The sequence below is a fragment of the Podarcis muralis genome, chromosome Z (assembly GCF_964188315.1).
Source record: "Podarcis muralis chromosome Z, rPodMur119.hap1.1, whole genome shotgun sequence".
NCBI lineage: Eukaryota > Metazoa > Chordata > Lepidosauria > Squamata > Lacertidae > Podarcis > Podarcis muralis.
In genome coordinates this window covers 42303733-42446555 of record NC_135673.1, presented here as the reverse complement: position 1 = coordinate 42446555, position 142823 = coordinate 42303733, and the positions used below count along the sequence as shown (strand labels likewise).

The 142823-nt window shown below is 44.7% G+C and overlaps 5 protein-coding genes and 1 long non-coding RNA gene across 13 annotated transcripts; 3 read left to right on the top strand and 3 right to left on the bottom strand.

The window, feature by feature from the left end:
- Nucleotides 1-49787: 49787 nt before the first annotated feature.
- On the bottom strand, nucleotides 49788-65469 carry IDS (iduronate 2-sulfatase). Its single transcript, XM_028715439.2, has 9 exons — nucleotides 65296-65469; nucleotides 63924-64060; nucleotides 61726-61903; nucleotides 61495-61583; nucleotides 59903-60103; nucleotides 58866-59036; nucleotides 57513-57639; nucleotides 52494-52667; nucleotides 49788-50717 (listed from the first exon to the last, which is right to left on the bottom strand). Exons 1-9 carry the CDS (start codon nucleotides 65381-65383, stop codon nucleotides 50203-50205), a joined length of 1680 nt encoding a protein of 559 aa, XP_028571272.2. The 5' UTR covers nucleotides 65384-65469; the 3' UTR covers nucleotides 49788-50202.
- A 26177-nt stretch (nucleotides 65470-91646) lies between these two features.
- LOC114588794 (uncharacterized) lies at nucleotides 91647-100454 on the bottom strand. Its single transcript, XM_077922677.1, has 8 exons — nucleotides 100069-100454; nucleotides 96226-96300; nucleotides 92929-93008; nucleotides 92784-92815; nucleotides 92519-92635; nucleotides 92299-92378; nucleotides 92070-92172; nucleotides 91647-91964 (listed from the first exon to the last, which is right to left on the bottom strand). The coding sequence occupies exons 1-8, from the start codon at nucleotides 100452-100454 to the stop codon at nucleotides 91647-91649; spliced, it is 1191 nt and encodes a 396-aa protein (XP_077778803.1).
- TMEM185A (transmembrane protein 185A) lies at nucleotides 100330-116670 on the top strand. 2 transcript variants are annotated; one of them, XM_028714162.2, is made up of 7 exons: nucleotides 100330-100490; nucleotides 106488-106664; nucleotides 107320-107527; nucleotides 108605-108688; nucleotides 109936-110112; nucleotides 110829-110952; nucleotides 116535-116670. In XM_028714162.2, exons 1-7 carry the CDS (start codon nucleotides 100453-100455, stop codon nucleotides 116561-116563), a joined length of 837 nt encoding a protein of 278 aa, XP_028569995.1. In that variant the 5' UTR covers nucleotides 100330-100452; the 3' UTR covers nucleotides 116564-116670. The 2 variants fall into 2 exon arrangements, with proteins under 2 accessions (XP_028569995.1, XP_028569994.1); XM_028714161.2 differs by lacking the exon at nucleotides 116535-116670 and adding an exon at nucleotides 111113-112395.
- Nucleotides 112535-119530, top strand: LOC114588750 (heat shock transcription factor, Y-linked-like). Its single transcript, XM_028714176.2, has 2 exons — nucleotides 112535-113355; nucleotides 116535-119530. The coding sequence occupies exons 1-2, from the start codon at nucleotides 112792-112794 to the stop codon at nucleotides 117309-117311; spliced, it is 1341 nt and encodes a 446-aa protein (XP_028570009.1). The 5' UTR covers nucleotides 112535-112791; the 3' UTR covers nucleotides 117312-119530.
- Nucleotides 119531-119703: 173 nt separating this feature from the next.
- On the bottom strand, nucleotides 119704-130549 carry LOC114588747 (protein EOLA1-like). Of its 7 annotated transcripts, XR_013391390.1 has the most exons (4): nucleotides 130256-130352; nucleotides 124097-124468; nucleotides 120532-122341; nucleotides 119704-120164 (listed from the first exon to the last, which is right to left on the bottom strand). XR_013391390.1 is itself a non-coding variant. In XM_028714166.2 (3 exons), the coding sequence occupies exons 2-3, from the start codon at nucleotides 124347-124349 to the stop codon at nucleotides 122118-122120; spliced, it is 477 nt and encodes a 158-aa protein (XP_028569999.1). In that variant the 5' UTR covers nucleotides 124350-124468; nucleotides 130442-130549; the 3' UTR covers nucleotides 119704-122117. The 7 variants fall into 7 exon arrangements, 6 of the variants coding, with proteins under 6 accessions (XP_028569999.1, XP_028570001.1, XP_028569998.1 ...); XM_028714166.2 differs by lacking the exon at nucleotides 130256-130352 and adding an exon at nucleotides 130442-130549 and having other exon boundaries at nucleotides 119704-122341; XM_028714168.2 differs by lacking the exon at nucleotides 130256-130352 and adding an exon at nucleotides 130442-130549 and having other exon boundaries at nucleotides 119704-122341; nucleotides 124097-124383.
- A 69-nt stretch (nucleotides 130550-130618) lies between these two features.
- Nucleotides 130619-138069, top strand: LOC114588749 (uncharacterized). Its single transcript, XR_003704506.2, has 3 exons — nucleotides 130619-130736; nucleotides 134318-134389; nucleotides 137087-138069. It is a non-coding gene; the product is annotated as an uncharacterized LOC114588749 (long non-coding RNA).
- Nucleotides 138070-142823: the final 4754 nt, after the last annotated feature.

Here is a 142823-nt window from a genome sequence, read left to right as displayed (position 1 = left end):
GGAGATGTTGGAAATTGAACCTGGGACCATCTGCATGCAAGGTGTGTGCTCTACTGCTGAGCTATGGCCCTTCCCTTAAAAATAAGGTAAAGGTAAAGGTAAAGGGACCCCTGACCATTAGGTCCAGTCATGGCTGACTCTGGGGTTGCTCATCTTGCTTTATTGGCCGAGGGAACCGGCATACAGCTTCCAGGTCATGTGGCCAGCATGACTAAGCCGCTTCTGGCAAACCAGAGCACGGAAACGGCGTTTACCTTCCTGCCAGAGCGGTCCCTATTTATCTACTTGCACTTTGATGTGCTTTCAAACTGCTAGGTGGGCAGGAGCAGGGACTGAGCAACGGGAGCTCACTCTGTCATGGGGATTGGAACCGCCGACCTTCTGATCGGCAAGTCCTAGGCTCTGTGGTTTAACCCACAGCGCCACCCGTATCCCTTAAAAATAAGATAAGATTCCAGTATTCAAGATTCTGAATAAAAAGCTAATTTAAATATGTGCATGTCTTCTACTGAGCCAGACCATTGGTCCATCTAACTCAGTATTATCCATAATGACTGGCAGCTGCTCTCTAGGTTTTCAGAAAAGGGACATTCCCAGCCCTGCCCAGAAATACTGGGGATTGAAACTGGGACCTTCTGTGTGCACAACAGGTGCCCTAAGGTAAAGGTAAAGGTACCCCTGCCCGTACGGGCCAGTCTTGACAGACTCTAGGGTTGTGCGCCCATCTCACTCAAGAGGCCAGGGGCCAGCACTGTCCGGAGACACTTCCGGGTCACGTGGCCAGCGTGACATCGCTGCTCTGGCGGGCCAGCGCCGCACACGGAACGCCGTTTACCTTCCCGCTAGTAAGTGGTCCCTATTTATCTACTTGCACCCGGGGGTGCTTTCGAACTGCTAAGTTGGCAGGCGCTGGGACCAAACAACGGGAGCGCACCCCGCCGCGGGGATTCGAACCACCGACCTTTCGATCGGCAAGCCCTAGGCGCTGAGGCTTTTACCCACAGCGCCACCCGCGTCCCTTAGAACAGGTGCCCTACCACTGAGTTATAGCCCCATCCCTTTGTTATCTTGCCCCAAGATGCAGCAATGAATTTTGCAGAGCAGGAATTCATCATGAGAACCCCCTCTAGCCTCACCTGCAAGAAGGGTCCAAAAATGCATAATCTACATTGAACCATAATATAACACTGCTCAAAAAAGCAACGGTACATTGCCGTACTCCCAATTTATTGGAATCCACCCCACACTTTTTATCAGTTTTGTATTGGTTTTAACTGTCATGCCTCCTATCCCTCTGCCAAAATGAAAGAAAGCTAGAGGTCATCATTTGATGAGAGGATTGAGTATTCTCCACTAGGGATCCCTACTCCCTTTCTTGCAAATCCTAGACTTCCCTGGGTTCCCTGGGGAGGGGAATGACTATTAAACCAGTTGAAGTCTGCAGCAAAGATCTCAGTCTGCAATAAAAGAGCCATCCATCAAAGGTACCATCAGCAGAACTGCTGCATCTTCAGAACAGACAAGATGACACTCAAGGTAGAGAGAGTATCCGGCCTTGTTAACTAAATTTGAAATTTTAATTGACGTTCTATAGGCCTTTTTAAAGGTCATCTTTTTAAACAGTTTCAGGTTTGATTGACGGATATTAAACTTCAAAGCGCCATTCTACTTCTACACAAGCCACTTAGAATTTCATTTAAAAAAAAAAAAAAACCACCAGAGCCAGCTGAAAGGAACAGAAGAATCTTGGCCATCACTTTAATGTCTCTGTGCTCCAGGTTGCATTTTAATTGTTCTCATTTTGCAAATAATCTCTTTTCCTGTGAAATAGCTGCAGGATGTCGCAATGCAATGCTGAAACAGAGATTTTACCAGGAAATTACTACCTTTGCCAATCATAATGGGCTTCCCATACACCTTTTCCTGCAATTCTCATCAGAGGAGTCATAGAATTGTAAAGTTGGAAGGGACCCCAGGGCCAACCAGTCCAAACACCTGTTTTACAAGAAGCACAGCTAAAGAATCCCTGTCAGGTGTGCATCCAAGCTTTGTTTAAAAACCTCCAACGAAGAAGTCCACCATCTTTCAAAGTAGTACATTCTATAATCAAGCAGCTCTTACGATCAGAAAGTTCTTCTTAATGTTTAGTTGGAATCTCCTTTCTTATAATTTGAATCCATTGGTTTGAGTCCTACCCTCTAGAGCAGCAGAAAACAAGCTTGCTCCATCTTCCATGTGCCAGCATTTCAGGTATTTAAAGATGGCTATTGTATAATTTCACAGTATTCTCTTCTCTAGGCTAAGCATACTCAACACTCTCCATCGTCCCTCAGAAGACATGGTTTCCAGACCCTTGATCATTTTTGTCACCCTCCTCTGCACACATTCCAGCTTGTCTATATCCATCTTAAACTTGTGAGATAACCAGCCTAATATAACCAGCATGCTTAATTAATGCATGAAAGAGTTAATACCATAGAGTAAGCTGTCCTGCCATATTTAGCTCACCTTGGGAGGAGCTAGATCATCAAGCCTATTGTTCTCATCCAATCTACTTGAGAAGTTCAGCATGTGAGGAGGTCTGGGTTGCTGCAGTTCAGGCTGCATGGCTTTAATATGCCTCTCTTGAGTTCCTATATCAATAATTAGGAACTTTCAACAATGTAACTAAGCCAAATTTTGCTCTCCGTGCAACCTGTTCTGAATGTTATATAGAAAACACATGAATCTGACTTTTTGAGAGTTTGTAAGTACACCATTTTTAACTTACCAAATGTGTGGTCTTTTTCTATGCTAGTGGAAGAAGGAAGTTTTGGAACTCACAAGGATATCTTTTTGAAGTTTAACAGCCTAGATTTCCACCCTTTACTTTCCTACATATTTTGTGATTTTTAATTATGCTGGGGTTCTCTCACCAAATTCTACTTGCCCCCTTGGATCTTGGCATCCATGAATTCTCCTTTAAAACCTATTTTATTTTTCATTGAACCGACAAAAGTGTGGTGCCCAGAACTGGATACAGTACTTCAGGTGGGGTCTGACTGAGGCAGAACAGAGTGGTACTTTTACTTTTCTTGCCATGAACACTGTTCTTCTGTTGATGAAGCCATAGCTCTGTGGTACGACATCTGCTTTGCATGCATAAGGTCCCAGGTTCAATGCCCAACATTTCCAAGTAGGGCTGAGATGGACCTGTGTCTGAAACTCTACAGAGCACTGCCAATCAGTGTTGATTATATTGAGCTAAAAAGGTAAAGGTACCCCTGCCCGTACGGGCCAGTCGTGTCCAACTCTAGGGTTGTGCTCCCATCTCATTTAAGAGGCCGGGGGCCAGCGCTGTCCGGAGACTCATCCGGGTCACGTGGCCAGCGTGATGAAGCCGCTTCTGGCGAACCAGAGCAGCACACGGAAACGCCGTTTACCTTCCTGCTAGTAAGCGGTACCTATTTATCTACTTGCACTTTAGGGGTGCTTTTGAACTGCTAGGTGGGCAGGAGCTAGATGGACGAATAGTCTGGCTTGGTATAAGACTGATTTCTGTGTTCCTGTCATTATAAGAGTTGTACTCCAGTCTGGAGTCAGACAGTCAAGACATGCATTCACAGTGGTGATCAGAGGATAAATGACTTCTGGAAGGAGCACTGAGAGAAGGAACGCCATGATGCACCTGTAGGTGCACAACTGGATGTTTTCATTTGCCCTAGCTGCAACAAAACATGTCTTTCCCACAGGCACTGCAAATCTTCAAGAATTTGACCCCCAAAGATGCACTCTTCCATTGTCCTCTAGGATGGATGGATGCCAGCAACTCTGGCAGCATCTAGAGAGTTACGGATTCCCCATCCCTGTTTTAAATAAGGTAAGAAAAATAATATTCATAGACTAACAAGGTGTAGTCGTTTGGGGAGACCCTGGAAAGGAGCTTCTGAATCCTCAAATAAAGAATACCCATTCAATAGTTAGCAGTGTGATCCTATGTGTTTTTATTCAATATGTCACTGTGTTCAGTGGGGCTCAAACCCTAATGCAGTCAAACCTCAGTTGTCGAACGTAATCCGTTCTGGAAGACCGTTTGACTTCTGAAACATTCGACAACCGAGGTGTGGCTTCCGATTGGTTGCAAGAGCTTCTTGCACTCAAGCGGAAGCCACATCAGACGTTTAGGTTCTGAAAAACGTTCAAAAACCGGAGAATTTACTTCCCGGTTCTTGGCGTTCAGGAGCCGAAACGTTCGAAAACGGAGCCGTTCGAGAACCAAGGTTTGACTGTATGTGTCTATAAGATTATATGGAATTAATTGTGTTTAGAGATTTATAATCCAATACAATTTGAAGGAACATAATCAATATTGTTGTTATTTTATTGTGTTTTTTAAAATACAAAACAGGCCCTCTTTTAAAAATCAGGAATATATATGGTTTAACAAATAAAATTCAGTGAAAGAAATGGGAGTAACCAGAAATAACAAAAACTTTTTTTGATAGATGTATAAAAGAATTTGTCAGTAGACAATATATAAAATAGAATGATGCACACACGCATGCACACACGCACACAGTTTGCACTGGAGATGAAATGGTTTTTATATATGTATTTATTGTTAAATCACTTCAGAATGTTTTATTGGAAGTGGTCTTAAGTGAAATAAATAAATATAATCTTCTAATCAATAATGTACTACTGAAGAGAATCTGAGTAGTTTTCTTTATTTCCAGACAGCCAAGTCAATTACATTTAGGAGAAAAACGTTGGGGTTGAGTACACACACACACACACATTTAGACTTTAACACATAATTTCCTTACCCTTCAAACCAGGGGCCCTAATCAGCCATGCAAACCACTTTTAAAAGGGAATGTGCAGAATTGTAGATGTGTATACAGATCCATATAGATATACAGATATCCTTGGTTCCCCCTTCTAAAAACTGTCCATTTTAGAGTGCAGGTTGCGCCGTGGTCTAAATCACAGAGCCTAGGGCTTGCCGATCGGAAGGTTGGCGGTTCGAATCCCCACAATGGGGTGAGCTCCCCTTGTTCGGTCCCAGCTCCTGTCAACTTAGCAGTTCAAAAGCACGTCAAAGTGCAAGTAGATAAATAGGTACTGCTCCAGTGGGAAGGTAAACAGCATTTCCGTGCACTGCTCCAGTTTTGCCAGAAGAGGCTTAGTCATTCTGGCCACATGACCCGGAAGCTGTCAGCGGACAACTGCCAGCTCCCTCGGCCAGCGAGATGAGCGTGCAACCCCAGAGTCATCCGCAACTGGACCTAGTGGTCAGGGATACCTTTACCTTTACCTTTCAGATCTCCGGCCAGCCTCACTAAGATTCGCTTTTACTGAGCTGTGTTTTCAGGCTATGCCCCCCTCTGTCCTAGATGCACGATATAACAGGGACAGACTTTGTATATGTGGTCAACTGCAGGTGGGAGACATATTGCACTATTTACTATATTGCCCACTATACCTTGGACACAGGAGGCGATTTCTCACCTTACCGTCAGTACAGGAAAGATGTCTCTCCTGGCAGAGAAGGTCCTATGGCTTTTTAGTGATGTAAACACTTCAATGACTCACATAGTTACCCTTTTCGCTTTGGTGCCCAAAAAGATAAGAAAGTAGACCCTGAACAATATAGGAGTGAACTATAAGGGAGACACAGAGATCTAAATAGATTATTATTTTGCTTGTATTTATTTTTGATTCAGATTTGTCATGGCCAATGGCTAGTACAATAAAGTGATGAGGATTTCGATATACAGATATTGACCAATTGTGGGATGTATAAAAATGTAGAAACGCTGTCTATTCCTGTAAAAATTCACGTTTTGTTTATTAATTAAACTTGACTCCTTCTTGCTACTCAGAAGGATGTTCAGGAAATTAAGGGCATCTTATCGATATTGGTTATTTATTGTTCCATGCAAAATGAATGAGGAATCTGGTCCCTGCACATATCGTTAGCCATAATACTTCATTTACTTCCTATTCATCGGCAGCAATAAAAATGTACAAGGGGATGCAGAAACGTTATTATTCCTTGCTTGAAGTGCAATTTCATGCAGGGAGGAAAAACATGCTAATATGCTGCAAAGTGCTACAGGAATGTAGCCCTCAAAGGAATGGCGGCCTTAAATGTATTCCGACAAGAAGGAGCTACGGAAGGGGAACATTTGTCTTCATAAAGTCATTAAATTTACTGAGCAGTATTGCATCCTTACCGCGGTCTCTTCACTCCATTAAAGGCACAGCAGTAGAACCATCTCAGCTGCAGGAGAAAGGAGCCTCTTTGCCGTGTTTGAACATGGTGATGAAATGGGGGGAGAGAAGATGGTGAGAAACAACACACATCTGGAAAGCAAGACATATGGGAAGCTGGGGAAAAAAGTACCTGCATTGCATTTCTTCCTCTCTGTGAAACAATTGCCCTTCCTTGTGTGGCAAGCCTCTCTCTCCCCTGCTCTTAATACAGAGGATTTTGGCTCTTATCTTTATTTTCACCCTACATCTTTCTCCAAAGAGCTTAAGGTGGCATGCACCATTCTCCTCCTCTTCATTTAACCCCCACAACAACCCTGTGAGGCAGGATGAGGTCAAAGGTCACCCAGGGAACGGGGATTTGAACCCTGGTCTCCCAGTTCCTAGCCTGACACTGCACCACTACACCACAGAGGCTCTCTTCTCACTCTTTAGACAGAGTCAGGAAGCCCAGCTCATCACAGGTACCGCACATCCTTCATTTTTAATTATCATTTTAGGCTGAGGGCCACATTCCATTCTGGGCAACCTTCCCAAGGCTGCATGCCAGGGCCAATGACAAAAGTGAGTGGACCAATGAGCCCAGCTGTGTTTATGACTCGTCAGACCAGCTGCAGCACATCATAGCAAAGTTATTTAAATAACACACAGTCCAGAGAGAAAAGTTCTAATAATACTTTACTGAGCAGAACTGAACAAAAATAGTGTATGATCTGAGGAGAAATAAACAGAGAGGTTTCGTCTTTTCTCTCTTTTTTTTTTACTTCAGGTCTTGTATGCAGCAGGGAGACATGCAACTAATCATGCAAAGGACTAACACAGCCAGTCAGAGTATATGCCACCGAAATAAAGACCAGACTGCTCTGCCTGCTTGCTTGCTAAGTAACACCTCCACTGTCTTGGCTAGTTAACTCAAATTGTAACAGAACTAACCCTTAAGTGATGATGATGATGATGATGATGATGATGATGATGATTTATACCCCCACCCTCCCTGGCCAGAGCCAGGCTCAGGGCAGCTAACACCAGTAAAATTACAATTTTTAAAAAATCAATTTAAAATACAGGTTAAAATATAATTTAAAATGCAGCCTCATTTTAATAGTAGCCCATAGATCAAAACCATAAGGGGAGGGAAACAGAAGGGTCAGACTGAGTCCAAACCAGAGGCCAAGTGGAACAGCTCTGTCTTGCAGGCCCTGCAGAAAGATGTCAAGTCCCGCAGGGCCCTAGTCTCTTGTGACAGAGCATTCCACCAAGTCGGGGCCAGAACTGAAAAGGCCCTGGCCCTAGTTGAGACCAGACCTTGTGACTTGGGACATCCAAAGTGTTGTCATTTGTGGACCTTAAGGTCCTCCGCGGGGCACACCAGGAGAGGCGGTCCCGTATGATCCCTGCTACCAATAGCATGGAACAGACATGAGCCCTAACTCAAACTCCCCTTAACCCAAACTGGCATGGCCAACGGTCAGGGATGATGAGAGCCGTAGTCCAGCAGCATCTGGAAGGTGACAGGTTCCCCACCCCAATTTTAAAAATGCTGAAAGGCAGCGCTGTGAAATTCACTAAGATAGGGGTGGATGCCTTTGGTGGTATTAACACAGCATGCCATAGAATCTTAGAGTTGGAAGACACCCATGGGTCACCTAGTCCAATCCCCTGCAATGCAAGGATCTCAGCTAAAGCATCAATGACATTCCAGAAGCAGGTACCCTGAGAGAGATCCCTGCATATGTTTCTTATATGGCATGTGGGTGGGTGTAGAGCACCTTGGGTCAAAGCACCACCCAGCTGGATCCAAACACAGATGAAAACTTGCTTCTTGATGTCAGGAACCATCATGCAAAATTTGGTTACAAGATCTTAAGAGATGCCCAAAAGCAGCCAACAAATGAATAACCTTCCAAAATAAATAGATAACTAAATAAATCAGATAAATTGTGCTGCTTCCCTGGTCTCCATTAAACTTGATGGATGTGTCAGATGCTGATGAAGCTCTAACATCCCAGCTTGTGCCCCATGTGTTGCATGCAGCATAAATGTGGCCGGTGCATCAGGCGTGCCTTTTAGCGTTTAAACTTTTTCAGCCCTGCCTTTGAAGCGTAAAGAACGAAATGGCTCTTACTCTAATGCAGAATTGGTGGACGGGAAATGGCATTAAGAAACCAGGCCTTCCCTAACGGGGAGCAGGACATAATTGAGTATAAAGAATCGTTAGCAGTTGAACTATAGTTGAACTCTGCTCCCTAAGAAAACAGAAGCTGCTAAACTCGGTTGCTTTCAAACTGTGTGGGTTTTTAAATGAAGAGGCCGGAAAAAATAGAAAGCAATGCAATTTGTTTACTGCGGGAATATTGGGATTCTTACCTGAAGAATCTTAGGCGAAGCTGTGAGCTAATGAACCGCTGCAGGTCTAGCAGCAGGCCTATTATGCCATTAAAGATGCAGCGCTTGGCACCCTGAGACGGTTACCCACCTTGCTAACGAACCATGCTTTACACAACCTTAATTAAGTCATTAGAGATGGAGACAGAATGAGAACATAAGAAGACCCTGATGAATGGGGCCAATGGCCCATATAGTCCTCTTCTCATACGGACCAACCAGATGCCTGTGGAAACGACTCGAGCAGGACCTGAGCACAAGAGCCATCTCCCCTCTTGTGGTTTCCAGTAGCTGGTATTCAGAAGCATTACTACCTCTGACCATAAATTTGGCCAGCCCTCTTTTAAAGTTGGTGGCCACCACTGCAGCTGTGAGTTCCAAAGTTCAGCTATGTGAAGAAGGGCTTTCTTTCCTCTGTTTTGAATCTTCCAACATTAAGCTTCATTGGGTGTCCAACGACATCCAAAGTCAGTTAAATCTAGATATAAACAAACTCTTCCTTGGTTGGGTCCCATTGTACCTTTTAAGAACTCAAAATAAAGGGAGGGGTCTTTTTCACAAAACTGGTGTGTGTGTGAGAAGGTGCGCATCCGTAGTCCAGCACATGGATAGTCTATGTGGTGATAGCACCAGTGTTATGGGAATCATTCCTCATTGAAACACAAGAGGTCCCATCTGTACTGGCATTCCGTGGCTTCTGAAGAAGCTCCTCCTGTTCACATAGCCGTTCCCTTGATCTCCTGTTTCAATCTCTGTGTACTGTTTTAATGGGATGGTTTTATTGCATATTTTAATTATGGACCTTTATAATTTAATGGGGTTGTTTTGCTGTGTATTTTAATTATGGTTGTTGTGGTTGCTTATATTTTAATGTTTGCATAATTCACTTTTATACTTTGTAAACTGCTTAGAAGCCTGTTTTGGCACTAACAACAACAACACTTCCTGTAATTCCTGTATTTCTAGATGTGCTGCACCTTATCCGCTTTTCGCCATAAACTCATTTCTTCAGTCACTTTCCATTTGGATTTTCATGCATTTTTTTGTCTTGCCTATATATATATATATATATATATATATATATATATATATATATATATATATATTCCCTTCCAACCTCTGCTATGATTTTTATTGATGCTGAACAGTGGCAGGGCCCTGAGGCCAAGAATAATAGTATGTCCAGAATCAAGTGGCTTGCCTTTGCTTCAATTTTTAACAGTTTCACTGCAGAAAAAATGTCTCTGTTTCCCTTCTCTCCTTCGCTGCCAAGGAGGCTACACATACAATAAATATTTAATAGGAATTCCCCTCCAGTGAAATTTGGGCCCCTGTAGCATCTCATTACAATGCCTTGGAATGGCACCCTTAGTTTCTGTTGCTTAATTATGCTAAGGAAGAACTGAGCGGCAAGGCTGCTGGGATCACAAAGTGATTAAATTCACTTGGCAAGTCTTTGATATCTCATTATGATCCTCATTTAGGGTTTCTAATGGCCTTATTTTAAATAATACAAAAGTACTTGTTTGGGGAATGCTTCATTATCCTTGGCAAACATCCTCTGAACTTTTTATATGACTTTTTCCACAGTCAGCAGTGATATTGAAGGAAATGAACAGAACACCTTTATATCTGTATTTTTGAGCACAGATGTCACCAACTTAAAGAAACCTTTTGGTACACACCTCTGCATGTTTACTTGGAAGTAAGTCCTGTTGCCATTTGCATTTACGAACTGCCCAGAGGATGTGGTGGTCTATAAAGGACCCAAAATAAATGATAAAATTAAAATCCTATACACATTTGCCCAGGAGCAGGGAGAGAATTTCACTTCAGTTCACATTTCATTGCGAACCTACCTAATTTGGACATCCCAAAACAATACATGAACTTTCAAAACACAAGCATTCTTTTAAATTCACATTCTCCAAATGGTGAAGGGGAACTTTTAGCGAATGCAACATACAGAAAAACAGCATAGAAAAATTATTTTACAGGAAATTAATGCAAAAAAGTATATGTTAGATAATTTTTTGTTTAAATACTGATGAATTAATTGCTTAATCAATTATACCAGTAAATATTTGTAAATGACAAAAGCAATCATTCTGAAGGGGGAGGGAAGCATTCTTCAGTTTTAGGTGACATGTATGAGAAGACATACATATTTGTCATGTTTTTGGGTGACACAAAAAGCTCATTCTAAGACAACATGCATCATCACCCACAGGTTTTCTAAGTTCTTGTAAAAACAAAAAATTGAACATCTGTTGCCCAGTTAATCATGAGATCGTTTTCATTGATAAAAATGCTTTTCTTCTTTTTTAAAATATATTATACAGCTCTTGTGCCATTTATCACAGGCAGAAAACTGGCAAATGTACGGCATGTGCAAAACCAAGTTAGAAAGATGTTTGTCCCCTGTCAGAAATAAACACATGTACTTGTGATTAATCATAATCATCCCACGTCACCCTCCCTCCCTCCCTCCCTCCCTCCCTCCCTCCCTCCCTTCCTTTCTAGTTCTAGGTCCACTGTCAACATGTAAAATGTCAGCTCATGGGGCCAGTTTCTTTTGCTTTGGCTGCCCTGTAAAGTGCAACATACATTGACCCTGCTATGTTGTGGAATTAACTCCGACAGAAGTTATTGGTGGATTAGCGTTAGTGAAAGGCACCATCTTGGATGACTTCAAAAGAAGATCAGACAAATTCATGGCAGATAAGACTATCAATGGCCACTATCCCTGATGGCTATGTCTTATCTCTACTCTCAGAGGCAATAAATACTTCTACCAGTTTCACTGGACAAGACGGGTGGGGAGAGTGCTGCTGTGCTGAGGTCTTGGTTGTGGGTTTCCCATAGACATCTGGTGAGACATAGACTGTGAGAACAGGATGCTCGACTAGATGGGACTTTGGCCTCATCCATCGTGAAGATGTGGTGGAGGCTGTTGTAGCTTTAAGAAATATGATGTATTCGCATATTTACACCTGAGTTTAGTTGGAGGGAGTCCAGGTCTTACAGCATGGTCATCTCAAGAGGGGCTTCTTCTCCACAGCAGTGCAACACTGGAGTTCAGGGCTGATGATGGTGATGATGGTGGTGGTGGTGGTGGTGATGATGTAAGCTGCATGCAGATAGTACCTGAACACTACCAGTAAATGAATGCTCACATGAAAGAATAATGTAGCCTAGACAAGCAATACATGGGAATTATTATTAACTCTATAAGTTCTCTATGGGAGGTGTGGGTGTCATCCCATTAAAGCTAGTGACTAGGCATGTTCTAATGTATCCAGCGTGCCCAGCCAAAAAGTGAGGCTGGAAGGGGCTCAACAATGCCGTATAGAAAGGTTATCCCATACATGGAGCACCGAAAGCATTAAAAAAATTTATTTTAAAAAGTTGCAAAGCTACCATTGAAACTGCAAGGAACTGGGTGGTAGACAAATAATCACAAGTCATTTTAGTTAGCTGCACTTTAGGAGCATTGAGCCAGTGAAGTCCTATTGAACTAAGTGGCATTACCATTAAGTAGGTGTCTTGATCCTTGGAGCTGTGCAATGCAATCCCAGGTGTGTTTACTCTGATGTAAATCCCTCTTGAGTTCTGTGGGATTTACTTCATACGAAGCAAGCACAGCGTTGTCCCATTATTTCCAGTTACTTTCAAAGAACTCAAAACACCTTAATGGTTGAAATCCATTTTAGGAACTGAAACTTAACTTCCTCGAGTACTTTTTGTGCTCAAAACATTACTTGGTGGGTCTAATCCTGAATCCATAGAAATCAAAAGGAAATGTTGATGGTTGCCTCTGTAAAGACAGGATTACACTGTGTATCTGTCATCCCACACAGTCACGCTTGACTTTGAGAAGATTCATGATGAAATAATAATGCTAGAGTTTAAGGCAACTCTCCAAAGTTGGCACCTGTGTAATGCCTTTTGACTAATTAGTGTGGGATCTGTTGATTAACAGCAGTGTGTGGTGCTTTGAAGATACTGAAGGTTTCTGCAAAAGGCAAAGCTTCTCCATTAACCTGAAGATCTCACATTATTTTACACCCCTTAGTTAATTCATTCCTCACATTCCCCCCACCCCACCCCGTAAGGCAGGCAGATATCATGGAAACCATTTCGCAAATGGAAATTTATTGTCAGCAGCTCTAACAGGTTGCTTGCAGCAAGGTTAAAGCCAACCTTATTATATGAGGACCATATCATTAAAGAAGAGCAACACTCTGAAATCTCACCTAGTCTTTGGAAATGGCAGCAGACTCATCCTGAAGATACAGTATGTTCCAGTAATGAAGTACATTGGATTAGATCCCTGAGCCTGATCACCGAGACAGAGAACGTGGAAGTAGTCTCCCATTTCACAGAGAAGGAACAAAGAAATCATTTCCTTGAACGGGAGCAAGGACCCAGTTCTGACCCAGTCATGCACCACTGATTTTATTTATTCACTCTTTTCACTTTTTTCACTTTCCTTAGAAATGTATGCTCTGTCTTTTCAATGCATTGAGTCATCAGGGCAGCTTAACACCCATTAGAAAACAATATAAAACAGCAATGAAAAGCAATGTAGTCTGGATAGATGACCCTGCACTCAGATAAATCAATGTGTGGGTCTCACTTATGCTCACAGTTAATGCTTTTCAACATGAACATGCCTTACATGGAATTAGACCATTAGTTCAGTGTATTTTCTACAATGACTGGCAGAAGATCCTCAGGGTTTCAGGCAGAGCATCTTTTCCTATCTGGAGATGCCAGGGATTGAACCCAGAAACTTCTGCCAAGTTGCTGGATCACCACAGAGCCATGGCCCTTTCCCATATAGAGCTCTATCTCTGGGTCAGAGTGACTAATGGGATGCCTCTTTTGCTAGTCAATATTATCTTCTGCTTAAGCACAGGAGAGAGAGGGGGGAGAGGGGGGGGAGAGAGAATCCATTTAGCATGCGGGTGTCATTGTCTTCCCTCCCCCAGAAAATGTTCAGAAGATAGAGAGTATATTTAACTTTAAAGGAAAGAAAGAAAACCTCCCCCATTTTAGATCTTTCATAATCCTCACAAAAACCATCAAGATGACGGGATTGCATCTTCCTTCTGTTAATAATTAATGTTGTACCTGAAGCAGTCACTTGCGCAAGGGAAACATCTGAAAGGATTTCCACTCCCTTTGATAATTGAGGGTATTTAGTGTCCTTTTAAACATAAAAGTTTAAATAACAGGTGATCCGCAACCTGCCTCCAAGTTCTTAGTTCAACAGAGCCTTTCTGCTGACAGCTAATAATTAATTAACAATGAATGGTGTTCTTCAGGCTGTCACGGTGATTGGCAGTATCATCTACTGGAAAGTGAAAGATTTGTTAATGTGGCAGACGGCAGTCTGGGAAGCATTAAGGCTTCACAATTCCCACAGCTTTTCAACTAAATGCCTGACGTGACAGCTTGCATTGGTTTATACAGAAGAGAAGAGGGCAGGCACCTCTGTCACTACAAGTGTTACTTCACAACAGAGTCGGCCACTGTACAAAAGAACTATGAGAGCTGTTTGGTTCCTCAATAAGGGGAGCACCAGAAGCATATGACAGAAGATCTCCAGCAACAGCATTGACTTAATATTCACTTCCAGGTACCATTCCAGGTACTTTAGACTTAGCAAACCCTGAAATACCCTTCAGTGGAAACAGTTTCATGTTGTACATTCCAAGGTTCTCAAGGAAGTGTACCTTTTTAGCAATATAATCAGTGCTCCAGTTTAGGATAGCTGTGGCACATCAAATGTTCCTCTGAGTGGCAGCCACACAGCTATGGACTATTGGAGAGGGTTGTAGAAGGTTTTGTGTATAAAAACCGGCTGGTTCCAAGGTTTTTCAGGCCACCAACCCATTGGTTTCATAAATGCATCCCCCCAAAAAACATTCAGAGTTGCAGTTTGCATGAAACTGCTATGAAAGATAACCAGCAACAACAAAATCAAAACAGTAACAATTAATTGCACATTTATTCAAAATTCCATTAAAACTATTTAGTTTAGTTAATTCAACAAAACTGATGAACTTGACCTAATGATACAAGCTTTTCAAAGTCTGGTAGTCATTTTCACCGCCAGCACCCCTTGCCACCCTCTTGCCTCTTAGCATCCCGTAGGTAATCCCACCACTCCCCAGGGAGCACACACCTTGGAAAGAGCATAAGAAGAGCCTGCTGGATCAGGCCCAATGGCCCATCTAGTCCAGCATCCTGTTCTCACAGTGGCCAACCAGACGCTTGTGGGAAACCCACAAGCAGGACCTGAGCACAAGAGCACTCTCTGCTTCCGAGAAACTGGCATCGAGAAGCATTACTTTATTTGCCCATAAAGACAGAGCACAGCCACCATGGCCAGTAGTCATTGATCTGTCTGGGATGCCAGACAGCTGCTGGGGATGACCAGTGCTTAGGGATGATGCTTGTAGCCCAAAACATCTAAAAGGCACCAGGTTGGGGAAAGGGCACAAGGTTCAACTCCATTCCCAGAATGTCATTCATTTCAGCACCCTGGTCAGCTCCCAGGTTCATCTTTGTAAAGAGTAACCAACCCAATTATTAAACTTTGCTGTTCTTTTCGGGGTATCAGGGACTGGCAGGGCTCTGAAGAAGAAGAAGAAGAGTTTGGATTTGATATCCCGCTTTATCACTACCCGAAGGAGTCTCAAAGCGACTAACATTCTCCTTTCCCTTCCTCCTCCACAACAAACACTCTGTAAGGTGAGTGGGGCTGAGAGACTTCAAAGAAGTGTGACTAGCCCAAGGTCACCCAGCAGCTGCATGTGGAGGAGCGGAGACACGAACCCGGTTCCCCAGATTACGAGTCTATCACTCTTAACCACTACACCACACTGGCTCTGACAAGTGTGTGGCAGACGCAAAGGGCCTGGAGACTGACCCAAGAGAGGGGGGCAGCAATTTATGGGGTTTTGTGCCACCCGCGAGGCAGAAGCCAGGGCTAGTGGAAGGGGAAGAGTGTGAGCAGTCAGAGGCAGGGAAAGGATGCAGGACGTGGCAGAAGTGGAGGAAGATGCTATTCAGACAAATGGCGGGCTTGTCAAATTCCCACAGTCCCCTGCCCCACTGTCTCCTAGGGGGGCCTTGAAGAGGCAAGCACATATATATAGAAGTCTCTAGTTGCTTGCATGCACTCCATCAGACAAGAGTTCATATGCCTGGAAGGGGGAGAGTAGACCCCCTGTTGCTTCAACTGCTCAGCCAAGGTAGTTGGGAATTATTATTAACTGAATATTGCTCCATAAGTTCTCTATGGGAGGTGTGGGTGTCATCCCATTAAAGCTGGTGACTAGGCATGTTCTAATGTATCCAGTTCTTAACGGTGATGAAGCTTATTGTTATTAAACTATACACCAACAGTGCAATTCTATGCATATCTACTCAAATTAAGTCCCATTGAATTTAATTGGACTTACTCCCAGGCAAGTGGGTTGAAGACTACAGACTGGATATAGATCTGCAATAAGTCAGTGTACAGATTTCACTTTTAGTCCCATGTATCTCAATAAGGCACCTCTACTGGGTCATGGGTAATATGCAAAATTATTGATAAATCATTTAAAAATCAGTTGATCAACTAAAACCATTTTCCTCAAGTGAAATCCCTAAAATAAACTTATAGCTAATATTGTATCTCTTGATGGCATTCACAGACATGAAACCACTAGGGCATTCTGATTGAAAGGCATGTTTCTTCCAGTATATTTGGCTGTGGAAGAAGCTGGAGAGTCTTGGACCAGTTCCTTCCAGGAATCACAGCCTTGTTGCAGTGAATAATTGTTGTTAACCCACTGTCCTTTGCAAAATTGGAGTACATCCTCAATGCCTCCTTTCAAATCAGCCCTCCAGTCCTGATTAATATTTTATTCAGCACTGGCAGAACATAAGAAAAGGAACCTCAAGTGCCATCGTAGGCTGGTAATAACATGCCTGCTTAATGTGGTTATAATGTGTCACTGCAAAACATCCTGTCAGCATTTTATAATTTTTTTTAAAAAAAACAACATATTGACTATATCTGCTGAAAGAGAAAATGGCACATCCATAGGCGAGAAGGAGACTGTGTTATCTACCACCCTGCAAATACTCTGGCAATGAGCAATCAAACATGAAAGGCAAATATCGGATCTAGCTCAAATTTAAGTTATTTAGATGATGTCAATTCACAGCATTTATTGATAGAACTTTCCAATCCACAGCAATGGGGTAACTGCTACAGAAACATAAAATTGTAGAGTTGGAAGGGACCCCACAGGTCATCTGGTCCAATCTCCTGTAATGCAGGAATTACAGCTAACGCATCCCTGTCAGGTGGCCATCCACCCTCTGCTTAAAAGCCTCAAATAAAAGATAATCTACCATCTCTCAGATGCGGGTGGTGCTGTGGGTTAAACCACAGAGCCTAGGACTTGCCGATCAGAAGGTCGGCGGTTCAAATCCCCATGACGGGGTGAGCTCCTGTTGCTCGGTCCCTGCTCCTGCCCACCTAGCAGTTCGAAAGCACATCAAAGTGCAAGTAGATAAATAGGTACCGCTCCAGCAGGAAGGTAAACGGCGTTTCTGTGCGCTACTCTGGTTCACCAGAAGCAGCTTAGTCATGCTGGCCACATGACCCAGAAGCTGTACGCCAGCTCCCTCGGCCAATAAAGCGAGATGAGCGCCGCAACCCCAGAGTCGGCCACGACTGGACCTAATGGTCAGGGGTCCCTTTACCTTTACCATCTCTCATGGGAATCTGTTCCACTGTCAAACAGCTCTTACCGTCAGAAAGTTCTTCTTGAAGTCGGAATCACCTTTCTTGTAACTTACACAAGAAGAATGCCTGTTTGATGCTCTGAAGTGTGCCATGGAGATTTAAATATGAGTTATGGAAAGCACTTTAGTAAAGGTAAAGGTACCCCTGCCCGTACGGGCCAGTCTTGACAGACTCTAGGGTTGTGCGCCCATCTCACTTAAGAGGCCAGGGGCCAGCGCTGTCCGGAGACACTTCCGGGTCACGTGGCCAGCGTGACAAAGCCACATCTGGCGAGCCAGTGCAGCACACGGAAACGCCGTTTACCTTCCCGCTAGTAAGCGGTCCCTATTTATCTACTTGCACCCGGGAGTGCTTTCGAACTGCTAGGTTGGCAGGCGGGAAAGCACTTTGGGCAGGGCTAAATAAGTCACGACACAGCAAATTTCAGTGTCAAGATGAAGCTTCTTTGCAGTAGCAAAGGCGACAGCAGCGGAGACATCTGCAAACACACAGCAGCACATGCAGTGCTTCAGATTGCATGTGAGCATTCCTGAGGCGCTCCTACGTATTTGGTTATTATTATGTGTGAAAAGTAACCATGACCTTAACATTCATGTGGGAGGGTTGGGTTATTGGTTTGTTTTTCTTCTCTTTTGTATTTTGTGTTATCGTTTTGTATTTTTATGATGTGAACTGCCCAGTGATCTTCCAGATGAAGAGTGGTATACAAATTTACTTAATAATACTTATGATAATGATATTCATATCATTAATAATACTTATGATAATGATATTCATATCCAGCCTCTTCTAATTTACTACAACACACACACACACACACACACACACACACACACACACACATATATATATATATATATATATATATATATATATATATATATATATATTTGCCACTTCACTGCTCTATAAAAAGCTTCCTGGGAAAGTATTAACAGATGGCCTCTTACTCTCTGAGACTGTTAGCGGCACATCCAGATGGCAACCTGGAAAAAAAAAGAAAAATCAACTTAAATTTCTGAAAGTGGAGGAAAATGTGACAAATATGTTTGCTGTGAAAATGCATGTGCATTCAACGTGGAAGTAGGGATCAAATATCCCTTTGGGTAAAAGGTGTCTTTCCTTTCAATACAGGCTTTGTTTCACACAAGGTGGAAGAGTTCCTTATACTGTATGTTGGAAGGCTGAGCCTGTCTGTGATGCAGACTCTTCCTGACTTGAGAGCCAGTGTGGTGTAGTGGTTAAGAGCAGTAGTCTCGTAATCTGGGGAACCGGGTTCGCGTCTCCGCTCCTCCACATGCAGCTGCTGGGTGACCTTGGGCCAGTCACACTTCTTTGAAGTCTCTCAGCCCCACTCACCTCACAGAGTGTTTGTTGTGGGGGAGGAAGGGAAAGGAGAATGTTAGCCACTTTGAGACTCCTTAAAAAGGGAGTGAAAGGCGGGATATCAAATCCAAACTCTTCTTCTTCTTCTTCTTCCCGGCTTCCCGTCACTTTCCTGCACCTTTGGGTTGCATTTGTCAGCTCAGCAGTGAAGAAGATGGGGACAAAACTAGAATCAGTTAGCTGCAACTGGTTGACTCAGTCAATTAATTGACTTTTCCTGTCATAGAATCATAGGACTGTAGAATTGGAAGGGACCATAAGGGTTGCTTAGTCCAATCCTCTACAATACTGAAAACTTTTTGCCCAACACGGGGTTCAAACCATGACTCTGAGATTGAGTCTCATGCTCTATTGACTGAGCAACACTCAAACCTCTGTCAAATGTAATCAACTGAGGCACAGCTTCCGTGGGTTCCAAAAAGTGTTCGGAAACCGGAGCATTTACTTCCAGGTTTTCAGTGTCCGGGAGCCAAAACATACGATAACAGAGGCATTCGGAAACCAAGGTTTGACTGTACAGTGGATGCTTTGGAAGCATCTGTAACCTGAGGTATGACTGTATCAGCCATAATCTGCTATTGACTCCATCTCTACGTACTGTTGACCTCCTGCCTTTTAGTCTTACTAGTGCCACCAGCCACCACTAGATGGAGGTGTGAAAGGTTGTGATACAGGAGAGGATCTTACAGTGACTGTGCCTGGACAGCATAACTCCCTACCTCAGGTCAGTTTAGCTTCTTCTCTTCTTTCACCATCAGGCCAAACCATTCCACATTCATTGAAGTTTGCATGACTTCCTGAGCTGAAAGGTTTTTCTGAACAAACGTTTTTTCATCAAAGGTATCAGACTATAGCATTTCTCTTATTTGTTTTGCTTTCTTACATGTTTTCTTTAAATTAAGAGAAAGCCATGTAAACTGCCTTAGGGGTTGCTTTGACAATGGATGGGAGGAATAAAAATATACTAAACAAGCAAACAAATAAGCAAGGCATTGGGAAATCCAGCTGAACATGTTTTCTCAGAGAATGCTTGAAATGGTGCAAGTTGCAACTGTGGTAGGGGACAGTTATTTGCATATATAAATGAGACCTCAAACAAAGGGTCTGTAGCTCATCTGCTGTGCATGCAGGAAGTTGCAGATTCATTCCCCGGCAGCTCCAGATAGGGTTGGGCATGATTTCCTGCCTGAAACCCTGAAATCATTGTAGACAATACTGAGCCAGATTGACCAATAGTCTGACTCAGTATAAGAGTTTCTTATATTCCTAAAGCATTGCCATATGGGGTGGTTCCTGTTTGGCATTACAGTAACTCCATTCCATTTCTCCTCTGGCCTGATCTTCTGTTTCCTACACACACACACACACACACACACACACACACACACACACCTTAGCTGGTTTTCTGAAGTCATTAAGCATGCTCAGTGATCATTGGGCTGCTCTGCAGAATTTCCCCACCCCTAAGTTTGTCTCTATGAGGAATTATTATTATTTATTTATTTATTTATTTATTTATTTATTTATTTATACCCCGCCCATCTGGCTGAGTTTCCCGGACCATAGCTCAGTGGTAGAGCATCTGCTTTGCATGCAGAAGGTCCCATGTCCAATCCCCAGCACTGTCTGAAGGTAGGGTTGGAAAAGTCTCCGGTCTGAAAACCTAGAGAGCTGCTGTCAGTCAGAGTAGACAGTACTGAGTTCGATGGACCTGTGGTGTGTCATGGAGCCAGCCAGCAATAAATCACACAAAGTTAAGTCTTGCCCCTATGAGGCAGTTGCAGAGGCTAAATCTTCTCCTCCCCTGGATCCTCCCCAGCAATCTGAGACTTTGCCTGTCTCTGCTCCTCCCTCTTCATACCTCTTCTGGTTCTGGGAGACTAGAGGGGAGGGGAGCTTGTCACAGCAGAAGTGGGAGACCCTCTGCCTTCATTGCCAGCCTCTTGACCTCCCTCCTCTCTTGCTTCAGCTTCTGCCTCTGCCTCTGCCTCTGATTCTGGACTTCTCTCTGCCACAGACTCTCCTTTCTCACTAAGCCCTGTTACCTCTTCAGCTTCTGCACCTCCTCTTCCCAATCTTCTCCCCCTTCTCCCTCTGACCACTCATCTTTGCCCCACCACCACTCCCCTGGCCCTGAGCCTTCTTCCCTTTGTGACTCCCATCTGGTGCTTCCCACCATTCCTCTGTGTCCAGCCAATCCATGACATTGTGTGACTCAGTCAGCTTCCTATGCTCCTGTGTACTGAAATATTTTTTATGCTTTTGCCCAGCTTGGTTTCCCCTCAAGGCTGCTGTTACCTTCCTCTCATGCACTGGTGGTGCAATGTTGACTACATAAACAACGGCACTCATGGCATGGAAACAGAGCGAACGATGACTAATATACTCAAACAGACATATTGGAACAATACTGGCAAAAAAAGAGAGAGCTAACAATGAGAATCACTGTCGTTGGGATTCCATCAGACAATGTAATACTCATCATGAGCTATTTGGAAGAGGTGGGTTTGAGACAAGCAGCTGAGCTGATTTGTCATCCATTCATGGTTGCCAGAATACAGAGGAAAGGAAGATGTTCAATCAATTAAGCAGCAGCAGATGAGGCATTGGTCTTTATTAGCCCAACTTACATATGTGTTGCAGTATAGAGATGGCAGAATGAAACATATTGCAGACATGGGGAATAGCTATAGATTCAACCAATCTCAGTTTTCTAACTAGGTTGCGATGATGGCATATTGAGATGTGCTATTTTATTCAAATACTGGACTAGCGAGTTAGTTGTTGTTGTTCTTGTTTAGTCATTTAGTTGTGTCTGACTCTTTGTGACCCCATGGACCAGAGCACACCAGGCACTCCTGTCTTCCACTGCCTCCCGCAGTTTGGCCAAACTCATGCTAGTAGCTTCGAGAACACTGTCCAACCATCTCATCCTCTGTCGTCCCCTTCTCCTTGTGCCCTCACTCTTTCCCAACATCAGGGTCTTTTCCAGGGAGTCTTCTCTTCTCATGAGGTGGCCAAAGTCTTGGAGCCTCAGCTTCACGATATGTCCTTCCAGGGAGCACTCAGGGCTGATTTCCTTAAGAATGGATAGGTTTGATCTTCTTGCAGTCCATGGGACTCTCAAGAGTCTCCTCCAGCACCAGAATTCAAAAGCATCAATTCTTTGGCGATCAGCCTTCTTTATGGTCCAGCTCTCACTTCCATACATCACTACTGGAGCGAGTTAGTACATTTATGCAATGATTAGGGGCATTGTCAGTTTGGAAGTTCTCTCTCTCTCTCTGTTCTCCTATCCTGAGTTCAGTTCTCCACATTTCCACATCAGTTTGTGATTTCCCTGACAAAATTCATCAGTATTTTTTTATTTACCTATTTGTTATTTTATATATTTATAGCCTTTCTCCCAGTGCAGGGCTGAAGGCTACTTCTAGCATAAATCACTAGTGTAACTAGGGATGTGGGGGTGGGAGTTGGAGCCAGACCATCCCAGGTAGCACTTTGGGGGGGGGGCGGTATCACGCAGAGAAAGGAGAGTCAGTGACAATTTCTCTGCCCCTCTCCTCAGCTGGGCAGCACCATGCGAGGATGATGCCAAGGCAACTTTCCTCACACCCAGCTGCAGCTCCACTTCTGGGTTAGGTGTGACCCGAAGGCACAGTGGGCTCCCTTAGGGACACACCCCAGGCAACAATAACATACGCTCCACCTCTGGCATAAATTAAACTACAACTAAAAAGTAAACTACAACTAAAAACACACAGCAACTATAAATATTTTTTCCCAAAAAAAAGCCCAGAAAACAATTAAGTAACCCAATAGAAACCGCACTGGAAACATTTAAAACTATTTAAAAGCAGACAAAAGAAAAGGGGAGGGAATGGCTGCACAAGACCCTGCCACAATAGCCAGTCAGTGGGCAGAGACCTGCTAGAAGAAAAATGTTTTGCCTGCCAGTAAAAGGAAAGTAGAAAAGGGGCCAGCCTAGCCTTCCATAGAAAGGAGCTCCACAAATCGGGACCATCCACTGAGAAGGCCCTCTCATTTCCTCACAAAACACAGTTAGTGCACATTTCTTCTAATGTATCCATTTTGGTATGCAATTTTGCCTAATGTACAAATTTTGCAAGCAATTTCCTTTGCTATAATGCAGTTTTGTGTGCTGTTTTCACTAATATACATTTAATGCAAGATTCCCATTGATTATACATTGTTGTACACATCATTAGATTGAACTGCATCACAAAATTCAGAGTAGTGCAACCTTTGAAGAAGGACTGTGTTTTGGTTCACGTGTGGTTTCAGGAAGTGCAAATTAGGATGCTTTGCATCAAAATGAGAAGTGAAATTTTTTTATTAAAAAAAAAATCTTCATCTATAGTTACGACAGATGTTTGAATAACTGTCACTCCTCTAGTACTTGCCTCCAGAGCTATTACATAACTGTGATGTTGCATATCTCAAGTTCTTTGTTAGCAAAATGTTGGTAAGAATGAGCAATTTTTACTGATTGGGAAATGCTTTCTGATCTGATAGATAACACAGGCCCCTCTCTGTCCTAAATGGTCTATTTATCAGCGTCTTAATTCCAGCATTTCATTATTCAACCCTGAAACACGGGTACACAAAATTGTGCTTGCCATTTTTTAAGAAGAAACCCATAAAAATGCAAAGGAGAAAGCTGTCGTCTTGCAGCCAAAGGGAGGAAAAATATTTCCACAAAGAGCTATTTGTTGTTTACACCATCAAATATTTATAATGATGCCAGATGTATGAAAATTATTACAGGGAGAGTTCCCCTCTTTGCCTTCTTGCTGGCCTGGTGCCAATTTTCACAGGCTGTAAACAATAATAAAATCATTCTATAGAGATAGCATAATAACAGGAGTAAGCCACAGTCTCTAGCTATTCCACTTGACAAACACTTTTCTATGTAATAGAAGAACCTCACTGTTAGGCACACAGTCCAATCCTACATGATATAACTCAGAAGTAAGTCCTACTGAGTTTATAAAAACCTACTCTCTTAACTGGCCACACAAAGCATAGAATCCTAAATGGGGTGGGTGTATATACTGAAGGGAGGGCTGCAGTTCACAATATATTCTGGAATACCCCTCTTGATATGAACCTAACTAGCCCCTTAGATCTCCATCTGAGGCCCTTCTTCACATGCCCCCTCCATAAAATATCTGGAGGGTGGTCTTTTTTGCAGTGGCTCCCCATTTGTGGGATGCTCTCCCCAGGGAGGCTCACCTAGCACCTTCGTTACATATCTTTAGGTGTCAGGAGAAAATGTTTCCAGATAGCCTTTGGCTGACTAAACATTCTGTGGTGTTGGTGGGAGGGGGGTTATTGGTTTGTTTTTGTTTTATTGTGTATTTTGTGTCTTCATTTTGTATTTTTATGTTGTGAACTGCCCTGTGATCTTTAGATGAAGGGCGCTATGCAAATTTATTTAATAAAGATAATATCCATCTGAGTCCCTCCTTTGATGAGGGACTCAGAGTCCCTTTGATGAGTCCCACCCTCCTTTGATGGAGGGTGACAAAAAGGGAAAGGGCCACTTTCTCAGCATGAGGGTCTGGGGCAGGGAAGGGTGGGGGGCTTTGCTTCCTCTCAAGGGGCTTCAGCTGCCTCTGAGGTCTCTGTGGATGCAGATGCATCTCTCCACGTGGGAGGTAGCCAAATGGTACCTGGAGAGGGCCAAAGACATGAAGACCTGGCTGGGGAATCTTCTGAAGGCGGAACGAGTCTCCTGGAACCTCTCCAGCCAGCAAGGTGGACAAAGCCCTCACGTCCCTCAAGCCAACTCCTGAAGAAGCTCTCAAGTGGGAGGAGGCCCTGGAAAAATTGCTTCAGCATAAATATGGTCTGGCCACCTTCCATGCCTTCCTGCGCACCAAATTCAGTGAGGAGAACCTGGAGTTCTAGCAGACATGTGAAGACTACAAGAAGATCAAATCCCAGTCTATGATGGTGTCCAAAGCCAAGAAGATCTATGCGGAATACATTGCAACCCAGTCCTGTAAAGAAGTCAACCTGGACTCCTACACCTGGCAGCATACCAAGGACCAGAAATGCTCAGGCAGCCTTCAACTGCTTCCAGTTGTCATCTGTTCCCCTAGGCTTTTTTTATTGAAATCATCTAGATGGATGCTCAACAGGTTGTGTCCATGACCACTGCTCAACTTCCTGTTCAGTTGTTGTTTTTTTACTTCAAGTGCAATATTATTACTGATTTTGTTTGTGTGCCTCTTCTCTCACCCCCCAACTCCACCATCACGTGGAACTTTGCAGTGGACTGAATGTCCCTAAGTTCTGAGTGTGTCCAGCATCTCTGATGATGCTGATGACTGACGACATCTGCTGTACCTGCAGGCAGCTGAGAGATCTGTAAGAAGAGGGCTGAGGGCAGACTGTGGCCACTGGGGTCAACACACAGAGATGAAAGAGAGCTGTGTGAATGGGATGCTGACTGTGCTGGTTGGGCCACCAGAGGGGAGAGTGTACCTGTATGTGTGCATGTGCTCTCGCCACAAGGCCCCTGCTTGCTCATGCTTTTGTCCAGGAAGTCCTGACTGCCTCCTCTCCGGAGGACTCTGGTGGACAGAGGCTTGGCCAAGGGCCTGGTTTAAAACTCAAGCCCATCTCTGCCGTGATATTGACAGATGCAGCAAATGTGTTGTTTATTTCTGGGAAAATGAAATGTGAGCAATTGCAATAAGATCCACATATGCAAATTTATCACTTTGTATGATGGAATTAAATCAAGCATGCAAATCGTGCATATGAAAGTTGAAGGATGGGTTACATAAGTAGTAAAGGCATCAAAAAGATGAACAAATAAAGGGGTACCAAAGATGTTCCTCATCTGGTGCATCCTTTTGTTTAGGGCTGGCCCCACCTGATCATCCCCCAGGTATCAAGCTGTTTTCAATATGAAGATATAAGCAAAGACATGTGGAATATCTACCATCAAGAAATACATCCGCTACCAACTTAAAGTAGACCAGCTAAAGAATACAAGGGCCCTGGGATAGATGACAAACACTGGGATGAATGACAAACAATTGTAGGGGCCCTTTGTTTCAGGCCAAAGGTCGCATTCACTTCCCGACAACTTTCTGAAAGTTATGTACTAGAAAGTGGGCAGGTCCAAAGGCAAAGTAAGACGGGAGCTGAATGTAAATTATAACTTTGTACAGTAGGCTGATGTCTACACACATTCACACAACCCCTTTCTATTCTCCATCCAGGGGCGCAAGGGCATTATCAGAGTTCAAAGATGCATTCCAGATTGGCAAAAAAACAACAACACTTGCAGTGCAGAGCAGAGCTGGTGAGTGGTGAGGCCTGGGTAGAATTCCAGGGGCCAGGTAAGGAGCGCTGGAGGGCCGCAGTCACTCCTAAGGCCTGAGATTCTCCTGCTTTAAAAGGACTGTTAAAACATTTTGCTTAAATTGTTGAAATAATTCAAAAATTTAAATGCATTAGATTACTTGAGTTGGGTCATTTATCTTTTCTTTTCTTTTCTTTTCTTTCGGTTTGATTTGGGTTTTTGTTTACTGGTTATTGTTGTTTTTGTTATTATGCACTGTGTTAACAGTTCTCCATTTCCCACAGTGTACAAATTAAGCTGCGCAGCTACAAATGTTCTGGCTACAGGAGTTCATTCTGAACCAAATAACTTGCGTTCTGCCAGCAGACCTCCTGCCAAATGCCATGAGTAGAATGAATCGTGAAGGCTGTGCAAAACTGCAGAGTTACTTGTTGGCTGAAGCCTTGATGCCAGCAAAAAGGCAGGGAGGCAAGAGGAGAGGGAGAACACAGGAATAAAGAGTCTGCTCGTATCAGGCCAAAGACCATCCCACTCCCCACAGTGACCCACGAGTCCACCAGCAGGGCATGGGGAGCAATAACCTCCTTCCACTCTTGCTCCCCAGAAACTATTATTTTGTGGCATGCTGTCTCTCTACATGGAGATTCCAAAGATGGCCAAGAGTTGAACAGACAAGTTCCTTTTGAATCTTGGCAGCAGGACCTGACTTATTTTTAGTTTAGGGAAAAGATGCCTTGGCAGGTGACATGATAGATGTCCATAAAGCTGTGCATGGAACTCATGGACAGCCAGTGAAGCTCCATGTTGGAAGATCAATAAAAGAAAGTCCTTCTTCACGCAACTATGGGAATTCCCTCCCTCATGAGGCAATGGTGGCCACCAACTTAGGTGGCTTGGAAAGAAGACTGGATGGGGGGGGGGGACAGAGAGAGCATGAAATATCAAGAAAATATCCCATACATACTTATTTATCACAGAATACCCACCAACTCTTGGGGGAAAGAACAGGAAAGGGGGGATAGGGTGGAATGGAATGCATTAAAGAGGGCCTGGCTGACTGGCTAGCTGGAACACCGTACAGGAGTCCTCCACTGCATATTTTGCTGCAGGCAGTTTCTATGTGTGTTTCTTTATGTTGGAAGTGCAGGATGCAAATCAGCTTTCTGAAAGGGGTTTGCATGGGGTTAAAACTGATAGGGAAAGGAATCTCCAGTTCCTACGCTGTCTCACTGCTCTTTGCCTGTGCTGACCTTTGTTTTGATATGCATAGGTTGCAAGCTCTCCCTACCATTTCCCTTAACACTTCTCCTTTTGACCCTCTTGAGAGAGGTCACCCTTTGGATCTCTTTGTCTCCCCAGCTAGTTAAAAGGTAAAGGTGATTTAACCCACAGAGCCACCCGCGTCCCCAGCAGCTAGTTAGTTAGCCAGAATTAGAAAACTCTTTCCCACCCAAGCATTTATTTCCAGTAATAAACCTCTTTTGTGCCTTTCCTTACCAAGTGCTTCTGTTTGTAATTCTAACAAAGGTAAGCCTGCTTTCTCAAGAATGGATTTGCATGTGTTTAGCTTCAAGTCCTGTGCCAACTTTTATTTTAAAATGAGTACTATTGCTTGGTGTGTGTTGTTGTCCTTGCAATGGGTTTGACGCAGCACAACTTGCAAACTCCAACTACAAGCTGTAATCTATCCCATTAGGGAAAACATATGGGTGCAAAGGGTATGGTTTGAAGGTTGCTGCCCTGCTGAATCTAAGCTGGGACAGATCTACACTTTTTAACATTAAGGAAACGTTAAGGAATGGTTTTGATAATGTACTATACATGGACTCATGGACGTCCTACTTTTAATGTTCATAATGTGTTATTAAAATGTGACACCAGAGGGCGCTGCAGAGCAACCAGCAGCAGGGAGAGCAGTGCTTTGGGGGGGGGGTTAAAAATGTTTTTATTTACAAGTCTGCCCTGTGACACTTCTTGTCCCCTACCTGGAAAGCACAGATCTGAGCAATTTTCCCCTTGACCCACACTTTCTAGGCATGGGTCTGAGCTGCTTTCCCTGTGTCTCGCCCCTTTCCCCACTCTTTAGCTCTAAATCGGAACAAGCGGCAGTCTGCAGAAAACCCAATTGCTGTTTGCTCCAGCTGAGCCTTAAACGGCGGGGGGGGGGGGGGGGAGAAGCAGTGGGACAAGAAGTGTGGTTAAGCCCTAAAGCTGCAATCAGATGTGGGGTTTATTGCATTCGTTTTCCTGGTTTCAGTGTCAGCGTTTTCTCCTGACTTCTAACACTCTGTTTACATTGTATATTACACTAAGTTTTAAATGGTTGGAAATAATCATATGCCAGGAGATCACTCTAGATTTTGCCATGTCAAATTATAGCACCAAACTCCTTTTAGTTAGCTGTGAACATATATTTTTTTTTCCCTCGGAGACAATTAACGTGAAAGTGAGAACTAAACTTATGCTAGATGACATTTGTGTCATGTGAAAGTGGCATTTGTGTCATGCGAAAGATCATACTGTTGTAAGCCAAAAATGGCTTATCTTCTGCGTTACACCAATAAAACTCACAGACAAGAGGAGTTAGGAATCCATTGTTGTTTATTACAAAGCAATAGGTTACAGTTGAATCTTTTCGCAAAACTGCAACCCTGCCCAAGGGTCAGGGAGGTGGTATTTATAACATTTCAAACAAAGGATTTCAATTTTCACCAATCATGTAGATCATTACCTCATTTCATGTTTACTACACATGCGCAATAAGCATTGCTAACTAAACTTTGATTCTCACTGTGATCTGTTACATTGTGTTAATATGCACGTTGGGAAGCTGTGTTATGTGTATCCATTTGTACCATGTATGAACTTACGTTCTAAGTTATGAGCTATATCTTCGTGGTTTAGGTATTAGCTGTCCTTCTGTCTCAGTGGGGGGGCAGCATCTTGCAAAATCATCAGTTTCTTAAAGCGGCAGGTTACTATAACTTCTCTATTAGAAGCATATTCAAGGATTTATAGGGATTCACATCATCACATTCATTATGGCCCTTTGGGCCACTACCACAATACAAAATGCAGACATCAACATTGGAGCGTCGAAATAAAATGTCATCTGAATGTAGCCCTTTTTAAAAAAATGCACAACACACAAAATGAAAGTGACAACCATTAATTAATTTATGCACCACATAAATCCACAGCAGAGACCTACCCCAACCCCCTCCCCACTCCAACCCTGCTCTAAATGTTGGCTTCTATTTGCAGATCTTCAAAGAGGAAGAAGTACTTCCAGACTGGATCTAGACTAGGGGTCCCCAACCTGTGGCCCATGGGCCGGAAGCAGCCCATGGAGGCTGTTTAACCGGCCCACGAGCCGCCCCCAAACCGAGCCACCTATTTGGTGAGTCCCCGCGTGCTGCGCTAAACAGGAGCAGCACAGCATGGGGACTCACTTGCACAGCGCTGGAAATCGCTTCTGCACATGCCCAGACGCCAAAAATCACAATGCGCCAGTCCGGCCCACGGAAGATCTCTGCGGGAGTGATCCGGCCCATGCCTGGTAAGCCTTGCTGACACCTGATCTAGCCCATGGGTAGGCAAACTAAGGCCCATGGGCAGGATCCGGCCCAATCGCCTTCTAAATCTGGCCTGCGGATGGTCTGGAAATCAGCATGTTTTTACATGAGTAGAATGTGTGCTTTTATTTAAAATACATTTCTGTGTTATTTGTGGGGCATAGGAATTTAAAATATATATATATTTTTCAAAATATAGTCCAGTCCCCCACAAGGTCTGAGGGTCAGTGGACTGGCCCCCTGCTGAAAAAGTTTGCTGACCCCTGATCTAGACACATCAAAGAAGCAATTCAGTTAAACACGTTGTAAACTTCACATAGGGAAAACCCATTGGCAAAAGACGAGACCCCACAGCGCCATCTGGTGTCAAAGTGTTATAACACATGTAAAGCGCTTTATCTTTATGAATGTAAGTGAGTTCCTAGTATGCAAAATGAGTCATTGGTAACAGGTGGTGGTGGTTGCTAAACTGATTAGACTTTCCCTGGAAAGGGTTGGGGAGTGTAATTATGGTCTGGCATTTTGATGCCAAACTGTTCTTGTAATGCCGCAAGAAAAATCTTGCATGCCTAAGAAGCCCTAATCCCACAATAAAGACCTATCTGGGGAAACACCTCGAGGTAAACTGCACAGGTTTCTGTCATAATGCATAGTTTGGCTCTTAAATAATTAAAAAATAAGGCTGACTTTAAAATTTGGATCTTCTGATTTGCTGTCTTTACGGCCCTCCATAGAAAAATGAGGTATGTGCTGGAATTGAATTAAATCGCAGTTCTTTTTCACAGCACAGCTGAAGTGCTGGGTGTTTTGCTTCTGTGGGCGCTGTTCCTTCTGGGATTCTGCAACGAAGCTGAATTTGTAATCGTACAAATTCAGACTCCCTTCGCATCATACCTCTGGCAAATCAGGCAATACGTTCTGTGAATGAATGTGACAGTAGACAAGGCTAGTCTTCTTCCTACTGACTGTCAAATAAAGCTGAAGGGCATTAATGAGGCAAATGTTCGCTGATTTGGGAGCGGGGATGTGCTAGGTTGTTTTCTGTTGTCTTAGAGACCTCTAGTGGGCAAGGCCATGTGCTGCAACATTTTCCTCTTCAACGCTTGAACTACAGTGGTACCTCGGGTTAAGAACTTAATTTGTTCTGGAGGTCTGTTCTTAACCCGAAACTGTTCTTAACCTGAGGTACCACTTTAGCTAATGGGGCTTCCCGCCGCTGCCACACCATTTCTGTTCTTATCCTGAAGCAAAGTTCTTAACCCGAGGTACTATTTCTGGGTTAGCGGAGTCTGTAACCCGAAGCGTATGTAACCTGAAGTACAACTGTACTTTGCAGGGGTTTCACCAGTTACCCGGAGACACGTTCCTAGGCCCAGCATGGGGAATGGCAGTTGCAAGGAACTGCTGTTAGCCCTTGACTCTCCTTCACATCCAGCCCATAAGTTTAGAGCACACAGATTCCATCAGAGAATGTTGGGAACTGTAGTTCTGTCTTCCCACAGCTACGAATCCCCAGCACCCTCAATGAACTGTACAGGATGTGCAAGAAGATTCTGTTAGTTTAATTATTTGCAATTTACAATTTATTTATCATTAGTCATTTATTGCATTGACATCCCAGGCTTTTTCTCCAAGGAGGTCAAGATGGTGTGCATGGTTCTCTCCCCCCCCCCCCTTCCACATTCAATCCCCACAACAACCCTTTGAGGTAGGTTAGGCTGAGAAGAAGCAGCTGGCCCAATGTCACCCAGTGAGCTTCGTGGCCAATTGCGGATTTGTGATTTTGTTACTTTTTATTATTTATTGCGTAATAAACTTGGCGTGTTGTTATGGAACATTCACGTCTTTGTCTTTAGCTATGCAGAAAAGGGACATAGAAATGAATATGACTTGATTGATGGGAATATCACCATCAGCCCAGAGTTCTGTTTCCAACCACAAACAGCCACATTCCTGCCTAGTACCTCACACATAGGCGACTGTTTATCCTCAGCATCCAGGGGTTCAATGGTAGGCTGCTCCTATATATGGAGCCACAATTAAACTATATTCCACTTTATTTAGATTGTTTATTCATTTCAAAGCACTTCTAAACCACCTGATATTTTTAAAATATCTATGTGGCATATACTATGTGCAGTGGTACCTCAGGTTACATACGCTTCAGGTTACATACGCTTCAGGTTGCAGACTCCGCTAACCCAGAAATAGTGCTTCAGGTTAAGAACTTTGCTTCAGGATGAGAACAGAAATCATGCTCCAGCGGCGCGGCAGCAGCAGGAGACCCCCATTAGTTAAAGTGGTGCTTCAGGTTAAGAACAGTTTCAGGTTAAGTACGGACCTCTGGAACGAATTAAGTACTTAACCCGAGGTACCACTGTACAATAAAAAATATCCATTAAAAGAACAAATACAGTCTAAAATCAATTAAAAAACACTATAAAAGCATATAAAAGCTAATGAAACAAATGATTAATTTAATAAATATGTGTTATTCTGTGGTGAAGCCTGCTTGTGCACATTCCCATACATTCCATCAGTTGAGATACAGATGAGATACGTCTTTTGATGAGCATAGAGGGTGGTTTTACACAGTGGTGGACTTGAATGTACCTGTGCAAGGCCGAAAGAGGGCACCCTCTCAGCTCAGAGCCCAGTGGGTGCGCACCACTCGCACAGCCCCAAACCCGCCCCTGGTTGTACACATCCAAGGCCTCTAGCTGCAACATGTGACTTTTTAAGCTCAGGACTTACAGCCTGGTGGAGGCTACTGAGAGGGAGGGAGGAGGTGGAAAGTAGAGGACGAAAGAGAAAAAGAAAGAGACAACTTTTTAAAATTAAAAGCAGGTCTGGTTTTGCAACTGATTTTGCACTGCAAGTCTGAAAAAGCCCATAGGATGCTATAAGAACCCACACAGCTCAATCTTGGGGGCATCTGCTCTGCATGTAAAATGTCCCAGGTTTAATTCCTGGCATCTTTCCCATTCCCCCCCCCCTGACGTTCAGTGTGTAGGTGCCATTACTTATGCAGCCAAAATGGCACCACCCAGTCATGTGACAGACCTTGGAGACTCCTAAACAACTGGAGTGTGCTCAGTGGCAGCAGAATGTTGACTGACTGTTATTGGGATCGATAGGAAGCTGGGTGGAAAGAGATGGCTGGAATGGAGTTTCTTGGGAAAGGACTTGGCTCGCTGGCTGGCTAGAATCTTGAGCACTGGCGTGTTTCATTGGAAGGACCTCTTGCCTTTTGTTTAAAAATGGGTCTCAAGTAGTATGGCTTGGAGAGGAACATAAGACCCTGCTCACCACAGGAGTGGAGGCACACCATGTTGACAACCCCCCAGAGTAGACAGTTCTGAGCTGAGTGGCCCAATAGACTGACTCAGCCTAAGGCCTTTGGCCACTGGACAGTCTACTCTACTGTGATCACCTTCCACTCTCCAAGACCATTTTTCTAGCCTTGCTACTCCTTAAGGTTTGTTTAGCGCAGCAATGGGGTGTGGGTGGGCTGCAAATCCCATCACCCTTGGCCATTGGCTACACTGGATGGGATTGATGAGAGCTGGGACCCAAGCACATCTGAGAGGTCACAGGTTCCTCCCCCACCTCCCTGTTTTCTAACTGGTGGTGGCAAACTGAAGGTGGGACGCTCCAGATCGTACAGAAGATGGAAGTGGCAGCCTATTCAGGAGGCATTTTAAACAAAAAACCATCAGAGGCTTTCCTCCTGACCAAACTTCCGCAATGATCAATAGCCTGAACACACGCTAATCCTATTATAGCAAAGAGGAACGAAAGCCAGTGATGAGAAAATGATTAGACCATCCAGTTCAATCAGCTAATCTGTTTGTCTTCCTCATCCCTGCCCTTGATTACGTTTCTGAAACAAGGTTCCAATGGAGGCGGCAAAGGCAAAGCCACGCGTCTCCCACAGCTCCTCGTAATGAAGGCTCCCCCTGCGCACAGGATCACATCCGTCTTGCTGTGGAATATTCGAGAGGACTCGAGCGAGGGGAAGCAATTCCCTTGGCAGAAGATCAAACTAATTTTAAAGTGCAGGGGATGAAATACATGGAATTCATCCAGAGTGGAGGAGTAAGTAATCCCTGGAATGCAGAGAGAGCCCCACAAAGGAATTGGCAATGCCACCGCTTATTCCACACTTATGTGCCAGTCCTGCATGCCCAGAATGTTGTGCTCAAGTCCTGTTTGAGGGTTTTCCACAGGCATCTTGTTGATCCCTATGAGAACAGAATGCTGGACTAGATGGCCCATTGGGCTGACCCAACAGGACTCTTCTTGCACTGTGATGTGTGGATAAAAGGGAAAGCACAATGCCTGCTGCTCTGAGTGCTCTGCAGAGAGGACAGGATGGAAACATAATAAATAAATGTTGGAAAGTGCTTTTTAATGGATCAGATAGAGGTTATAAGGAGGCACTCTACAGACTGCGGATTCCAGATTTTCCGCAGGGCTTCGCCTAAGAAGTTGTTCCTAGTGGACGGTGCACTGCCCATTGTCTGTTCCAGAACTATATATTTATTTGTTTCATATTCTCCCAGAGCTGACATTCTCTCCAGTCGAGAGAAAAGACTAGCCTGCAGATATCAAAACAAGCCTTGCCACTATGGGATTAAATACTCCTGTTTTAATTAGCCAATCTGCTGGGGAGAAAAAGCGCTGCCCAGAATCGGCTACCACTCCTGTGGCCGAGACCAACAAGGAGGAAAGCATCTTTGGCAGAGTCAAAGCATGCGGAGAAGAGATGGCCCTGCTTCGCAGTGGCTGAAGAGAAAGCACCTTCATAATGAGGGCAGCATCAGAGGCGAGCCCAGAGAGCAGAGAAGCCGGATATGAAAGAAGATGAAGGGAGCAAAGAGAAAGAGATGCTGGCTCCGTGTTTCAAAGGGCTTGGAGCAAGCTTTTCTCTCTTTCTCTCAGACTGGAGAATGGAAGGAGCACAAGTCTTTCATTAAGGCTGAAGCCCACCTTTCCAAGGCCACATTCACACCATACATTTATGCTACCACTTAAAACAGTCATGGCTTCCCCAAAAAAATTATGGGAGCTGTAGTTTGCTAAGGGTGTTAAAGGTAAAAGTAAAGGTAAAGGTACCCCTGCCCGTACGGGCCAGTCTTGCCAGACTATAGGGTTGTGCGCTCATCTCACTCTAGAGGCCGGGAGCCAGCGCTGTCCGCAGACACTTCCGGGTCACGTGGCCAGCGTGACAAAGCTACTCTGGCGAGCCAGAGCTGCACACGGAACGCCGTTTACCTTCCCGCTAGTAAGCGGTCCCTATTTATCTACTTGCACCCGGGGGTGCTTTCGAACTGCTAGGTTGGCAGGCGCTGGGACCAAGCAATGGGAGCGCACCCGCCACGGGGATTCGAACCGCCAACCATGCGATCGGCAAGTCCTAGGTGCTGAGGTTTTACCCACAGCGCCACCCGCGTCCCGCTAAGGGTGTTAGGAGACATCTATTCCCCTTCCCAGAGTGGTTTAATGATCAGTTGCTCATCACAGGGACCTCTGGAGATTGCAGCTCTTTGAGGGGAAATAGAGGGTCTCATAAGAATTCTCAGCATCCTTGTGTGCCACCACTACAGAATTTTATTAGCCACTGCGGGAAACAGATTGCAGGACTAGGTGAATCTTTAGGCTGAAATCCAATGTTCACTCACTAGGAATATATCCCAGTGAAAAGGATCCAGTGGTTTCAGTAGAAGGACACAAGTTAAGCATGCATCAGCAGCATAGTGCAGCCGCTAAAATGTGATTCTAGGTTGCATCACTGGAAGCAGGGTGGCCAGATCACAAGAAGCAACATTACCACTCTGGTCTGCTGTGGATAGAATTATCCTAGTGTATCATGTCCAGTTCTTGACATTGCAGTTTAAGATACTGACAAACTAGAACATGTTCAGAGGTGGACAACAAAGATGGCAAGGGCTCTGGAGTCTTAAGTCCAAGTGGAAAGGTTGAAAGAGCTGTGTATGTTTAGCCTAGAGAAGTGACTGCTAAGAGGCAATATGACAGCCATCGTCTTCAAATATCTGAAGGGCTGCCACATAGACAATGGAACAAAACTGTTTTTTGTTGCTCCAGAGGGTAGGACCCCAAGCAATGGGTTCAAATTACAAGGAAAGGTTTTTTAGACAAAGGTCACTTCCAGACTGTTGCTGTTTTTGGATGGAATTCCATCACATGCTGGCAAATTCAGGTCACTCAGTTAAAGTGATCTGAAGCTCTTGCAGCAACAAACCCATTTCCCCATTCTGACAATATGAGCCATGACAGTGGAAGAGACCATGCTGGAGTCCTGGATTTCCTGCCCTGGCAAGAAGGTTCGACTAGATAACCTTTGGAGGTGCCTCCCAACTCTATGAATCCAAGCATAGGATTGCACTCTTAATCCAATCCAATCTTCTTCTGCTCTTTAACAAGTGCAGGCTTGTGTGGTGAGTTTACACTGCAAGGTCCACACAAGCAATCACTATTGATTTAAAACACTCTGCCTATCCCACACGGAAAGAGATTGATTGATTATTTATTTATTTATTTATGAAAAAGGGAGCTGCAGCTGCATTTTCTGTGTAAGTCATGCCAGGATGAACAGCAGGCATATAATAAAGCCCTAACTACAGCTTGCAAGCTGTAAAAATGTCCCAGAACTCTAAAAGCAGCAGCATCCTCTGCCACATCCAAGATCCCTCTGTTAGAAGAACAATAATTTATTTATTTTACTTAAAAGCAAGCTCAAAGGGGCAGGGGAATCAATCTTGGACATGTTGGGTTTTGTTTTGGTTTTTTTGTTTTACACAGGAAAGAATAGAAGAGCTACTGTGGTTTTAGAAAGCAGAGATTGGAGCTCATCTCACTCACACGCTGCTTTTTTATTAACTGAAGCTTGTTTGTTGACTCTACTCCTTTTTTTGCCTTTGCCTTTGCCTCCTGCTTAACTCAAGAGCCTCCAGTGTAGCTGTTCCTAACCCGCCAGACAGGTAGCAAATCCCGCTGATGCAGACGTATGCCTTGCGTTCCAGCTGTTGCGAAGCCGTCCTGGGGAAGAGGGTCAATGGCGGCATCTCATTTATTTTATGACACTTGGTTTGCATTTCTCTCCCTCTCCTGCTCTCTCTCTCTCCAAGCCGTCTGCTTTTATTGCTCTCACTGTGCTGCCTTGTTTGTTATTGCAGACTATCTTGACCTGAAGAATACATTGCTTACCATGGCGCAGGCAGAGCTGGAACGCTGCCATGCTCAAACTCCCATCCTTCCTGACCACATTTTTAAAAATTATTTCTTTCTGGGGAAACAACAAGAAGAAGAGGAAGTTCAAATTAATGAACATGCTGCAGCAGTGGTGCTCCAGAACTTGAAAATCCTTCTACTCCTGGTGAAGTGGTTTACAAGCACATCCCATGTTGTGGGAGACATGACAAAAGACTGCAGCCCACGTTAGTACTACTCAGGGTAGACCTACTGAAATTAATGCACATGAGTTAATCATGTCTATTAATTTAAGTGAGTCCACTCTGAGTAGAATTGGCATCAGCTACCACCCAAAGTAAAAAAAATAGGAGTTCCTACTAGATATGTGTGTGGGTCACATAGGAAGGTAAACAGTTTGTTTGTGGTTTGTGAGGGTGTCTCCCAGGTAGAAATCACGGTGACAGTAAATGCACACCACTTCCTGAGCCAGATTGCTGCGTTTCTGTGCTGTGTTTACTGTATATCTCTTGTGCTTCTCTGTGTCCATGAAAGTGAGGCTGACCAAAATGCTGCCTGCAGAGCACTGAAGAAAAAATAAAGAAAAGTAAATCCCTTTTACTTCCCCAATTAAAAACAAAACAAAACACTGGATCTATTTGTCTACAATTTGTCAGGCTCAGTCCACTCTGGAGAGGCTCCTGTGCTGGTAAATTCCATCCACTTTGGCCAAAAGTGTGGGGGGGGCTGTTTTAGATTCCCTATTACGGTGAATGAGTGAACACAGAACTTCATTTTATACAAAGCAGCTTGGTACCTGAAGCACATCAAAGTGGCAACAGTACAGAGTGACTCATAAACAGATCAGGATTTTTATAAAAACATAGGTGCAAGATCTGTGCAATTCTTTTTCATTAGTTGGCTTTCTCACTCTGACCCTGTGATTCTGCCTGCAAAACTCTGCTGTGTAAACTACCAGGAGGAAGAAGCAGAAGTCAGCACAGTTGCCAGATGGTTTGTGGAAATCCTAGGACACCTGAAATCAAAGCGGCAACCAACAGCATATATTAAATATGGAGAGGGAGTAAGACATGGGTTCCAAATACAGTGGTACCACGGGTTACATACGCTTCAGGTTACATACACTTCAGGTTACAGACTCCGCTAACCCAGAAATAGTACCTCAGGTTAAGAACTTTGCTTCAGGATGTGAACAGAAATCGTGCTCCGGTGGCGCGGCAGCAGCAGGAGGCCCCATTAGCTAAAGTGGTGCTTCAGGTTAAGAACAGTTTTAGGTTAAGTACGGACCTCCAGAACAAATTAAGTACTTAACCTGAGGTACCACTGTACTGTTACTTTCTCTTAGCCTAAACCAGTCAATCAGATTTTTATTAATCACAAAAAGCAAACAAGACAATCCAAATTTAAGTTTGACCTATATATTGTAACTCAGTTGGTAGAGCATGAGACTCTTAATCTCTTTTTTTTTTATAATAAATTTTTATTAGTTTTCCATAAATAAAGAATAAACAAAACAAAAACATAGACATAAACAAACAAAAACATGACTTCCCCATACCACCCCTTTTCTGCATTCTTGTTTCAAGATTTTTCAGCAACCCTCTGATCATAACTTAAATATATTTCATGTATTTAACTTCAGTTAGTTATTAATACAACTGTAGTTCTTTATCTCTTATAACTCTGAGCCCCTAGTTTTCCAAATTAAAACAGTTTTTAAGATAAACTTTAAATTTGTTCCAATCTTCATCCACCGCCTCTTTCCCCCGGTCTCGAATTCTGCCAGTCATCTCTGCCAGTCCCATATAGTCGATCACCTTCGTCTGCCATTCTTCCAACGTGGGTAAATCTTGCGTCTTCCAATACTTTGCTAAAAGAATTCTTGCTGCTGTGGTGGCGTACATAAAAAATGTCCTATCCTTCTTTGGCACCATTTGGCCCACCATACCCAAGAGAAAGGCCTCTGGTTTTTTAACAAACGTTCTCTTCAGAACTTTTTTTATTTCATTATAGATCATTTCCCAGAAAGCCTTAATCTTCGGGCAGGTCCACCAAAGGTGATAGAAGGTTCCCTCCGTTTCACTGCACTTCCAACACTTGTTATTGGGCAAATGATAGATCTTTGCTAACTTAGCAGGAGTCATGTACCACCTGTAGATCATTTTCATAATGTTTTCTTTTAAGGCATTGCATGCCGTAAATTTAACACCAGTGGTCCATAACTGCTCCCAGTCTGCAAATTCAATGTCATGCCCAATGTCCTGTGCCCATTTAATCATATTAGATTTCACCATTTCATCTTGAGTATTCCATTTCAACAGCAAGTTGTACATTCTTGACAAATTTTTAGTATTGGGTTCTAACAGTTCTGTTTCTAATTTTGACTTCTCCACCTGGAAGCCTTTCTTTCTGTCCTGTTTAAATACTTCATTTATCTGTCGATAATGTAACCAATCTCTCACCTTAAATTTCAGTTTCTCAAAACTCTGCAATTTTACATTTTCACCATCTTGTTCTATAATTTCACAATATTTAGGCCAATTAGAACCCATATTCAATTTTTTCACCTCTTTTGCTTCCATTGGTGACAGCCACCTGGGGGTTTTACTTTCAAACAGGTCTTTATACTTAATCCAAACATTATACAGAGCTTTCCTTACCATATGGTTCTTAAAACCTTTATGCAATTTTACCTTGTCATACCATATATATGCATGCCAACCAAATCTGTTGTCAAATCCTTCAAGGTCCAAAATGTCTGTATTCTCGAGGAGCAGCCAATCTTTCAACCAGCAAAACGCTGCTGATTCATAGTAGAGTCTTAAGTCCGGCAGGGCAAAACCCCCTCTATCTTTCGCATCTGTTAATGTCTTAAATTTTATTCTTGGCTTTTTGCCCTGCCAAACAAATTTCGATATGTCTTTCTGCCACCTCTTGAAACAGTCCATCTTGTCTATTATTTGTAATGTCTGAAACAAAAATAACATTCTAGGCAATACATTCATTTTGATAACAGCAATTCTGCCTAACAAGGAAAGTTTCAGCCTTGACCATATGTCTAAATCTTTCTTAACTTCTGTCCAACATTTATCATAATTGTCTTTAAAAAGATTCACATTTTTCGATGTCAAATTCACCCCCAGGTACTTCACTTTTTTTGCTATCTCCAAACCTGTTTCATTCTGGAATGTCTCTTTTTCTTCATTTGTTAGGTTTTTTTCCAATACTTTAGTTTTTTGTTTGTTCAGCTTAAATCCTGCAACTTGACCAAATATCTCGATCAGTTCTAAAACTCTTTTTGTACTAGTGATTGGCTGTTGCAAAGTCAAAACTAGGTCATCTGCAAATGCCCTTAATTTATACTCTTTCACTCCGACCTGAATTCCTTTAACCAACTGGTCCTTTCTAATCATATTTAACAAAACCTCCAGAACTAGTATGAAAAGTAGGGGGGAAATAGGACATCCCTGTCGTGTTCCTTTCTCTATGGCTATCTCTTCCGTTACCACATTGTTCACAATTAGCTTTGCCTTCTGCTCAGAGTAAATTGCACCTATACCATTTTCAAAACCTTGGCCTACCCCCATCCCTTGGAGATTCTTTTTCATAAAACTCCAACAAATATTGTCAAAGGCTTTCTCCGCGTCCACAAAAATCAAAACCGCTTTTCTGTTAATGTTCATTTCCAACAGTTCCACAATGTCTATTATGTTCCTCACATTGTCAGACATGTGTCTACCCGGGAGAAAGCCAGATTGATCCTTATGAATCTCACCTGTCAATACTTTCTTCAGTCTTTTTGCTAAAATGTCTGCAAAAATTTTGTAATCCACATTTAATAATGATATCGGGCGGTAGTTCTTAACCTGGTTCTTTTCAGTCTCGGTCTTTGGTATAAGTGAGATAAAAGCCTCTTTCCACGTTTCAGGTGCCTTTTTCCCCTCCAATATTTCATTGCAAACTTCTTTTAGTGGTTGCACTAAACCTTCTCTCAAAGCTTTATAATATCTAGCCGTCAGTCCGTCTGGTCCTGGAGACTTTCCCAGTTGTGCCTTTTGTATGGCCTCCTCTATTTCCTGTTCTGTTATTTTCTCATTCAAAATCAACTTGCCCTGTTCTGGAATTTTCGGTAGTCCATAATTTTTAAGAAATTCTTCTATTTCTTGTTCATTTACTGGCCCTTGTGTGTATAATTTCCTAAAAAAACTTTGGAAACAGTTACTTATCTCATTTGGCTTATGAACATTCTTTCCCTCTATCTCCAAACAAGTAACTGTGTTCAATTTTTGTCTCTTTTTCAATTGCCATGCAAGGAGCTTCCCACACTTGTCTGCAGACTCAAAAGTCCTTTGTCTCATTTGTTTAATTTTCCATTCTATCTCTTGATTTGTCAGTTCCATATATTGCGTCTGATAATATTTTATTTCTCTCAAAATTTCTTGAGACTTTGGTTTTGACCTCAGTTTCTTTTCTCCTTCCTTCATTTTTTCTAAAATTCTTTCTTTCCTTTCATTTTGCTTTTTCCTCTTGATTGAATTCTGTTGTATCAGGAAGCCTCTCATCACGGCTTTACTTGCGTCCCAAATTGTTCTTTTTTCCACATCTGTTCTCAAATTTATCTCGAAATAATCTTTCAATGTCTTTAGGGCCTTTATACAAAATTGTTCATCTCTAAATAGGGAGTCATTCATTCTCCATCTAAAGGATCCAGTTGTTGTCGTTTTCATTTCCATCTTTACAGCATTATGGTCGGAGCAGGTTTTTGGGCAGATTTCTACTTTTTTAATCTTTGTAGCCATCACACTAGATACCCAGATTTGGTCAATTCTCGTCCATGTCATTTTAGATTCCGAGAAAAAAGTTCCCTCTCTCTCGAGAGGATTCTTTGTTCTCCAAATATCAATCAAGTCCATATTTTCCGTCATCTCGAAGAAAGTCTTTGGTAATCTTCCTTCTTTAGATATTGTCTGTCTTTGTGCCTTGTCCATGTTTGTAGAAACCACTCCATTCATGTCCCCCATCATTATTATTTTGCAGTCGAGATAATCTAGTAAGGTCTCATGCAACTTCTTAAAAAATTCTGCCTTCCCATCATTTGGTGCATATACTCCAATTATCAAATATTTTTCCCCCTGGATCTGTACTTCAATTGCCAGGTATCTTCCTTCTTCATCCTTAAATTTTAACTTTGGGTCCAATTTTTCCTTTGCATAAATCACTACTCCTCTCTTTTTTACTTTATCAGAAGATATAAATTCTTGTCCCAGTCTTTTGTTCACCAACAATTTCCTGTGTGCTCTAGTTATGTGAGTTTCCTGTAGACATATCAGATCCAGTTGTTCCCTTTTCAAAATGTGGAAAACCTGTCGTTTTTTTCTGGGATGGTTCAAACCGTTGCAATTCCAGCTTAGAAGCTGCAGAGACATTTTGTTTGTTAGATGTTTGATCCTCCGACTGCTCCAAGTTTTTCTTCCTCTTCAGTTGGCAGTTGTGGTAGTCCAAATGATAGATTTGCAATGTCTGTTAGCCCTCCTCCTTCTGGTGTTAATCCTTGCCCTTCTTTTGCCGGATCCACCGTACCTTTCTGTAGGTCCTCTAGGTTTCTCTCCAAAAAGTACTCTTTCTCCTGTACTGTTCTTATTCTTACTTTCTTCCCTTTGTAGTTGAAGGACAACCCCTGTGGGAATTCCCACCTGAAGGGTATGAAGTTCTTCCTCAGCAAATTGGCAAGATCTCTATAAAAGGTCCTCACTTCCAAGATGTATTTAGGGATGTCTTTAAAGATTTGGACTTGAATGTTTCCAATCACCAAAGCTTTTTGATAATGAAGGTTCAGTATCTTGTCTCTTTCCTCTTTGGTTCTAAAGGTGATCAGACAATCCCTTGACTTCTTGCTTTGCTTTCTACCAAGTCTGAAAGCAGTTGTTATCCCCACTTCGTCTTCCTCCAGATCTTCTTGCCAATTTTCCAGAATTGCCTCTGTGAGAAATTCCGCCAGATTGTCCTCTTCTTTCTCTGGAACCTGTCTAAATTTCAGATTTCGTTCTTTCCGTTGTAATTCCAGTAAGGAGAGGGCCGCTTCATGCTCATTCACCTTTTTCTCAATCGGCACAAGTCTTTCCTGTGTCTCACCTGCGACAGATTTTGCACTCTCTGCAATTTTCCTTGTTTCTGAAGATTCCTGAATCAGTCTATTTATAGATTCTGTATTTGTTGCCACTGATGTGGTATTCAAATCCAATCTTGCTGTAAGTTCTGTCAATTTCTTTGAATTTTCTGCTGATTGCTTTGTTAAGGCCTCAAGGGATTGATTTATTTTAAGCAGTGCCTGTGTCATAGGTTCCATTGATGCTGCTGTCCCAGTGTCTGGTGCAGGCACTGTGTTGCCAGAGATTGAGCCTCTTTTCTTTTGTGTTTGTTTAACTTTAGATCTGGTTCTTATCTCCTCTGCCGTGCCACTCATATCCCAAGGCCGTTCTCACAGGAAAAACTTGCAATGGAAAATCCCAGTATTAGTCAGTTACTTTACAATTTTTCCCTCTTAGCCCTCAAGAGGGAGCAGTTAAAAGTTTCCAAGTTAGAAACAACAAAGAGACAGAAAGCCGGATGTAGAAAATCTCAAGTCCGCCATTAAAGTTATAAAACTTCTTCTCCAATTTAAATTTGGTTAGTCCAATATCAGTAACAAAATCCCATTTAAATCTTAAATGTCTTAAAATTTTTCCACCATTTAAGGTGTAGTCTATATCCACTTCAAAGTTGTTTTAAAGAACAGTTTTCCCGGTGTTAAGTCCTGGCAGGTCGTCCCGGGGATCAGAGCAGTGAAAAACTTTGTTTCCCTTTAAGTTAAAAGTATCTTCGCAAGACTGTCTTTTTTTCCCCCTTCTCCTGCCAATCTGGAGGGGAGAGATACTTTTGACAGCTCAGGTTTGACAGTTCGCAACTAAGTCTCTAATAACTGCAGCGAGGTCTTTCGTTGCTTTAAATTCCTGCAGTCCAGGGGGGGCAGACTTCCTTATTTTTTGCCCTCCCGTTTTCAGCCAAATTTTCAATTTTTTAAGGTTCCTAATTTTTTCCCTTCTTACTCACGGGAATCCAGTCCAGATTTTCTTTTCAGGAAGGAATCGGCGCTCTCCGCTAATGGCGACGCGGCTTCACTCCGCAGGCTGGGTAGCGACTCTCAGCACCGCGCTCACTCCCGATGCCGCTCCGGAGCCTTTAAAAAGGCTCTTTCACAGTACCGGGGGGCGCAAAGGTGCCCACCGAGTCTCCTTGCTCTCAGGCTTCCGCGCCTGAGATTTTAGGGGTCCCCCGCTCGCCGTAGCGGGTAAGACCCGAACTTGCGGAGCAGTCCTTCTCCGGAGCTCGGAGGTAGGACCGCCATTAAGCGCTGGCACCGACCGGAAGTCGAGACTCTTAATCTCAGGGTCATAGGTTTGAGCCCCATGTTGGGCAAAAGATTCCTGCATTGCAGGGGGTTGGACTAGATGACCCTTGTGGTCCCATCCAACACTACAGTTCTGCGTTTTCAGAACTGCAAATTATCAAAACCTCACACTATAAATTCCCAAGAATCATTTAGATGATAAAAAAAAATCCCTTGGCAATCAATACCATAATGGGGTTTTGTTGTTGTTGTTGCTGCTGCTGCTGCTGCTGCTGCTGCTGCTGTTGTTGTTGTTGTTGTTGTTGTTGTTGTTGTTGTTTAAAGCAGGCTGTTATCTTTCTCACTGCTAGTGCATATATAGCTACCCTACATAGGTCTTACTCTAACCAACCTCACAAGGTTGTTTTGAGGATAAAATGTGATATGCCCTGAGCGCATCTCCTTCAGGCAGGGAGACGGTTCCTTGGCTGCAAAGTCTGAAGCATGAAACCAAGACAGAGGGTGGGTCTCTGTAAAACAAATAAGGACAGTGCAGCAGCAAATTCCATTTATCTGGATTTTGTCTGCCCAAAGACACTCTGCCAAAAGGCTGGAAACGCAGGCAAGATTTTTGGAGGCTGACTGTGGCTCTGTGGGAGAAGCAGGAGAGACGGCTGGGAGTTTCAGATAATAAAGATAATAACAGTGATAATGGTGATAATGACGGTGATAACACTGTGGGTACTCGAATGGTATCATTACTTTTATTGTGAGTTACATTTGTTATGTTATGCAGCTGCAGTACATTAATGGCCCGAAAGGGAGAGAGCACAAGCTCTCTTCTGCTTTATAAACGTTTTCTTGTATGATCACCTGGATGAATTTTGTCACTTGCTACAGTAAAATGGGGGTTTTGTGGCCCTCCAGGTGTTGCTTATCATAGAGTTGGAAGGGACCCTGAGGATCATCTAGTCCAACCCCCGGCAATGTAAGAATATGCAGGAATATGAAGCTGCCCCATATGGGGATGAAACCTGCAACCTTGGTGTTATCAGCACCATGCTTTAACCAACTGAGCTATTGCCATTGAACTCAAACTCCAAATGGCCTCAGTTAGTATGGTCAATGGACAGGGATGATAGGAATCGTGGTCCGACAATCATCTGGAGGATAACAGGCTCCTTAGTCCTGTGCTACAAACAACCAGGCTTAGACATCAGCCTTCTCTAACTTGCTTCCTTCCTGGTGTTTCAGGTGCCCTCAATCTCAGGGTCCCAGCAATCATGGCTAATGATCAGGAATGGTGGCATTTGCAAAACAACTAGAAGGCACCTGGTCAGGGACGGTTGTTGTATAGATGAACCTACCTTAAGAAAACAGAGGTTTGATGCCGAAGAGAAAAATGCTTTTTTGCTCACCGTATTAAAGGTAGTGAAAACCATCATCTGAATTATGTGCTGAGGGGCTGCTGTCCTCTGGTGGAGAATCGCATTTCTTCATGTTCCTTTCTGAATCAAATTCAGTTTTGGAAATACAAATCTCGATGAAATTAATTGCACGGGTGTCCACGTTAGGACTTCAGTGAAACAAAGCAGCGCCTCCAAGTAATGAAATGTCTGCAATCAAAAGCAGCATGAATCTGGATACTGGTTATTGGAAAGAGCAGGAACAGGAGCTCTATTGAGCTCAGAGCCTGCTTGCAGACTTCCCAAAAGGCATTGCTAGGTGAGAAAAGGATGCTGGACTAGAGAGGCCATTGGGTCTTCTCCAGCAGGCTCTTCTTATGTTCTGATGTTCTTATGAAAACTCACACCCTTACAGAGATTGTAGTCACTCCCAGAAAATCTGGCTGGTCCTCACCAACAAATTAGAACATAAGAGCCACCCCTCTTTGTGAAGACCCAAAGTGTTCATTCCAATACAGTGGTACCCCTGGTTACGTACTTAATTCGTTCTGGAGGTCCGTTCTTAACCTGAAACTGTTCTCAACCTGAAGCACCACTTTAGCTAATGGGGCCTCCCGCTGCTGCCGCACCGCCAGAGCACGATTTCTGTTCTCATCCTGAAGCAAAGTTCTTAACCAGAGGTACTATTTCTGGGTTAGCAGAGTCTGTAACCTGAAGCGTATGTAACCCAAGGTACCACTGTATCCTGTTTCTCACAATGATCAGGCAGCTGCTTCTGGGAAGCCCACAAGCAAGGCATGAAGGCAGCAGACGTGTGTGTGTGTGTGTGTGTGTGTGTGTGTGTGTGTGTGTTTGCACACGCTGCCTCTGAACCTAGCAGTTCTATTTAACTATTGTACCTCACTGTTATCTATCGCCCTATCCTCCATGGGTAGAGAATTCAGCAGCACTGCAGCTAAACTAGGGAGGAACTTGGGGTCCTCCAAATGTTGGACTGCAACTTCCACCAGCAGTGGCTGTTAGCTATACTGCATGAGGCCAATGGGAGCAAAGTCCCACAGAATCTGGGAAGCCACAGGTTCCTCCTCCCTGGGTTAAACCAAAGCTGCAATTCTTTTTGCATACTTACTTGGGAGTAAGTACTTGAGCACAGCTGGAATTCGATTTCAGAATAAGCATGCAAGAGGGCTGCGCTACATGTGTCTTAAGGTAAAGCTAAAGGGACCCCTGACCATTAGGTCCAGTCGTGGCCGACTCTGGGGTTGCAGCGCTCATCTTGCTTTATTGGCCGAGGGAGCTGGCATACAGCTTCCGGGTCATGTGGTCAGCATGACTAAGCCGCTTCTGGCAAACCAGAGCAGCGCACAGAAATGCCATTTAACTTCCTGTCGGAGCGGTACCTATTTATCTACTTGCACTTTGACGTGCTTTTGAACTGCTAGGTTGGCAGGAGCAGGGACTGAGCAACAGGAGCTCTACCCGTCTCGGGGATTCGAACCGCCGACCTTCTGATCGGCACGCCCTAGGCTCTGTGGTTTAACCCACAGCGCCACCCGCATCCCTTCATGTGTCTTAGAACAGCATTAAAACTGCTGTGAATGGTACCATAACCATTCCTGCTTCCTCTTCAATGAATGGCCAGGATTTGACAAGGCCAAACCAGCCAATACAGCCTTTCTGAAGCATAAAACTCAAATTAATGGCATCACTTATGCCGTTAGCATTTCTTTATGGGCCGTTATGCACAGAACATTAGTTGTAACCGAACAGAGGAGCAACCCTCTGAGAAGCAAACAAGCACCACTTTCCTGGTGATTAAGATGAAGTTCTGTGCAGAAGTATTATTAATAATATTTGCTATTTTTTCAGATTCTATACAGCACCCTTCCTCCCAAATGAGCCAGAAAACAATACAATAAAAATTAAAACAATCACATACTCTCAGCTAATAATGTCAAGGTTGCTACGAACAGAAACTTTCCATCATCAAATACACCGGTAAACAAGGTAGTGTTTGAATTCCTCCAGAAGTGAATAAAGTGGAGACAGGCGTATCTTACCAGGGAGGGCATTCTACACATGGGGAACCACCACCAAGAAGGTCCTGTAATGGGCCAGTGAAAACAGATGGTTGATATTGGGCAAGTGCTGCCCATGGCACACTCCATTGCCTCTCAAGACAGACGGATGCCCACAACTAGTAGTAGTCATACCTCATGTTACGGACGCTTCAGGTTACGTGTTTTCAGGTTACGGACGGCAGGAAACTCAGAAGTACCAAAACAGATTACTTCTGGGTTTCACCGCTTGCGCATGCGCAGAAGCGCTAAATTGCACTTTGCACATGCGCAGAAGCTCCAAATTGCACTGGTGCCTGCGCAGACACGGCGCTTCAGGATGCAAACGCTGCGGGCTGCGGATGTGCCTCCATCACGGATTACGCGCAACCCAAGGTTCCACTGTACTACTACAGAAAGGAGATGAGATTTCAGTGGAACAGAGAAGTTAGAGGGAAGGCCTGTGGATGCTTTCCAAAAAGGGTGCATCCTAGTCCTAAAGGGCAGCCCAAGGTGGGGTTCAGTCGTAAAGCCAACAACTCGTGGGCCTTGAACAGCTAGAGACGAGCCCCGAGTCAGATGCTCCCAGAACCATACCAATATCCCTGAGGAAGCAACTTATTTGTCCGAGGGTAAATATCAAACAGACTCTACAGGATGCTCCCCCATATATTGGGCCGACTCCCCAGCTAACTTACATGGAATGTCCTGGAGCCATCAAGGCTACTGCACAAAGGGTGTGTGATTAGTTCTCTCTAGAAAAGAGGGGGAGCTTGATGTAGCTGGGGAGGCGGGGATTTACTATCTGACTCCCGAATTTGACTGCAGTTTATGGACTACCCTTGGTTTGCATTTCATCTGCAAATGCAGCCTTCGAGACCCAGGTGTGGAGCAGAACTCAATGAACAAAGATACATGTACATTGTGGATGGTTTTGACTGGAATGCTTTTTCTCTAAGACAAAGTGTAACCTGGGACTTTTGCCATGCCCGTCCCCCCTAAGAAAACTAACAGTAGCCAAAATGAAAGCACAAACACACACACACATATGGAGCAGGAATCAATGGGTTTGGGGAAACCCTATGATTTGTAGCAAAAAAAGTCATAGAAAAAGCTAAGGGGAATTTCCCTGCCCCCCCAAAAAAAACCCCAGCAAGCTCAGGAGGCACAGAATGCTGACTGTGGGAGTGGAGAGAAGAAAATGTATTGGAGTGTCCAGATAGAAGGTGTGGCCTGTTAGACCCTGACCAGAAGCATACCATGCTGCAACATTTTATTGCAGGTCCCATTCATAAGGAAAGAAGGGTACCCAATGTAAGCTGAGGACTGGAACACCTTCCTTACAAGAATAGGTTAAAGCACTGACCGTTTCTTGTGTGTGTGGTTTTGTGTTTTTTTAAAGTGACCAGGAAAGATCACACGAGAGTGGTTTATAAGACTATGCAAGGTGTGCACCAGAGAAAGCAGACAGAGAGAGGCTCATTTCACTCTCCCACTGCACTAGAGCTTGGGGTTATAGAAATGTGAGAGCCCTTCTGCATCAAGGCAAAGGCCCATCTAGTCCGGCATCCTATGAGAAGCCTACAGGCAGGACCTGAGAGCAATGGGACCCTCCTTACTTGTGTTCCTCAGCTACTGGCATTCAGTCACCCAAGGAAACTGACTGGCCGTGGACTCAAGGGAAAGAAAAGAAGGCTTGTGTGCATGTGTTTTGCTTACCTTTTCATAGAAGCCTCCCCACTACTACTGCCACCTCCTTCTTTTCAATGCTGCTTCACACATGGCAGCAAATCTTGGACAGGAAACACATACAAGGTGTTTATGGAAAGATGGGGTGCAGAAATTTTTAATATAAAGATTGATTTGCAGAATTCACTGCCATAAAATGTAAATGGTGTCCGCTAGCTTAGATGCCTTTAAAAGACTACTAGTCAAGTTCAGAAAAGATGTCACTCAATAGCTCAATGGTCATTGCAAAGGGGGGGATCTTTATTAAGAAGAAGAGTTTGGATTTGATATTCCGCCTTTCACTCCCCTTAAGGAGTCTCAAAGCGGCTAACAATCTTCTTCCCTTCCTCCCCCACAACAAACACTCTGTGAGGTGAGTGGGGCTGAGAGACTTCAGAGAAGTGTGACTAGCCCAAGGTCACCCAGCAGCTGCATGTAGAGGAGCAGGGAAGCGAACCCAGTTCACCAGATTACAAGTCCACCGCTCTTAACCACTACACCATGCTGGCTCTCTAAAGAACTAAAGAATACTTCTTTGGTACACAAGAACACAACACATTTTAGATTTGGCTCCAAGAGCCACTACAGTTCAAGACACGTCTTTGGGTATAACGCAAAGGTCTGTATGTCTTTTACTACTTGAGCAGCAATGTCTTACAGAAGAGGACGTGAACCCCAAATTCTGTGCTCCCAGACTTTGCAAAGCTTTTTGGCCAAGGAGCCGTGCATGTCGCTTCTGTACTTGTTATGGTCTTGACTGGGATCACTCGCTGTGAAATACAGCTCCCCTCCGTGGACGTCGTTCAGATGGACTGTGAAGTTGCTGGGGTTGAATCCAAGCCACAGCGTACACCTGTAGTCAGCGGTACGTATAGAATAACCCATCACTTTTATGTCCTTAAGCAGAGGCAGATCAGAGTTCCAATCCGGAGTGTCTCCTGGGCGGGGATACTGGCTGAAGGCAACTGGAGGATCTGAACCCTTTGCTCCTTTGCTGTTGTTTCCTTGGCCTCCATGGATGGATGGGAAATAACGCAGCAAGCTTTGCCCCTCAGCACACAGGGGGATGTGAAATGAAGGCTGGGGACATACAGGGGGGATTTTTAATCCAGCGAGCTCAGCGAGCGTCGGGAAGAGGGACACCAGCTCAACAATTTCTCCGGATTTGCCTAGGAGGGAGGAAGCATTAAGGAAAAGGTCAGAGAGCACCCAAAGAGTTCAGCAGATCACGTCCAGCTGCTTTGAATTAATTAAATACTGCAAATAGAAAGAAAAGCCATGCCTATTGCCTAAGGAGTAAGCCCTGCTGCTGCTAAATTAGTACTAGCAGAATAAGTGTTCCACAAAAAATCAATGAGTTGCATCTCTCAGCTCAGAAGTAAAACAAGACTTCTTCCCATAAAAACCTGAGGAACCTAATTACAGGTGTCCAGTAAACTCCCTGTTCTAACTCAATGGTTATGTCAGTCCTGGGTCTTTGCAATTCTGGGCAAGTTAACTGAACAGATCATAGTAGCAGGAGGCAAAACAGAGAGGAAATGTCAACTTTCTAGAAATTGGGTCACTTCACTTCAAATGGTGATGTGAAAAGGGAAAGTCATTTCCAAAGTTCAAGGGTTGCTTTTATATTGTTACTGGTGTCATGTTCATGTTTTCCAGTCGTCTAATGTATTTGGGCAGGAGCTGGGACTGAACAACGGGAGCTGGCCTATAGAGCGAGATGAGCGCTGCAACCCCAGAGTCATCCTCGACTGGACCTAACGGTCAGGGGTACCTTTACCTTTAATGTATTTGGGAGGGTGGCACTGTGGTGTAAACCACTGAGCCTTGGACTTGCTGATCGGAAGGTCAGCAGTTCGAATCCCCGCAACAGGGTGAGCTCCTATTGCTCGGTCCCAGCACCTGCCAACCTAGCAGTTCAAAAGCACGTCAAAGTGCAAGTAGATAAATAGGTACCGCTCCGGCGGGAAGGTAAATGGCATTTCTGTGTGCTGCTCTGGTTTCACCAGAAGCGGCTAAGTCATGCTGGCCACATGACCCAGAAAAACTGTCTGCAGACAAACGTCGGCTCCCTCGGCCAGTAAAGCGAGATGAACGCTGCAACCCCAGAGTCATCTGCAACTGGACTTAACTGTCGGGGTCCTTTACCTTTTTTAATGTATTTGGGGATGGGGGATTGGGTGGGATGAAGGATTTTAAGAAATACTAACAACAGTCGGTGGGTGGGTGGGTGTGCGCACGCGTGCCCAAATGTTTAAACATGTGTATCATGTGTTTTGCTTATATACTGACATTGTGCCATTGTGGTATTTGAAAAGTTGAAACAAATTTGATTTTTTCAAAAAGCAACCCAGGTATTTAATATGCTATCATTAATTGAACTGTGTTGCTGCTAGTGCTTTTGGATTGTAGTTATGGGATTTCGTGAGAATTTTATGGCTTTGTTCTGCTAGGTTTTAATACTGGATTTTTACATGGCATTGCTTTGAGTAATTACGACACTTTGAGAAGGACAGTAAAAAAAATCCAGTATTTAAAACGTCACACACAACAGCTATGGATGAGTAGAAAAACATATCAGGTTGTGCTGTCATTAAGTAAAACAATTAAAGAGGCATAAATGTGCGTAAGTAAAATAATAATTTTGAAACAAAACACAAAGCATCATCTTGGAATAGGGATTCCTTCCTGTGAAAGAAAGTGAAATGCCTCTGAAGATGGCCCTTAACATCTACAGTGCTTTGTAGAAAAATATTTTTATTTTAAAACATTAACGTGTGTATGTTTAAAACATTAATGTGTGTAATGTGGACACTTAACCAGGGCACCTTCGTCGCTGACCAAACGGTTTCTTGCTTTGCTTGTTTTAAAACGAGTCAACCAAATAATCAATTAAATGTTGCAACCCAAATATTTACATCATTAATTAAACTCTGAAGATTTACCTTGTGCAACAGGGCTTGAAACCTGTGTGAAGGGATCGATGAAAGGAAAAACCCTCTCTCCCAGGTGAGAGGTGGGGACTGTCATTCCTGGAACATAGAACATCAGTGGCACCCGGGTCGCGACATCAAAGTTGCTGTATTTCGCCCATTCGCCATGTTCGCCCAGTGACCAGCCTAGACAAGATCAAGAAACATTGAAGGAAGAGCATCATCTATGTGTTGGAGGGGCACCAATGATCATTGGTAAAGCAGATGCTAAGGTTTTTCAAGCAACTATCTCAGAATCCACAGAAACAAGCTTGTTAAACAGCCACTTACCTGATTGGTGAGGAACCCTTGGGGAACTCCCATTTCCCCCCTGTAGGCCACTTTAACTTAGTCATTTACTAATTGCAATATTAGTTGCCTAATTAAAAAAAAAATCCCTACGTAGTATGTGAATAAAACATGCAGGAAAGTAGCAAACTGCCTTATATAGAGTTGGACACTTGACCTGCACCAGGAATGAGGAACCCACGGCCCTCCAAATGTTATTGGACTCCCAACACTTATCAGCCCCTGCCAACCAATGGCCAGGGGTGGTGGAACTGGCCTTCTGCCCAGGAGGACTCCCCTGAGTGAGTGCTTGAGGGCCCTGCTCTTGCCACTTACCATCTGGCTTGGGGCGGGGCCCGAAGCCTCATAAGGACTGTGTGTTGCTTGCGGCCTGCTGCCCAGGAGGACTCCCCTGAGTGAGTGCTTGAGGGCCCTGCTCCTTCCTGCCACTTACCATCTGGCCCAGGGCGGGGCCTGACAGGCCTCACTAGGACAGTTATTGCCGGAGGGGCACAGAGTGTTTTTAAAATGTTTTTAAAAAAATTTCTTTGGATTTTTTGTATGTGGGGGGTGGGGGTGGGATGGATGTGTGGTTGGGTTTGGGGAATTATTTTTTTATTATTATTTTGATGTTTTTGTAATTTTTACATTTTTTTGTTTGTATTGTTTTATTGATTTTGTTTGTTTGTTTAAGGTGTTATTTTGTTCTTAGGGGGAGGGGTCAGGGCTGCCGGGGAGTGGGCCCCAGCCCACAAAATGGCTGGGGCATGTTCCACAGGGGGGGATGCACTGGGACAACTGATCTCAGTGATCACGGGTAGGAGGAGGAGTTACGCTAAGACTAGACCATGTCATTACAGAGGGGGCAGGTTTAGTCGTTGTCTGAGGACTATTCCTGCCTCCGGGTCTGGTCCTGACCGGATGGATACTAGAATCAGCAAGGGATACCCACATGACCTGAAAGTGTTGCTGTGCAATGCCAGGTCAATGAATCATAAGACCACTGCCATCCATGACGTGATCATGGATGGAGGACTTGACCTGGCATGTGTGACAGAGACTTGGCTGGATGAAGCAGATGGGCCTGTCCTTGCTGCTGCTTGTCCACCAGGTTTCTCTTACGCACAGCAACCCAGGTCATGTGGGCGGGGAGGGGGGGTTGCAGTGATTTTTAGGAAGTCATTAGTTTGCACCAGGCATCCTATTGGGAAGACCCAGTTTTCTGAGTGCATGTTCTGGAAGTTGGGCAATAGGGGCAGTACAGGATTCCTTTTGGTGTACCGACCTCCCCGCTGCACCAAGGATTCCCTGTCCGAGCTGCTTCAGGTCGTGGCGGATGTTCTCCTGGAGACACCTAGCTTGGTCGTCCTAGGGGATTTTAACATCCATGCCGACACGACCTTACAAGGGGCCGCTCGGGACTTCGTGGAAAGCATGGCCTCCATGGGGCTGTCCCTGAATAAGTCTGGCCCTACCCATAGCCGTGGACATGCCTTGGACCTGGTGTTTACCTCTATGGATGTTGGTGATCTGACACTAAGTAAAAGCGAAACGAAAGAAGTGCCATGGTCAGATCACTTCCTGGTGCAACTGGACTTCTCTGCGACCCATCCCCTCTGCAGGGAGGTGGGACCAATTCGGATGGTCCGCCCCCGCCACCTAATGGATCCAAATGGTTTCCAGAGAGTGGTAGGGGATGCTTTATCCCATGTTGATGGCCTTTCAGCCGATTCCCTGGTGGCCCGCTGGAATGTGGAGTTAACCAGGGCTATTGACTGTTTGGCTCCGAAGCGCCCTCTCCGATTGCATGGAGCCCGGACAGCCCCGTGGTTTTCCACGGATCTGAGGGCAATGAAACAATCGTTGAGACGGCTAGAGCGCCGGTGGCGGATAACTCATTCCGAATCTGACCGGACACAGGTTAGAGCTCAACGTCGAGCCTACCAAGTGGCGATAGCGACGGCGAAGAAGAATTTCTTCACCGCCTCTATTGCATCTGCAGAAAACAGCAGCAGGAGACTTTTTCAGGTGGTTCACAATTTAGCGGAACCACCTGCAACATCGGGGCCCAGTACGGGCCACATGTTCTCCTGCAATGATTTTGCAAAGTTTTTTGCAGATAAAATCGCTCAGATTCGGGAAGAAGTAGACTCCACCGTGGGAGCAGGGCCGGGGCGGGAGAGTGCTAGAGTTCTGTCTAGTCAAGTTGAGTGGAATCAATTCCAATCTGTTACCTCCGAGGATGTGGACAGGCTGCTTGGACGAGTGAAACCAACCACCTGTCTCCTGGATCCTTGCCCATCCTGGCTTATAAAAGCTAGCCGGGAAGGACTGGGCGATGGGCTTCGTGGGGTGGTGAATGCTTCCCTCCGTGAGGGAGCCTTCCCAGACCCGCTGAAAGAGGCGGTTATTAAACCGCTTCTTAAAAAACCATCTTTAGATGCGGCCACGATGGCCAATTATCGCCCAGTCTCAAATCTTCCATTCCTGGGCAAGGTGATTGAGCGAGCGGTTGCCGAACAACTCCAGGCACGCCTGGAAGAAGCGGACCATTTGGATCCCTTCCAGTCGGGATTCAGGCCTCATCATGGGACTGAAACTGCCTTGGTCGCACTGGTTGATGATCTCCGGCGGGCTAGGGACAAAGGTGAGAGCTGTTTCCTAGTTCTGCTGGATCTCTCAGCGGCGTTTGATACCATCGACCATAGCATCCTTCTGGACCGTCTTGAGGGGCTGGGAGCTGGGGGCACTGTCATACAGTGGTTCCGCTCCTTCCTCCTGGGCCGTGTTCAGAAAGTGGTGGTGGGGGATGAGTGTTCAGACCCCTGGGCTCTCACTTGTGGGGTGCCTCAGGGTTCTGTCCTCTCCCCCATGCTTTTCAACATTTACATGAAGCCGCTGGGAGAGATCATCAGGAGGTTTGGGCTGGGTGTTCATCAGTATGCCGATGATACCCAGCTCTACCTCTCTTTTAAATCAGAACCAGTGAAGGCGGTGAAGGTCCTGCGTGAGTGTCTGGAGGCGGTTGGAGGATGGATGGCGGCTAACAGATTGAGATTGAATCCTGACAAGACAGAAGTACTGTTTTTGGGGGACAGGAGGCGGGCAGGTGTGGAGGATTCCCTGGTCCTGAATGGGGTAACTGTGCCCCTGAAGGACCAGGTGCGCAGCCTGGGAGTCATTTTGGACTCACAGCTGTCCATGGAGGCACAGGTCAAATCTGTGTCCAGGGCAGCTGTTTACCAGCTCCATCTGGTACGTAGGCTGAGACCCTATCTGCCTGCGGACTGTCTCGCCAGAGTGGTGCATGCTCTGGTTATCTCCCGCTTGGACTACTGCAATGCACTCTACGTGGGGCTACCTTTGAAGGTGACTCGGAAACTACAATTAATCCAGAATGCGGCAGCTAGACTGGTGACTGGGGGCGGCCGCCGAGACCATATAACACCGGTCTTGAAAGACCTGCATTGGCTCCCAGTACGTTTCCGAGCACAATTCAAAGTGTTGGTGCTGACCTTTAAAGCCCTAAACGGCCTCGGTCCAGTATACCTGAAGGAGCGTCTCCACCCCCATCATTCTGCCCGGATGCTGAGGTCCAGCGCCGAGGGCCTTCTGGCGGTTCCCTCATTGCGAGAAGCAAAGCTACAGGGAACCAGGCAGAGGGCCTTCTCGGTAGTGGCGCCCGCCCTGTGGAACGCCCTTCCAGCAGATGTCAAAGCGATAAACAACTACCTGACATTCAGAAGACATCTTAAGGCAGCCCTGTTCAGGGAAGTTTTTAACATGTGATTTTACTGTATTTTTGGTTTTTATGGAAGCCGCCCAGAGTGGCTGGGGAGGCCCAGCCAGATGGGCGGGGTATAAATAATAAATTATTATTATTATTATTATCAAGGGATATATCTGCCAGTATCGGGCTAGGCCAAGGATAGGGAACCTGTAGCCCTCCTGATGCTGCTGGACTCCGAATCTCATGAGCGCCAGCTAGCCTGGCAAATGGCTAGGAATGATGGGAGTTGTAGTCCAGTAACATGTGAAAGACTAGAAGTTCCCCATCCCTGCGTTGAACAAAGAGCCTGACCAGGCAAAAAAAGAAGTGATGCCATATAACATCTGGCCCTCCAGATGTCGCTGAACTGCAGCTTCCACCATCCCTGACCATTAGCCATGCTTGCTGGGTCTGATTCAAGTTGCATTTGAACAACATCTGGTGAGCCAACGGTTCCCACCCCTGCAATATATGAATATTCCAATTCTTGTAAGAACGCAAGAGCCCTGCTAGATCGGGCCAGTGGCCAGTTCAGTCCATGTCCTGTTCTCAAAGTGACAAACCAGAAACCCATGGGGAGCCTACAAACAGGACCCAAGTCCAGCATCAATCTCCTAATCCTGATTCTAGGTGACTTGTATTCAGAGGTAAACTATCTCTGGTCCTGGAGGCAGTTACTATACATCCTTCATGACTAAGAGCCACTGATACCCATTGATTTCCAAACTTTTCATATTGGTGACACACTTTTTAGACAGGCATCATCTCACTACACAGTGATTCAGTTTTACCAGCAAACCAGAGGTTAACTAACCCCTTTCCAGCCCCAGGAAGAACATTCATGCAACACAGCTACACACTGCAGCCGACACAATAACATGTCACGACACAGTGATTGGAAAGCTCTGCATTAATATGTCAACAAGACAACTTACCGTGGTCTGCGGTAAACACTACGATTGTGTTGTGGGACAGCTCCATGTCATCTAGGGCACTTAGCAACCTCCCAACCAGCGTATCCACGTAAGAGACAGATGCAAAGTAGCTTTGACGAATTTGCCGCTGCAAAAAAAATTAGAAAAACATCCAAGAACTATCTATAAGGACTATTTAAAAAGCATCTATAAGGACTCAGGGTATTTTTCACACTAAAGACCTGCTTTCAACCTACTTGCCCAACTTATCATACCAAGGTTAGGGAAGTTGTGAACTACTGAATGGTGTTGGACTACAGCTCCCATCATCCTGCACCATTGGCCATGCTGGCTGGGGCTGATGGGAGTTGTAGTCCCACAATATCTGGAAAGGATACAAGTGGCTCCATCCCAGTATTAATAAGGAGCTTTTGTCTATTATTAGATCACAACAGAGGCTCTGTATGTGTTTGTGATCAATATTATGTTATCTCTCCAAACTAAGGACCAACCAGGTCGCAGCTGACTTTCCCGTGCCAAACATAAGGCTGTTGCGGGGCGGCTGTCTCTCTAATTTCGTGTTATGCCACGGTCCCTGTCTGGCAGTGGCGTAGCGTGGGGGGTGCAGGGGGGGCCGGCCGCACCGGGCGCAACATCTGGGGGTTAGGGTTAGGGTTAGGGGGCGCAAATCCATGGGTTAGGGGGTGCAAATTACTTGCCTTGCCCCGGGTGCTGACAACCCACGCTACGCCACTGCTGTCTGGTGTTATGTCACATGCCCACCTACCCCTGCCGCCACCATGGCAGCTACTTTGTGACTGGTGCCACCCGCATTCCCCCCAAATCTGAAGCATGCCCTGAAACGTTCTGCCCTAAAGCAAACCCCAAAAGCTAAGGATTCCCCAAGTTCCCTACTCCCATATCAGAACGAGATCCGTTCCCTACTCCCATATCAGAACGAGATCCAGGAGTAGCACTAAGGATCTTCATGCTTGGGCATCCGCCAAAGGCCAGCAGCCCAGCAAGGGAGCTACTGACAAGAACGCCCCTCGGGCCTGCTCCTCCTGTCCAGCACTGCGTGAGCCACTACTTCTCACCCTGGTCCAGACAACCGTGATGGCGCCCAAGAGAGGTGGGTGTTGCTGCCTGCTTGCTCAGCAGCTCTATACCTTGCAAGGAAATAGGTGGAAGCAGTGATGAGGAAGAGGAGCAGCAGCAGCTGGTGGTCATAAGGATAGAGGCTCCCAAAGGGAGGGAGCAGGGGGCCCAAGAATTGCACCTTGCCCAAGGGACCTGCAAAACCTGGAGCAGAGAGCGGCCAGATCGTTGACTTACACTTCAGCTAAGTGCAGAGAAAGAGAATATGTCACCTACCTGGAAGTCTTCTGGAATTGGCCCATAAGGGAAGCTGATGTTCAGTGCTGCAACATCCTCCCTATGCCTGATGTCCATCCAGGGGTTGTAGGCCACAGAAGGGAGCCCTTTAGGAACATCAGGATCAGGGGCCAGTGTGATGTTTTCCCAGGGGTATAATTTGAGAAATTCCTGGAGCAGAGATTTCAGAAGAGCCATTTCAAGGCTTGCAAACAAAAACAGGCTGCCGTTTTTCTACTGCTGTTCTGCCGTGGTTCTTACAACCAGGCGACATGCTGTGTTTGGCATGTGGCAGCAGCCGTGTTGTGACTAGGGAGAACTTTGAAGAACCCCATCTAGATGGCAACTCCACCCATGGGAGCCACTGACTGTATCACCCACCTGTGAAAATTGGCCCCTGTGGGTGCGGGGAGATAAGGCTCCAACCCATTGACCGGATCCAGTTCCCCACACAAATTCAAATTCTCAAACCTTTATTGGCACATAGCATAAATTAACACATCAAAACCTGAATCTAACACTTGAGTTAATGTTGTATAACATTTGCAAACCCTCGCTGCGTGTTGCAGAAACCTGGCTAATATCTCCATCTTATCCCCATCCTGAGAAAACATAAGAAAAGCTACTTTCCATTCCTCTGCATGTTACTCCCTACTAACAACCAACTGATTATAAACGTAGATCAAATTGTCTGATGCCAGGGGCAGTGCAAAAGAACATGCATGACTGATTCTATTTGCCTCTGTCCGCAGGGGCATAGTCTCTCTACAAGTTGTATTTTCAGGAATTTCCCCTGTTGCATTGCCAAAGGCAGCATGTTCAGTTTCACTAGCGTTGATTCAGATGGTCAAATGGGAGAGATAAGTCACCATTCGCTGCCCACCTCACAGTTTCCCATACTTGATCTAGAGGGTCAAGCAACCAAACCATTCTTGGCCAACCAAATTCCAAACCCCATGTGATTTTCATTGATCTAGAACAACTGTCTAGTACTGCGCATTTCTTTCAGGCGGGCTCTTCTTTTCAGGCTTCCTTACCTGGGGGTACCTGAATGGAATATGGGGTTTGTGGTACCCAACAGCCAGGAAGAACTTGCTCTTACTCTCCTTCACAATGTTCAATAAACGAATCGCTTCCTCTGTGCTCTGGATATCTGGCAAGGTCCCCTCGGGCATCTCTGAAACATCCACTGGGCAGATAAGGTTGGCGTGAAGTTCTCCATCTTTCCCTTTGCAAACCTTTAAAAGAAGAAAACAGTCTCCTGAGAGGGGCACTGGGATCAAAAACAAATCACAAGGCAAAAAGTCCCAGTGAAATCAACACAAGCCTATTGTATTGATTCACAAAGTCCTTAACAACTTGGAACTGGGATACCTTAAGGATCTCCTGATACCCTCCAGATATCCTTGCCTTATCGCTGAGGTCTTCAGCAGAGTCACTGTTAGGGGTCCCCACATGGAATGGAAGCATGTTCCCTGTCGAACGTCTGGCACCTGCCACCCCCAAGCGAATTGCTTATGGGTAGTTTGCGCAGCTGGCAGGGTCTTTGGGGCCTTCATCTCCCCTGCCCACACCACTTTGACTGCTGCTACTCATGTATGAAGACTTTGTTAATGGTCCCGTGAGTAAACAAAAATATGTCCCTATAACCTGCCAAAATCATTTCCCCATATATCTCATCTCCCCTATTTCTTCAAAGCCCTCCTCAAAATCTAACCCTTCCCCATGGAATTTGGCTTATCTTCTTAATTTTCATTCCCAGCTATCTCCAAACTTTATTTAACTGTAGCTGCCATTGTACACATACACTCCTTCTTATCCTCGTCTCATTCCAATGTATTTCTACTTTACAGTTAGATTAGACTTGAATTTGTATGCTACTTTGAGCACAAATTTATGTTTCAGGGAGAGGCAGAATACAAATTATTTTTCTTTACTTATTATTTCATTCCTATTTTCCATTTTTATACCACCCATATAACAAGAATTCTCCATGTAGTTTACAAACCATTAAAAACGATAATGCACAGTACAACATTTAAATGATAAACACACTATAAGCCATCTACTATATATTTTGGAAAGTTGTTTGTTCACCATGCATTTGGGCTCCTTAAGATATTGTCATCAATTTTTTTACGATGGTTCCTGGGATCAAGGAGAAGGGTTGTTTTTTTATCTATGTTTGGATGCAGCTGGGTGCCATTTTAAATCAAGATGGCGGATTGAACCTTTCAATATGATTTGAACCACTGACTTACAAACTGAACTGATGTTTGTTTGTTTCTTAGAATTCCCAAGCAACAATGGGTATATGGATGCTGGCTGTAAATAAATCAAAAGCTTTATTGTTGGCTAAAGCCAACAAAAATTAAAGTCTAGTTTGGTTTAAATCAAAAATTTGCACTACTCGCTTTAGGTTGCAAAGTCCTTGAAAGCAAGACTTGTCCAATAGCACAAACCTATACACGCCTATTTAGAAGGCAATATCACTAAGTTCAATTAAGATAATTCCCAAGTTAAATAGGCACAGCACTGTAGCCTCCATATCTCTGCGAATCAGCCACGCACACCAGCAGTGCAGCCCAGTTAATAATGGTAGAAATAATTAGCCATAGCATCCATTCACCTTTGTGTTTTCGTATTTTTCGGATGAGGGATGAAAAGCAGGGGTGGTCCAACTGTACGGATAGTCATCGTTATGGTTTGATGAAACCCCTGAAAAACAGAAGCAGCAGAATAAATGTCCAGGAGTGGAGTGGGGTAATCGTTTCAAATTAATTCTCCAAATTCTAAAAGCCACTCAGCTTACGGAAAACCTGGTTCTTCAGAGATCTCATCCTTCCAATTCAGAGCTTACCTGGGTGAAACACTTTCCCTACGGAGAGGGTGATGTAGCCATTTTCCTGGAAGTACTGCGGCAACGTGGAATAATTTCCTGCATGCGCTCTCCAGTAGGAATTAAAATCATAGAGCCTGGTGGTGTCAGGTCTCCGCCCAGTGAGGAATGACACTCTGCTTGGGGCACAGACAGCTTGCTGGGGGGGGGGGGAGGAGAGGAAGGCCATAGCTCAGTGGTAGACAATAGTGTGGTGGCAAATTCAGAAGTGCAGGATCCCTTCATGATAGTCACAGCTACACCCCTGCTGCACCCCCTACTAAGATTATACAACCTTCTAAGTTTTTACAATGAGGGATGGATTGTAATATCCACACAGATCCTATACGTTGCCTTTCAGCTGTTTTCTATACATGTGCATAGGCAAATGGTTTGGAGGGCTCCAGTAGCTTCTTTCAGAATGACTTAAGTTGTGTTTTCCATGAAGTTGCATTGTATGTAACATAACTTGCTCACCATTCTCTTGGAATGAAGCCCCTTGTGCTTTTGGTGTTCCTAAATGCTTCCCTTTGGAGCACACAGAGGCCAAGAATCATCCCTTTGATGCTGAGTGGCTCAGGGATGCTGGAGACAGGGACTCTCCTGCAGAAATAGCAACAAGTCTTTGACCTCCTACAGCCCTGGACCACTGGCAGAGCACATGCTTTGAATGCAAGAGGTCTTGGGTTCAGTCCCTGATAGCTCCAGGCAAAGGCTGAAGGACAGTCCTTTCTCTGCAAAAGGACACAGAAACTGTTTTCTGTTGAGGACCACGTTCTGTCAAGGAGAATCTGTTGGAGCCTAGATGCTGACTGTGAATGGGAGAAAGAACCAGTAGCAGCCAGGGCTTCTCTCTTTTTCTCTCTGCCATTGCTTTTCCTCCCAGTTTTTCCTTCCTTTGCCACTGGCATGAAATAAGGCCAAGGGCTGATGTGAGCCAGAGTGGACAACACTGGGCTCTAAGGGTAAACAGTCCACTTCAGTGTAAAGTAGCTCTCTGGTACTAATCTGAGCAAGCAAGCACGCAAGCAGATTCATAGGACAGCATGCAGTCTCTCATCAAGTGTCCTTCACTATCAGTTTGAAGCAGGAACATTCAGCATCTTTGTTGGTTGCTAAGACACCTCAAGGACATGACAGTAATAGCCTCCCCCGCTCCAGCAATTGTTGTTCAGTGGCAAACCATCTCTGAGCCAGTCCCGCAAAGAGGCCAGACCCTACCTTCCCTACCCGCCACCCTATAGCCTAACTTTGACAGACAGGGATGGCTTTTTATTAAATTATTATTATTAAATTTTATTTATACCCCACTCTCCCCAGCCAAGACCGGGCTCAGGGAGGCTAACACCAGGTACAGTGGTGCCTCGCAAGACGAAATTAATCTGTTTCGCGAGTTTTGTCGTCTTGCGATTTTTTTCATCTTGCGAAGCACGGTGTCGGAAAAGTTTTGGAAAAGCTTCAAAAACCTCAAAAAGCTTTTAAAACCTCAAAAAAGGCTACCACACCGCGTTCTATGAGTTGCTCCTCGAAGTCAAGTCGCAACTGTATTAACGGTGTTAAGAAAAAGGAAACAAACTTGCAAGACGTTTCCGTCTTGCGAAGCAAGCCCATAGGGAAAATCGTCTTGCGAAGCAGCTCAAAAAACAAAAAACCCTTTCGTCTTGCGAGTTTTTTGTCTTGCGAGGCATTCGTCTTGCGAGGTACCACTGTATAAAACAATTAATTGAAATACAACTTAAAAACAAGATTAAAATACAACATTAAAATGCAGGCTCATTTCAGTAGGAACTCAAATCAAAAACATTTTTTGCAGATGAAAACATCAAGTCTTCGCCAAGGCCACCTGACATCACAATTAACTGATATTTAAGCATCAAGTGACACATTTTCCTTTGCCCAGCCAGTTTGTACGAAGGCACATTGGAGCATAAATCATGAACAGCCTTGGATAGCTCCATTCTCCATGACTACGACTAATCCTAAAGGATTAGTCAACACCTGCCATATGAAAAAGGGAAAAACTGTGAATGGCCTTGCAGATTGTCGTCAGCAGAGAAACGTGAGATTACCAACATATGAATATAATGGGTTGGTAGACATTTTGTCTACACAAAGTGACACAACCTGAGCACCACAAACAGAGGGAGTGGTAAAAGTTTACATAATGTTGTGTTGCTTACTTGTGCAAAAGCATTTTGGAACACAACGCTGCGCGAAGCCAACTGATCAATGTTTGGAGATCTCACTACTGGGTCGCCGTAAGAGCCCAATGCAGGCCGCAGATCGTCAGCAACGATGAAAAGGACGTTCATGCCATCTTGAAAGCCAAAGAGTTAATAGGAAAGTGTTAGCACTATCAGTCAATGCCTTAGACGGAAACAATGAGGAGAGTGGGATGTATCAGTCGCTAATTTTAACTGCTTAACCCTGTTAGAAAAACTAGCAGCAGATCAACGCCCCATGTACAATAATACCATTTTAAAGGGATTAACACCATCAAACTAACTTAAGGGATATTTAGGCATTCTTACAAAGGGATTGAAGAAATAAATGGCACCGTTGCAATGTAATGCGCTGATCATTTTGGTATTCAAGGCACAAATCCTACAAAGACCTATGCCAATTGAGTTCTTCTTCTTTGGTGATCATGTGTAGCCGAGTAAGATTGTCTTCCATAAACACGGTTTTAAAAGTGAGTCTGTAAGTGACTGTGGAGGCCAGTTTTGGCTGCCCAGATAAATTTGTGAACACCATCCGGCTCCTCTATGATAATATGACAGCAACAATCACAGATAACAATGGCTGTCAAAGTGAACCATTCACTATGCTGATGACAACACAGTGTGTGCACACTCTGAGGATGACCTCCAAACCATCCTAAATATCTTTGCAATTGAGCTAATAATGAATTTAATAACTGACCCCCTGCTAACCTCCCATGACACCCAAAACTACCTCACAGACCTTATGAAATTTATATGCCGCTTGATTGTAGAATACCTCAGAGCAGTTTGCAAAATTAATCAAATAGGATTAAACCAGCTGCTTGGGGTGCTGGCCTCAAGCTACCTGACCGCAGTGACCTCCGGACAGTCCTGGACAGTCTCCCTTCTGCAGGCAACAGTTCTTGATAAAGGCACCTGGATCCTTCTGCTCACCTGATTTACACTCCATTCACCCTGCAAACTCCTCACAAGTAGATTTTCCCAACCTGGCGATCTCTAGAAACTACCGGACTGAAACTCCCATCTACACCAGTGGACCCCGTCAACGGTCAGGGACAATAGGGATTGCGGTACAAAATACCTGCAGGGACAGCCAGGTTTTGGGGGTTCTTTTTGCGGGGTGGGGGGTGGAGAGGCACTGCTAGCATCCCAAGCTCCCAAACTCGTACCCGTCCCGAATTCCCCGCTCCCCGTCTATCTGCAAGCGGCAGGTCCTGCTTCTAGGCTTTCCCCGACAGCCGCAGGACGCCTCGGATCGTTCCCTGCACGATCACGCCCTCCAACCCCGCTAAACTTCCTCTTTTGACCGCCCCGCTTCCAACAGCACCTGACGGTGGTCTTCCTGCCCGGACGGATCCAGCAGCGCAAAGGAGGCAGAACGCAGCAGCGACGCGCGCCCGCCACTCCATCCCCATCTCCGAGGAGCCGCTGAGCTGCGCTCCCTTCCAGAAAGAGACCAGGGGAGCAATGGGGATTGCCGGGATCCTCCCACTTCGACCCGACAGGAGGAGCGGGGGAGGAAGCGGGCGCGGGGCGGCGTTCCGGGGCTCCACCCCGCAAGAGGCTGGGCTCTGGAGGTGCCTCCTGCGATCTGGAAAAAGCGGCCAGGCTGCCGGCGGCCGGGAGAGGGCGCAGCTGAGGTTCCTGCGCCTTTCTGCCGATCCTTGGTGCGCAGAGCATAGGATCGAACTGCGAGGTCGCCGTCCTATTACGCGCTGCCCTGAGAGTCAGCGCCGTTGTTCTCCTTGGCATTTACGAGTTGCATTGCGAGCAGATGTTGCACGAACATTTGGGTGGCTTTAATTGGGGTCGTGCTAATGAAACGCGGCCTTTTTGCTGATCAGAAGGTCGGCGGTTCGAATCCCCCGACGGGGTGAGCTCCCCTTGTTCGGTCCCTGCTCCTACCAACCTAGCAGTTCGAAAGCACATCAAAGTGCAAGTAGATAAATAGGTATCACTCCGGCGGGAAGGTAAATGGCGTTTCCATGCGCTGCTCTGGTTCACCAGAAGTGGCTTAGTCATGCTGGTCACATGACCCAGCTGTACACCGGCTCCCTCGGCCAATAAAGCGAGATGAGCGCCGCAACCCCAGAGTCGGTCACGACTGGACCTAATGGTCAGGGGTCCCTTTACCTTTAAACAAGCTATAGCTTAGGGCCCCACTCTCTTGGGGACCCCCCAAAAAATTCACTATTAATATACTTCTCCCTAATTGTATTTCAATTCAACAATTACTTTGATAAAATACATATTTTGTTATGTGCAAATGGCTTTAGATACCCTTTAGGTCCATAAATCACCATATAGCATATATTCAACACAAAAAACAGCAACAATTTGTTGTTGACAAAGGACAGCTGGACATATAAAGGGGCCCATTACCTTCAGTAGCTTAGGGACTCATCAAATCTAAATCCAGCCCTGGGCATAGCCGGGGGGGGGGGTGCAGCTGCCCCCCATCAAGTAAAACAATAGAAATACCTAACTAACTACAGTGGTACCTCGGGTTAAGAACTTAATTCGTTCCAGAGGTCCGTACTTAACCTGAAACTGTTCTTAACCTGAAGCACCACTTTAGCTAATGGCGCCTCCTGCTGCTGCTGTGCTGCCACCGCACGATTTCTGTTCTCATCCTGAAGCAAAGTTCTTAACCCGAGGTACTATTTCTGGGTTAGCGGAAACACCTTAAAGACCAACTAAGTTAGTTCTTGGTATGAGCTTTCGTGTGCATGCACACTTCTTCAGATACAGATGTGTGTATCTGAAGAAGTGTGCATGCACACAAAAGCTCATACCAAGAACTAACTTAGTTGGTCTTTAAGGTGCTACTGGAAGGAAATTTTTTTGTTTTGACTATGGCAGACCAACACGGCTACCTATCTGTAACTAGGTTAGCGGAGTCTGTAACCTGAAGCGTCTGTACCATGAAACATCTGTAACTTGAGGTACCACTGTAACCAGTAACGTCGGTTCCCCCCTCCCCCCGCGCTAACAAAAGTCCTGCCCCCCCCAACAAAAATCCTTGCTATGTCCATGGCACCTCCCCAGGTGAAAAAAACCACTGCATTAGCAGTACCGAAGTGACCTTCCTGGGGTGCCAGCCTGGGCAGCATGTATGGAGGTCCTGGACTGCCAAGACAACAAGATGTCCAACTGGTGTGGTCCAAAGGAAAGTAGAGGGAGACGCTTGGCACCAGCTTGGCTGCAGGAGTTGCCAGAAGGAGGCTTAAAGAAGAAAAGGAAAGGAAAGAAAAAAGAATAAAACAAAATTTTTGATAAAATCAATTAAAACAACTAATTTCGAGCATTGGGGGGGGGGGATAAACCACAGAAGATAAAAAGAAAAGAAAAACAGACTCAAAGAGTCTTCCACTCCCTCAGGCCCTCTTTGCACTATCTGGGTTCGGAAGCAGCCAGCCAGAAACTCCCCTAGGTGTAACATCTTTTTCCTCATACCAGCATTGTCCACCAGGTGGCAGCAATGCCCCAATAAACAGGCCTTCTCTGCATACTCTGCTCTCATATTTAACTATGACTTGCAGCCTTGCCCTGCAATGAGCTTCCATACGTGTCATTGAAGGGGGTCTGATTTGTAGGAAATGGTGTCTCAGGAGAGGAAGACAAGACCTTACAGGTTTGTCTCATGCATCCAGCAAAGAATTTTGATCAAATGATACCAGTTGCCGGGAACCAGATGTTGGGCTCAGGCAGCCATTTGAATGGGAGGGGGGTTCCAGTGACCCTTTTATTAGAAGGAAAAGGGGCGTGATTTTGACCAAATTAGGGGGAGGGCTTGTGGGTTTCATTAAGGGCCACATTTGTTCCCCCCATAATGTGAGCACCATCTCTGAGACAAAGTGATCAGAGAATAACTACTGAAGTTTTTTCCCTTCCACTCTGCAGTCAGGGAGTATCTCAGGTGTCAAGACACATCCCACCATGGTCCTAACATCCCACAAGATGTAGCGATACTTCAAATTAGGGCACTGCTGCATGAAAACATTCCTGCTTATTCTGCCGAGCAGGGCCCAGGAATTGTGCAGCCTGGTGCAATTGCCTCATTTCACCCAATAGTAGGGCCAGCTCAGCACCATTGCTACAAGTCCAAACCTTAGTCTTGATATGGGTAGTGCAACAGAAGAATTCACATCTTCTTTCCCCCTTGAAGTGCGTGAACCCAAAGGCCAAATACAGGATGGGAAGAACCTAAGAAGAGCTATGCTGGCCAGGGGACCACCTAGTCTAGCATCCTTGGATCAAATCTATGTGTCATAAGAAAGCTGCAGAGATAGTGTAGGATATTGCGCACCCCGGAAATGATCTCTTTCAGCTTCTGCCTTCTGGAAGAAGGTACAGGGTTATAAAGACTAGGACTAGCCACCTGAAGTTTCTATCCAAATGTGATTTTGGTTTTAAACACAGTGTAAGGTAGTCTCTATGGGAGTATATTGTATTTAATTATGGGGTATCAGAGTTTATAGGGGGCTAACCAGGCTGGGATAGCAGGCTTGTTGGTTTCTGAACGTCTGATGTAGATTTTTTTCAATTTCATTGTTCTGTATGGGACAGTGACAATAAAGATTATCGTATCAAATTTTTTTTTTTTGAACTTATATAGTTCAAAAATTTGAACTTATATAAGGACAATTATGAAAAATGTTGGTCAGATATTAAAAAGGACTTAGAAATTTGGTCAAGATTGAAACTTTCCTTGTTGGGTCGAATTGCAGCTATAAAGATGAATGTACTGCCAAAGATGTTGTTTTTATTTCAGACCCTACAGATCGTGGACAGAGTGGAATGTTTTGGAAAGTGGCAGAGAGACATCTCTAAATTTGTCTGGCAGGGCAAAAAGCCCAGAATAAAATTTAAAATACTAACCGATGCAAAAGAAAGAGGGGGGTTTGCCCTGCTGGACTTAAGGTTATATTATGAAGCTGCGGCTTTCTGCTGGATGAAAGATTGGTTACTTCTTGAGAACACTGATGTCCTAGATCTGGAAGGGTTTAATAATGCTTTTGGATGGCATGCATATTTGTGGTACGACAAGGTAAAGGTTCATAAAGGGTTCAAAAACCATATTGTCAGAAAAGCAATATTTATTGTCTGGACAAAATACAAAGACTAGAAAACAAGACCCCAAGATGGTTATCACCAATGGAGGCTAAGGCCCGGAAAAGACTCAATATGGAGGCCGATTGGCCGAAATATTGGGAAATAATAGAAAAAATTGGAGAAAACTGGAAGTTGCAGAGCCTGGAGAAATTAAAGAATAAGGTGCGAGATTGGTTACACTATGCTCAAATTAAAGAGGTATTTAATTTGGATAAAAAGATAGGATTCCAGGTGGAAAAATCGAAATTAGAGACAGAACTGTTAGAACCAAAGACTAAGGTACTTTTGAGAATGTATAGCTTGCTGCTTAAATGGAACACCCAGGATGAGACGGTTAAATCAGCCATGATAAAATGGGCTCAGGATATTGGGTATAACATCATGTTTGAGGACTGGGAAAGGTTGTGGACCACCGGAATAAGATTCACGGCATGTAATGCCTTGAAGGAGAATATTATGAAAATGATATATAGGTGGTACATGACCCCAGTCAAGCTTGCAAAAATATATCACCTGTCTGATAACAAGTGCTGGAAATGTAAGGAGGCTGAAGGAACATTCTTTCATCTCTGGTGGACCTGTCCGAGAGTGAAGGCCTTCTGGGAAATGATCTATAATGAGTTAAAAAAGGTATTTAAGTATACCTTCCCAAAGAAACCAGAGGCCTTCCTTTTAGGCATTGCCTACCAGAAGGTGTTAAAGAAGGACAGAAATTTTTTTATGTATGCAACAACAGCAGCAAGAATACTTATTGCAAAGTATTGGAAGACACAAGATTTGCCCACACTGGAAGAATGGCAGACGCAACTGATGGACTATATGGAACTGGCGGAAATGACTGGCAGAATTCAAGATCTGGGAGAAGAAACAATGGAGGAGGACTGGAAAAAGTTTAAAGATTACCTACAAAAACAGTATAAATTGTATGAATGTTAACAAATTGCACGATTTAGAAAAATAGGGTTCCAGCAAATCTGATTGTGGGATATAGATAATTAAGTGATATGTAAGAAAAGGATGAAGTTTAAAGCACTATTTATGTTAAGATTAAGTTACAATTAATTGACAATAATTACTTTAAGCTAAGAAATATAAATATTTGAGAAGTACAAAATAAGGAAGGAAATAAGGTAATAATTTGCTGATACTTTTATTATAGAGAACGCAGGGTAAGGGAGATGTGAGGAAGTCCAATTAGTTATACATAAAAAAAAGGTTATGAACAATTATGTTCTTTATCTCTTTTTTCTTTTTCTTTTTTTTTCCCTCTCTTTTTATTTTACAGGTATTGTTGGTGTATTTGTATTTGTTCCTTGGTTTGTTGATTCCTATGGTGTAGGGACTTTGTATGTTTGATATGTGTTATTTTGATTTGTGTTTGAAAATTTAATAAAATATTTATAAAAATAATAATAATAAAGATTATCGTATCATATCCTCTCATAGTGGACAACCAGATGTCTATGAGGAGCCTATAAACAGGACCTGAGCCCAACAGCATTTCCCCCACTTGTGATTCCTAGCAACCAGTCCTCAGAAGCTGCCTCCAATAATGGAGCATTAAAAATCCCTCAAATTGGGTCTACTAGACCCCAAAACGATAAGCAAGGTGGACTACAGTTGCTCCTGGAGCCCCTCTGGGATTAGGGGCCCTAAAGGTGAAGCTTCATTCATTTCATAGCAGAGCTGCCCCTGGCTATATCTGAGCCAAGGTCTTATTTGGGGTGGTCTGCTAGCTCAGTGGAGTAGCATGCGGTCAGGTCACAGGCAGCTTTTAAAAGGGATTACGCAGGTGCATGGAGGAAAAGGCTCCAGATCAGAATACCAGTGATTCCCAGAGTGATCTGCCCGGCTGCTGTAGGAAGCAGGAGGCTCCATCAGATTGGTCTGATCCAGCAGCCTCAGCCTTCCCTGCTTGCGATAAAAAGGAATATCCCTCCAGCTCAGTTTTTCGTTTTATTTTAAGGCCGGCACTCATTACCCATGCTGCTCAAACTTTGCTGTCTTTGTTATTTAAGACACATCCTAAAGTACTTTTGTGTAGGAGGTGGGGTGGTTTCCTTAAAAAAATGTTTCTGAAAGATTCATGAGCCCTGAGCTCAGAACCGCAGGAGAAGCATGCAAAGATTCTCATAAACCTCTGCACCCCAGATTGAGCCAAAGGCACAGCTTCAGCGGAGAGGCGGATTTGCATAAATTTGCCACATTTCATTAGCATTCTAATAATTAAATGGCAAGGCACTCTTGCTGTCGCCTTCCCTCTTGCCCCCCCCCCCCCAATACAGATCGTTTCCCAAGAGCAAAGCCCTGGAAAGTACATGCGAAAGCATTCAATAATATATTCCTGGTTCAAACATAATCCTTGCAAGACATCATCTCAAAAGACGGTAACAATTTCCCAGGCTAAGAAGCAAGTATTCTGTGTAAGTTATTCATTAGCAAGCCTCTCTCGTTTTGTCCTAGGTTTATTAAATGATATTCAGCTGCTCCATTAATTACCTGCTGATGGCTGCTTCTTCGGGCTCCCTGGGCACCAGACAGGGGAACCTGGGAACAGTCCTGCATTACAGGACCTCCACAGCAATGCCTGAAAGCCACTTCGCTAGATCAGAAGGCATAACCCGCAGCCTGGTCTTCCAGACAGAGACGGTTCAGCTGGTTCCAGAACCACTGACAGGGACCAGTTTATTCAGTAGGAGTCACCAGCCCATGGGTGCCACAGCACCCATTCAGTCTTCTGGTGGCACCCCTGGGCAGGGATCCCAGACGCTGAGCTTTCTTTCTTTTCTTTTCTTTTTTAAAAGCAAGCCTCTAGTCTCTTAGAATGAATGCTAAGGGTGCATTCATCTCTGTGAAATGAAAGTGGTGCAGCCACCTTATCAATTTTGCGAGAAGGAAGGGAACTGAATAACTCGGACCTCTGAATCCTTGATTTTTGTCATCCTCCTCCAAGGCCAGATCTGAGAGAGAGACAGACACAGACACACAAACACACACACACACACACAACACACATCAGGCTTTACAAGCCTGGTCTTTACAAGCCTGGCTTAAGCACTAGCCTGCCAATTCAGGTACAGCACAGGTACCTCATAGGTCAGTTTGTATTCCTGGTTAAAAATCCATTCTCATTTAGCTTTCGAGAGTGAATTAAGTAAAGGGAGGGCAAGCCGTCTGGCTGGCAATTCAGTTGGCTTGTGGTTAGAATTTAGATAGGCTTTTTTAGTCTGAGCAATTAAGTAACCGAACAAACTGTGAATGGAAAGGAAAATTCAAAAATCTGTGCTGTTCTAATTCTGGCAGCCCAGAGTTCAATGGTGATTACAACAAAGGGTCTGAGGGGAATATCAATGAACAAATTACATAGTGGCGCAGTTGCGGGGAGTGTGTTTCTGTGCAAGTCGAAAGGCAAAGCACAGCCAAGACTCCTTCAGTTTTAATGAGGAGTGTAAAATGTACACTTTTGTGGTGCTCTAAGCAATGCCCCGAACCCAGTAAATGGAAAGGTAAATTGTTAAGTTGTGGGCGAACATAGCAGACGACACAGCGATTTCTCCAGAGCAGCTCTTTATTTGTAAGCTGGGCAGAACTGAACAGCAAACAGCTCAGCCGGCCTGCTTTTATAGGCAGCCGGCTGTCAACATTGTAGCAACAACAACCCAGGGTTTCCTGCCTAAAATAACTGACGTGGACCTGAGTGAAAACTATCTACAGTATCCCCCTGCTGACCCAGGGTGAGAACTTCAGTACATAACACCCCTCCCCACCGAGATAAGGCGCTAGTTACAATCGTAATGGTTTCCTTATATACAGCACTACACGTAATGGTTCAATTAGGCACAACAGCATATCAGTTACATTTCCCATACTTAGACCAACAGTGATACATGTCCAACAACATAGTCCTTTAAATAAGTTGGGCACTTGGAAACTCTGCCAGACTGCCGGGGACTGGTACGGGGGGCCACACAATTCTTGCTGAGGCTGTGGTGCGACCCTAGGTGGCGTTGAAACCAAATCCCCTGGATCCGCTGCTGTGGGTGGAGCCTCCGCAAGTGGAGTGGTCTGAGTCTGTGGTAAGTCTGGCAGACCCTCTGAAGCGGCTTGGTTCGGCTCCATGCTGGCAGTTTGCGAGGGAGGTGTAGGTGGAGCCTCGCCATCTGTAAGTGTCTCTTCTGGAGCCACAAGCGCAGTTGGGGGCACCACGGTAGTGTCCAAGTCCCCAACCCTGCGCCTAAGCTGGTCTATGTGCCGGTGCCACAAGCGTCCATCTTTGAGTGCCACCTGGTACGAGCGAGGTCCAGTGACTCCCACTACTGTGGCTGGCACCCAAGGAATGTCCCCCACATAGTTCCGGGCAAAGACCTGGTTTCCTGGAACAAATGACCATGGCGCGTTGGCACAGCCTGGGGGTTCAGCCACGGCAAAGTCCGGGTGCAGCCAGTCGAGCGGTGATCTGAGGTGGCGGCCCATAAGCAGTTCAGCAGGACTCCGCCCTGGGGCCGCATGAGGGGTGATGTGTTGCACGAACAAGTATTCGGCGACCCGCTCGTGCCAGTCTCCCCGGTCCAGGCGCACCAGTGCCTCTTTTGCCGAGCGCACCATTCTCTCCGCTTGCCTGTTGCTGGATGGATGAAAGGGTCCGTTAGGGCGTGGCGGATGCCCAGTCCCAAAAGATACCGCTCAAAAGTGCCTGACGTGAACTGCGGTCCGTTGTCGGAGACAAGGACATCAGGACACCCATGCGTCGCAAACAGGCCTCGCAGCACCCAGATGACGGCCTCGGTAGTAGCCACCTCCAGCCATTTGGAATAGGCGTCCACCACTACCATAAAGGTCCGGCCGTGAAAGGGGCCAGCCAGATCGATGTGCACCCTCAACCAGGGTGTCTTTGGCATCTCCCAGGTGTGTCCCTTAGCTGCCGGTGGTGCAGGCCTCGATTCTTGGCATGCCTGACAGGCGGACACCCAGGCAGTGATGGCATCATCCATGTTAGGCCACCAGACGTAACACTGAGCCAACGCCTTCATTTTGACAATTCCCGGGTGGCCAACGTGCAGAGCCTCCAGGAAGCATTGACGGAGTCTTTGGGGAATCACGACGCGGTCTCCCCACAGCAGACAGCCGCGATGAGCTAAGAGTTCATGTTGTCTGGTTGCAAAGGGCTGGAACTCCGATGCAAAAGGCCCTTGTGGCCACCCCCTCCACACCCAGTTGAGCACATGGCTGATGGTGCGATCCTGGGCAGATGCGGAGACCACAGTGGCAGCCGATACAGGTGCTGCCGGAAGATCCTCAATCAGGAGGAGCGATGAAGCTGGAGCAGGGTCTTCCACAAACGCTGGAAGAGGGCAACGGCTGAGGGCGTCGGCATGGCCCATCGATTTCCCCGGGCAATGGACGAGCTGGTAGTGGTAGACAGCCAGGAAAACAGTCCATCGCAGCATGCGCGGTGAGAGGACCGGTGGAGTTGGACGATCACCGGCGAGGAGGCCTACGAGCAGCTTGTGGTCAGTGATGAGGTCAAAAGTCCTGCCATAGAGGTATTCATTGAACCTCTTCACTCCAGCCACAAGTGCCAGTGCCTCCTTGTCGAGCTGGCTGTAATTCCGTTCCGTTGGAGATAGCATCCTGGAAAAGTAGGCGAGCGGTGCTTCTCTTCCATCTGGAAAACGGTGACTAAGGACAGCGCCGATGCCAAAAGGTGAGGCGTCACAGGCAAGGACCAGCGGCCTGGCTTCACTGTACTGTACCAGCACACTGTCCGATGAAAGGAGAGCCTTGACCGCGTTGAAGGCCGCTGTCTCCCGATGACCCCAGGACCAAGGCGTCTTTGTGCTGAGGAGTTGGTGAAGAGGCTCAGCCACCGTGGCTTTGTGGGGCAGGAACATGTTATAAAAGTTCAGCAGCCCCAGGAACGCCTGCAACTCTGTCTTGTTCTTTGGGATGGGGGCCTGCTGGATAGCGCGGATCTTGGATGTGGTCAGGTGAAGGCCGGAGGCATCAATAAGATAGCCCAGGAACTCTACCTGTGGAACGGCGATCTGGCACTTCTCCCTCTTTACCTTGAGCCTGGCCTCTTGGAACCTGGTCAGCACGGCACGGAGGCGCTCGAACAGCTGCTGGTGTGAGTCTGCGGACACCAAGATGTCATCAAAATATGGTACCACACCCGGAAGCCCTTGCAGGAGACGCTCCATAAGGCTTTGGAAGATGCCAGGAGCCACACTCACCCCGAACTGCAACCGGCGGCAACGGAATGCCCCTCGGTGGGTGACGATCGTCTGGGCTTCAGCAGTGGCATCATCGATGGGCAGTTGTTGATAGGCTTGGGCAAGGTCCAGCTTAGCGAAGACCTTACCCTCACCCAGGGAATGCAGCAGGTGTTGGACAACAGGAACCAGATAAGCGTGCTGTTGAAGTGCCTTGTTGATCGTGCACTTGTAGTCAGCGCAGATTCTCACCGACCCATCTGGCTTGACAGGCATGACGATGGAGGTTTCCCACTTGGCATGGTCAACCAGCTCCAAAACTCCTTGGGCGATCAGCTTGTCCAGTTGTTCATCCACCTTAGCCTTGAGAGCAAAGGAAACCCAGCGTGGCTTTAGCTTGATGGGGGCGACTTGTGGATCAAGGCTAAAGGAGATGGGCGTACCTGTATATTGCCCCAAAGTGCCGTCAAAAACCTTGGCAAAGTCTTTGACCAGACCCTCAGTCTCTGTGTTAGAGATGCAGTTGATGCCGGTGACTTCCAGGCCAAGGACATCAAACCAGTCTAGCCCTAGGAGGCTTGGCCGCTGACCTTCTACCACCACCAGTCGGAGTAGGCCCGAAAAATCCTTGAAGGCGATCCGGAACCGGCCAACCCCTACCACGGGAATGTCGTTTCCCTGGTAGTCTCTCAGGTGTACGCGGTGAGAGTCGAGTTGCCTTTTGGACACTCTGGGTACCAGTCTTTTGATGGTGCTCCAAGACACGATGGACAGGGAAGACCCAGTGTCGATCTCCATGTCACATGGAGCTCCTTCAATGAGCACCATGACGTTCAGCTTGCATCGCGTAGGCGAGTCGGTTTGGCCAATCGTGGTTCCAGACGGGCAGCAACAGTTGGTGAGAGCGAAACAGCTTTCCTTGGCAGACTGGAGTGAAGACTTGGACTTGCGAGTCGGTGAAGGGGGGGTGTCAGACGGAGCCGATCGGCAGACCTTAGCGATGTGGCCCCTTCTGGAACACTTCCTACAGATGGCGTCTCTGAATCAACACTTGGCACGGGAATGGTTGCCTCCGCAGCCGGCACATTCCGGTTGGCCCTTGGACTTCTGTTGGAACTTCCTGCACTCCCGCTTTGTCTGGTGCATGTCATCGTCTTCACTGGAGGATGCCTCATCACTGCTGGCCTCTTCATGATGCACTGGAACTGGCTTCCTAGCAAGACGTGGGCTGCTGGACTTGTGGATCTCCTGGGTGGAGCGTTCAGCAGCTTCTGAGGCCACAGCCTCCTCAGTGGCTTTCTGTAGCGTCAGGTCTGGCTTGGTGAGGAGACGCTGTTGCAGATGGATGTCCCGTACCCCACAGACGATTCGATCCATCAGGGCATCGTCTAAGTCTTGGAACTCGCAGTGCATTGCAGCCTGTCGCAGGGCGGTGGTGAAGTTGTTGATTGACTCCCCCTCTGCCTGGTTCCTGTGGTAGAACGCATGGCGGGCAGCAATCTTGGACGGCTTTGGTGCGTAGTGGTTGCGGAGCTTCTCTTGGATCGTGTCCCACGGTGTTGCCTGGACTGCTTCAGGCACAACCAATGCTCAGGCCGTCTCAAACACCTCATGCCCACAGAGGCTGAGGAATAGGCCCCGCTTACGCTCCTGTGATACTTGCGTCAGCTCGTTGGCTTGGAGGTAGCAGTCAAACCAAGCGAGGTAGGAGTCCCATGATTTAGAGGCTGGTGCAAACGGCGGTAGAGGCACAAGTGAAGCCATGATTCCGATGCCGGCGTGAAGGGCGATGGATGGAACACTGTGCTCTAGCCACAACAGTCAGCTCTGAATTGGTTCTGTTCAGTGATTTCGCTCAGTGATTCAGCTCTGCTCAGAGGGTGGCTGCATCTGGCTGTGCTCTGATGTCCACCGATCCCACCTTCGTCGCCAGAGTTAAGTTGTGGGCGAACATAGCAGACGACACAGCGATTTCTCCAGAGCAGCTCTTTATTTGTAAGCTGGACAGAACTGAACAGCAAACAGCTCAGCCGGCCTGCTTTTATAGGCAGCTGGCTGTCAACATTGTAGCAACAACAACCCAGGGTTTCCCGCCTAAAATAACTGACGTGGACCTGAGTGAAAACTATCTACAGTATCCCCCTGCTGGCCCAGGGTGAGAACTTCAGTACATAACATAAATAAACAAGCAGGCCTGGTTAGAACAGCCATAAGTGTCCCTATTTTCCAGGGACAGTCCTGGATTTTCAGAAGCCACCCCGGTTTCTTATTTGATCTGGGAATGTCCTGCTTTTCCTTAGGATGTTCCTATTTTCATGGGAGAAATGTTGGAGGGTATGGAGATATCTGACTCCTGAGCCAAGGAGATAAGTAACTATGCAACCTTGAGAAGACATCTGAAGGCAGCCCTGTATAAGGAAGGGTGTTTTTTTAAATGTTTAATCTTTTATTGTCTTTTTATATATGTTGGAAACTGCCCAGAGTGGGTGGGACAACCTGGTTAGATGGGTGGAGTATTATTATTATTATTATTATTATTATTATTATTATTATTATTATTATTGAATAGGGTGTCCCTATTTTCATCGGAGAAATGTTGGGGGTGGTGGTGGCATGCAATCATCAGTTCCCTGGTTAGAACTGGCCTTAACATCACCCACAATTCCCCTTACAGAGCATGACCCTGGGTCATTGTGGTCAGCTGGACTTGGCTTAGGGCCGGCCCACCCATAAGACAGACTGAAGCAGCCACCTGAGGCAGCGGAATCCCATGGGGCAGCACTCTTGCGGGTGCTCCGCCCCTGCCAGGATTGCACAACTGCTGCAGTTTCCAGCAAGATCTTGATGGAGGTCGCTGCACACCCCTGTAAGTGAGGCTTTGGTAGTGGGGGCAGGAGATGGCAACTTTCTGTTTTGCCTCAGGCGGCAAAGCAGGGCAAGCAGCCCCTAATAATGATAATAATTTGTACCCCACCCATCTCACTGGCTTGCCCCAGCCACTCTGGGCAGCTTCCAATAGAATATAAGAAACACACACACACACAAATCAGAATTATAACTTCTCTGACTCAGCCATACAGTGCTACTTGTGAAAAGTTTTTTGAATTTTGAATTGCTATTGTTATTTATTAATTGCCTTCCACATATGTCCCAAGGCAGTGGACAAAATATAATAGGAACAGTTAAAAGCAGCACACACAGAGGAAAAAAACCAGAAGATGAATTTAAGAACAAAACAAATAATGTGGTTATTTATTAATCACATTCCGCATATTTTTACAAATATTAAAGAAAAAGTGTCAAAACGTTACCTCCGGAATCAGAAGCATCATGCTCCAGGGTACTAGTTGATGGTGCTGTTATTTATTTTTTTATTTAATCAAGTTATAGGCCACTTATTATCTCAAAGCGGTTTACAACAAAAGTAAAAAAAACCACCCTGTAAAATACATTAAAACACAACACAGACCTACAATTAACTATTTAAAAAATCAACATCAAAACACTTGAAGAACTGGAAAAAAGCACACAGAGACAAATGGAGGCAGAAACTGCAGACACATTCCAGCATTTTTCTTCTGCCTGTGTTTGGCTCATGGCTCTGTTTCTGTGGCATGCAAGCAAGGAGGAGGCAGCTCTGACCACCCGCACTGGTCTTGTGGGGCCCTGGCATGTTTGCAGCAGCATCTTCATGCCCCATCACCTGCCACTCCCTGGGTGGTCACTTGGGGGGGGGGGTTCCTGAACTGCAGGACCCTGCACTTCTACCCTGAGGTCCAACCCTAGCTGCATCACTGTGTTCAGAAGTTGTTGTGAACATGCACAGGGGAGTTTTGGCCAACAGGTGCAATCTTGCCTCACCCTCCTCCTCTTCCTCCTGTTTCCGTGAATATAGCCAGCATAAATACATCATCTAAACAGGAACTTCTGTGTATCTAAAAACAAGGCTGAGAGAGGCACCTAAACGCTGCTGTGATACATAATGCAGTCAGAATCCCAGTAAGATAATGCAAACAGCACAGGAGGGAAAAACATAGCTTCTTTTTATACTTGCTTATTAGGCCTTTCCTTGCCAGAATTATTTTATTCATCATCTACAGTAGCCAATTAATTCTTATGTTTTGCATGCACCATTGTTATTACCGACACCGTCCTATTATGCATCTTTGAGTCATCGGCAGCAGCACAAGGAGGTCATGAGTAAATGGACACCGCCCTGGGTTCCATAGATGCAAAAGCAGGATGTAATTGTAATAAATAAAACAATAAAGACGTAACATGGGAGTGGGGCCATTAAAAAGAATGGGCACAAGTTTTGCTAATGCTGTATCCAGCAAAGGACACATTGGCTGATGGGGTTTTGTCGAGGTTAACAACAAGGCTGTACCCTTTTAGGAAAGGGCTTTATTAAGCAACAATGCTGTCGTCCCTAAGGAAAGGGCTTTAGCTCAGAGGCAGAGAACCTGTTTTGTGTGCAAAAGGTCCCAAATTTGACCCCCGGCTTCTCCAGGTAGGGCGGGAAGAGATCCCTCTTTGAAACCTTGAAAAGCCACTTGCAGTCAGTATAACTAAATGGACCAAAGGTATGAGTCATTTTAAGGCAGCTTGCTATGTTCCTATTGTTACACACCATCCCCAGTCTCTGAGCCTTGCTAGATCCCAGGGGTTCCAGGCACTTACCTAAGGTTTGGTTTCTTTTGGAATGAGGACCACAGAGACTGTGGCTTCAATGGAGGGGTCCACAGCATCAACACCTTAAAAGGGTCTTGTTTCTCCCATAGCCTCAGCCTTGGATTCAAACAGAAGTCAAACATTGCTCTCTGACTCTCTCACCAGCTTGCTGCTTTCCTTCTGGGTCACATCAGTGCTCCAAACTCTATTCTCTAAATTCAGGCTTTATCTGTTGAGGGAGGCCCCCCACCCACCCACCCACCCATTTGCCATCTTGCACCAAGCTCCTTAATCCCCCCCCCCATAAAGGCTCATCACCCAGTTTATCACCTCATCAAGGGGTTAGCCTGGCCATTCCAATAATGAGAAGTCTTAGAGGGGTCTGGCACCCAGCTTAAAACCCCAGTCTTATAACATTATGTTTCATGTACATTCTGCCTTCTGGGTCTTGACAAACATTCCATGAATATCACAATCCTGCGTATCACAAACAGAAGAGGGCTATTGTCCTATAGAATCAACCAACATTTAGCAATTTCTAAACGATCAATTTCTAAACAAAAAAGCCAGCATTTCCTGGTGAGATAAGTGTTTATTTCATAGAATTATAGAATTGTAGAGTAGCCCTAAAGCAGCCATGACAAGTTGCCATCCAACCTCTCCTTAAAAACCTCTAAGAAAGGAGAGTCCACCACCTTCTGTTCCACTGTCAAACAGTTCTTACAGTCAGAAGGCTCTTTCTGATGTTCAGTCAAAATCTCCAATCTTGTAACTTGAAGCCATTGGTTTGGGTTTAACTTCCCAGAATAGGAGAAATCAAGCTTGCTCCATCTTACATGTCACATTTTTTGTTGGTATCTGTCTGTCTCAAAAGACAATGGAGTGTGCCTCCTCTCAGGGGTGCAAGCCTGGGCAGTGTATATGGAGGTTCTGGGCTGCCCTGACAAGACCCTCCTCTCGGTCTCACTGATGTGGTCCAAAGGAAAGCAGATGTTTGGCACCAGCTTGGCTGCAGGAGTTGCCAGAAGGAGGCTTACAAGGCACCATCCATCTGTCTTGGGGACACTATTCTGGAGTTGTGCAGGGTTTACTCCCCTTTCTTGGGAGTAAGTCTCATAGAACATAATAGGATTTGCTTTCGAGTAAACAGCATAGATAGGATTGGACTGTCAGTGAATGATCTTACAGTAAACATTTGTAAATTCTGCTGCTATGGGTATAACTCATAATGCAGCTATTTCCAAATTAACAGGCAGGGCTGGGTCACTTCTTACATCTTTGCAAACAAAGCTGAATGGACAGAAAGGAATTTAACATCGTTGTTGGTAAGAAGACGTTTATGGCTGACCTCATTAGCTTTCCTGAATCATTGACATCAATGAATCTGAAAAGTCAATGAAATTTCAGAAGCATTAACCCTGTAAGTATGTTGTAGCAAAACCACCACAAGTACTATAGCCTTGGGCCACCTTCAAACATATGATATAATCAGCCTTTCCAAATCTGGGTGCTGTTTTGGACTACAACTCCCATTGGCCTCAGCCATGCTAGCCAGTGCTGGTGGGATTCATGGTCCAAAATTACTAGGTTGCAACTGCAGGGGATAGGACCAAAGGATTCAAGTTACAAGAAAGAAGATTCTGGCTAAACATCAGGATAACTTTCTGACAGTAGCAGGCCCTCCAAGTGTCTCTATTTTCCAGGGACAGTTCCAGATTTACAGAAGCTGTCCCAGTTTCTGATTTGATCCTGGAAGGTCCTGTTTTTCCTTAGGATGTCCCTATTTTCATCAGATAAATTTGGAGGGTATGGAGTTTTCAAACCCCCAGGCCATCTGAAGGCAATGCTGTAAAGGGATTTTTTTAAAAAAAGTTTAATGGTTTATTATGTTTTTATATGTGTTGGAAGCCACTCAGAGTGGCTGGGGCAACCCTGTCAGATGGGCAGAGCATAAATAATAGAATTATTATTATGGAATAGGATGTCCCTATTTTCATTGGATAAATGTTGGAGGGTATATAAGAGCTGTTTGACAGTGGAACGGACTCCAAGGAGAGGTGGCAGACTCTGCTTCTTTGGAGATATTTTTTTAGCAGAGGTGGGTGGCCACCTGTCAGGTATGCTTTAGTTGAGATTCTTGCATTGCAGGAGTTGAACTAGATGACACTTCAGTTCCCTTCCAACTCTACAATTCTATGATTCTATAAATGGAGTAAGCTTGCGGGAGGCTTCCTCTGTGGTTCCTTGACCTGAGAGAATATTTGGTAAGACCTTTTAAGCTGCAACAGGACTTTTCTTGTTTTTAAACCACTCAGTTTACTCTTCACTTTCATAGCTTAACGGGCTCTGTTTCATTGAAATAGTATGATATAGCACTGAACTCAGGTCTAGGCCCAAGTCACTACTCAGCTGAAAGCTTCAGTGGGGAATTTTGAGCCAGTCCTTATTCCTCAGCCTAGCCTACCATTCAAGGTTATTGTTAGATTTATTTTTTTGCATTTACATCCCACCTTTCCTCCAGAAAGCTCAAGGTGGCATACATAATTCTCCTCCTCATCGTCGTTTATTCCCCACAACAACTCTGAGGCCACCCAGTGAGCTTCATGGTTGAGTGGGGATTTGATCCCTGGTCCCTCAGGTCCAAGGGATGTGGGTGGCGCTGTGGGTTAAACCACAGAGCCTAGGATTTGCCAATCAGAAGGTTGGTGGTTCGAATCCCCGCGACGGGGTGAGTTCTCGTTGCTTGGTCCCTGCTCCTGCCAACCTAGCAGTTCGAAAGCACATCAAAGTGCAAGTAGATAAATAGGTACCGCTCCAGCGGGAAGGTAAGCGGTGTTTCCGTGCGCTTCTCTGGTTCGCCAGAAGCGGCTTAGTCATGCTGGCCACATGACCCGGAAGCTGTACGCCAGCTCCCTCAGCCAATAAAGCGAGACTGGACCTAATGGTCAGGGGTACCTTTACCTTTACCCTCAGGTCCAAGTCCAACACTTTAACCTCTACACTACACTACACGGCACTGCTCTCTCTTTAAATATCACCTTGTTCTTTTTTCTTTTCTTTTTTAAAGCAGATTTCAACTAAGGTTGAGGCAGCAATCCTAAACATGTACCAGGGAGCAAGCCCTACTGACTACTTCCATGAACATATGGATAGGATTGTGCTGTCAAATACACAATCAGAAAAGCAAAAACGAACACAAATATATGCCTTGCAGCAGCAACCTAAAAACAAAAAAGAATAAAGGAGAGAGCCTCCCTGAAGCTCTTTGAGAGATGCAGTTGGGTGTGTGTGTGTAAAAAACAAACAAATAAGTTTTCTTCTTCTTCCCTAACTTTTTATTTGGTGTTAATGCATACAGACATATAATCTGAGAACCAGAGTATGGGAGGGAACAGATTTGCATAATTAATGTTAAATCTAATGCATGCAAATCCTAGGAAATGGCAGAGCATTAGTGATGCTTGACAGATGATAAACTCCATTTTTAAAAGCCAAAAGATGCCCTTTTGGGGGGAAAAGAAATGAAGAAATGCTTAGCAGATGACAAACAAAAACCTCCTATATTGAAGAGAATGAGCAATGGTCATGCAATGATTTCAAAGGAACTGAGCAGTGGTGATTGGTACCTATTGGGGCTGGTGGCGCCTAAGACAGGGAGCCCAAACAGGAAGTTGAGCCAGAACCAACGACAGGAAGCACAGGCTAATTCTCCTTTTATCCCCATCCTGAGTTCTGTGAGGGCAGCACTGAGAATAAGGAGGAAGAACCTGACAGCTAAGGTCACCCCCTGGTCTGGATGCAAGTAAGGCAGGCCGGCAGGTGGGGGCTGGCTAAGGGCAGAATTAGGTTGGTGGGGCAATCTCCCATTTGCCCTAACACACCAGCCTCCGCTGGGTAGATGTGTGTTTCCTGTTGGGATTTTAGCTCCATTAAGGGGGATTGTCAGGACTGTGCTTGAATCTGAAGTCATGCAGGAGGCAGGATAAGGATCAAAAGCATAAAACAAATGGGTATAGAGAAAAATGTTGCAAACAATAGAAGCCAAGTATAGTAAATGAAAAGGACGTGGGTGGCGCTGTGGGTTAAACCACAGAGCCTAGGACTTGCCAATCAGAAGGTTGGCAGTTCGAATCCCCGCGACAGGGTGAGCTCCCGTTGCTCAGTCCCTGCTCTTGCCAACCTAGCAGTTTGAAAGCACGTCAAAGTGCAAGTAGATAAATAGGTACCACTGCAGCAGGAAGGTAAACGGCATTTCTGTGCGCTGCTCTGGTTCTCCAGAAGTGGCTTAGTCATGCTGGCCACATGACCCGGAAGCTGTACGCAGGCTCCCTCAGCCAATAAAGCGAGATGAGCGCCGCAACCCCAGAGTCAGTCATGACTGGACCTAATGGTCAGGGGTCCCTTTACCTTTTATAGTTAATGAATGCATTGTGCAATGGTTCAATATGCACAAGAACGCAGTGATCATTCACAAACAGCAATTGATTATAGCACCGTCTTCCCAGATTTGCTACGTTAAGGGCTCATTCAGAATTCCTATAGCACCACGTTTCCCAGGCACTGGTCCGCGCTTTAAAGTTCCATGTCCAAGCATGTCAGACCCTCCGAGTGTCCCTATTTTCCAGGGACATCCCTGATTTGGAGAAGCCATCCCAGTTTCTGATTTGATCCCAGAATGTCCCACTTTTCCTTAGGATCTCCCTGGTTTCATTGGAGAAATGTTGGAGGGTATGGAGTTATCTGACCCTGAGCTGTCTGAAGGCAATCCTGTATAGGGAAGTTTTTAAAAAATGTTTAATGTTTTATTATGCTTTTATATGTGTTGGAAGCTCCCAAAGTGGCTGGGACAACCCAGTCTGATGTGTGGGGTATAAATAGTAAAATTATCATTATGAAATGGGACGTCCCTATTTTCATCAGAGAAATGCTGGAGGGTATGGCATGTTGTTGTTGTTTTAGTGTCCTGGTGCTTTTCCCAGGAAAAACAGTGTTTTACCGCTCAATCAGAGCAAATGGCTATGCATGGAAAACCCAGTTGCTGTTCACTCCAATTCAGCGATGAAATGTGGGTTTTCCTGGAGAAAGAGCTGGGGCGAATAAAAAGTGCTCAGACACAGAGCTTCAAAGTCCAGACCTGTGCCTAGAAATGCAGCCCAAAAGAAGTCTGGATGAACCCTTGGTTAGCACTTCTAGTGGAGATGGGTCTTGACTGGGCCCTAAAGCAATACCATGGTTTATTGGTCTACAACCTTAATCATTCAACTAAGACCATGGTGCACTTTTCTCTTCTTCTACAAGAGTTAAAGTTGGCACAGTAAAGGAAGATATTTTGTTATTGCCAGTGACTGCTTCTGTGAATGGATACTAAGCTTTATCACTCCCTCTAATAGTGAACTAAGGTAATGCGTGCCAAAAGGATTGTAGCCAAAATAGCACCACTTAGAAAAAAGAGGAAAGGATCAGCTTGGTTGGGAGAATGCCCAAGATTTGCTGAAGAAAGACCTGAAACACTAAAAAAGAAGAAGTCTTTTTCCCATTGTTACTGTCATATCCAGGAGCAGAATTATGGCACTACAACCAGGCTTGAGAGACTGAGAGGAAGGATTTCCAGCTCTGGTAAAACTCAGCTCAAATTAAGACTTGAATGTTATTAAACCCATTCTACTTGGAAGAAGTCTTCACCTTCCATATAATAATGGGTTTTTAATCTCCCATATCTGAACTGGCAATATATGAATGAGAACTGAAAGAAGATAAACCACTCAGAACACATTTCAGCTTATAAGCAGTATATAAATATTCCTATATACACACAAATGTCAGGCTGTCATCGCAAAGCGGTAGCGCCCATTAGAAAATCTGTAGCGTTGCAGCACAATCCTAGATTTGCAAGAAGTCAGGGCAAGGAGAGGGGAGCGAAAGAAAAGAAAGGGGTTTTGTTTAGAATTGCAGTTTTAAACAACAGCAGAGGTTTGAATAAAGCAGTGATGGAGGGACACAGGGGAGCTGTAAGGAATGGGGCGGTTGAGTGAGATGTAAAAAGAGGGCTGGTTGGTTAAGTGGTTTGGTAGGGTTGGCGAGCTACATGAGCATGGGTAGCAGGCCCAAACAAACAGTTTTTCTTGAGATTTATGCCTCATAGTAAACAATCCAGTGTGCTTGTGTTTCAAAATCTCCCATTGTCCTCCTTCCTTCCTTTAACTTTCCCTTTTATCTTATTTCTGTTAGTTAGTTTGTTTGAACATTACTTTATTTGCTTTTTCTATAAATAATAAAATGACAACACCCAGCTTTTCAGTGATCTGGAAGCCTCTGGAATTCATAGCAGACATGTTAATTTGGAGAGGCATCCTGGAAAATAGAGAGTTTGGAAACAAAGACGTAGAGGATTTGGTAAGGCTTTGGGCAAAAGCAGTAGCATGGGAAGATGTGGAACATGGTTCTGAGCAACTGCTTTGCTCCTGTCCCTGAATGGATGGATTGTGTGGCCACATAATCATCACTCCATCTAATTCAAATGTTCAGGGGCCAGTGCAAGTGCACAGCCTAAACAGTACCATCCATGCACAAAGAAGATGAATCAACCACACTGGGAAAAGGGAAAGGAAGTCCAAAGACTTAGGAAAAATGAAACCTGAGAAAGGAACATCCAAAAAAAACAGTCCAATGAGGACTGATGTTCCTTCCAGACAACCAGTTTATTGGGCATTCATCTTGCTTTGTTTGCAGCGAGATTAGGTAGCATTGGCTACTTAATGATTATGATTTGCTTGAGAGCTTAGATAACTTTGCATCTAAGCAAGTGTTACCCCACACTTTCCAGTGCATTTTCCCATCACAAAAAGAAAAGGGGGGGAAATCCAATCTTTCGAGGAAGTGGGTTTGTTATAAGACATCCCAATCAACTACAATTGTGCAATTTGAATTTGCTAGTATGTGGTTGAATCAGACCAGTGATCCACATAATTATGTTGGGGTGGGGAGCAGACGTGGTCTGGAATATTCTGAAGAAAGACATGGTGCTGCCTTACTGGAACAGCAGAACGCTACACTGCAACTTTTTGTTTGCATGTTCCACTTGACACAGAAGCAATGCAGTCTGAAAGAGGGTCTGTGAGCTTTTTTGCAAAGGTGAGCTGGAGGGATCAAGTCCTCTGAGGCCACCACTACTCCTAACCCCATGCAGACACTCCCTGAGAGATATCACAGATGGATAAAAAGAATGATTATGTTGTTTGTCTTCCGGAAGCAAAGAAAAGAAAAGAAAATCAGTGGCACTTTAAAGCCTAAGGAATTCATTGTGGCATTCATTTCCCATAGGCAATGCATCTGATGTGATAAAGCAGGCTTTCTAAGAAGGCTGCACATGTTGCTATGCTATCCCTTAAGCTTCAGCGAGGTTTGGACTGAAAGTTACTTTAGTAAAGAAGGTGGCTCAATTAAAAATGGCAAACATATTAGGGAGGGCAGTAATATGTATGCATGCAGAAGGTCCCAAGTTCAGTCCCCAGTAGACTTCATTTCTGAAACCCTGGAGAGAAACTGCCTGTCAGTGAACACAATGCTGAACTAGATGGACCCACTCTGCATAATCGACCACAAGCCACAGCACACACACACCATTTGAATGGCAATACCCATCAACTTGGGGGTGGGGGTTCAAAAATTTAATTGGGGGGGGGGCAGAAGGGACCTCAGCCCCTAGGAGTTGGCTCCTATGCTAATAGATCCATGCAAAACTTTTTGTGGGAGTCCAAGATTTAAGCTTGTTGCCCCCTGCTCAGGGGGGGGGGGTTAAGCCCCGTCCAACATAATCGATCACATGACACGGTGCACGCACAGCATCAACCGGGGGGGGTGTCAAATATTTTACGGAGGGGGGGTGAAGACCCCTCGGCCCCTAGGAGTTGGCTCCTATGCCACTGCTTGTCACCTTGCCAATTGCGCTTCTACCCTTGTGGAGGAGACGCGCAGCCCGTCATTACCTTGCAGGAAAGCGAGGCGCTCCTCTGTCCCTCATCGATTCAGACGACGCCGTGGTCTGGGTCCCTGCAAATGTACCAGAGGATCACACAGAGAATGAGTAAGATCGCAAAGAGGAAGACAGCCACGAAGATCGCCTTGGCCACTGGGGAGACAAAAGTCTGCATCTTCTTTTTCCTCCTCCTCCTCACCACGAGGCAGTGAGAGGAACGAGAGAGAAGGATCGCTCCAGCGCTCTGCCCCTCTAGACATCACAACCGGCATGCGACTAAAAGAGAAGAGACAGGAGAAAAGTTGCACACAGTACCAGGAGTCGCAGCTGGGTCCCCTGGGCGCGCATGCGTTCTGCCCAGTCTCTGTTTCGGAATGGACTCAGGACTCTTCTGCCGTGTAACACTTCGACTGCCAGGGCGCGGGAATACACCCTAAACCTCCTTGGGCGGTGTGATTAAGCGCTCTCTCTCTCTTTGCCTCCTCGGCTGTATTCGAGCAGAGGTCAATGTCTGCACGCAAGCGTGCCCGGTGTCCTTCCAAGAGGAGGCGGCTGCTGCTGCTGGATCTTATACTGCCTAGGCTCTGCACCCCTGTTGCTCCGGTCTTTATTTTCAAGCGCCACCCGCTCTTCTTTGAAGACAAATAAATGCGTGTAAAGTTTAGGGTTGGGTTTTATTTTGTTTCGCAAAATTTAGCTGCAGTGCGCAGCAACAGCTGAGTGTGGGTGAGTGGGGCGGGGATCATCCCACCGATCACTTATTTTCTCTGCAAAAGGGTCGTGTAATCAGTGTTCCAGAATCTGCAACGAGGGTGAGGGGATCAGGCTGTTGTTAGGCTGACAGGGCCCAATGAGAGCTCGTTTATGTAATTCATAAGATTACTATATTGTACTTCCTGACTGTAATAAAACCTCAAAGAACAAACAATGAGATTATCAGCCAAAAAAAAAAAAGACATAAAAAAATTCCCAACTGTTCCCAAATTCCCAAATCAACATCAAGCTAAAAACCAGAATGAAATTCTACATGCCTGAGTAGGCTTGGCACCAAGAAGAGTACTGTACAGGGAAAGTACAGGGAGTTCCAAAATGTGAAGGTTACCACACTAAAAGATCAAATGCTTACAAATGTGGAACTCGACCAGGATGTCAGGAGCCTGCAAACACCTTCGCGGTAGTTGGCCTGCCCTGTGGAATGCCCTCCCAGCAGATGTCAAAGAAATAAACAACTCTCTCACTTTTAGAAGACATCTGAAGGCAGCCCTGTTTGAAGTTTTATTCTGTTTTTAGTGTTCTGCTGGGAGCTGCCCAGAGTGGCTGGGGAAACCCAACCAGATGGGTGGGGTATAATAATAAAATTATTATTACTATTACTATTCCTGCTGGAAGAGTTCATCACAGCTGGGATAACCGCAGAGGCCCCCTTGGTATCGGGAGCCTGAACAAGAACAGACAAAGCTTACCCAAACTGTGCTCATACCACAGCCTCTGTGTCACAAACATGGTATGCTCTACCAAGGCAAAACACTCAGTGTCCTGGAGACATCTTACATCTCAGGTCACTGGCACCAGCTGGACTGGATTGTCACCAGGCAATTGCACTGAACTGTGTTAATGCCACACGGAGCTACCACAGCACTGACTGCGACGTGGTCACATCCTGAAGGTGAGCAAAGAGGACCTCTAGCCAATCTAAGGTTCTGCCCTTTGGCAGGAAGAACCAGCTGCTCCAATATAAGATGAGGGACACCTGGTTTGCTGGTAGGGAAAAGGATCTAGGGATCTTGGTGAACCACAAGCTTAACATGAGTCAACCTGAGAGTGATGCAGCAGCAAAAAATGCCAATGCTATTCTAGGCTGCAACAACAAAAGTGTCCAGATCAATGGAGGACAACAACACAATGAAATTCAAAACAGTAACAATTTATTGTGCATTAATTCAAAATCCATTTAAAAATATTCATTTTTATTCTATTCTCTTCCAGCTCTTTTTCTTCTTGACACGTGGAGTTATACAGGGAGTAGATCATATATCCTAAGGAATTGAAAAACCCAAGATTCCATGAGATCTTTTGAGGCAAAAGAGTTAACAGCTTTCGGATCTCTCTCTGTCCCCTGCCCTGCCCTGTCTTTTGCAAAACAAAGGTGTCAACCCTGTGCCCAGATTCGCCCCCCCCCCCCGGCCTCCCTGATGTGGTCCAAAGGAAAGCAGAGCAATAAATTTGGCACCAGCTTGGCTGCAGGAGTTGCCAGAAGGAGGACTACAAAATGCCACCCAACCATCTTAGGGACTCCACTCTGCAGCTGTGTAGAGCTCCATCTGCCGGAGCCTGTCTTCTGACACAGGGGAAAGTCCCTCACCCACCGAGGGTTTGAGACCCATTGGCTCCCCTCCCCTGGTTCCCCAGCCTCTTCTCCCTCTGACTGCTCCTCCTTGTCCCCCCCTCCACTCCCTAGGCTCTGAGACCTTGTTGGTTCTCCAGATGCTTCCTCCCACCATTCCTCTGTGCCCAACCAGTCCATGACACCGTTTCACACCTTGGCCTCTGTTCCCACAAGGCAGCTTCCCCCTACCTGATCTGGTCCCACAGCCACTGCTTCCCTTCTGCCACAATGAAAAGATGGAGAAGGAGGTCTTGCCAGCATCGTTCTGTCACCTGCAAGAGAAAAAAGGTAAGCAGGACGCCAGGAGTGCCTGCTTCTCTCACTACAGATGGACTTTTGAGGAAGTCTTACCTGCCAAGTGCATTTGGATCTTGGTCTCTTTCTGATGCCCAGTGGAGCCCGAGGTCCGCACTACCTATATATCTTCAATGATGATGTCATCTGGATGGAAGAGAATGAGAATGAGAAGAAAATGAAAATGAGATTTTCCCACAGGCCTTTAGTCAAAGGGCGCTGTCTCCAAGGTGTGGGGCTTACCTTCTTTCGGCTTCAGGCAGAAGCAAGCCAGGTCCGGCCAAACTACGGTCATCTGCAGAGGAAAGAAAAATCGGGGTCAGATGGGAGAAGCAGCGCCAAGTCAGGAAGGACAGGTCTCCCTCTGTCTTGGGCCCAATCCCTTGTTCCAGAGGACCTCCCTGGGCAGAGGTGGAAGGGCAGCAGCAGGAAAGGGGGCAGGAAAAGCATATGGCCTCATCCTGGCCCCCAGGGACACCCCCCGCATCATCTGCGGTAAAGATCACTTGGGGATGTGATCTTGGGGGGATGGAAGTACAGTGGTGCCCCGCAAGACGAATGCCTCGCAAGACGAAAAACCCGCTAGACGAAAGGGTTTTCCGTTTTTGAGTTGCTTCGCAAGACGATTTTCCCTATGGGCTTGCTTCGCAAGACGAAAACGTCTTGCGAGTCCTGCGATTTTTTTTCGCTCCCCCCCCCTTTTTTCTATGCTGCTAAGCCGCTAATAGCCTTTTAGCCGCTAAGCCGCTAAGCCTTTAATAGCCGCTAAGCCGCTAAACCACTAATAGCGCTAATCCGCTAAACCGCTAATAGGGTTGCTTCGCAAGACGAAAAACCGCTAGACGAAGAGACTCGTGGAACAGATTAATTTCGTCTTGCGAGGCACCACTGTAACCAAAGAAATGAATAGCAGAAGGCAAGGTACTTACTCTGAGGTTGGGGTATTTCTGGGCAACGGCCAGCAGCAAGGAGATGCTGCTGGCCGCTAGTTCTTGAGCCTCCCCCAGGGCGTATCCTCGGAGGTCCTACAGGAGGAAAGAGCGTCTCAGAGTCAGGGGCCAGTCTGGGCCAAGGCGGCCCCCACTGCCCCCACCACGGAGTCCCTGGCAATTCTGGACCATGAGGGTTTGCCAGCTTTGGTCTTGGACCAAATTGGGGGCCAAACAGGCTCTGTGCCCCAGAAATAGGGCAGTCCATTGAGTAAGGGACGGGGGGAACAACAACCCTAAAACCACCCCTGATGCCATCGGGGCACTTACACTGAGAAGGTGGAGGAGGGTGCCAGGGTTGGGGGATTCCATAAGGAGAATGCCCAACAGGAGCTGGAAGTGCCTCTTCAGTTCCTGCGGGAAAAGAGAGAAGAGAGTTTGAATGCTGGCTTGGATTCTGCAAGTGTGTGACGAAGAAGAAGAAAGAGGCTTGAAGGGAAGTCAAAACAAAGTACAAACTTCTCTCTTCTCCTCTTCCTCAGTGGCCCCTTTCAGCACGGCCTCCAACGTTCTGTGCAGGATGGCACTGATCATATCGCAGCTGAATTTGGGCCTCATCGTGCTGCAGAGATGAAAGGGAGAGGGTTAGAATCTCCCTTGCCCCCGTCTCCCTCCCGCCTGCTCTTGCCCCCTGGAGTTCTGCCCCCTCCCCACCCACAACCCCATCCATGCCAAAGACCCCACTCACCTTAGCTGGAGGAGGGCCTCCAAGGCAAGGGCCAGGGTCAGGGGGCAATCCCTGAAGTGCTCCAAGGGCCCCAGGATGTCCTGGAAGAGAACAGAGGAGGAAAATCAGCTCCCACCCCAAACACCAGGCTTGGCTTTGCAGGGGAATGGCAACCCCATGCCCTAAGATGGCAGGGTCCTCCTCTCTGCAGATGCACAACCCCAGACCCCCCATCACTCACCAGAATGGCTTGGGCTGTCTCCTGCTTGGAGCACTTCAGGGATCGGAGCCCCCTGAGCTCAGCTGCCTGGCAGCTCCGGATGACCCCCAGGAGGTAGACTTGTTCATCCTCCAGCAGCTGAAATGGAAAAGTCAGGCTGTCAATTCCTCATGAGGGGAGGGCTTCTCCGCATCTGAGAGTGCAGAGTGAGGGGCAAAGAGCCCGGAGGCAGCGGGGGGCAGGTCTGAGGGATCCAGTCCCTGCTCTTGTTTTCTCCAATACTCACCTCTGGGCCTGGGATGCTGAACCGCAGCAGAACTGCAAACAGAAGGACAGGGGAAGAGGTGAGTCCTCTTTTGCATCCTTGGACTAGTCGCCCCCATGCCCATCCCTGCCCTCCTCTGTCCAAAAAAGGAGGGCCACTGGCTTACCTGGCGCCACGGGCTGCTCTGTGTCTGGCTGGGGGGCCACCCTGTGGCAGCGCCTGAAGAGGCGTCTTAAGCACCTGATCCTAGAAGAGATGAGCAGAAAGGGTGACTCAGATGCCAGCAGCCCCAATTCTTGGGTGTGAGGAGGGGTGTCTGGAGAAAACAGTGAACCCACTGCCGAATTGGCAGAACAGAAATACATATGTGGAGCCTAATCGATCCTTGCCGGCCCATCATGACCAATTCCTTCCATCTCTCTGCAGTTCAGTGACCTGAAGGGGCATCATCAGAGCCTGAAAGAGGCAGCCCAGAGCATGAAGGGCTGGCAGAGAGAGAAAGGAGGTCCCAAGTGCTCTGGGTTCAAGAGCTACGGCCATGCCAGGACCCAGAGAGCCTGGCCCCCTCATTCATGCAGTCAAGCAGTATATAAATTTCATGAAGCAAATGAAATTTGGGTCATTCTTAACATTGTTACCAGATTTTTTGGAAAGGGTGGCGGGGGGTTTTCCCCTCCAGCAGGCACCATACCCCCCTCCGACTGTACCCCAAATCAACACCTTCATTTCTGCAAATGTCTGCACAAAACACATCCTGACACAGTCCTTTCCTTTTTCTATTTCAAAGGCTCCCATAAATAAAGGTAGAACATTTGCCCTAATGAAGGCTGAGCCTTTCGCTCGCAAGGCACTCAACCAATCCGCTCAGACTATCCAAAGAGCTGTCCAATAGCAACCAGTGAGCGCCACGAAACAGCACCCTCTAGAACAAAGCACTGAGGGCACAAGGAGAAGGGGATGACAGAGGACCAGATGGTTGGACAGTGTTCTTGTTGCTACCAACATGAGTTGGACCAAACTGCAGGAGGCAGTGGAAGACAGGAGTGCCTGGTGTGCTCTGGTCCATGGGGTCACAAAGAGTTGGACATGACTAAACGACTAAACAACAACAACAGCAACAACAACAACAACAGAACAAAGCACACAGGCACTGCAGCTGCCAACCAGCCGTGGCCTCTGCTCTACAAGTAGGAATTCCAACTGGGAAAAGGGAAAAGTCAGAACCAGCCATGAAAACCATTATTGGTCCATTGAAACTAGTCTTTTAAGTTTCAGTCTAGGCTCTTGCACTACCAACCCAGCTGTATGCTTGTGAAACATAGATCACTTATAAATGCCATCTCCAACTCCTTGAAAGATTCCATTAATGGTGTCTCCGAAAAATGTGACACACCACTTGGGAAGGCAGGCGAACTAATACCAGTGTCCTGGAAGAAGCAAAGATCACCAGTGTTGAACCAATGATTCTTCAACACCAACTTCGTTGGACTGGTCATGTCCAATGGCTGGGAAACACTGGCCTGCGAGCGCTCCAATAGGAGAACAGCCTTTACCAAAGGTGTCATGGGTTTTGAAGACACTTGAACTCAGGATGCAAGGGAGAAACAAGCTAAGAGAAAGGCACGCTTGGCAAACCCTCACTGTGATCAACTCCCGCCCAGAAAACTCTGTCCCTACTGTGGAAGGACGTGTGGATCCAGAATTGGCCTCCACAATCACTTATGGACTCACAGTTAAAACTCACTGCTCATGGAAGTTAATCTTACTCGGCTATGAGTGATAGAAGAAGAAGAAGAAGAAGAAGAAGAAGAAGAAGAAGAAGAAGAAGAAGAAGAAGAAGAAGAAGAAGCAGCAGCAGCAGCAGCAGCAGCTATCTGGTCGTAGCACTCGCCTACTCTTGCAGCGGGAAAACCTTCAAATATTCATATAAAAGCAATCCAACATCAGATTGACACCGTTCCAAGGCTGCTCTGCTCAGAAGAAAGATGGCTACCAGAGAAGGCACTTGGGGCATGGCTAGGGGCAGCCATCATCCCTGAAGCATGAGACCACGTACACAGCAACCCTTCTGCCAGGGTGATCATCACTGCTCTCCTGGTCTCTGAGTGCCAGACAGGTAGCCACCTCAAGGACAAGAGTGGATCCAACCTACATGGATTGGGGACTTGGCCAGGACAATAAGGGGTACTCAACTTGGCTGGGAAACAGGACCATGTATATATTTTTCTTTGTTTTACTTAATGGGTGTAAGGTGGAGGTCAAGGGAGGGACAGGGACATACCTGAGACTCAGGTGTCCGCCAGAAAAACCTCCCAGTTTGTGACACACACACTCCCCAGAGATGAAGAGAAAGGGATGCTACTTACAGTCTGCCCATGTTGACAACAAAAAGATCCCACCCTCCTATCTAAAGTAACTATCTAAAATGCCCACCCAAGCCTAAATCTTACCCCAACCCCTGCCCTAAGTCTATACCTAACCCCCACCCTAACCCTACACTTAACCCTAACTATTCCTCTATCTAAAAAATTAAAATATATACAGAATACGCACAGGTGTGCACAAAAAACAAAAATATTAAAACAGAGAACAAAAAATAAAATAAATAAAAGTGTTAAAATAAAAGAATAAAAGAAAATCAAAATAAATCAAATCAAATAAAACTAATAAATGAAATCAAAATAAGAAAACGAAAAAAGAGCAAATCACTACTCCTGCTCTTACTCTCCACCAACTGCCACACCAACTGCCACCACCACCTCTCTCCTCTAAGCTCTCCTCACTAACCCACAATGGATGCCTGCAAGTCAGTGGCTTTTAAATGAGAAGCAAGAGATGTCACAAAGGAGGGCGGGTCCTTGTCACCGTGGCAACCCCCCCACCAGGACCTGGCCCCACCTGGCCCTTCCTGAGTGGTGATGCTCCTCTGTCAGAACTCGGAGGCACCTGCTGTTCCGCCTGCAGAATGCTCTTATCCCAAACTCTCTAGCCCTAAGACTGGCTCTGCCACGACAAATCCATTTGTTTCTAAGGTGCTTGGTGGCTCTCTTTTTCTACGTTTGCTGCAGGGGGCTTAATAATATCTCTACCCTTCTGCACTCTGTGAATTAAGAAGGGCATGGATTTGCAAGCATTTGTAACTTCTGCCACATAATTTTCAGGTGGAAGAGAAAATTCTCAAATCGGGAGAGAAAAGGGTAAATGCAGCCTGCTCTTTCCATGTGGGTGGCACATTTCGTGGTGCATGCAAGATTAATGGTGGGCCATAACATTAAAGGCAGGCGCGTTGTGGACCTGTCCGGCCTAAGTGGGGAAAGGAACCATCAAATTCGCTCATAAAACCTCTCTGGCATGGGAACACATGAATTCCAGAGCCATGGGCACATGAATGCTTCACAGTCTGTTGTTTTTCTGCAGAATTCACATTTGGAAATATGCCCAGTTGACTGCAAAGAGCACGTACCTGCTTCTTTCCAAAGGAGTGCTAAAATCAATTAACAAGTCCCCAAAGAGGCAGCAGGCCTGTTCCAGTCCCCACCTCGAAGTGCGAGGAAGCCAGTGCAAATTTATCAGCAATTTCAGCAGACGTTTTGTCTCAAGAGTGCAGCAGCTACCTTTGGGCTGACCAAAATTCTGGCAGCTTGGCTGAGTGTCCTGGAGCATGCACAGAAATCCTTGATCTCCAAGGGGGATGTAGCATTTCAAAGACCACAGGGCAAATGTGCTCCTGAGCATATGCAGAATCCTTTTCCTCTGGTGAGGTGTGGGGAACCTTTGGCCCCCCCAGCTCTTGCTAGACTGCAACTCCTGTCAACTCCAGCAAGCGGGAGTTCAGCAACATCTGGAGGACCAGAGGTTCCCCACACCTGAGCTAGAGACTGTGCAGGTATCTGTGGATTCTGGAGTCCCAGAATTCGCCTTAGGTATATTTTTTCATGGATGTTAGTGACTTCACCTGCCAGATGCTGCGTAGGAGGTGACCTAGGATGAGATGGCTGGCAGGTACTCATGCTATGACCTGGCTGACTTGCTTGCACAGTAAACGGGAGACAAGAACTCAGTGTGTAATCTGATCACAGTGAAGAACAGTAGCAACTTCCCCAAATCTCTTGCTAAGCAGCAAAACTCTGTATTGCTGGGTCTGCCTGCTGGCAAATATAACACTGAATCACAATGGTACAAAATAAATCAGCAAGCTGACATTTATCAAGAGTTAAACAAAGCTTAGTGTACTAAATATTCTTTCCAATTCTAGGTAGTTTGCTATATATGATTATAAAAATCTAAAGCAAAAATTATTTAAAAATATGATTTCATTTCTAGATCAGACAGATAAGATTTCTTCTACTATATATTTATTTCTTTATCATATACACACAAAGCTTCTATTTTTAAACAGGAAATATTTTTGTAACCTAAGGTCTGTTATACAAATCCATACAGATGTTCATTTTGTTACAGTTCTGTTAAGTTGTATACAAATTATAAAGATTCCAAGTTTTTTTACGTTCTGCCATGAGTCTATCACGAGTTTTGCCATTACTGCATATTCTGATAGTTTCTCTTTCCATGCATCTATTCCAGGACATATGTCAGATTTCCATATGTTAGCCAACACCACTCTGACTGCTGTGGTCATATAACTAAATAGTTCCACTGACGATTTCACAATACAGTAGCTGAAGGAGTCATTCCCAACAGCATAGTTTTGGGGTCCAATGCATTTTATTTATTTTTTTACATTTTTTCATTTCAAAACGAACTTTCCTCCAAAACTTTTTGGTCTTTTCACAGGTCCACCATAAATGGAAGAAGGTTCCTTGAGGTCTATGACATTTCCAGCAATGTCCATTCATTTCATTATTCATCTTCTGTATATCTTTCAAAGTTATATACCATTGAAAGAACATTTTGATACAGTCATACCTCATGTTATAGCCACTTCAGGTTACGTGTTTTGGGGTTGCAGACTGCGGGAAACCCAGAAGTACCGGAACGGGTTACTTCCGGGTTTTGCCGCTTGCGCATGCGCAGATGCACCAAATTGTGCCGGCGCCTGCACATACGCAACATTTCAGGATGCGAACGCTGTGGGTTGCAGACATGCCTCCATCACGGATTGCATCCACAACCCGAGGTTTCACTGTACCAATTTTGTTTTAGGGCTTAACTTGCAGTGAATTTTATTCCTTTATTCATAATTGTTCTCATTGTTCCACTGTAAACTGTTCTTAAAAATTTTGCATCCATTTTGTCATATAATGTTTTGCTTGTTTGGGCTCGGTGTCATATCTGAGTAATAGTTTATAAATTTTACTGTTTGCCATACAGTCTTTCTTGAATCTGGATATTAGTTGACAGCATGGAAGCAGTTTCATATTTTTTCTCCTCTTTAATACTTTGGCATATATTTGATCTGTTCTTGAAGATGAACCATATCTTGGTTCAATATATAGTCGTACATTCTCTTCTCGGCTCTAATAATAATGTTCCAGTGGTGACATTAACAGTGCTGCTAAGGGCATTTTTGTGATTTTTGTAGTGCAACTCATGATTTTTGTGGTGCAGGCTGTGCCCCTGGCTATGATGTGTGAATTGATGGTGAGTTTGGGGTAGCTCAATGCATAAAGCATGAGGATCCATGAGGATCCGTGCTTCGAAATCATGTTTTTGGGCCATGGAGTTGCCAGGAAGCCGTGGATACATGATTTTTGTGGTGCAGGCTGTGCCCCTGGCTATGATGTGTGATTTTATGGTGAGTTTGGGGTGGCCCAATGCAAAAAGCATGAGGATACATGAGGTTCCTGCTTCAGAACCACGTTTTTGGGCCACGGTATATTCAGGAAGCCATGGATCCGTGATTTTTGCGGTGCACGCTGTGCCCCTGGCTATGATGTGTGTGTGTTTTTTTTAAAAAAGATATTTATTAGAGTTTTACAAAATGAAAAAGGAAAAAAGAAAAATACAAAATAAAAATAGTTAAAAAACAATTCCTTCTTTCCATCACTTATCTTTCATTTGCTTATTTCCCGGACCTCCTCACACCTCCCTTTTTTGTATTCCAATTCAATTTACTATTTCAGCAAATCCTTTCCCTCTTTGTTTATCCTAGTCTTTAATCTTAAAATATTGTAACCTTAAATTTTTACCTGTTAATAATCCATTTTTTCATATTCCTTATATCGTTATAGCTAAAAACCACTTAACTTCTTATCCAACATCATTCTAACATTCATTAATTTTACAATATTTCTGTAGATAGTCTTTAAATTTCTTCCAATCTTCTTCCACCGACTCTTCTCCCTGGTCTCGGATTCTGCCGGTCATTTCTGCCAGTTCCATATGATGTGTGTTTTGACTGTGAGTTTGGGGTGGCGCAATGCAAAAAGCATGAGTATCCATGAAGATCCATGCTTTGAAACCATGTTTTTGGGCCATGGAGTTGCCAGGAAGCCATGGATATGTGATTTTTGTGGTGCAGGCTATGCCCCTAGCTATGATGTGTGATTTGACGGTGAGTTTGGGTTGGCCCAGTGCAAAAAGCATGAGGATCCATGAGGATCCGTGCTTCGGAACCATGTTTTTGGGCCATGGTATGGCCAGGAAGCTGTGGATCTGAGTTTTTTGTGGTGCAGGCTGTGCCCCTGGCTATGATGTGCGATTTGACCGGGGTGGGGTGGGGTGGCGCAATGGAAAAAGCGTGAGGACCCATGCTTCAAAGACACATTTTTGGGCCACCGTGTCGCCAGGAATCTGTGGATCCGTGATTTTTGAGGTGCAGGCTGTGACCATGGCCATGATATTTGATCTGATGGTGACTTTGGGCTGATCTAGTGCAAAAATCATGAGGATCCGTGTTTTTTAACCATGTTTTTGCACCACTGCGGTACCACGAAACAGTGGATGCGTGATTTTTTTGGTTCTGCCCTTAGACACGTGGAGTAGAGTATCATGGTGTTTTTATTTTGTTTCAATATAAAAATCATATGAACTCATGAGGATCTGTTTTTGTGGTGCTGCAGGGCGGCTAAGTGTTGGATCCACGTTTTTTTATAGTCCAGTCTGTAGGCGTGCCTTTCAGATGTGATTTGACACTGGATTTGTTGGAGTTATTTTTTAAAAAGTGGAGGATCCCTGAGGATCCGTGCAGATCCGCCTTTAACCCAGACCCCCGGTTGAGCATTAATCTCAGAGTCGTGGATTCCGGCCTCACGTTAGGCAAAAAAAATTCCTGCATTTCACGGGGACGGGGTTGAGCGCTAGATTGTGGTCCCTTGCGATTCCCTCCCCAGTTCCTTAGAAAAACCTTTTATCCCCTTGCCCTTCCTTGCGCAGCAACCGGGCAAAGCTTCGACGGCGCTCACGGCGCAGGCGCCTGGTCGCCGCGCACGCGCATTGCCTTCCCAAGCCTTTAGCCGGCGGAGGTGGGCGGGGCCCAGAGCTTTCGGTGGTGGGCGGGGAAGGAGGGGGAAAAAAGCAGCCTTGGGCGCAAGGGAGTAGGGAGAGGAGGGGTAGCTGGGAACAGCCTCCGAGATCCCGCGCATGCGCATCCGAGCGGCGGCGCAGGCGCAGTGCGGCCCGGCCGCTGTGAGGGGACGGGACAGGGCGGGCGGCTGTCGGGCGGCGGACATTTTTTGGGGGGGTCCCGCGATGCGCCCCCTGTGAGAAGGGCGGCGGAAGGCGGATCGCCATGAACCTGAGGGGCTTGTTTCAGGACTTCAATCCCAGGTGAGGCCGAGGCGGAGGCCGGGTCTGCGCGGGTTCAGAGGGGCCTCGGAAGGGCTGGAGGGGCGGCTATTGTTATTCGCGAGAAACCCTATTGTTCTTTTTATGGCTGCTATTCCTTGGCCCGCACCGTCGGAACTCCCTGCCCCTTGAGGTCAAGGAGGCGCCTTCGCTGCGCTTTGTACTCTTTTCGGCCCCTGCTAATGGGGGTGGGGGGGTGGGAAGCCCACCCAGGTGCTTAGGAGGAAGCCGAGGTGAATCCTAAACACTTTTTGGCATTTCGGCTTCTGCGTGTTGTGAATTTTTCCTCGATTTTACCGGGGCGGGGAAGGGAAGAGTGTTGCAAACCGCCTCGAGGGGTGTCTCTCTCTCTCTCTCCTTTTTTAAAACAATCAAGTGGTGCATAAGTCTTACGAGGTAAATAAAATAAAACGGATGGCATTTTAAAAAACCATAAACCAGTGCTTATACCTTATAAACCGATATATATGGATGGATGGCATAATTTGTTCATCTATCGCACCCTGCTGAAGCTATTGCAGAAGATAAAATACACAAAGCAGACGAAATGGAAACCAGAAAGTTTTGTCAGATGAGAGAGCCTGCTTCTCCCGATGGATTTTAACATAACATCCCCACATAGTCTTTGACGTTTTACTATGTTTTTTATGTACTGTAAGCCACCCAGAGTGGCTAGGGAAATATTATTATTATTATTTGCTTTCAAATTACAAAGCAGGCCACTTACGTCCCCCCCAATTGTTGACATCTGCCTGTCGTCTGACAGTGAAGTCAAACTGTTGGGAGAGTGCCCCCAATAATATAAAGTTAAATCAGATACACAGTTGACCTCCTAAAACCTAGAGCTTTAAACCTTTGAACAAAACCTGCTCTTAGGTCCTTGTGGATTGGTCTAAACCAGTTAGTAGCCTGGTAGATCTTCATGAACATTGCCTCCACATGGACAAGCTCCCACTTCAAAGTATGTGGAGATAGATATCTTCCTTTGAATGTGGCAGAGTGCACAGGCTGGAACCACAAGACTATAAATGCTTTTTTCTTCATTTGACATTTGGTGATGCTGGTTACATAGTGAGGGTGAGGTTTGGCCTGCCAAGGGGCACATTCAGACAGGCAGGCAGGCAGAAGTGCAATCAGCACAAAAATCATGCTTTAGAATGTGAGATTTCATCTTGCCACATGACATCTCTTCTTTTAAAATAAAATAAAATTACTAGTTGCTTTATCTTGCCCAGGGGCAATCCAAAGCAACTTAATTTTTTTGTGTGGGGGAGAGAATCTCTCATTAAGCATGAGGGGCATGAGCTGATGATGTGTGTGTGTGTGTGTGTGTGTGTGTGTGTGTGTGTGTGTGTGTGTATATATATATATATATATATATATATATATATATATATATGCTATGCACATTCATAACATTCTTCTAGGAGCACAGGATAGTATTTGGGTGTGTGGCATTGAAAAGTATGGTGCCTTTGCAGCTGGAAGTTCCATGGTCTACTGGCTGGTAGCTGCGGATGCTGCATGGAGCCTGGGGTGGTAAAAGGTGTTCCTGAACTTGAAGCAAGTATCTGGGGTAGTGGAATGCAGGAGAGAAGTATTTCCCATAGCTAAGCTGCTGGGGAGAAAAGCAGTACATTTAGCCCCATTTATGTATGACATACTAACAACTTTGGTTTGATTTAAAAGGGGATTAGATAAATTCATGGAGCTGATAAGGCTTTCAGTGGCTGCTAGTATGCTTACCTACCATTGAATACCAGTTACTAGGGGACAGCAGGTGAAAAGACATACTCCATCTTGTTTGTGGGCTTCCCATAGGCGTTTGGTTGTCTACCATGGAAAACAGGATGCTTGACTATATGGGCTTCTGGTTTGATCAGTAGGGCTCATGTGCTTGCATTCCTAAGGAGAGTTCCTTTTAAGCATGGATGCAGTGACATGAAGGAGAATCTCCTTAGGTTAAAACCAACGGTAGCTTTATTAGAGTGGGTAACTTGTTGTGTAAGGTGCAGCACATGTTTTTTGCCAGTCTCTCTACCAGCTTCAGACCCCTGAAAAACGGTACTTTAGGGTTAGGAAACTCCCTGGAAGAGCATGGAATATTGCACAGCAGACCGTAGTAGTTATAGGGGGATCAGTGAAAATTGAGTGACCTGCATGATTGGAAGAGCTTTCCACTCCTAGTACAAAGCCATCAGTGTCCATATTTTTAGGTATTTATAACTCACACTTGCATCTTCCTTCTGGAAGCTCACGTAGGAAGATGCAAGTGTGAGTTATAAATACCTAAAAATATGGACACTACATGAAGTTGGGAGATTGCAGCCATCCTGGAATCATTGTGGCTGAAGGGAGACTTGAGACCCAGCCTAGCTTGATTCAAGGGCCATGCTGTCAGCTACACTGGCCTTGTAAATAAGGTGAGTACAGGCAACCCCCCATTTACATGGAGATTACTTCTGAGGCACAGTGAAATCTCGTAAATTTTAAACACCATTGGAAAAGCCTGCAAACACGTCGCCCTGTCTAGCCCCTTTTTGTGATTCTTTTTTTGGGTCACTTGGGTTCGGTGCGATGCGCAGTTGCGCACGTACTGAACACATGTAAATTGAGGGGCGGGTTGCCTGTAATAAAAATTACTAGTCTGCCGGCAGAAAAGAAACGGGTTCATCCTTCCTTCGTCATCTGCATTTCTGTAGTAGGTACAGAACAGGTGGCATCCCACTTCTGGCAGCCTGCTTGGTTTTTGTGCTGATGACATCAGATGAATGAAGAGCTCCATCCCTCTTTTGCCAGTCTGCTTATTCACCTGCATGGAATTCATTATTTATGTCATGGCTGCCAGGCTGTGGTTTAAATACGAAGTTCGGTTGTGGAGTAGGTGTGGTTACGGCATTTTAGTGGTTTTTGTTAATATAGTCCAGTTCAAAGTGGTAATCTTTACAACAGCCCTGTGAGGCAAGCCAGCATTCAGGTTCTCCAATATTGTAGTTATGGGCTGACAGAGAGTGATTTGACTAAAACAACTTAAAGAGGTGAGATTTGATACAGGGACTTTTTGAAACATGCTGCACTGGTTTCAGTCAAAGGTCTTTCTAATCCAGCATCCTGTTTTCATTAGTGGCTAGCCAGATGCTTTCAGGATGACCACAGACTTGCTTGAAAGGAATAACCCTGCCTTGTTTGTCTCGTGACAACTAGCGTTCAAAGGTTTTCTACCTCTGTATCCCGAGGTTCCTATTATGACTAAGTTGCTAGTAGAGCTTTATGTCACTTAGCTTGTACATCACACCCTATCTATTACTTCTTTGGAGCAACAAATGAAAACTGGGACATATAAATTATGGAAGGCTTAAATCTTATAAAGAGAAAACCAGAAAAGTGTTTTTTGGTTTTTTAAAAAAACATTGAATAGAATTAGTTCCAGGAAAGTATGAATATTGTGGGGAAACAGCTGGGTTTTAAAAACATACTGCTTTTTACAAGGTAAAATGGAATTAATCTATTGTGGATTGAATTTTATGACTCATCATTACTTGCCTAACTCCTTGGGATGGAGTAGGGAAAAAGCAAATACCCTGTTATGAGGTTAAAGGTAAAGGGCTGTTAGGTCCAGTCACGGACGACTGGGGTTGCAGCACTCATCTCGCTTTACTGGTCGAGGGAGCCGGCGTACAGTTTCCAGGTCATGTGGCCAGCATAACTATGCCGCTTCTGGCAAACCAGAGCAGCACACGGAAACGCCGTTTACCTTCCTGCCGGAGTCGTACCTATTTATCTACTTGCACTCTGACGTGCTTTTGAACTGCTAGGTTGGCAGGAGCAGGGACCGAGCAACGGGAGCTCACCCCGTGGCGGGGATTTGAACTGCCAACCTTCTGATTGGCAAGTCCTAGGCTCTGTGGTTTACACCACAGCGCCACCCGCTTCCTTTTGTTGTGAGGTTAGTCTTCAAAAATAGAGGTGGGTTAATGGCCATCTGAGGCCTTTCTCATGTGGAAGAGGGTCTTCTGTCCCCGTCAAGTGGAAAAATAATCCCCCAGTTGAACTGAAGGAATTTGCTTCTTGCATTTTGTTTTAAGAGGTTTTTGTAATCTCATAGTACCTCACACACCACATAAATACATTCTCCTTTTATTCTTACTACTTCTAAAAGAATTGAGTCTGGCCCAATTGGTTCTACAGCTCTATGGCAAGTGGTTTTGTTGTAGCAAAAGTGTTTTGATAGATCAACAAATTTGTTGATTTTTAAGACCATGCCTGGAGCTTTAAAAAGTAATGCAGGAAGCTTCCCATGGCATATATACAGTGGTGCCCCGCAAGACGAATGCCTCGCAAGACGGAAAACCCGCTAGATGAAAGGGTTTTCCGTTTTGGAGGTGCTTCGCAAAACAAATTTCCTATGGGCTTGCTTTGCAAGACGAAAATGTCTTGCGAGTTCCGGCAGGGTTTTTTCCCTCCCCCCCCCCTTTTCCCCAAGCCGCTAAGCCGCTTATCAGCTGATCCGCTAAGCCGCTTAACAGCTGGTCCGCTAAGCCGCTTAACAGCTGATCGCTAAGCCGCTTATCAGCTGATCCGCTAAGCTGCTTAACAGCTGATCCGCTAAGCCCGCTAAGCCGCTAATAGCACTAATCCGCTAAGCCGCTAATGGGCTTGCTTCACAAGACGAAAAAACCGCAAAACGAAGAGACTCGCGGAACGGATACTTTTCGTCTTGCGAGGCACCACTGTACCAGGTGTGTAGTGCCAGATAGCTGAGCTATGTTCTTGGAATAGAAATAGCTCCTTAGCTTATTAGTACAGTCTTACCAATGTATAATATATGAGTCTTTTGGAAGATTTTGGTGCTCATGTGGTAGGACCTAGGTGTGCAGGTAGATTGAGTCATAGTGCATTTGGATCTTTATTTGTTCAGTGCTTTAGATGTATATTGAATTTATAAAGATACCTAGGACAGCAACATACATACCCTAAAAATGTAAATTCCTTGATGTTAATGTGTTTGTTACTGCAAGACTGGACTACTGCAATCTTCTGTATGTGGGGCTTCCTTCACACTTGATCCGGAAGCTGCAGTTAGTGCAGAATGCTGCAGCATGATTGCTGACTGGAGCGAGGCGTTATCAGCATATAACACCTGTGCTTACAGATCCACACTGCTTGCTGATTTGCTACTGGCCAAGTTCAAGGTGTTACTATTAGTATAAAGCCCTTAACAACCTGGGACCAGTTACCCTACAAGATCGTCTTACCCTACATGTGCCTACTTGACGGCTTGGATTGGTGGAAATGGCACTACTACAGGTGCCACATCATACCCATTCCTCATTTGTAAGATCTCAGTTGTTTAGTGTGGCAGTACCTGCACTTTGGAACTCCCTGCCTATGAGATCAAGAAAACTCCTTCAATGTGCCTTCAATGTGCCTGCTAAAAACATTCCTATTTAGACAAGCCTACCCAGATGCGGGACGCGGGTGGCGCTGTGGGTTAAACCACTGAGCCTAGGGCTTGCCGATCAGAAGGTCGTCGGTTCAAATCCCCATTGAGCTCTCGTCCCGTTGCTCGGTCCCAGCTCCTGCCAACCTAGCAGTTTGAAAGCACTGCAAAATGCAAGTAGATAAATAGGTACCACTCCGGCGGGAAGGTTTCCGTGCGCTGCTCTGGTCCGCCAGAAGCGGCTTAGTCATGCTGTACGCCGGCTCCCTCAGGCAGTAAAGCGAGATAAGCGCCGCAACCCTGGAGTCGGTAATGACTGGACCTAATGGTCAGGGGTACCTTTACCTTTACCCAGATGCTTAGAAAGTTGAGGTAATATTAATCTGTTTTAGTATTTTAACTTTTGCATGTTTTAAAGTATGGTTGTAAACTCTTTTTGGTTCTACTGTTTTATCTTTTGTAATCTGCTTTGATTTTTTTACAATCTAGTGTGTATAAATAAATCATTCTCTCTCTTTTTTAATGCCCCCCCCCCCCAGCAAATTTCTTATCTATGCCTGCCTGCTGCTCTTCTCAGTTTTGCTTTCTCTTCGTTTGGATGACAAGATTCAGTGGAGCTACTGGGCAGTGTTTGCTCCAATATGGCTGTGGAAGTTGATGGTAATTGTGGGCGCCTCAGTAGGAACTGGAGTATGGGCACGAAACCCACAGTATCGGTAAGAGTAATATACTTTTTGTGTATTTAAATCATCTGTGGGTTAATTCATGTAAAATTTGTGGTACAGTGGTACCTCAGGTTAAGTACTTAATTCGTTCCGGAGGTTCGTACTTAACCTGAAACTGTTCTTAACCTGAAGCACCACTTTAGCTAATGGGGCCTCCTGCTGCTGCCACGTCGCCAGAGCCCAATTTTTGTTCTCATCCTGAAGCAAAGTTCTTAACCTGAAGCACTATTTCTGGGTTAGCGGAATGTGTAACCTGAAGCGTATGTAACCTGAGTTACCACTGTATAACCACTGAGAGTGCTTGTGTGGGCCCTGTTGCTACACAATCTTATGTCCCTCGCAGTACTGCTTTTCAGATGGGGATAGGAGCATGGTAGTTTAGTAGATGACCTTAACCAAAAAAACAAGTCCTCTATGCAGTTAGTGCCACTTTGGAAGATGGCATGTTAGCAATTATCCTGTGGTTACTTATCTATGTACACCCCATGAACACAACAGGTGACCTTTTCCCATAAGGGTATAGCATCTTTGCAGAAAGTATAATATGTAGAGAGCAGGCTAAGTCAAATCCCCGTGAATGTGTGGACAAAGTTGTATTGTTCATCTAACATAATACTGTATATATATTTTTTCTGCCCCCCTTTAGTGCAGAAGGAGAAACATGTGTGGAGTTCAAAGCCATGTTAATTGCAGTTGGCATCCACTTGTTACTGCTGATGTTTGAAGTGCTAGTCTGCGATGGGATTGAGAGAGGAACCCGCTTCTGGCTTCTAGTCTTTATGCCGTTGTTCTTTGTGTCTCCAGTATCCGTTGCAGCTTGTGTTTGGGGCTTTCGGCATGACAGATCTCTGGAGGTGAGACTGCTGGATGGGTGGGTTAGTGCTGTGGTGGGGGTTGAGGACTCTAATTTATAATTCAAGTTTATAAACTGAAAATTTCTGTTTCTCAGGTGTGTTTTTTTTGAACCATGTTGTAAATAAATTTTTAGTAGATGTATATATTATATCGGGGACGCGGGTGGCGCTGTGGGTAAAAGCCTCAGCGCCTAGGACTTGCCAATCGAAAGGTCGGCGGTTCGAATCCCCGCGGCGGGGTGCGCTCCTGTTGTTCGGTCCCAGCGCCTGCCAACCTAGCAGTTCGAAAGCACTCTCGGGTGCAAGTAGATAAATAGGGACCGCTTACTAGCGGGAAGGTAAACGGCGTTTCCGTGTGTGGCTCTGGCTCGCCAGAGCAGCGATGTCACGCTGGCCACGTGACCCGGAAGTGTCTCCGGACAGCGCTGGCCCCCGGCCTCTTGAGTGAGATGGGCGCACAACCCTAGAGTCTGTCAAGACTGGCCCATACGGGCAGGGGTACCTTTACTATATATTATATCATATTATATTGCTTAGCATGGAAAAGTAATTGTGCTGGCTCCTAGAGAGTTGATCAGGGTGGCTTTCCTACTTCAGGCCTGCTGCCCTGAGCTATACCATACTTTGGCTTGGTGTTACATTTCAAATTCAGTCATATGGTTTATCTGTCCCAGACAGGTTTTCTATGGAAAACCACAGAACACACTTTTAGTTTCAGCATGCCCTGGCCCCAATGAGCCAAATTTGACAGGTAGGCAGGACATTGTGTATGATGTCAGGTGCAGGGTGGGCATGGCTTCCCAAAAATGGCATCATGAGCCAAATTGGGAGGCCTACTGGGCCTGATTTGGCCCCTAGGCTAGAATGCCCGAAGGGCCTTATTAACTTCCTGTTTATGTTTCAGTTGTGGTGGCACACTCATAATATATTATCGAATTGCATTCAAGGAGCAAAATGTTTAGCTCAAAAATTATGTACAGGTGCTGTGTTGAGTGTATTTTGACTGTGGTAGCATTCTACGGGGGTGGGGATAAAACCCTATTTGATTCTGACATGCCTTCTTTTATTCTTTCCTAGCTGGAAATCCTGTGTTCTGTCAATATTCTCCAGTTCATATTCATTGCACTCCGACTGGATGAAATTATTAAGTGGCCATGGCTTGTACGTAAACTGCTCATTTTTAATGCTATTTTCAAAGCTTTAAGGTTTTATGCAAATGCTAAGTGTGATGACTATCTAAGGAAAATGGGTTTTTTAATTATGGCATACACGGAAACCTGAGCAATAATCCACGAAGCAAATTGACCACTTGTTTTAACAAACCTTAAGATGCATCGTAAATAGTAGGTGAGCCTTCTGTATTTATTGTTTCTTCAATTTACAAGCCACACTTTTATTAATAGGGTGACATACAACTAAAAAACAAGTGCGGCAAAATCATAATGAAAAGCAGATAACCTGTAACAAAATCCTCAAAAATATCACTAAAATCATAAAGCAACCTTAAAACTTGCAATAAAAACATAATGGAATACCTTGGACATTTTTTTAAAAAATTGCCTGCTTTCTGAAATCCATAAGTAAGTTCCAGGCATTCTATATCTAAGGTACGGTGGATGAGAAAGCTCTCTTTGTGGTCACCATGTACTTATTCAGGTGGTGGTGGGAATTCAGAGGGCCTCGGATGAGTAACAAAGAGTTTGGAAGACGCTTCATGCAGAGAAGATGAAGAAAGACGTGAGCAGAATAAACAGTAAATGAAATTTAGGCTGCCATGATGTCCATAAGACGTTATAAGGGTTTCTGTGCTGCAAGGACAAACTATAAAGGTCTCCTTTTCAGATGTGTGTCTGATATGGTCTTCAGAATGTAAGGTGGAAATTGAAAGACATCAAGCACATTAGTGGTGGTTTTATCTTAGTCTCCTGCTTCATAATGTGTCTTCCATATGAAGACAATATTGACACTGTAAGCTCTGTGAAACCAGTTGCCCCCTCCCCCCCGCCCGGACTGATATCTCCATTATATTATACCCCTCACCCTACACCACTTTCTAGTATATGGGTACATGAAGAAACTCCTCTCTAAGTTTTAGACTTCAGGTGAAGCAAAGTTCATCTTTTAAAATAAATCTTGTTTAAGTATTGTACTAAGGCAAAACTTCTTAAAGCTGTGGTGGGGAGGAGATAGATTTATAGTTCCAAGTACTGTGTGTTCTTTGAGGTAGGTTCATCTGATTGCATGACTGTTGTTAAAGGTAAAGAGTCTCTGTTTGGTTTTAAAGGAGCTGCACTGAAAGGATCTTCAAACATAATGACAAATTTCAGAACTGGTACTACCTTCATAGGAAAACTGGGCAGCTTTTCTGACTGATAAATGAAAGCATTCTCTCCCTACTTTATTTGCAGGTTGTCTGTGTCCCTCTGTGGATCCTGATGTCCTTTCTGTGTTTGGTTGTGCTCTATTACATTGTCTGGTCAGTCCTATTCTTACGCTCAATGGATGTGATTGCTGAGCAAAGAAGAACTCACATAACAATGGCCATCAGTTGGATGACAATCGTCGTTCCATTACTCACCTTTGAAGTAAGCAAAAAACTATCTATTTACCTTGTGAGGTTGGAATATTGTCTGGGAGATCATTCACAGTTCTTTTAATAGTGTGCCTTTTTAGAGGCAGTCACAGTTGCAAATGGAACTGCTGTTGTGAATAAGATTTTCATATCAAAATGGGGAGTGTGTATTAGTGTTGGGAGGGCATAACAATGAGTATTGAGTGCCTGATTTCTAGAGCGGTGTTGATAGTTGTGTGAGAGGATTATGAATTCTGTGATCTCTGTAAATTGTACATACTAAGCACATTTGTGCATAGGCATCTTGCATAGCTTCTTTCACTTCTAGTTCCAAAGAGTTATTTTGCAACTAGTTTCTAGTACTTGCAACTTCAAATACATTTTCAAACTATATTTGTAGTTGCAAGTACTAGAAACTACTGAGGCTGTCAGTATTCTCCACCCAGTACCAAACTGTGTCAAATACGCAGTCATGACTGAAAAAGGCCTCCTTGAAAACAGACACATGGCTGTCTGAAAAGTTTGCTAGCCCTATGAGACCTGTGAATTTAAGATAATGTCTAGAATTGGGTTCCTACTAGGTTTGGAAAAATTTCACATTCATGGTCATGATGCCTAGGAATTTCAGCCACCTGCTAGATTGGTGCCTAGGACATTAAAATAATCCTGTGTTCCTAAGGAAGGGGATGTATTAAGCTTGAAACTGAAACTCCCTAATTGTCTTTCTAGATCCTGCTTGTGCACAGATTGGATGGACACAATACATTCTCATATATACCCATATTTGTTCCTCTCTGGCTCTCACTGATAACTTTAATGGCAACAACATTTGGACAGAAAGGAGGCAATCATTGTAAGTATTCTGCAGAGAAGCCTTCTCCTTGTTCTTCTCATATTGACATAACATCCTGTCATTTTTACGTGCAGCAGAAAGAGATCTGTTTGTTTTGCTTCTTGGTTTTTGGTCAGTTTCATTTTAGACTGAAGGTCTCAATAATCCTTTGTTTGTACAGGGTGGTTTGGAATCCGCAAAGACTTCTGTCAGTTTCTACTTGAAATTTTCCCATTCCTAAGAGAGTACGGCAATATTTCTTACGATCTGCATCATGAAGATAATGAAGAAGCAGAAGAAACCCCTGTCCCAGAACCTCCGAAAATAGCTCCAATGTTTCGGAAGAAGACTGGAGTGGTCATTACTCAGAGTCCTGGGAAATACGTTATACCGCCTCCCAAATTAAACATTGATATGCCAGATTAAAAGTGAACTCGGCCATGTAGCACATAGCTAGGACTGACTACTCCCTGTTAAATCACAACTGGGAATCAGTGGCCAACTTTTATGTCATGCCTTCATTTTTGTTTATGGATAGCTGTGTCTGCTTTAATGGCTTGTAATGTAGATAATGTAGATTTGTTTTAATATAATTAGAGAGTTTCAGTGTATTTGCATATGAAATACCACGCCAGTAAAACAAATGAGAATGCAATTGCTGGGATAAGGTTCACAAATGGAAAGCATTTTATCAGGTCTCATGTTTATGGCATATACTCTTGGTTTGGCCGTGAGCATTGAACCATCAGTGTAGAGTTTGTTAGCTACGAAGTCCAAGTTTTTACACAGTACAATTAAGAATTTAAAATAACTATCCTACCTAATGAGCATCAAACCTGCCTAGTTACAGATGGGCAAGCCATGTTGAAATCAGTGGCCTTTGCACACATGTAACTTGTGGGCTGGATTGTACCCACAGTGTTTTAGAGAAGTGGAAAATGCGGCTTTATTTGTTAATCTTCCTGCTTTGTTTTAATTAAAGCTTGCCTGTATAGTATTTATGTGAATTTTGGCAATGTAATATATTTTAAAACTGTACAGTATAAATATGTAAAAGTATTTTTTTAAAGGGCTGTGTGAAATGCATAATCTATTGTGAGCGACAAATTTTGTGTCAATCTGTACACTCAACTTCCATTTATGTTAATATACCATAGTCACACAGTGGTATATCAGCATGCTCCTTAGCCTCTTAATTTCACTATTAAACCATGAACACTGTGCTTCAAGCATGTTCTCAGGTAGGACTTCTAGGTTCTTCCACTGTTAATGGATCAAATTACCTTGATAAAGATATGTAAATTATTGTGTAAATAACCACAATCTTTGTACTGTAGAGGAAAAGGGAAAGTACTAGCTTTTTGAAAAGTTGCTTTTCCACTTTTGTTAAAATGTAATTGTTCGTTAATCTTATTTCTCAGTCTTCAAATTTTTGGCTGGTCAATAAAGTATCCTGTATTGCTTGCTTAGCTCTCTATTTTCTACAAAGCATATAATAACTCTATAGTTTCATAGACATACTTCCAAACTCCCTGGTTTGTTTAGGAACCAGGGTTGGGATGTGCCCATGATTAAAGTCTTGGAATTAAAGTCCAGTGGTGCTTTTATGGTGCATATTTTAAGGCAAATATTTGATAGGCTTTGTCCTAATTTTCCTTGTTCAGTGAAGATGCATAAATACTGTTCAGTCATTATGAAATCGTTCGCTAGGAAACCAGAGTTCATTTTGTGATGTCACACCTGCACAAGATAGGTCTCATTGTGATGTTCTAGAACTCCCTATTGAAGCTCCCTACAAGCTAGCATCATTTTTAATAGGCCTGCTGCTGCCTTATCAGCATGGTTTGACTAATAGTATAAATGGCTACAGCTGAAAAAAATTACCAGAACGAGAAGAGAGAAATAGACATGGACCTTCCTGCTGCACAGACTCAACACTTTTCAGCTGAAGATGAAATAGTTCATTCTGCAATCTCAATTTCATCTACTCCGGTGCATGATAAAACTGCAGCTGGTGACACAGTCTTGAGGTCTATGATAGAAGAAAATGCTTTTCAGGCTTTGAATGATGGACCCTGGGCAAAAAGACCACGGCTTACTCTCTGTGATGATGGTTCTCTTGAAGACAATGATTTCCTATCCCTCACTTTCCCAAAGAAACTCTGGAAAATTGTTGAAAGTGATCAGTTTAAGTCACTGTGGTGGGATGATGATGGGAATTGTGTAGTGATAGATGAAGAACTTTTTAAAAAGGAGGTTCTAGAGAGGAAAGGACCACTGCGCATTTTTGAAACTGACTGTATGAAAAGCTTCATTCGTCAGCTCAATCTCTATGGCTTTAGCAAGATGAGACAGAATTTTCAAAGGTCTGCCTCCCTTGTCGAATTTTTAGCAGAAGAAAAAGCTGCTTACGCATTTAGCAAGGTAAGACCATGGTGTGGTTTTCAAAAGGTAGACATTGCTCAAAAGTTCACAGGTTGCTTGCGTTTAATACTGTGCAAGATCAGTCATTCTCCAGAAAAGGGGAAAAAGCAACACAGAATGGAAACAGGTACTTAAGAGAATGAGGAAAAATAGTGGATATTGAGCTACTTCAAGGCCAGGACACAATTGAGTGGACACAACTGAAACAATGTATGTAGTGTTAGTAATTAGGTTAATCCAGGAAGTCGCTAATGTTTCCCCATTCCCCAAATACAACACAATAATGCCTACTTCAAAGCTTTTACCTCCTTTTCTTTTTAAGCTGCTAAACATATTTGAAAAGGAGGGGTTAATTTAATTGTCATGTGAATTAGATAAATTCATTCAACATGGGACTGACAAATCCACTGAAACCTAAGATAATCAGCTAAAAAGCATCCTCACTATATGCCACTCACAATGAATACAGTTCATTCTGTATCTGCTCTTAATTCTCACAAGCCCTCTTCAAGGCATCTGAGTGATGCTCTGCCAGGCCGCTCATGATTCATCATGGCAGCTTCTCAAAAGCTGACTCCAACTTTTGCTGTGACAAGAGGCTTTTCTGGATAAATTGAAAAAGTGTACTTCATATTGTACTTTGCAATTAGGGACTGCAACTTGCACAGAAAAAAAAAATGCTGGCTGGCTATTATACATTGCAGTTAGTGTAAGAGCACAACTCGAGCATGGTGCTGATAATGAAAAGGTCATGGGTTTGATTCCCGAACAGGCTACCTGCTTATTCTTGTATTGCACCTATAATTCTATGATGCCTTTGCAATCCTTAATGTTATACTTCTTTAAGAAAGCTTACTTCCTTGAATCTTTGCACTACCTCATTTAAAGATTACTAGGTCTTTCATTTTCGATTTTGAAGTCAAATTTTGATGTAGCCAGTACCCCTGTAGATGTGAACACTGAGGCACATTAAATATAAACAGAATGAAAGCTAGTTCTGTAAAGGCTCTTGTGATGGGAAGGCATGTTCAAAATCTCAAAATACATGTAGGAGGTGGCCTCATAGAATTCCATGAAGAGATGAATGTTGATTACTAAATCAACTAAGCAAAATAATTGAAAGGCCTTGATAAAGGGAGAGGGAAACTATGCAGTACAATATCCGGAAGGAAGAGCTATTCACACAAATGGAAATTGCTCAGGAATGTCATCGTAAGGTTAGTGCCTGTTCAGTGTGAATACTAAATATAGCAGCAAAACACATTCTGTGTGAGCTTAATGCTGTGCACAGACTGCACAAAACAGCAGATTATTTAGATTGGATAAATGGAAGTTATATCAATGCATTTCAGATTTACATTCTGTCTCTTAAAAGTTAAACACTCCTAAACCATTTATTACAGCAGGAAAAATTTACAATAGAATCCTATGGGTGTCTGTTGAGACTTACCCCCAGTTCAATGTGCATAGGATGCAGTTTGCGTACATATCTCTCACTGAAACCAATGGGATACAGAAGCATTTAAATTTGGCTGAACTATGCCCATTGAGTTAAAGAAGGGGGAATAATAATAAATATAAATATGGCATTTATTCAAATTGACAACCAAGCATCCTGAACCCTTCATGACTGGAGAAAGACACTTTTTACCAGTAACTGCCAGTCCTTGTTTCAGGAATGTTCTAGGCACTTCATCTTCAGATAAATTATGATGCTAAAGGTGTCCCTATATGGGCAAACAAAAACCATCTAGTTTTGCAACTGTTTCCCCAAACAGATAAAAAGTTCTTAGTGCAGAAGGCATGTAGGATACGTGACTAGAGGTTTTCTATTATGCTTCTGACTCCAATTTAGTTGCAAACAAACAAAATGGTTTATTTGCTACAGCAACCAATTAATATGTGCACTTGTTCAAGAATTCTATGAAGAGGTGGCTGGTGCTCAGTGGAATGTGGTAGGGTGGGAAGCAGGGAGACCAACGGTAAGTGGAGTCAGAGCCAACTATTCCTAGTTTTGTTCCCATCTTCCTCCCTGCTGAGTTCTGCAAGGACAACATTGACACTAAGAAGGAGAAAACTGACAGGCAGTGCTACTCCCTGGGCTGGTGGGGGAGGACAGAGTAGTTAGTAGGGCCATGCCTATTAGCCCTAATGGGGAAACAGGCCACAGATTCCCTATGACATTAATCCCTAGCATCCTACTTTTAGGGCAGGACCCTAATCTGAAAAACCTATTTAAAAAATTAAAAAATTGTCCAGTAGCACCCTAGAGACCAACTACGTTTTTCTGGGTATAAGCTTTTGTGTGCATGCAAACTTAGTTGGTCTCTAAAGTGCTACTGGACATTTATATATATATATATTGACTGCGTCAGACTAACACAGCTACCTACCTGAATCTGAAAAACCTATATTCTGGATTTTATTTTATTTTTTTAATAATATTTATTACTTTTACAACAATTTAAACACTTACCAAAAAAAAACCAAAGAAAAAACAATACATTACAATACAAAGACACTACATAGCACTAAAAACTAACAAGACAAAACAAAAACAATTTAAAGACACATCAAAAAAGAAAAAGAGGGGAAAAAAGAAAAAGAAATTTCAATATCTTATCTTTCTTTCACATATTTCCACGACCTCCTCACACCTCCCTTTTTGTATTCCACTTCTATTAATTATTTCAGCAATTCCTTTCCATCTTCCCCTGTTTTCTGTCCTATAATTGTCTTAACACATTTTAACCTTATTTTTCCATTAATACTCTACTATATTCTGGATTTTAAGTCTAGATTCTTCAGAACAATACATCCACTCCCTTTGTAGTTTCTGAGCTCATAGTACATTTAACAAGATCTGTACTCAAGTTTTGAAAATATATCACTTAGCTACTGTTTCCTTTTATTAAGCCTCCCAAAGGCATTATGCTGACGTGTGCGCCACCAAATTCCTTCCTCCCGCTTTGCAGCAAACTCTATGCCAGTTTCCACCAACTCAGTTCATAATTATAAGATTACAGAACTGAATGTAGAATGCAAAATCCCACATTTCAGAGCCATTGTGTGAAAATTGAAACATACACAATGGAGACTGTCATTTTGCATTGCTTCGCTGTTGCATTTCTCTTTGAAACCTTATGTTAACTCCATCTCTTCCTCTGTTTTTATTCTAGTTACAGTTCTACCACAACCCAAATTTTAAGAGAGGCTGTCCTCACCTTCTTGCAAGGTGCAAGAGAAGAGTTGGGATCAAAAACACACCACCAATTGCTTTCTCCTTAGATGAGGACTTCAGTGAAAGCTGCTTGAAGAGCAGGTCAAGAAGCCCAGAAGGTCAAACTACTCTGGGACCTGCTACTAGGGAAAGTAACTTCCTTGCAGCTTCCCCAAAGGACAAAATGCACAAAGCTGGACTCCGAAAACCTACTATGCCGAAGGGCCTTGCTGGAGCAGCAGCCCGGCTGAGAAGTGGATACGCTGCTTCCCCTCCAACCCCTTTGAGGTCCTCTGAGCAGGCAGCCCCGGAGGACAATGACAACAAAGTGAACCAGCTAGCTCCTTTCCATTTGCCCCAGCACGCCAATCATGCTCGAGTCAACACACATGAGATAGACTCGACCACCACTACATCTGCTACCTCTTTGTATCATGTCATACCTCCTGTACCCAACAGCCCCTTTGCACCGGTGATGGGGTTGCCAGCCTTCCCAACCATGTACCCAGACTTATCTGCCATGCAGGCTCATTGGGCCAGTTTACTCCCGTTCTGTAACCCATGGTTTTCCATGCCCATGATAGCAGCGGCTTCTGCCATTTCCATGTCAAGATCTTCCCATCATCGAACTCCTTCATACCACCATTGCCCTAATTGCAACTGTGCTTCAAATGCTACTTCTGCTTCCAAAGGAGCTGGACCCAAAGCGGCAGACTACAGTGGTTACCATCGATGAAACAGAGGGCAGACTGGAAAACCCCCACCCCTTTTTAAAATAGAGAAAATCAGAATGACGTGGACTGAAGAATAAAACCTCTTTCTTTCCTTTCCTCCTGTCTTGTCTACCTAGGTTAACTGTTTGTATTTCATCATAGAGGGATTAGGAGTAACTTGCTTCCTACAATGGTCTAATTGTGTGAAGTGTAGACTTTAAAAGGGGAATAGTAGGATAATAGTAATTTTTTGGGGGGTTGCCAGCTTTTTGCTGTTCCTGCAGATGAAAACTGTAATGCACACTTACTTGGGAGTTTTCTCTGTCATCCAATGGGAGTATTTGAAGCAAGTGGATTGCCACCAGAAGGAATGCATTAGCTGAACTATACAGCCCAAGCAAAATAGGAACACCTCATGCTTTATGATGGCATGAGAAAACATGTGGCCAAGATGGTTTTGAAGTTCTAAAAATGAGTGAGTAGCACTATAACCTAAGAAGGAATGGCTTTGCCAGGTATACTTAACACACTCTTATTTTGGGAGAGGGCAGATTTTGATGGAGACACTTGAATTATCTCTCATTCAATATTGTCCTTTGTAAACCTTTCACATGTTTTGTTTGATATGCAATCAAAAACAAAAAAGGATAAGTTTGCAATAAGCATCTTCTACACCAAAATAAAGTACACTGAGAGTTCAGCAGAGTCAATGATAACTGCTACAAACCAACAGAGCAGAAGAACAGGCGTTGGCCTCATTGACATGTTAGATGACATGTTGAATTAAATAATACGATACGAGGGGTGGGGTGGGGTGGGGGAGAAGAGTGTGTTAGTTCTAGTTAACAGTCAAAAGGCGTGGTCTGGTGTGTATTAAAATAGCTGCTATGCGAACATGTTATATGTGGGATGGACTCTGAGGACGGTTTGGAAGCTTCAGCTGGTGCAGAATTCAACCACCAGGTTACTCACCAGGACAAGACAGTTTGAGCATGTAACACCAATCCTGGCCTGACTGCACCGGCTGCCAATTAGTTTCCTGGCCCAATTCAAAGTGCTGGTTTTGACCTACATAGCCCTCAATGGCTCAGGACCACAATACCTCAAGGACCGCCTCTTTCCACATGAACCTACCCAGACCCTGAGATCATCTTCTGTGGCCTTTCTTTGTGTGCCTCCTCCATGAGAAGTCTGGAGGGTGGCAACACAAATATGAGCTTTTTCTCCAGTGGCTCCCCACTTGTGGAATATTCTCCCCAGAGAGGCTCGCCTGGCACCTTCATTACATATCTTTAAGCAGCAGGTGAAAATGTTTCCCTTTAAGCAGGACTTTGGCTAAGGCCTTTTAAACTCTCTGTGGGGTGTGTGTTTTTGTTTACTATGTTACTTTTTTGTTTCTATATTGTAAACTACTTTGCGATCTTCAGATGAAGGATGGTATAGAAATTTAATTAATTAATTAATCAATCATCTCCAAAAGGAGAAACCACCATGGGACAGAGTTATTGCCTACTTAAACCTGTGAAGGACGTCAGTGCCAGTAGTTGAAGAAGCTCCTTTACATTTGGTATGTCAAGTCCAACTTTTAAAACTTCATTTATTATTACCCACTATTGCATTTATAGCCATATTTATAGTTTGCTCATTTCAGTTTGTCATGTTTGTATTGCAGTTAAACAGGTCAGCACCTGCAATGCTGAGAAGCTCTATTATGAAGGGATCAAAGACAGGATAGTTAGAATCTTTAAAGGGTTTGAGTTTAGCGTGCCGTTCCTGTACCTGTTGAAGGAATTTGAAATTTGCTCTCCACCTTCTTTTTTGTTAAATGGCGCTAGAATAAATATGCATCCAAGCAAATAGTAAAGGAACACATCATATATGGGCCTTCTTCTCTCATCCCCAACCTAAGCAAATACTTAGCATGAGAAGCCAGCTCTGACGTTGAATAACCAATGATTGGATTTTATAAAAAGCCAGGGAAGTTGCCACATTCACTGCTGCACAGTTGACATGTTAAAGTCACAAAAGACGTGAAAGAAACCGTTGTGGTAGTTTTCAGCCAGTTTTAAAGCGGCATTTTGCTTTATAGTGAAAGCCTCATGTTTGTTACTTAATTCTTTCATGTGTTTATTTTGTATATTTTTTAAATATATACTCTTTTGTGCAGATACTCAACGAAACAGAATCCCCCCCCCCCAAGATCCTAATATGATGCAATAATAAATAATATATCGTGTGTTCATTATGAGGTTTGACATTCATCTATAAACTGCTTCAGATTTCTGTCATGGCGCCAGCTTCTGTTATGAGATCTAGATTCTAGATAATTGGGCAAATACATGTCTGGAAGAACAACAACAAATGTTTTGAAATAAAAACCAGTGTTTCTAATAACCCTACTTTCATATATGGTACTGTATTGAAATGTAGCTACTGTTTTTATTGTGGAGTATTTCAGAAGTACCGGTACACTGGATGCCACAATATATCAAAATTACAATAACAGCAAGTAAATTACATAGTAATATTAAAGCATAGATAATAATTTGTCATATTCTAAAAGAGCAGTTGGACTGTTAAATATTAACATCTACCTGTAGATGTAACAAGCTTTTAAGATGTCCAGAATTAGTAGAAAGAAGGAAAGAATGGATATAATCACTTTTTGAAATACTTTGCTTGCCAGGGCTCACTTCAGGGCTGGCCCATCCATGAAGCAAAGTGAGGCGACTGCCTTAGGCAGCAGGATTCACAGGGCAGCAGATACTGATGTCTATCTTCAATCACCCTTTCTTTTCTGGTGGGGAGGGAAGGCGCCATTTTGTGGTTCGCCCAAGTGCCAAAATGTAGTTCTCCGGGCTGGGAGCTGCAGAGTCCTGTAGCTCATTTTGCAGAGGAAAACAATGTGGGTGAGTGTCAGTAAACGAGGGGAATTAAGAGAGCTGAGCGGGGGGTGCTCGGGTAATCTCACTGTATACAAGTTGTACAAGTGACAATAAAGTATTTCAATTTCAATTAGTAGGGGAGTTCTAAAAATGGTGCAATCCATGTGAATCTTAAGTAGCTGTCATAACTCATAAATGCTTTTTACATAGATGATTTTATACGTGCACACTAAAAATGCAATGGCCCAAAGAAAATTCAGAATGCTAAAAAATCTCACTTTATACCTCTGAGAGGCCCAAGTGACCTGCCAAACATTCTTAGAATAAAACATCACATTGAAGGCAGAAGCAGAAATACCTTTACATCCCTATGCTGCCAAGGTCGCTGAGGTGGCATTTCCTGTCATCCTTAGTCTTGGTCAACATAGCAGAGCCCACCACTGACCTATGGGGAAAGGGAGTGTGGCTGAGCAGCATAATAAAACAAAGGATGGTGAACCTTTGGCACTGTAGATGTTGCTGGACTCCAGTTCCCATCTGCACCAGCCAGGATGACTCCTGGCCAGGTGTGATGGGAACTCTACCCCAGGAACAACTGGAGTGTTATCAGTTACCCACCCCTGATCTAAAGAAAAGTAGACCACATCCTCCTTAGCAGGTTTAATAAACATCCATAGCATTTCTAAGTACAGTGGTACCTCGGGTTAAGTACTTAATTCGTTCCGGAGATCCGTTCTTAACCTGAAACTGTTCTTAACCTGAAGCACCACTTTAGCTAATGGGGCTTCCAGCTGCCGCTGCGCAGCTGCTATTCGATTTCTGTTCTCATCCTGAAGCAAAGTTCTTAACCTGAGGTACTATTTCTGGGTTAGCAGAGTCTGTAACCTGAAGCGTACGTAACCTGAAGCGTATGTAACCCGAGGTACCACTGTAACAGGATTCATTTCTATAGAAGCATAGTACTGTGTACAGCATTACATCCACAAATAGCACAAGGGGCATAGGAAGCTGAAAGGGCAGTTGCAAAGTAGTGAGGAAGACTTGAATGGAGCATTTAAATGAGTTTACTAAAAAGGGATGGAGGGCATGGATTAGCCATTTGTGATGAGACCATAGACCCAATATGAGCAGAGGAATTAAGAGTGAAAGCTCTGGGGGAGGGAATGGGATTAACTGATGATCTGTTTATTTCACTTAATTAAGAAAAAGTGTTTAATATTCCATAATGTGCATGTAAATGATGATGATTAATATTTATTTATACTCCTCTTTCCCCCCCTGATGGAACATAAGGTGGTTTACAGTTAAAAACAAGAACCACTAAAAACAGGAAAATCAATTATTAAACTACAATTAAACAATGATAGAATTAAAACTACATACGTATTTAAGACCTGTTTGAAACATGCCAATAATTACAGAAAAACGGCATGGCACCAGCCCTTTCATTAAAAGCAGTCAGTTTCCCAAAGCCTGTTGGAACAAAAACGTCTTTCATCTGTTGGCAGAAGGACAACAAGGAGGGAGCCAGTCTAGCTTCTCTAGGAAGGGAGTTCCAAAGTCTGGGAGTAGCCACCAAGAAGGCCCTCCACCACATCCCCTCCTGTGCAAGCCTGTGAAGGTGGCAGAACAAAGAGAGAGGCCTCCCATGAAGATCTCAACATCTGGGCAGGTTTGTGTGGGCAGATACGGTCTTTCAGATAGCTTGGACCTAAGATGGATAATTCACAACAATCCACATCTAAGAAGCTTCAACAAAGCATACTTTTACTGGTGACCCCAACTATTCCATTAATGTTCTCCATTTGCAAGAGTGATAACACCAAGGTATAAGGCACTTGCTCACTTTATAATAGTGGTCTACATTAAGGTCAGTAGAAGAAAATTATTCCACTTCAGTAGCTTGGAAAATGTAGAGTTAAGGGACCATAAAGAAAAATATCTTCAGGAGTAGTCCAAAGAAGGAATCAGTTCCTCTGGGATGTCCACCTGCCAGACATCTTTGCGTCCTCGTGTAGGAATAGGTTCCAACAACCATCTGGGGTTTGAAATAACGGTCAGGTATTTCTGCTCCAGGCCTGAGAGGATGGCTTTATTTTCTAGTACCAAAATGTCTTCAGGAGGCAAGAGTTCTGGGCACTGTGATGTCTCCCCAATGTCAATTAGTCCTGTATTTCAAACACAAATATTGCTATAATTTTCTTCCTAAAAAAATGAAATTACTGGCCTATTTATTTTTATTTGCAGGACTTTATCCTGCCCTTCAGTTTGAAGCATTTGGGGCAGTTTACAGAATGTAATAAAATACAGTAATAAGAGAAAGAAGAATACAATGCTTAATGACAGCATCAAACTTTAAAAAGTCAGGAGATAAAGGAGATTAAAAAGATCTGGGTGGGCCGACTTCTCCTGGAATCTAAACGATAACAGTGTGGACACCACATGAGCCTTCGCAAGGAACAAACTCCATAAATGGAACCCTACAGCTGGAAAAGTTGCTTGCTCTCACAATAAGTAGATACCCAATAGGCCAACAGATGGGGGAATTGGTATTTGCGTTATAGTTCCAGCTCTCTCATGCATTTTCCTTTGCTTTGTGACATTCCCCCAGTGCTTCCTTTCCCCTCTTTAACCTATTTACTAGTCTGTATGAGAGGAGTATAGAAACCATTGGTCCTCTTTGTATCCTGCTACAAATGGTGGTGCTTCCAGCCAGAGCCTTTGTAGTAAATTTAGCAGTCATGGGATAAGGGAGTGGGTCCTATTGTGGATCAGTAACTACCGGTAGTTAAAGAACAGGAAGCACAGAGTAGTAGGAATAAATAGGTAGTCCTCACAATAGAGGGAGGCAGTGTGCTATGGGACCAGTGCCTTTTTAAACTTGTTCATAAATGATCAGGAGTTAGGTGTAAGCAACAGAATGGCCAAGTTTCCTAACGACACCAATAAAGCTAAATTTGGGGAGATTTAGGACAGGCAAAAAGGAAGTGCATCTTCATGCAGCACATGCCTAAACTATGAAATTTGCTACCGCAAGATGTAGCACTAGTTGCCAGCTTGGGAAACTTCAAGAGAGGATTAGAAAGATCACAAACAGGGGAGTGTTATTGCACTCGTGTGGATTCTCAGTCTGGTTAGCCACTGTGGCAGCAGGGTAAATGAGCCTTGCTAGGTAAGACAAAAGGCCTTCTTTAAGTTTCTTATAAAATACAGAAGTTAAGTGTATTACTTTAAATTCAGTGTGCAACTGGCTAAAATACAGATTGCATGCTTTTCCTTGAATCTTCATCAGTAAAAGGGCTCAAAAGTTAATTTTTCTTTTTTTTTTTATTCAGGGAGGTAACCTGAATGTTTACTAGGGGACTAGGATGTCTTAGCTCATTTGCTTCCTACTTTATGGCCATAGCCTTGAAAGGTCCTGCAGTAACAACCCACCATTTGATTAACCTTCTTCCAGTTTCTCTGCCCTTCCCCTTGTTCTGTGCAGGATATACTTTCCCAAATGTACTTTCACCATCCTCATGATAGAATATGAGCAGATTCTTTAGACTGGGGTGGGCAGAAGTATAATAATAATAATAATAATAATAATAATAATAATAATAATAATACAGTGGTACCTCTAGATACGAACGGGATCCGTTCCGGAGCCCCGTTTGCATCCAGAAGCAAATGTAATTAGCGACGGCATGTCTGCGCACGCGCGCGTCGCTTTTCGCCGCTTCTGCGCATACGTGTGACGTCATTTTGAGTGTCTGTGCATGTGCAAGCGGCGAAACCCGGAAGTAACGCACTCCGTTACTTCCAGGTTGCCGTGGAGTGCACTCAACTCGAAGCGTATTCAACCCGAGGTATGACTGTACTCTACAAAGTCAGCATTTCATGTCTACTGGAAGTTTAAAAGTTGAGCCACTGTCACTTACCTGCCACAACACCTCTTCCAAACCTTTCACCTGCATCCAATAGCTCTTCAATTTTAGTCACTGTCATGCCAAGCCTGTTTGTGAGGATGTCTTTCCAGGCTTTGTCGTCCCAGTCTTTAAAAGCAATGTGGACAGCAATGGTACAGGACTCGTACTGGGCCAGCAATGGTCGCCAACGGGTCTCTATTGTTTTTACTTCGTTTAAAACCAACCCAGCATAAGGTTGCCGGAAGGAAAGGCAGGGAAACTTCATTCTTCTTTACTTCTTTAGTCCTTTCTTGCATCACCTTTATTTCCAAACAAACAATTTAAAACCAGAATAAGGAACACATATTCTCTCTTGGCAAGTGTTCAGGGATTGCATGAATCTGCCTGCCAAATTCAAAAAATGATGGGTGCTTAAAAGCTGCAACATGACTTGGGAATTCAAAATATATTTCAGTTGAATTAATGTAATTTAGTTTTGTAAGTAAAATGTGTGTAAAATTGTTTAGAAAACATTAAAAATGATTGCTAAATAGTTGCAGTTATATTATGTAGCAATATAATTATTATTAAGCACTACCTGACTTTTCAGAAGGTGAAATTGAAATTATTCGGTTTCTGAAAGCAGTTTATGGGCTTCTTCCTCCATTGTAGGTTTACCAAGTGAAATGCTATCTAAATCACAAAAATAGCAGCACATTTGGACTCCTCACTCCCAAAAACATGTTTTCAAGACCTCTTCTCACTGAGGACATTTGCTAAAGCTATGTCTTGCCCGCTAAAATGGCGTGCCCTAAGCGACGCCACAGAGATCCTCAACTACCACATCAATCTCCTTCTTCTTATTTTACACAGCACAGTATTTCAAATAGCTGTCATTCCAGCCCACCTTGGCTTGCAAAGCAGACCCTTTGCTGACCATTTTAGTCCCATGTGCACAGAAGTGCGGGGGGGGGGGAGGAGGCTGGCGTCCAAAATGCATGTGTAAAGGTTTAATCGCAAGAGCTGCAGAACCCTGTGATGTCATACACCCTGCGGCAGTTGGAACCGTTATGGCAGTTACATCTTAGCAGTTAGAGCAGCAGGTGATGTTCTGTTGTGCCGCCTCAGAGTCAGTTAGTCTGTGACACTTTAATCTACGAAAGACATAGCTGTCAACTTTCAGATTTGAAAATATGGGATCAGCAGCCTCGAAAATAAGGGATCAGCAGCCTCACCTGTCCTGGGGACAGTCTACGAGATATCTAACAATCCGGGATAGCAGCAGGAAACGGCGCTGGAATAAGGGGATTTCCCGCAAAAAAAGGGAAGGTTGACAGCTATGGAAAGACCGGTTAGCAATTCACCTATTTACTCTGCAGCTGCAAGTACGTTAAGTAAAAGTCAGGTGTTGTTTTAAACTTTATTTGTGTGTGTGTGTGTGTGTGTGTGTGTGTGTAAATTTTCTTCTTTTACAATTTGGAACACTGCTTTAAACATCCTTAAAATACCTTCCCTTCTTCTCTTTCCATGGTTCATTTTGCATATCATAAATCCCTGCTTTTTTATTTTTACAAAAACTAAACCATTCAGTATTCAAAACCTATTTACACCGCTGAATTTATCTTAATGCTGCCAACGTTTTCAAGTGTACACAATCCCCCCCCCCATATATTCAATATTTCCCATATTTCCAATCTTCTCTAAACGTATATTCTTCCTGTTCTCTTATTCTATTTGTTAAATCTGTGAGTTGTGTATATTCTGTCAACTTAAGATGCCACTCTTCCTTTAGTTGGGACCTCGCTCGTTTTCCATTTTTGGCTAAGAAAACACAGGCTGCAGTAATGGCATACACAAATAACCTTTTTTTGACACTTGGGAAGTTGTTGTAAACTTTTAAAGGAGAGGGTCTTGCGTAGTTTCTACAGGAGGGAAAACAGAACTAATCAAAGGGCCAAGCAGCCCAGGGCTACTACTATGCAATTTGGGAACTAAAACTAATCCCCACAAGGAAGTGGTTTTAGAGAGGATGCTTCCTAAGGAGCAGTTCCTTTTTCTCTGTCTGAGTGAAGCCTCCTCCTAAGCCCATTCTGCACTTGCCTTTGCCACCCTCCACACCTCCTCCACCTTTTAACACCAGAGTGTGAGTTGCCAGTTATGGAAAGGGACTAAACCTCACCTGGCTAACCCATGGCTTTTCTTTGCAGCCATGAGCAGGGCTGGGAGGGAGGGAGTCGGCATAGAGGGAAGGGAGCGAGTGGGGGTCCCAAGGGTCATCTAGCCCAACCCCCTGCAGTGCAGGAAGCAGTTAATGAATTATGGAATCACAGAGTTGAAAGGGGTCCTGATGGGTCATCTAGCTCAGAGGTGTAGTCAGGTGGTACCCAGTGCAGAATTTTTTTTGTCACCCCCGCCCAGTGGAGCTGGCCCAGTCTCCAAAGGCACCTTTGCGTCTTGCCAGCAATGTCTGGGCGCATCCAGTGCTTTCCCCGCCTGTCTGGGCTGGGTGGTCGGGCTGGTTCCAGAGGGGAAAGCGAGCTCCCTACGTAGCGCCTAGGCTGCTAGAGGTCCCTGATTTCCAAAAAGCCACAGGGGCAAGGGCGTGGGGCTGTTGTCCAATGGCAACAGCCCCCCTCCCAAACTTAACTGAGAAGACTATGTTTTTAACCCCCAGATATCTCATGGTAATATGTGGGAAGTTTTTTTGGCGTGAACTGTAAGAATCTGATTTGATATTTTAAGCAATGTAGTTAATGTGTTGTTTGTTATGTTTTATGTGTGATGTGCAACTTGAAAATGAATAAAAATATTGTTAAAAAAGAAGATCATGTCTATATCTATAGCTATAAATGTAGTGGTTTTCTATCTAACTACATATATTAATTAACATAGCAAATTAAGGCTGATTATGTTATCACTAATTACTTTTGTTGTGAATGATCATTGTGTTTTTGTTGCATACTTTAAACTCATCCACTTAAGAGATTTTCTTTACAATTAATTGGCATGCAAATTCTGTTGAATAATTGCATAATAATCTCAGCCTATATTTTATACATCCCATAGTCATTTTACTCCAATGTTTAAAACATTTTGAATATTAGTATTGCTACCTATATGACTTATTAGTCACTTACTGCAAGAAATCTCTAAACCTATAAAAAATCTCTAAATCTATAAAAAAGTTAAGGCACAAATGTGTAGCACAAAACTGTAACAATACATTTCAGTAACACCATTTCAATAATCCATAAACAGGCCCATCTGAACCCCCTCCCTACAGAATATTTCATCAAATAGGCCATTATCAAGCTAATCATAATCCATCAAGTTTTAGTTTAGCATCAGAAAGATGACTTAGCATTTATGGTGGTGCCATGTGGACCCCTAAGTAAATTTGTTAAAGTGGTCCTGGATTCTTCATTCTTTTAGCAGCTTCAGGTGTTTTAATAAGACATTAGTACTAATACGGGGTCTAGCTTCTGAATAATCATGCATAGAATCACATTCTACACCTAACTATTTTAACGCCTGCAAAACAGAACCTTTTCCAATAAAGCCCAGCAATGGTATTTTTTATAAGATGCTACTGTTTCTTTTTATTTTTACTGATTGTAATTTTAAAATTGCTTTTAACACTGTATTTTAAATGGCTGCAACCCAGCCCAGAGCCTTAGAGCGAAGGGTAGTTAACAAATTAAAATAATAATAATAATAATAAATAGAAATGGAGATGGGGTAAACTTGGTGCTCGGGTTTCCGAAAGAAACGTATTGTGGGTGCCTTCAAGCGACTTCCGATTTGCTCGGCCTCCTCACCTAGGGGTTAACCCTCCTCCCTGAATCTTGATGTGCCAGGACTGGCTGTAGTTACTGAAGAAAAAGTCCTGTCTGCATGTGCTCAGGAGCACTGTTGCTTGTAATATTTTCATGAGTCCGAGATGAAGTTGGGCAGAGGGAGAGGGAAATCATGCAAAGAGGGATGACCCTTTATTTTATTTTTTTACTATTTACATTTATACGCCACATCCTACAAGGTCACAGTGGCCTGTATGGTTCTCCCCACCCACTCACAACAACCTTGCAAGGTTGACTGAGAGACAGGTCCAAGGTCATCCAGGCAGCTTGATGGCTGAGTGGGGATTCGAACCCTGGTTCTCCCAGGTCCTAGCCTGACTTCTAATTCCTCTTCCCCTTCCCTCTCTCATCTGAGGTGTCCCAGCAAGAGGCCAGCATCCTGTTTTCTCACCTCTGGGGAGCCCACAAGCAGAGCATTGGTGGAGGGGGGAGGAAGCAGGTGCCCCTGCTGGACTTTGTCCTCCACCCCAAAATAGCTGTCCAGAGAACACCAGTAGCATCCTGAAGACTCCTTTTTATTAACTTAAAATATTTTAAGCTCATGACCTGCTGTCACTTCCTCCCTGGCCATGACTCCTCACTGCTTTCTATTTGCATTTTTTTCTTTGTTTTCAGCTTTCTCCGCCCTGCCATTTCTTTCTCCCTGTGTTTTTCCTCGCACGTGCATCAACTCCTCCGACCGCTGTTTCAGGAGCTCCCACAAAACCTTTCCTTTTGCCCCCTCCCCAGCTCAACTCCCGTCAGACCTGAAACCCTGTTTCAGCTAGGAAGTTGCAAGCCATTTAAAGACCGTTTTTTAAAAAAATAAGGGGGGGGGGGGTGTAACAGAAACTGTGCTTTTAAGTTCTCCATAAATTATCTGGGAAATTCTAAAGCTTGCCCCCTTTTTTGAGGCTTCTGAAGCTGACCCTAATAAAGGTTATTACCCAACTGTGGAGCTTTGAATATTCTTCCTATAGACACAGCTATGGTTTGCTTTTTATAATATGCATCTTTCTGCAGGAATATTTACTTTTGGTTGATTGGTTGGTTGAAGGGGGACACTAGGGTGCTGTTTCTCTTTTTAAAAAGAAATGTTATAAGATCTGCTACCACAAAGCCATCACAAGGCACTAGCCAAAAGTAGGTTTACTAAAGGGATGGGCGCTTGTACTTTTGACAGCAGCAGCACAATACGAGATTTAGGTGAAGCACGTACAGGCTGGGGAACCTCCGCCTCCAACTGGTTTTTTTGTGTGGTTGTTGTCATTATGCACTTGGTAAAGGTGCATTAAGTTCTCTTTAAGGAAAATAGGAGAAAGCTATCTATCCTGGCTCTTTCTTTTAAATTGGGGACTATTATCAGCGCAGCCCCAAACAATGTTTACTCAGCAAGGAAATCCAACAAACTTCGACCGGGTTTACTCGCGGGGAAGTGTGCATAAGCTTGCAGCCTGGCTCCTCCAACCCTCTCCTCTAGTGCGAAGGCTGAGGAGAGGAAAGAGCAGCCGCGAACACAGCGCAAGGGAAGTGAAGCTCCTAGGGTTGACTCTTTACTTCTCTTATTTCCGTGTTTCTGCTCTCCCGCATGCGCGGGACTCAATCTCTTCAGACCGTACCATTAGCAGATCATGGTGCGGGGGATGCCCGCTCTTTCCCCAGCCACTATTGAGCTTATTCGCCCCAGGAAGCTTTCTGCTTTAAAGCTGTGGTAACACTGACTAGCTTTTGCTTCAGTTCCTCGTTTTGGCTTTGGCCTCCCCACCCATTTCCGGACGTTGGTACACTCCTCTCCCAGCAGATCCTATGGCTGGGCAAGACCACCTCACTTGCCCCATGGGGAGTCGCGGGCGGGAGCGGGGGCCGAATCATAGCTGTCAAGCGTTCCCTTTTTTAAAGGGAAATTTATTCCGAATAGGATTCCTCGCAAGAAAAGGGGAAAGTTGACAGCTATGGGCCGAATATGGACCCCCCCTTTTCAGGCTGAAGGAGAGTGACATTCGAGTCCCCCCACCACTCCCAAGCCTACAGCGAGCCGAGGGAAGGGGGAGAGCGGCAGCAGCCGATTTGCCACTCTCTGGGTTTGGGGGATTCGCGGGCGGTGGGGGGCCCGCGCCAAATGATACCCCCCCCCCCCCTTCAGCCTGGCACCTGCTGCGGGCCGCACCCTCGTTGCTACGCCCCTGATCTAGCCCAACCCCCTGCAATGCAGGAATCGCAGCAGAGGGTCACCCAATCTCTGTTTTGATGTACTGCTTGCTGATGTACTTCTTGCCCCCGGTGCGCTCACTGGCCACCCCCACCCCTCCGAACCAGGCCGAAATCCTGAGGCGGGGAGTTCCGCGAGACAGCTCACCCCACAGCGCCCAGGCCTCTCTGCCGCCCTCCTCCGACCGAGGGTGCTGAACTTCTCCCCGTCCCCAATGGCGTGTATTCCTGTCCCTTCACGCGCCCCCCCCCCTTCGCTCGCCAAGGTTGGAGGCCGGCCGAAGCCGCGGCCTCTCTGCCGCCCCCTATCCTGCTTTCCGCGCACCGCCCTCACCTCCCGCAGCGGCAATGCTCGGCTCCGCCGTTCCCCAGGCTGCGAAGAGCGCAGCTTGTTCATACGATGCTCGCCTCCCTTCTTTCCTACACGGGGTCTCCTCGTGAGATGGAAATCATGGCGCCGGAAGCGCGGGGGGGTGTCTCTTTCCCTTGCCGCTTCGCCTCAGAGGAAATGGCGAGCAGCGCCTGCAGGGAAGAGTTTTATTTAGCAGCTTCGCTTCACTTTAATCGGCAGGGCGGCGTGCGAAGGCGTATCCCCCCCTCTTCGTCTGTCCTCACAACTGCCCTGCGAGGTAGGCCAGGTTGAGAGATTTTGTCGTCTTCATTCCCTGCCATGTATTATCTCTTCAGACGGCCGTAGCGCCGTCAGGTCGTGCATCCACAACATGGCAACCCCCTTCCAGAGGGATACGGATTTTAAACAGTGTGTGGATTTATTTCACTGTTATATATCTGATCTCGACATTGTGCAAGTTGCTGAAATGTGACGTAGTTGTAGAGTTCTCTCTTATAACAATGAGTGATAACGCTGTTGATTTTTATTATTAGTAGTATTTATATAATGTAGGAATGAATAACCCCTGGCACAGGTCTGATGCCCCACTCCCAGGATTTTTTTTTTCCTGCACCCCATAAGATATGACCCCACAGATCTTGGTGGCAAATATATTGCACCAGGTTGGGCAGATTTAAACCTCTCCACCAAGCCCAGCACCCCAATGTAAGTCCATGATCATCAGACTGATCATTTGATGGCCAGGATGAAGTAACAACCCTTCACTTGGGTAAGCTGAGGAGCTGTGTAAGAGTGTTAAATGTCAACACCCAACCAGCATGAGAGGTTTGGCCAAGGGTGAATGTGGTAATCATATGTGTGTGTTTGTAGATACATATTTCTAGTAATCAGATAGACACATAAGAGTTATGGCAGACAAAGCAAAATACTTTCCACAAACACTGAAATTCAACTTTGAAATTCACTACCACAAGATGTAGTGATGGATTTGACAAGGGGTTTAGAAAAAATCATGGAGGATAAGGCTACTAGCCACAATGGCTGCCTCCACTGATGGATACAATATGCCTCTGAATACCAATGGCTAGTAATCACAAGCAGGAAAAGCGCTGACTATTGCATTCAGGTTCTGCTTGTGGGTTTCCCATAGGCACCTTGGCAGCCGCTAGTGAACCGAACATTACAAAATAGAAAAAGAAAAAATACAAAATAAAAGTAGTTAAAAACAATCAATCTTTTCATCACATTATTTTTCATTTACTTGTTTCTCGGACCTCCTCGGACCTCCCTTTTTTGTATTCTTGTTCAATTTATTAGCTCAGCAGTTTCTTTCCCTCTTTTTTCTACCCAGATCTTTAATCTTAAGTTATTATAACAATAAATTTTTACTTATAAAAAACCATTTTTTCATATTCTTTTATACCATTACAGCTAGAAACCACTTAATTTCAATCCAACATCATTCTAACATTCATTAATTTTACAATATCTCTGTAAATAGTCTTTAAATTTCTTCCAGTCTTCTTCCACCGACTCTTCTCCCTGGTCTCGGATTCTGCCAGTCATTTCCGCCAATTCCATGTAATCCATCACCTTCATCTGCCATTCTTCCAGAGTGGGTAAATCTTGTGTCTTCCAATACTTTGCAATAAGTATTCTTGCTGCTGTTGTAGCGTACATAAAGAAAGTTCTATCCTTCTTTAACACCGATTGGCCGATTATGCCCAGGAGAAAGGCCTCTGGTTTCTTCAAGAAGGTATATTTAAATACCTTTTTCAATTCATTATATATCGTCTCCCAGAAAGCCTTAATCCTTGGGCACGTCCACCAAAGGTGAAAGAATATACCTTCAGTCTCTTTACATTTCCAACATTTATTATCGGGCAAGTGATAGATTTTTGCAAGCTTGACTGGGGTCATGTACCACCTGTATATCATTTTCATAATATTCTCTCTTAAGGCATTACATGCCGTAAACTTCATACCTGTGGTCCATAACTGTTCCCAGTGAGCAAACATAATATTGTGTCCAACATCTTGTGCCCATTTAATCATAGCAGATTTCACCGTTTCATCCTGAGTGTTCCATTTCAACAGCAAGTTATACATCCTTGACAAAGTCTTAGTTTTGGGTTCTAGCAGTTCTGTTTCTAATTTTGATTTTTCCACCTGGAAGCCAATTTTCTTGTCCAAATTATATGCCTCCATTATCTGATAATAATGAAGCCAGTCTCGCACTTTGTTCTTTAGTTTCTCAAAACTCTGCAATTTCAATCTATCTCCATCTTGTTCCAAAATTTCCCAATATTTCGGCCATTTAGCCTCCATATTGAGCTTTTTCTGAGCTTTCGCTTCCATCGGTGACAGCCACCTTGGGGTTTTATTTTCCAATAGATCCTTATATCTTATCCAAACATTAAACAATGCTTTCCTGACAATATGGTTTTTAAATGCTTTATGCGCTTTGACCTTGTCATACCACAGATATGCGTGCCATCCAAATACGTTGTTAAAACCTTCCAAGTCCAAAATGTCTGTGTTTTCAAGAAGTAGCCATTCTTTCAACGAGCAAAAAGCTGCTGATTCATAGTAAAGTTTAAAGTCTGGCAGAGCAAATCCACCTCTTTCCTTTGCATCTGTTAATATTTTAAATTTTATTCTGGGCTTCTTGCCCTGCCAGACAAATCTTGAAATATCTCTCTGCCACTTCTTGAAACAGTCCACTTTGTCCACAATTTGCAATGCCTGAATAGATGGGCCAAGGGCCTGATCCAGCCAGGGCTTTTGTTTTTTATATACATGTTTTTAGTCATTTTTAGGTCAACAGAATTATACAACCAACAAAGAACATTACAACATATTAGTCGACACAACATGCTACAAGAATAAAAGTTAAGAATGTTCCATATATCTGTATTGGCTTAATTCAAGAAACCATTCTGCAAGCTTAAATGAGAGTGTGGTGGTGATCTTTTGTGGTCTTCTGTTTTCACCTAGTCTAGAAACGGTTACCAAGTGCTGTAAAATAGGGTTACCAGACGTTCCTGGTTCCCAGGGACAGTCCCCGGATTTGCAAATCTGTACCTGGACAAATTCCATCCCTGGAATGTCCCCAGATTTGCAAATCTGTCCCTGGGAAACGTGACAGTGGCAGCCTCAGCAGCTGGAGCCAGCCTGGTAGTGCAGTTGGCTCTGGCTGGCTTCAGGAGCTGCTTGCTGCCTCTGCCACTGCCGAAGGGGAACCAGGGATGTCCAGCAGTACCGATCTCCTTCCCCCCTTCCCCCTTTGTTTTGACAGATCGGGGGAGGCTTGGGAGTCACAGGCGGACGGGCGGGTGTTGCCCAGGAGGGGTGCAAGGTGCATGGTTTCTCTGCCAGGCAAGGTGCAAAGCCCTTTTTTTGCACCCTGTGAAACATAAATGTGTGGAGTTTTTTTAAAAAAACTGGGCAACAGCCACCGGCCTGTGACTCCTGAGCCTCCCCTGATCAGTCAAACAAAGGAGGAAGGGGGCAGAAGATCAGGGGAGGCTCGGGAGTCATGCGTGGGCAGTACGCTGTTGCCCAGTTTAAAAAAAACAGCATTTATGTTTCACAGGCTGCGAAAGAAGGGCTTTGCACCTTTATACAATATGCATGTGTGCTTGGGCTCAGGGTCTTTTGCCTCACTATCCCCACTACTGACTCCCTGTTGCTACTCAGCTTCCAAAAAAAGTGTCCCTGGATTCATTGAAAAAAATCTGGTAGCCATACTGTAAAAGGAAAAGTGAGCTGACTTGCCTTGAGTAACTTTCATTTGATTAGTTAATTCTTTTGTTATTGCAATTGACCAAACTGTTGTGTACCATGTGTCCAAAGCAGGACTGGCCCAAGAGATTTTGTCACCTGAGGGAAACCACAAAATGGCGTCTTCCTCCTGCCAGGCAAGAAGGGGTAAGTGAAGATCTACATTGGGAGCAAGGGGGGAACAAAGATCTACATTGGGGGCAAGGGGGGATAAAGATCCACATTGGGGGCAAGGGTGGAGGAGACCAGCAGTGCCTCCTAGTCACCAAGAGACCACTGTAGATGTGGCATGGGGGGACCAGATCCTGCCTCCAAGGAGCGCCATCATGGCAGCAGCAGTGGGCAGTACATTCATCAGAGGCCCCTGTGGATCCTGCCGCCTGAGGCAGTTGCTTCACCTTGTCAGCCCTGATTGAAAGTAAGACCCTTTGCATTATGCCAGGGCTTAAATGTTAAATCTGTTCTTCTTCAGGGTCCACAGCAATCTTTACAATAGCCATATAAGACAAGTCAATATGAAGTTCTAGTAGTTACAGAAACTATCTGTTTATTTTGTGGATTTGAATGTGCATAGAATTGTGATATAGTCAGTATCTGCGTATCTTAAATTTTACCTGATTCTATCTACATATGATGTGTTAAAAAGGAAGAAATTTAGTTTTTGTTTACATAATTTCCCAAGACAATGCCTATTTAATATTTATCAAGTCTCAACTCTGATATGAATAGGATCATAGAACCATAGAATTGTAGAGTTGAAGGAACCCAAAGGTCATCTGGTCTAACAGGAATGGAAGATATGTTTTTGTCTAATCTACTCAGTACTTGATTTTTTCCTGATTAAATATCCAGGAAGATACGCCAAGATATCGAAAGTCAAAACTGTCAAGTTATTCAGAACTATACTATTGCATAAGTCTGATTTTATAAGTAGTCTTGGTATGTTGTGTCTGAAGCTGGAAAATGCATTTTCATTTACAGAAGGCAACAAAATAATCCTTTAACAATCACTGCTTATTTGTAACTGTCAGGGGTTCAGGAGCAGAGGCGCAGGGGAGAGAGGAAATGGAGAGCGAAGGGGAAGAATCTGAGGGCAGCGGAGGGCAGAATGACAGTGACCCAAGAGATTCCATGAGCCTCTCCAGTGAATCAGAAGATTCCCAGAAGGGGGCGCCGATGGCCAGGGCAAGGGGGGTCCCAGGGGGGACACACCAGAAGCAGGAGGCCAGCGGAGACTCCCAGAGCAGTAGCTGGAAGTCAGGGCCAGCTTCCCCACCGGAGCGTAGTGGGGGGGAAGAGTCCCATAGGTCAGAGTCAGCGTTTCCTCCGGCAAGCAGGGAGGAGGAGTCAAGCCCAGCTAGCGTCCCCGAAGAGGGGAGCAGCGACAGGAGCAGTATAACGGTCAGAAGGAAGGTGGCAGGCTGGGCGCGCGCGCCAAGTTCAAATGTACAGGCGCGCGGGACAGCAGGAAGCCCGGATTGGGAACCAGGTCCTAAAGCCCGCCGGAGGGAGGGGGAAGACTCGGGGGAGTCAGCATCAGAAGAGTCTAGAAAGGGGAAACCCGGCGGACAGGCGGACCCAGAGGAAGAGGGAGCAGAGAAAGAGGTGGAGCAAGGCTAGGGTCTTAAACTGGTGTCTGGGGGGAGGAGACTCAGACGGAGCTTCGACGGTCTAGGGTTTCAGACGTAGGGCTGCGCGCCACGGCTGTCAAACCAATAATGAACTTCAATAAAGACTTCTGTATATAAAGAGGAACTGGCGTTGGTCCTTTGTGAGCTGGGACCAGGGGCAGCTCTGACAGTAACCTTAATTCATAGTGTAATTTTGAGATTGTTCATCAGTAGTATAAGGCAGAGAGTTTTAAAATTAGGGATGCGGTTAGGAATGTTGTGTCTCAGTAAAAGTTCCTGGGTAAAACAGCTGTATTAGCTAAAGGGAAATGGAGTGAGCGAGTGACAGACTTTTTTGTGTGTTTACATCCTCCAAAGGTTTCTTTGAAGCCAGTAGTATTTAATTTAACTGAAGGAAAGAAGAATTCTGTCTCTCTTGCCTTGCCTAAGTTGGCAAAAGCCCTGGCTCACACTATTAGAGATGCAGCGGGGAATTCAGGTGAGAACAGGAAAAGCTATTTGTCTTTTAAAAATTAAATTAATTTGGATTTTTTTTTTATTTCAACAGTACAGGACAACAGAGGTAGGCAAAGTGGTGCCCTCCAGGTGCTGTGGACTACAATTCTCATAAACCTGAGCCACAACATTTGGAGGGTACCATGATACCCATTTGTAGCATTGGAGTTCAAACTGCTGAAAGAAAGGGCTTCTTTGGGGTAACACTCAGGTTGCTTTTAAAGATGTATACCTCAGATATTCATAATTGTCCTTTGGCTTTTGGAAAGATGCGGGAAAGTCTTAAGATTTTGCAAATTCGCTGATTGAGAAATAACTGTAGCCTTCAGCACCACTTTTTCTTTTATCCTTGGCTTCATGCTGAGGTAATCTGCGCAGGAAGAAGAACTCATTACCATGAGTTCTCCTTCCTCTACTCATTATTATGTCCTCTTCCAGAAGCAACTGAGAATGTCCTCTGTAGCTGCTAGCGAAAATATTTTTAAAGATATGGTAGGATAAAGATTAAGTCCTCTGTATCCACAGTCAGAGATGGTGACCTCAAAAGTACTGATCATGTCTTCTCATTACTGCTTTTTTAAAAACAGACTTTTAGATACCTGCTGTGAATGGAATGTTCATTCTGCATTTTAAATTATTTTACCCTTGCAAGGCAAGGGTACTAACTGAGAGTTAGTATTTCCATGCTCCCTGTAAATTGTACCTTTCTTTTTTCCAGTGAAGCCCGTTGCAATTTGATGTTCCCCACTGTTGGCTTCAATACTTCATGGAATCATAGAACTGTAGAGGTGGAAGTGACCATGAGAGTCATCTAGTCCAACACCCCTGCAATGCAGGAATCTTTTCTCCAATATGAGGCTTGAACCCACTATCCTGAGATTAAGAGTCTCATGCTATCCCTCAGTGTCTTGAATCAACATATTCTGATTCAGACTCCAGAACTTGTAGTTGATGACGAGAGAACATTTCATTTCTAATTGGAAACTAGCTGCACAAAGGCAATAGATAATTAGGGAGGATAACAGCCCAGAGATAGCCAGAGATTAATGCTACAAATTTCACCTGAGTGCATGCCGAAAAAACTACAGGCAGTTCATGTTGGCTTCTGAATACACTGAATAATTGCAGGTCTGTTTCCCTAGTTGTTAGGATTAAACCTGCCTATTCATTGCCCTACAGTCCTCTGTGGAAAGTCAGGAAGTCCTTAAAGAATATTCTAGAATCCATAATCCAAGAACATGAGCTTTGAATTTAGATAGCTTTGAGGTTTTTTTAATCTGTTTCATTCTGGTGTAAGGGAGATTTGTCTGGCGTCTTCATTATATATCTTGAGGTGCCTCTTCAACCTGGCGTTGGCTGATTAACATTCTACAGCCTTTTAAATGTTTTAGCGGTGCGTGTGTCATTATTGTGTTGTTTTTGTTTTAACTATTTATTTATGCTTTTACTTTATATGTTTATCTTGTGAAGCGCCTTGAGATCTTGTCATGAAGGGTAGTACCGTATTTTTCGCTCTATAGGACACACTTTTTCCCCTTCAAAAATTAAGGGGAAATGTGTGTGCGTCCTATGGAGCGAATACAGGCTCCTTGGCTTCAGCGATAGCAACGCGAAGCCTCCAAAGCACAGAGGGAGCGCTCCCAGTCCCACTAGGAAATGCTGGGGACTGAACCTGATGCCTTCTGCATGCTAAGCAGTTGTTCTACCTAGCTCACAATATTGCTGTAAGATAAAATGGAGAAGGTGGAGGCTGAAGTGTGTATGCTCTGTGGAGGAAAGGTGGGATAGAAGCATAAGAAGGAATAAAGTGTGTAAACTAGCCTATAAGTGAATAAACTACAGTATATTTTTAACTTACTCTCCTAATAATTTGTATATAAATTATAAAAGTGGTATATCAATTTTGTTAAATAAAAAAAGAGGAAATGTTCAGACTTTCAAACAGTATGTTATGCCTGAGCCTTCATTGCTGAAACTCCCAACAGCATTTTCATGCTCACAAACACCTGATGAAGGAACCATTGTGACATAACCCATTCAAGCAGAGTGAAGGGGCAACAGGCTGTCAACAGTGGCAGTAGTTGGGGGCTCCCATCTATGAAAAAGCCACAGAAAGTCTTTTCATACTGCCTGAGGAATTAATCCCTTCTTTAACGTTCATAATTGCTGGATCGATTTAACAGGACTGGAGCTAACATTTGCTTGGATTTGGCACCATTGATAGGGAACTGCCTGCTGTGTCCTCCGCTTTGAAGTCACCCTGGTCTTTGGGCCTCCAGCACCACCTTCAGCATGTCCAACCCATCTAAGAGGCGTATGATACTGGTGTTCCACTGGGTTAGAAAGAAGCCCCTGACAGAGAAGCCGTGCTCTACCATCTTGGCCAGACCTTCTGCCTCTGCACCGACTTGCAACACTCCTCACATTTCACCCTACTTCACGAGGAGCAAGACACAACCCGCTCCGCTCAGGAGGTCCAGCAGTCGCAAGGTGCTGCGATTGCCAAATCTCACCGACCCCAAGTTTTTAAGATCTGTCATTGGCAGCGTTGGCCGGAAGAGAGCCCGCAGGTGTGGCAAGCAAAAGAAGACTCCAGCGGGAACAGGAAAAGGGGTGAGGGCTAGGCTAGAGGCAAGAAGGCTCCAAAGCTATTTGCGGGGTGGGATTGCTTTGGAAGATGCCTTCTCACAATCTCTACCCTTGAACCACGTAAGGACATAAGAAGTGCCTGCTGGATGAGGCCGCATTGGCCTATCTAGTCCAGCATCCTGTTCTCACAGTGGCCAACCAGAGGCCTGTGGAAACAAGAGCATTCTGTATTCCCTTCCTGCATCTTCCAGCAACTACTCTTCACAAAGGTTACTGCCACTGACTGTGGAGGTAGAGCATAGCCATTGTGCCTAGTGGCCATTGATAGCCTTTCCTGCATAAAACCATCCAAGTTGGTGGCCGTCACAGCTTTCTGTGGGATTGAGCTTCCAGAGGGGTAGCTGAGCATGCCTGCTGCAGGAAAAACAGGCATTAAAAGCACATTTCTCCCAAAGAATCCTGGGAATTGCAGTTTGTAAAGGGTGCTACAAATTGTAGCTATGCAGTAGAAGGGTAATCTACAGTTCCCAGGATTCTTACAGGGGAGAAGCAATCATGCTTTTAATGTATGGTGTGTACACAGCCTCAAATTAGCTCCACCAGCTCTGTAATACTAGAGCAAAGATTATAATGCATATTGTTGTTGTTGTACTTTTAAAAATATTATAAAACCCATTCCTGCAAGCCATGTAGTCTGGAATAAACTCAGTCACCCCTCCCATCATTAATTGTTTCTACTAGGTGGGGAGGGGTGTTGGATCTGCTTCCCTGCCTTGAAGAAAGGCGCAGGTCAGATGTGTGCCCGGACCTGCCCACGCTTCGCAAGAGAGGTGTGTTGGTTCAAGGTGGCCACGCTGCCTGCAATTTGCACTCCTTCCTGACGTGTCTTCCCCAAACCCCTTCTTCCAGAGGCTGTGTTGAAGTTTTCCATCACGTGGAACACAAACTCGCGGAACTACCTCGAGGCTCAGGCAGTGGTGGAAACCCTCCTCAAGCATGAGACGCCAGAGAGCCTCTTGCAATACGAAGGGATCAAAGCAGCTGTGGAGTCTCTCCTACCCTACACGGCACTTCCAGAGGCTGGGCCGGTTACTGCAGGCCTCCATGTTCCTTGATTTCATGTGACAAAACATGAAGTTGCCTGACGCCGCCAAGTGGGACGAGGAGATGGACATGTGATGAGCTTTATTTATTTATTTATTATTAATTTTATTGAGTACAAATTAGAAAAAAATACAAATGTACAAAAAAAGAAAAAAAATGTAACCAATAAAAATTAGAAAACGTTTTACCTCTTCTTATATTTACAATTATTTGCACCTCTACAAAACAATATTCACAATAAAGAAAAGAAATGAAAGGTAAAATATAAAAGAAAAGAAGAAGAAGAAGATAAAGAAAAGGAAGAAATAAGATCAAGAATGAGAATTTTAAAATTAGATAAGTATTCACTATACACAGCCATTTCCAATCTATATTTATGTTCAGTTTTGTATTTTCATCATATCCTTATCTATCTTAATTAAAATATTTTAAAAAGACTTCCACCGTTTGCCTCACGCGTTTTTGGCAGTCCATTTGTCAAAACCTCTGTTCTTCATATTTTTCCTTTGGGCTGCGCTCTGAAGGCTTCAGGGATCTTTGAGGCTGGCGGTGGGGCAAAGCAGCGCTTCCCCCCACTGCCAGCCCCACAAGCTCGGGGGGGGGGCAGCGGGAAGGCGGCACGCAGCCTTTGCTCTGCTCCCCGACCTGGTCTTTGAGGTTGGCGGTCTTTGAGGAGTGCTCCCCCCCGCCAGCCCCAAAGAGCAGGTTGAAAGGAACCCCAAGCCTCTGGAGCCCAGCGGGAACTCCCGCTGCGCTCCGGAGGCTTCAGGTTGCCTTCCCTGAAGCCTGGAGAGCGAGAGGGCTCAGTGCGCAGCAACTCCTCTCGCTCTCCAGACTTCCAAGGTAGCCGCCTGAAGCCTCCTGAGCGTAGCGGGAACTCCCGCTGCGCTCTGGAGGCTTCAGGTGAACGCACCTTGAACAAACAGAATGCACCTTGTTTTAGAGGGGGAGGACAAGAAAAAGAATTTCTCCCCCTCTCTGCGCAGCGCCCCTTCAGCGAAGCGGCAGGAGAAATGGAAGGGGCTCCGTTTCTCCTGCCGCTTCGCTGAAGGGGCGCTGAGCAGAGAGGGGGAGAATTTTTTTTTCTTGTTCTTCCCCTCTAAAACAAGGTGCGTCCTATGGTCAGGTGCGTCCTATAGAGTGAAAAATACGGTATATAAATCTAATAAATAAAATAAGATACCGAGAGAGACTGAAGGAACTGAAGGAGGGATGGAAAGAGTAATGGTCTGGTTGTGTGTTTGGCAAATGCTGGCACTATTGGAGGAGAACAAAGAGTGAAGATGAGATACTGTAGCTGTAACAAATGGGACTTAAGAATGAGGATTTCTGGGAAGAGAGCTGCAACAAGGTTGCTATGTTAGCTTTGATAATTAACATAAAGCTTCAATGTTCACAGGCAGTGTACCTCTGAATACATGATTTTGGGGACAAATAACAGGGGAGGGCTGCCTGGTTGTGTTCTTCCTGATTCTTCCTGGTTGTGTTCTGGTAGAACACAGTGCTGCCTAGGATAGTTCTTCTTTTAATTTAGTGCAGCAATCCTGACTATGTGAAGGCCTTGTTTATGGATCTGGTCTTAGTTTGTCTAGAACTGTTGGCATTTGTTTTTTCTTTTTATGATGGAGATACTCAGCAAGCAATGAAATCTTTCCCTTTTTGGTGTCTAGCTTGAGACAGCACATCATTAGTTGTTTGTTTGTTTAATTTGTATACCATCCTTTATCTGATGATCACAGATAGTTGTTCACAGCATAAAAATACTAGATAAAAACACAATGCATAATAAAGGCAAGAACAAAAACAAAACAATAACCCCCTCCCACAAAAACATTTAAAAGGATGCAGGATGTTAATCAGCCAAAGGCCTAGTTGCAGAGGAACGTTTTTGCCTGGCACCTAAAGGTGGATAATGAAGATGCTGGGTGAGCATCCTTGGGGTAAAGGTAAAGGGACCCCTGACCATTAGGTCCAGTCATGGCTGACTCTGGGGTTGGGGCGCTCATCTCACTTTATTGGCCGAGGGAGCCGGCGTAGAGCTTCCGGGTCATGTGGCCAGCAGGACTAAGCCGCTTCTGGTGAACCAGAGCAGCGCCGCAAACAACGTTTGCCTTCCCGCCAGAGCGGTACCTATTTATCTACTTGCACTGCGTGCTTTCGAACTGCCACAAATAGGAGACATGCAGAAAAGGCCTGTGCTCATGTTGCCATCCTCTTGACCTCTCCAGGAGGAGGTACATGAAGAAGGGCATCAAATGATGATTTCAGAGTCCAAGTAGGTTCACAGATATTTCACCTCTACCAGCAAGAAAATAATGCAGAAGAGAACATCCACCAGACTCTGAAGCAAACAAACGAGCAAAGAAAAGCCCTCATGCCATGCAGGCTGGAAGTGGCACAGAATCCTGGGAAAGAACTGTTACAAAAGTGAGACACCACACCCACCCAATCTCTGCCAAACTATGGCAAGATTCCAGGGGGTTCCAGGGTATGTGTTCCAGAGAGAATCAAAACGCACAGACCATCGTACTTTTAGAAATATGGTTTAATTGACACATACGGTATTTACACCTTAGTACAGATGTAAGTACAGAGGGAGTACAGATCTTACAACACGGTCACCTTAAGTGGGGCTCCCCCACACATCCAGCAGTGAAGCAAAAAGCCCAAAGGATCTCTCCAACCCTGCCAGCCAATATCGCTCTGGCCTTTTTCATCTAGTCTAAGCCTCCTGCCAAAGGCCCCAAACTCTTCCTGTGAAA

Bases quoted from the DNA above. Each gene is read 5' to 3' on its own strand.
- IDS (XM_028715439.2), bottom strand. From the start codon at position 65,383: ATGGGGATGGAGTGGCGGGCGCGCGTCGCTGCTGCGTTCTGCCTCCTT. The intron at 61,904-63,923 runs GTAAGCAACACA...CCCCCCCCCCAG, and splicing joins TCCAAAATGCTTTTGCACAA to CAAGCTGTCTGTGCCCCAAG. The intron at 61,584-61,725 runs GTAAGCTCTGAA...TCTGTTTTTCAG, and splicing joins AGGGAAAGTGTTTCACCCAG to GGGTTTCATCAAACCATAAC.
- TMEM185A (XM_028714161.2), top strand. From the start codon at position 100,453: ATGAACCTGAGGGGCTTGTTTCAGGACTTCAATCCCAG. The intron at 106,665-107,319 runs GTAAGAGTAATA...GCCCCCCTTTAG, and splicing joins GCACGAAACCCACAGTATCG to TGCAGAAGGAGAAACATGTG. The intron at 110,113-110,828 runs GTAAGCAAAAAA...TTGTCTTTCTAG, and splicing joins TTCCATTACTCACCTTTGAA to ATCCTGCTTGTGCACAGATT.
- LOC114588794 (XM_077922677.1), bottom strand. From the start codon at position 100,454: ATGGCGATCCGCCTTCCGCCGCCCTTCTCACAGGGGGCGCATCGCGGG. The intron at 92,173-92,298 runs GTGAGTGGGGTC...TCATCTCTGCAG, and splicing joins GAGGCCCTCCTCCAGCTAAG to CACGATGAGGCCCAAATTCA. The intron at 91,965-92,069 runs GTTTGTACTTTG...CTTTTCCCGCAG, and splicing joins AGGAAGAGGAGAAGAGAGAA to GAACTGAAGAGGCACTTCCA.
- LOC114588750 (XM_028714176.2), top strand. From the start codon at position 112,792: ATGGCTACAGCTGAAAAAAATTACCAGAACGAGAAGAGAGAAATAGAC. The intron at 113,356-116,534 runs GTAAGACCATGG...TTTTTATTCTAG, and splicing joins CTGCTTACGCATTTAGCAAG to TTACAGTTCTACCACAACCC.
- LOC114588747 (XM_028714166.2), bottom strand. From the start codon at position 124,349: ATGAAGTTTCCCTGCCTTTCCTTCCGGCAACCTTATGCTGGGTTGGTT. The intron at 122,342-124,096 runs GTAAGTGACAGT...TTTGAAATACAG, and splicing joins TGGAAGAGGTGTTGTGGCAG to GACTAATTGACATTGGGGAG.